Source organism: Magallana gigas, chromosome 8 (genome assembly GCF_963853765.1).
Source record: "Magallana gigas chromosome 8, xbMagGiga1.1, whole genome shotgun sequence".
Classification (NCBI taxonomy): domain Eukaryota; kingdom Metazoa; phylum Mollusca; class Bivalvia; order Ostreida; family Ostreidae; genus Magallana; species Magallana gigas.
The window spans coordinates 20,663,248-20,778,935 of NC_088860.1; the positions used below are offsets into that span (position 1 = coordinate 20,663,248).

Below are 115,688 nucleotides of genomic sequence, written 5' to 3' on the forward strand. Positions count from 1 at the left end.
TGTTTACCGGATTGATAAGTATTTTGTCCGTTTGCTGACGTCACCCCAAACAATTAGATTCAGATCAAAGTTTTTTTATGGGGGGCAAAGATAAAATTTCTGCACCATTAACGACAAAATAATCCCATTTTATCCAGGTGACCTTCTGAGCAATTCGAATTTTTTAAAAAAAGAAATCACCAAAGGACTCTAAAAAATGATCTGATTAACTGATATGAGAGCTAGTTGTAAAGATCTAAGGTATAATTAGATTCTCACAATCTAAGAGAAACACCATCTAGATCTGAGGGATGGTATCTGTAATTAAAAGGAGACATAAAACATGTCAAAATATCTTCTTTGTTTATTTAAAAAAAAGCCGATGCTCTCTTAATTGTCTTTATATATTGTCTAGCGTTTCTCAATTAGAATAGTCTAAAGGATAAGCATTCTAAATTCCACTGGTATTTAGTTTCAGGTTCGAGTGTACTTGTAAGACAATAAAAATGCAGCTTTTTGAATAGTTGTTTTTACATAACAGTTGAAAACTTTTAATGCTGATGCAAATTTACAAAAGTTTCCGACAATTTAAAAAAAAGGTGAAAACTGCTTGATTTTTTTTGTGGGCTGAAATTTTTGCTAAAATTGTGATATTTTTTAATATTCCCAAAGGGAGTGGAGTGGGCTGAGAACCTATGGCTAGCTAGGATGAAAAAAATTCTACCCAATATATTCTAAATTTAAAAATTATTTATATACCCATAAACTGAAAAAAAAAAACCCGCAATATTAATGTACAATATTTTTTGATAGGGAAACGCAATAAATTGCACCTCCAGAAAAAAACCCAGCATGGTGAGCAATTATATTTATGGATGTTCTCCTTTACCTCTTCAAAAGTAACTATTTATAAATGCCTAAACATCATCACATAAGGCATGAATTTACATTCAACACATTTAACATTCAAAGTTTCTCTACATGAAGATAATTTTTTCAAATATGTTGGTATCCAACAGAAAAATGAGTATTTTGCATTGTTAGAGTTTCATAAACCCAAACAGTGGCTAGCAACAATAACTCATGCACGTTCTTTTTATTAAACCTCTATTTTTTTTAAATCTAGTTATTTATGGGGGGGGGGGGTTAATAATGTTTGTATTCCTGTCATAGAATGTTTTGCTGAGCGCGTGCAAGAGTTCATATAGTCATATAGTCTCACGGAAAGGGAGTTAAGCCAATCTGCCGCCATTCGAAAATACACGAACATCAGTTACCGATACTTATTTTTTGAATATAGTCATTTTGCTAAATGTACATATATGCCATGCCTTGTATTCATTGGTATTCATAAAATGGCCAAAAAAAAACAAACAAACAAACAAAAACAAACATCTACTGTCCTTTATTCAGAAAATGGTAAATATACATCTACTGTCCTATATAATAGCAATGGGTTTTTTTCAAGCTTGATCTATTGGAATTCGAGCTTTATTTGATTGTCGCAGCATTATATGTAAAACTTAGATTATGGTCCTAATTATCTTTGAAGGGCCTGTCATCTAATTTACAAATGCAGGATAATCTTAAGACTCTCATTCTATATTCTCTGTCGAGCTGTAGGGGAACCACAAGGTGAGGCCTGGAATAGGGAACTTATTTTTAGAATTCCATCTTGTGATTCGAGGTCATTACAGTAATTCTGTAAAAATTATTAGGCAACCGAACAGAACAAAACTGGGATAGGTAAGGGACCAAGCAAAGTTCAATCCTTTCAAAGGAATGTAGGATTTATGATGGCGAACCAAGTTGTAAAATAAATCTACAATAGAAAGTTTAATAAATGTAGTTATACTCTGTCCCAAGATATTTTGGATTCACGTTTGGCTTAATTGTTTGATATTTATAAATACCTCAGGATCCAAACGATGTTCATTCAAAAGTATGAAAAATTTCCAAGATTTCTCAGTCAAAACGCCCCTGTTAGCTTATCAGGTTTCAATACAATGCTAAAAAATGTGATGTCTACGGAGATTTTGCATTGCAGCAAGCCCGGATGATAACGTTGAAATATTGCGCGATGTATTCCGAGTGTATTCCGAATGGAGAAAATATGTAAACATTCCCCATTATAAATCTCCGTAAGAAATCTGTTTTCGTTCCTGTGAATTTTTCCGAGTGAAAGATGATAATGTGTCAATGAAATTATCTTGGAAAATATCCCTTTCAACTATTTCAATTGCACTTCTTTCACATTGAAGTGTATTTTTATTAAAAATCGTCCAAACGTGAATCCAAAATATCTTGGGACAGAGTTTTTATACATGAACATATGTTTGATACATGTACATGTATCACTGAAAATTACTTCAGAATTGAATGATTAAAAACAAAAGTTCTGATTTTCTCATAATATATACGCAAAAAGAAAAACTTGCGACTTGTTAGCATTTCACTGTTTGTGCACACATTACGCTTTGCATCACCATGATCACTTTATTAACAGGTCAGTGTGATAGCTAGATGACGCAACCTCTAAATATGGAATGGTTATTGACTAAAAAATACCATGACGTCACAATAACATTGTCTCTTTGTTATGACGTCACAATAATCAGATTGCAAATTCCCTGCTACAGTGGAAGCAGTCAAAATCATTTCGGAATTTAATCGCAGGCTAAACGCATATTTTCTGTGTGAATATATGTGTTTACCAGGAGAGGATTTCTAAATTTTTCTTTAGAGATTTATATTCTAGATCAGAATATAACTGAATTCACTTTCTGTTGAAGAACTTTATCAATATCTGTGTATTGTCCATCGTCAGCGCATCTACAAGAACCTCCGTTTTTCTTTGATAATTTTTAAGTATTTTAGTAAAGATAATTTGTTATTTTATCGCGTTTTAATATATTTTTGTTATAATTTTTAAGTATTCTTAATAAGGATAATTTGATATTGTATCGCGTTTTGATTGTAAATATTCATTAAGTCATGTCGCTTGAGGATATATCCACGTTATATGCCGAGGATTTAGCTGTTTCAGCAGAGGAAGAAGATGCCCGTCATCCGGACAAAATCTTGGAACATTCAGAAGAAAATTGTAAATTTACTGCAGAGATTCGAGTCTTCTCGCAATTAATGGCCCAGATGGTGCGGAAAATGGATGAACAGCGGGATGGAGTCTATGGACAAACCGTCTTGTTGCTAAAGCTACAGACTGACAAAATGGCGGTTGATCTACGAGATCTTCGCAACATTGTCGCTGAAACTAGAGAAAAATACAGTACTCAGATCACAGAGCTTGTACAAGTTGTTAAGGAATTAAAAGAGGAGATTTCTGCACGAACAAACGATTCCCATACAGAGCTTGTACAAGTTGTAAAGGAGTTAAAAGAGGAGATTTCTGCACGAACAAACGATTCCCATACAGAGCTTGTACAAGTTGTAAAGGAGTTAAAAGAGGAGATGGCAGCTCTAAGAAATTTTGCACGTCAAAATGATTCCCCTACAGAGCTTGTAGAAGTTGTAAAGGAGTTAAAAGAGGAGATGTCAGCGCTGAGAACTTTTGCACGTCAAAATGATTCCCAGGATTTTTATCAACAAATGCTTGGAGCAGGTAGGCCTTAATTTTCCCCTGAAATAAACTTCAAAGAAATTGAGGGAATGAGGCAGGTAAAACACTTAAAGGATAGGATCTATAAGATTCTGAAAATTATACATAAAAATACCATATCATATCCAATATTTCTTTCAGAAATTGTTTTCATACGGTATATATATTTTACAAAACTGAATTTTAACCAATATTTAACATTTGATATATAGTGTACATATAGCTAACCGAAATCTTCAAATAGTGTCATTTTCAGAACTTCATTTCTTCTATTTTATATAGTAGGCCTGTGCTCTATTTTTTTCATAATTTAATTAGGATCTAATGGAAAACGAGCAAATTTCAATCAACAAAATCTTGGCGTAATGGCCCTTTAAAAAGAATCATTTTGTATCAAAAGGATGTCCGTTAACTCGTTGCCAAAAACCCATAAAGCATTTGATTGTTATTTATATTTGAACACATATTCAAATTTAATAGTGCAAGTGCAAAGTGACAAATTACCATGTAGTTTTCCAGATGATGTTAAACTTGTTAATAAATGATACACAAATTGCGCAAAGTAAAAATACATTTCATATGTACATATGTACCCCCCCCCCCCAGTAAAAAGCTTCTGGCAGTGGCAAGGTAGGTAGTGAATTTCACAATTTAACATCATGACATAACGAACAAAATAACATTAACATTGCATGACTTACATGTATCTCCCACGACTGTGACAGTATACCCATAAAAAGGTATGTATGGTCAAGAATAAATTGTATTAAGACTACATGTAGTAAGAATAATAGTTTTAAAAGACTTGAATAACCATATATAAAATGTTAAGGTAGATTTGACTGGTGATGTGTTGACCATGCATCCAGTCTCCCTAGCAACGAAAATGACATCGTCTTATTTGAATTGAATTAAATTTACTACTATTAAAACTATACTATACTTTTCTTAAATGTGGATTTAGTATAACGCAATCTAAACGTCTTTAATTTAGGTTTTTTTTAAATGTTCAATAAATCGGGGTATCCTTCTTTGAAAAAAAAATACAATTAAAATGCATGGTTTCCATAGATGAGATATGGTTGGATCTAGGAAGTATTTTTAACCAAAAAAAGTAATAACTTTCAATCATCAACTTATTTTTGTTTTGGGGAAATACAAGTGACATATTATATCTGTATTTAATGAGATTTTAACCTGAAAATATTCAAAATATAACATTGAAAAAATTCATTCTTTTTTATTGCAGGCACAAGGCATCCGCCATCCGAAGACAGTGATTATAATGAAAGTATAATTAACGTCACTTCCCTATATCCAGGGTCAGAAGAAGTTGTCAAACTGACAAATTTCCTGGAGGAAATGAAAAGTCAACAAGACAGTGAAGTTAGCAAAGGTGATAATGCCAAAGAACCGACATGATTAGTATCGATTACACTGCACGATTAAATAGCAGTAGTACATATAAGTGCGTCTTAATTACTGTTGGTTACTTATTTTACGCTGTACTTAATTCTGCGATTCAACCGTTTTTTTCTATCAAATCGCGAGAACGTAAAATCGTGAATACCTAATTTTTATCATTGTTTCATGAACTACATATGTCCGAAAAATAAAAGCGAGATTTTTAAAAAATCGAGTAATGTGCTTCTCGCGATTTTACGCGGATATTATCAATATCAGTTTAATTAGAAATCTAGAGTGGTGACTATATTTTGCTTATATATACATATACATTTCCCAGTGTCTTTGCCTGTGAGAACATTACGTATCTATTTTGTACTGTATAACCCATAACTTCAAATGACGCCAAATTGAAGTGCCAGCGGGGTTTGCTTACTTATATTTGGATATTTAATCGTACGATGGTTTAAAATAATATAAATGTAAGTAATAAGGAACCGTTCTTTGAATATTATGAGGTGATAAGTTCGGTCGGGGCGTGACCAAATCCAATAAGGCCCGAAGGGCTTTACGATAGATTTGATAAAAAAAAAAGCCTGAAGGGCTTTATGATAGATTTGATCACGCCCCGACCGAAATTATCACCTCATAATCCTCAAAGAATGATTCCTTATTCCTTATTTCTGTGATTAATTTTACATGTAATTTGACTATTTTACGTGGCATGATTTCTGCTTCAAACTAATCATAATTATAGTGATAATAAATATTTCTTAAACTAAACGAAATAAAAAAGTTATAATTACTTATTTAGATAAAACAAACAAGTAATAAATAAATATTTGTATATTATTTTCTTTTAAAATTTGAAATAAAAAAATAACTTAAATTATTTTCGTATTATAGGTACAGGTACAGAGCAACTGCCGACCGATTCAAGTGAGGAGGAAGCTCTAGCCAAGAATGAAGATGGTTCTGGTGTTATTATTAACAACACCAGGGAAGACAATGTTAAAATGATTAATCCTATTCCAGAAACTGTCTCAGACTCCAAATTTGCAAATTTTCAAGAGGAAATGCAAGGCGAACTAGACAATGGGATATCTAACAAAGGTAACAATTTTACCAACATTTCGGCAAATTTTTATTTTAAAGAAACGGAAAATATATATATCTTTATAGCCGTCTCAAAAGAGACGATCCTACTTAGTTTCCTCAAGAACAAAAAGCAATGTCACCATGATACACAGAATAATGGTCAGACTGAAATAATAATAATCATTGATCATATTATTGATGAAAACTTATGAACTTTAATGATTACTTATTATTATTTGAGATACACAACGAAAATAATATTTTTATTGCAGAAATAAAGCTACTGCTGGCCAATGAAAGTGTAGAAGACTCTCCAGCTATGGAAAATACGAAGTCTGTGGTTACTAATAACACGGAAGGCAGTGTTGAATTAAGGACTCTTAATCCAGAAACTGTAGGAGGCGAAATGCAGGGCGAATTAGACAATGGAATGGTCCCAAAAGGTAATGGTTTTACCAAACCTCGACAGGATTTTGTTTCAAAAAAGAGAAGATACCTATATAACCGTATAAGAAAGGAAACGGTCCTATTTGTTCTACCAAGATAAATTTTATAATGTAGTGTACGTAGTGAAGTGCCCATGGTACGCAATATACAAAAAAGTGCTGAACTGGACATAATTGTGATATTGATAGCAAATAATTAGTCATGGTTAGTTGTCTAGATAAAACAAATAAGTTATTGGTATATGCTTTGGATTCCAATTTGTTTCAAAATTTCAATCTAACAATTATTTTATAAAAAAAAAATTAAATATATCATTGCAGTCGCAGAATCAACGGTTCCAATGAAGGAGAGTGTAGAAGATGCTACTGCTAAGGGAGACGGGAGTTCTGTAATTCTTAATAAGAATACCGAGGAAGGTAATGATAATGATATTTCCTTTTGTCCAGAGACAGAGGTTGATGTGAAACTGGCAAATAAGCGAATTTAATGATAAAAGGGTAGAAAAAAGGTAAAATTACACCGAAACATCAACAAATTTTCACCTAACGTATACGTATACCTGTTACTAAAAGGAAGACGGGTACACTTTTGTAAATCCCACTGAAAACAAATAATGACTTTGATACGCAATGAATTTGTTGTACTTGAATCTTTGATACATACATTAATAACAAAAAAGAAAATGACAAATGGTTACATTCAATAATTAATAAGCAAAGTTTAATAGAGATTTTATTACCATAAATACCAAAGTATCTCGCATAAATGCTTTCAAAAATTGTGTTATATCATTGAAGTCACGGAACAAAAGCCAACCAAGAAAAATGATGAAAATGTAGAAGACAATGATCAAGATGATTCTATTGCTGTTACAAAGATTGCCGAAGAAGACACTGTTGAAAATAGCTCAGTGTGTTTGCAGATGGAATATGATTCCACATCGGCGAGTTCTCAACAGAAAATGCAAAGCAAACTGGATGACAGCAAAGTTAACAAAGGTAACACTCATACTAGATACCGAATTGTCTTGATTTTGCTTTAATTCAAACATATTTGTCCTATTATTATTTTGACACATTTCAAAAAGATTCGTTATTTTGGGGTATTATAATTTCATTTAAGGAATAAACAGCACGTCGAAAAGTTCAATGGGATATAAACTTGGTTGGTCACGTGATCAAATCATGTGAAGGCCGAAGGGCTGCTCAGTAGATTTGATCACGTACCAACCAAGTTCACATCTCGGTGAACTTTTTAACATTGATGTTTTATTTTACTTATATTTACGTTTTAAACCGTTCAGATTCATTAAGATAACCGTGTTTTCAATGTTTACTATAATGCAACAGTCAAGCGGCAAGCGTGTGCGATTATCATGATGACGTCATCAAAAATTTTACACAGAATTCAACGGTTGCAGCATTCTATAGGTTCATATAAGGAAACATATTTGCAAATGTAAATATTAAAAATTTAAATGTTTTTGGGACATAACTGACTTGAAAAAGTTTCACTAGTAATAGTTATTATTTTGATAATTAGGAATTAATTCTAATCTTACTGGTTCAAACATGCAAGGAATAATAAAAAAAAACCCACATCATTTTATGACATTATTAGCGAGTCATTTTTAAAATAAGCGAAAAGGAATACTTTATTGCAGTCACAGAACAATTAACAACCAATGAAAGAAAAGATAACGCTTCAGCTATGGAAGTTAGAGATTCTGTTCTTCTTAATGAAAGCATCAAGGAAGATAATGACAAAAATATCTCTCTCTATCCAGAGTCAGAAGATGATAACAAATTAGCAAATTCAGATGAGGATATTCAAAGCAAACCGGCCAGCAAAGGTAATACCAAATTTTGACTAAATTTCACTTTAAACCTAAGATATTACATACCCGTCTAAAAAAGAGAGACGGGTATTTCTCAAAGCCCAATAAAAAATAGTTTTGACCCAGATTCGCACAGTATTTGCTGACTTAAAGTTAGTAAAATAAATGTATTGATGACAAAAAGATTAGTAATTATCGTTTTTGAGACTAAATACAGTAAAGTTCGATACAGTATAATTATCTAAGATATCATAGAATCGTTTTTCTATCACTTGGTGTTTCACTGTAATTACAGGACAGCTGCCAACCAAGGAAAAAGATGATGTAAAAGAGAGAAATCAAGAGGATTCTATTGCTATTACAAAGATTGTCAAAAAAGACACTTTTGAAAATAGCTCAGAGAGTTTGAAAACAGAAGATGATGCCCAATCAGTGATTTCTCACCAGAAAATTCAAAAGAAATTCGATGGCGGTAAAGGTAACAAAGGTAGCACCTATACCAAATATCGAAATGTCTTTAGTTTGCTTTAATCAAAAATATATTTGTTATAATAATATAGTAATATATTTTCATTTAAAAAATAAACGGCACGTTGAAAAGTTCATTGGGATATAAACTTGGTTGGTCACGTGATTAAATTCTGTGACGCCCGAAGGGCTTATCAGTAGATTTGATCACTTACCAATTCAACCAAGTTCATATCTCGGTGAACTTTTTAACATTGATATTTATTTTATTTGAACATAATGCGACTTGAAAATGTTTCACAAGTAATTGTTTTTTTTATACTAAGGAATACTAGTTTTACTAGTTGAAACATACACGGAATTATTATAATTAAAAACATTATTTTATGACATAATTATCCCCAAAAAGTCATCGCTTAGCAAACAAGGAATACTTTATTGCAGTCACAGAACAGTTAGCAATCAATGAAAGAAAAGATGACGCTCCAGCTATGGAAGATAGAGCTTCTACTCTTCTTAATGAGGGTATCAAGGAAGATGGTGACAAAAATATATCTCTCTATCCAGAGTCAGAGGATGATAACAAATTAGCAAATTCAGATGAGGAAATTCAAAGCAAACCGGCCAGCAAAGGCAATACCAAATTTCGACTAAATTTCTTTTTTTAGACGGGTATGTAGATATCTTAGGTTTAAATTTAAACCTAAGATATCTACATACCCGTCTAAAAAAAAGAGACGAGTAATTTCTCAAAGCCCAATGAAAAACAAGTTAACACCCAGATTCGCACAATGTTTGCTGACTTAAAATGAGTAAAATACATGTATTGATGACAATAAGATTAGTAATAATCGTTTTTATAAAACTAATACTGTCAAGTTCGATACAGTGTAATTATCTTAGAAATCAAAGGATCGTTTTTCTATCACTTGGTGTTTCACCGTAATTACAGGACAGCTGCTAACCAAGGAAAAGGATGATGTAGAAAACAGAAATCAAGAGGGTTCTGTTGCTGTTACAAAGATTGCCAAAGAAGACACTTTTGGAAATAGCCCAGAGAGTTTGAAAACAGAAGATGATGCCCAGTCAGTGATTTCTCAACCGGAAATTCAAAAGAAAGTTGATGGAGGTAAAGGTAACAAAGGTAGCACCTATACCAAATATCGAAATGTCATGATTTTGCTTTAATCTGCTAAAATATATTTGTTTTTATATTAATACATTTTTTAAGAATGGTTATTTTGGGGTCTTTTCATTTAAGAAATAAACAACACGTTCAAAAGATAACTTGGATAAAAACTTGGTTGGTCATGTGATCAAATCCTGTGAAGCTTTAAGGGTTTTAATAACATTATTTTATGACATGACGAAAAGGAATACTCTATTGCAGTAACAGAACAATTAGCAACCGATGAAAGAAAAGATACTGCTTCAGCTATGGGAGTTAGAGATTTTGTTGTTCATAAACTTGCCAGTGAAGGTAATACCAAACTTCGACAAAATTTCACTTTACACCTAATATAACTATATACAATGATGGGTTTTTCTCCAAGTCCAATCAAAAACAAGTTATGACTCTGATTCGCTCTATTTCTGTTGACTTGAAATAAGTATAATCCATGTATTGGTGACAAAGAGATTAGTAATGATCATGTTTTAAACTTAATACAGTTAAATTAGATACGCGCACAATATAATTAACTTAGATATCAAAGAATTTTTTAATCACTTGATGTTTCACTGTAATCACAGAACAACTGCAAATCAAGAAAAATGTGGGAGTCGCCCCAAAAAAGCCTGAGAAAGAGTCCGTTTCTATAACCAACAATACTGGTAAAGGCACCGTTGACAATAGCTCATCGCAGCGTTTAGAGAAAGTAGAAGAAGCCAGATCGGTGAACTCTCAGCAGGAAATGCAAAGGAAACTGGATGGTACATGTAGTTTACAATAGTGATGCTGATACCAAATATAGACAGTGTTTCTTTAAACCAAACGTATACACTATATCTGAATGCGTCTCAAAAAGATATGTTTTTGTATATTACTTTAAAGCGATTAATGGTAATGGAAGGCCTTATACTTGCATAAGTATGGACATGATTACAATTTTGATAACAAAATTGCTTGCTAAAGAAATTCAAGTCATAAATAAATAGAATATTCATATTGTTTTTTTAAATTCCAAAAAACATGAAAATGTTCACTAAAAACCGAATTCTTTATTACAGTCATAGAACAACTACCAACCAATAAAAGTGTAGAGTACGTCCAAGCAAAGGATGAAGATGATTCTGTTGCTATTACCAACAGCACCAAAGAAGACAATGCTAAAAGCAGCTCAATACGTTTAAAGACAAAAGGGGATAGCAAATTGGCGCAACAGAAAATGCAAAACGAAATAGAAAGTGGAGGCACCAGTAAAGGTATTGATGATACACCCCCTTCCCCCCAAAAAATTACAATATTAAACCTTTAATTTCCTGAGCATAAGCCATCTTTTCACTATTTTAAAAAGTTTCAAAAAGTGGTTTTAATTTTGGATATTTTTTAAACTAGTATATGTGAACGAATTGGATTTACACTTTATTTTCTAATTTCAAAATAAGCAGCCTTTTTAAACGATTATTGTGCCTTTGAAATAACATCAACGTATGCTGACACATGGAAAAAAAAGGCAAATGCGCTGTTTTCTTATGTATATGCCATATTAAGGTAAGGTGTGTGGCTTTGTGAGGATGAGACTGTCATTGTTATATATTTAACACAAGATACCCATTATTTCAGATATGACGTCAAGATTTATATATGTAACAATTGTCTTCATTTTGAGGGGTTTTGCAGTTTAACAAAAAATGAACAGGGTACAAGTATTTTATCAACTTCCACAAAAATAGCTTTTTAAAATTACTAGTTTATTCATATGATTCCTTGATTCGTGAAATCTTTGATTGTGGAAAGGTTTTAGAATTTAATGAGAGTTGTTCAAGATGTTGACTTTTGTGTTTTAGAGATTAAGTGAAACGAATCATGAGATATATGACGAAATAATTTTTGGACATTTCGGTATAAATCATCCTTAAAATGCCCCCCCCCCCCACACACACACACACATATATATATATATATATATATATATATATATATATATATATATATATATATATGAATGATATTTTGACAATTTTTTTTCCATGTATACATATTGAATGGAAATAGGCTGAATGCATACCTTATTTCATTCTTCTCCCTAAAGTGTGTACATCTTCATCAATTTGGCAGTTTGAAACGACAATCTTTTGGTTGTTAATCACAGGTCGAGGAAAATCATTTATAATTCAGAAAATGAATAGTTTAATTAACACAAAATTTTTATGGTACTTGTGCTTTATTGTTTACTTTTCTCTTACATTTTCACTTAAAAATACATGTATATGGTGACCATTATATACGGCATAATAGCTTGGAAATGATTGATATAAATAAAAATATTACAATAGTAATCGTCATTTTAAACAAATAATAGCAGCAGGGATGTTCTTGTATACTATAATATTCTTTCCAAAATGTATTACCTGAGACTATTTTAATAAAATAAACAAAAAAAAATCTCAAATCTTTTTGTAGCGGAAAGAAAACAACTACCACCTACTGAAAGTGTAAAAGACGTTCCAGCTGCTAAGGGTGATGGATGTTCTGTTGTTAACAAAGACGACACCGAGGATGATAATTTGAAGTTTGCCTATCTGTATCAAGAGACAGAAGAGGCTGCCAAGTTGGAAAAATTGCAACAGAAAATGCAAAGCAAAGAAGATGGTAAATATTATGATTATACGGACATAAACGGATATCATGAGGCATCTATACCATATCTGTAATGGTGTCATAAAAATTGGCGCTCTTTTATATAATTAAACTACAAACAAGCCAATGTATGCAATTACTTTTAAAATGTCGGATCATGTCTATAAAACCAACGTAATATGTAAAAGCATGTAAAAAGAGGCAAATGCTAGTATGGTTAATCGCTATGTATACGTTATTGCAGGTACAAAACAACTGACAGGCGAGGGATATGTAAAAGATGCCCTAGCGTTGGAAGATGACATCGGGAATTACGATGTTAAAAAAAGTGTATCACACCTAAAGGCAGAAGATGTTAATTTCAAATTGGCAATTCACCAAGAAAAATTGCAAAGGGAAGTAGACGAAGAAGTCAAAATCCAACAAGGTTACACATTTAAGCAAACAGATATTCAAGAAAATCAACAAAGAGTTACTGAAAGCAGCAATCCAGTTAGTTGTTCTTTGGATTTAGTTGAAAATGAAGGATGTATTGAAAGTATGCAGCATGATACTAAATATACCAACGGATTACTGAAACAAATAGAACAGGAACGAACTAACAAAGAACCACAGGCTAATGTAAATGATGAACTGAAAGGTTTAGAGGAACATCTTACAATAGTTTCGCAAAAGAAAATTACAACCGCTAAGTTTCAAGAGAAGTCAAACGATATCAAAGAACAAGCAAAACAATACAGCACAGTTGGTGTTAATACAAAAGATTACATGATCAAATCTTCAGACGAGGAAAATATTCAAATAAAGAATGCAAATGAAACATGCCTTTTTGAAGAAAAATATCAAGAGAAATTCCAGGCTTACCATGTACCTGACGTTGATGCGAATATTTATGTATCAACAGATAACATCTTACCAGAAAAATCAGATGAAAGCAGTATGGAATATAAACCTCATGACGTAGAAGTTGGCTCTGTGAAGAATGACAACCAGCAGTCAAATACTGTGAAAGCATACAAAGACAAATATGAATTGGAGCACAACATTTCAAAAGTGAAACAAGATAGATCCCTTGGACTCTCAAAAATACCTCGTCCATTGAATAGTGAGTACCAAACTATGCTTGTATCAAATTTACCAAAAAACAACCAAGATTCCCACTTCTTAGTTGTAAATGGTAAATCAAGATTACCCAAAACGAAAGATCTCCATATTATTGATGATGATATAAACCAAACGAAAATGTCTCAAGAAAACAGAAAATACACAGTTGAAAGAAGAGTAGGAGACAATGGTGTAGCACAACAACACTGTGTGAAATACAGACCAAGAACTGTTCCAGGGGATATAAACAAAAAATATCAACAGGACAAATTTACAGAATGTGAGGATTTCCTTGAGAATATGATGGATACATCGCTAAGTGATATTGGCACACGAAAGTATGTGCAGGAGACAGTCAGATCAGGCATTTCGAATGATCGTAAAGCAAGAACTCCAAACAGTCCAGAAAAAGGATATCGCTATAACGATGTACAACAGAATTCATCACGAATCATTCGTTCGTATTTGTCGCCGTCCAAAAATGTAAGACGGAACAAAGTGATTGACCATGTACCAGAAGATCAGCTTTCACAAACTCAAAAATATTCCGAAAAAGTGGATGACAAAACGATATTGAATGGAGGCAAATCCAAACATTTTCGATCCAAAATACCGCAGTATCAAGGAATCAAATACAAAGGCACCTCTTCAAGTGATGAGGATATTAACCCTAAGAACAACAAGGATGTTTATGCTAGGTCCACCAGAAACAAAGGAACTCCTCCAAATCGGCAAGATTATAGAAGAGCAGATGGCCAAACCAACCAAATTAACATGGAGGATATTACTAATTTGAAGTCTGAAATTGATATGACAAGTTCTGCCGAATCTGTACATGCTGACTTAAAAACTAATACTACTATGGTAACAAGAGCAAACTATAGAAAACGTGAAAAATTGTCTGGCAGCTGTATTGGTAACCGTTTGCAGCCTTGCAAAGATCAAAATCATCAAATTCTTACGACCAAAAAGGAACACTTTTTTCAGTGTACGTCCAAGCAGGTATGGAATAAAAACATTGGTAAATTAAAGGATCAAAAAAGTGGGTTTTATAATAAAATTGAGAAGGGTCCTTTAGTGAACATAAGAGATCATGATGAAAGATTTCCAAAACATTACAATGAAATTGGATTTGACACAAACGATATAAATTTGGAAAGTGACTCTCAATATGAAATGTTCGAACATTCTAATCAGCAAAGGAAGAGAAGAGATATAAATACTACGGATGCTGTAGTTCCGCAGGCAGAGGACTTTGATGTTCTCCAGCGACCAAACTATTACAGCTCAGGGGAAGGTATGATAGGAAACCCTATCGCTAGTTCAACTCCTATAATCCTGAGACCTGTGTTGGAACCTGTGGCGACATCAACTCCTAAAGACAGAGAGAGACTTCCAGATGACAACTCAAACCAAGGCAAGTTAGATATTACATTGTATATAGTTTTTATTTTAAACATTTTATTAAACTTTTATTTTTGGGCCTAAAACTAATGTTATTAGAATGATAAAATTATGATTTTTCCTATGTATTCTTTTAAAGTGTTTGCAGAAGTTCTAATTACTCATTGTGCCTTTGAACATAAATATTTGCTGTGAAATTTTAAATTATATGGGTATTATTTGAAAACACACTAATTAGATTTGACTTGCGAATTTTTTTTTAATATCTCTTTGATAAAGAGAAATTGATATGAACATGCATTGTCATTCTATATCACCGAACAAAATATTTTTAATGTCATATTTTACAGTTGTCCCTTCACGGAGCTATATTTATGACAAAGTAATGAAAAGTGACACGGGCATTGATTTTGATTTGAAATTGAAATGTGCTGAAATATTCTTGGGCAAAACAGTCATCGGGGAAATCGCATTTCAGCTGAATAGAAGAATGATTAAGATAGTCTTTCAACAGAACACGACTAAATTCATGAAGGACTTACAGAGGGATCGAGATTATTGGCATGCTGTTCAAGGTATACACTATCTCATAATGAAGGAAACTTTAAAAGCTGATGGTACACAAGATGTCATTAGTGAATTAATTTATTCCGATCGCTTTGAAAACTTGGTAAAGCGTCTGGAAAAGCACGGCTATAACCAGAAGATTCATGAGGAGTTTGTTTATAAAATGGTTGAGAAATATGGAACAATAAATTGCAAACTATCAAGGAGACAGGTCAAGGAGTACGGGTTGGAAAATCAAGATGTGTTGGAGGCATTGCTCTATAAAACCGCTGCAAATGGGGCAGAGCTGCACAATACAATGATGTTACTCAATTGTCTGCGCACGGTGGTAAATTGGGACGGTGGTCATTTGTTTATATTATAGTAACTCTATAATTAGTAATATTAACGTTGCTTTCTTTATAAAAAGTTATAATTATTATATCTGATATTACAATGGATATGCGTTTGAAAAGTATAATTTGATATATCAAATGTGATATTAATTTGTTTGTATGTATAATTTGGAGTACATGTATATTTTTGTTCTCTTTTAATTTTGAAAACAGAGTTTAAATGAGGAATACATAATATGTATTATTTTATTTTGATATTCAATATATTTGATACTAGGATTTGATATTCAATATTATTTGACTGTATTCAAAATTTTATATTACATTGTATTTAGAAGATAATTGTTATTCGATTAATATACAAAGATTTTAAATGTAAATCTGTAATAAACAAATAATTATTTGATATAACTGTGTTGTTGTTGTCCTAGAGTATTACTCATTAACAACATTTTTCTTATCTATGTACATGTATATCCTTGTTCGACGCCTTCATAATATATGAAGATAACAATTTAAATGTACGCGTAAGAAGCAAAGAAAATAAGCAGAATGTGACCAGTCGCTGACGTTAAAAAGACAGAATCTTTTTGTACTATCTCCCTTTTTGCAACAATATTGTTATGTAAAATCATTGATGTACATTTGTTTCTGATCATAAAAATGCCAGATGAATTTTGGTCCGTCATCCTGTCTGTTCGTCTGTAAACTTTTCACATGTTTGACTTCGTCTCAAGAACTACTCGGCCAAATTTAACCAAACTTAGCAGGAAGCATCCTTTGATGAAGAGCTTTCATTGTTGTTAAAATGTACTGTCACGCCTTTGTTCACGGGTGGATCATTAAAATTAATTGAACATTTAACAGTATTATATTAAAAAAAAATACAACCTTCCTTTCCAAAACCATTTTGCCCAGCTGAACCTTGTGTGAACTCATCCCAAGGCGGTAAATAATCAATAATTAGAAAAAGTCTTTTTGGGAGTTGATTTAATCAACTCTCCTATGCAGTTACCTGGCAAACCGAAACTGAAACAGTGTTTGGACCTAAGCACAAATCATCACCGCTGACAAGAGTTAGTTCTTGAAAATAATCGATAAATTCGATGTAATGTACGCTGAAGCATTTTCTAAAGGAAACTTATTTATAAATACCTAAGAAATAGTCGGATTTTAAATAGTACGAACAATTTAGAAGTTTTATGCAGTCGTATGTATTCCTACGCCAGAGTTCATTATAGTCTCGTTCAACCATCGGCTGTCTCCGTACATCTCCGACAAGCAGAGAGTCAGTCTATATTTATAGGTCGCATCATCAAGCTATCGCGTGACCTGGTATCTCTTACTTGTCGGAGATTAACGGAGACAGCCGAGCATCTGGTTAAACGAGACTTGAGTTCATTATTGGTTGGATCCATACACTTTTTGAAATATTTCGAATGCCGATACATAGAAATATAAATATCACACAACATGATTCATTTGAGGTTTTCGCGAAATTCTTGTCGGAAAGGGCCGAGAATCCATATTAATTCAAATAGAGATTATAAACTACTTGCCAAGCTAAATAACATATCGTTGATTTTAAGATAAATAATAATCCGATTGTGTGCATTAATCGTTGTTTCTTCTAAAAGGAGGATTTTAACAATTGGCATTTTTAAAAACTATTTATGAGATTAAAATTATGAATATTTTCATGTTCAGGTTTTAAGCCATAGTTTTTTTTTAAATATACAGTATTGCAACCAAAAGTTTTAGATGTTCTTCCTTTTTTTTGTAATTAATTTAAGATATATATTACCACCCTGTCAGACCCAGTCTTCATTGTTGGAAAAAACAAGGTTTAGGATGGAATACTGTAGTATACAGCATTAAAAGTGTAAATAAACAATGATATTTTCATGATTATACATGTTTATGAAAAACCTGTTTATTGATGCTCGGTATAAGGGAAATCAAATTAATTTGGGATTTAGAAGTAAAATGGTAATAAATGGTAATAACATCATGCTGAAATTGCACGGTGATAACATTTGTCCTGGTTGAAGAGCTCAATTTAATGCAAACTGTCCTTGGAAAGCGATACAAATGAAATACTTTTAGCAACATGTACATTTACATGAATGCAAGACACCAGGAAGTTAAAAAATCTATGGCTTCTTAAAGCACCAAGAACTGTGCGATCTCCTAACAATACTAATTTAAAAAAGGAGGAAGAAATCAAAATTATGGATGTCTGTTTATTTTGTCTAACTGTTAAACTATTTAATTCTCTTCAATAGTTGACTTTATCTGTATGTTAACTAGAAAAACATGATCCTTTTAGATGATGGAGGAATTTGTAATACTATTGATTATAGATTCTAGTCAAGGTCAATTCTACATGCATTGGTTTAAACAGCAACATATATTAATATATCAAAGAATTTATTAACAAATAAAGATACATGTATATACCTAGTAGGAAAATATTACATCGCTTAGAAAGAGTCATTATCCCGGCTTCAATATATCTTAATTACTCACTCAGATGTGGTTAAGTGTTATAAATAATTCATTTTTACATAACATTTGACATTTTCAACACCACTAAAGTTTCACAGTTCAATCCTCTAAATTAAATTTTTGCTTGATGTTTTTTTTTCTTTTTTTTTAATTGATTTATCTCGGAAATAATATTTACTTACATGTACATAAAAATAAAATCCCATGCGAAAAGTAAATTAATGTGAAGTAGTTTCTTTTAAACTTTCTTAATGTTGAAGAGAGACGACCTTTAACAACCAAAATAGTTGTATGTTTGCATAAGACCATAAAAATATCAAACCCCCCAAATCCTGTTAATCAATGCTGCGTCATGATGACAAACTTCCACCCAGGTCCTTATATCCCTCCCCTTTTCACGTTTTTATCATTAATATAACACTCGAGTTTCCTTTTAAACGAAAACGCATGTACCGCGTCAGGTGTTTTAAAAGTGATCATGCATGTGTCGAATTTATCATCAGGCCTGATTTACGTGAAGAATGGTTCTGCCGATATGATACATACACATGGAAAGACATGCATTTCTTTGACTGTCTTAATACATGTGGTTGCATGACATGAAACAATATCTTCTTTCCTTAAATAAACTTTGTATAAAATAATGTCTAGTTAATGATTACCAGTTTCGTGCAAATTTCAAAACCTTAATGAAAAGCCCATCACCCTAATTTTGATGGCAGTCGGAATTTGAACATGATCACACTTTTTTTAAAAGGTTCAGCAAACATTTTGAAATACCAAAGTCATAATTGACAACTATCATTTTCTTTCCAAGAAAAAAAATTGACTAACCACAGGTGTCATGAGATATAAGTCTATCTTTTTATCACTGCTTTTTGTGATCTTTGATTTTTATGGTTATAGCTAGTCATAAACGTATGCATACATTAACCACAATTTAAGATAGCAATCATAAAAATAAATTTTAGCATTTAAGATGGTTTAAAATATGATAATTACGAACATTTTGTAAACTGGAACTGAAACTTTGATCAATTGCAGCACACTTATCATTGGCAGTTTTAATAGGGCGTAATGATATATAAAGAGAAACTGTCAGTGAACATTTTTTTAAAAATAGATATTGCTTATTTAATTGTTCGTGGAAAAGGCTTGCAAACAAAGTTAATATTTTAGATATCCTTTTTACCTTTAAGTTATTTTGCTCTAAATATATATTAGCTGAATGACCTACTTTACTTCAACCTACTTATGACTACGATTTCCTTAGACTTGTTTCCAGTCGAGAGAGAATTCTTGATTTTTCTAATCATTTTCCTAAAAAGAAATTCTGTCTTGATTGAATAGAAGTGGCATTAATGAACAAAAGAAAGCAAGTCCACCGTGCATGCAGATATACGCGTTCATAATACATACACATTAGCTTGAGGGTTAACTATCGAAAGGAACTCGAAAGGAACATATGAAACTACGTGTAAAAACATTGTCAAAATGGTCATGATAGCTGAATTTACATTCATTAATCTATATTTACATCCACCGAGTATGATTCCATATGTTTCTTGCGGAAATTTATTGTAATTCATAGCTCTGTAGAAACTGACAGGACTGAAATCTACACATCCTGTTTACCAATTGGTCGAAACCTTAATCGACCTAAGAAAAGCCACGGACAGCAAGAAACAATCATGATGATGTCAGACTAAAATGTCAATATAAGTCGATTTCGCCGTTTTCTTTCCTCTAAAGTTCTGATTTGCATTAATAATAATTTAGATAATTTTACTTACTTTTTACGACCAAGTTTTTAATTTGTTAAAAGAAAGATGTAAATAAAAACAATAAAATGCTTTCTTTGATGATCTTTGCACGTTCTGAAGATAGCGATCATTGCAGAAAAAATTACAGTAATGTTATCAAATCAATGTCAAATATCAAATTTCTAAGCCATCCCAATAATCATTTAAGTCGTTCTAAAGAGTAATCTATAACGAAAAATTCCTTAATGTTTACATGAAATGACGTGAAATAGAAACGAGAAATAATATTTCTCCTGAATATGAAAAAATCTAATATACTGTCCTTCCCGATATGCTTTATTTTATCACATAGAATATACTTGTAAATTTTGACAGTGGATTTGATAGGTTCAAGGCGGTCTGACAGATGGTTCTTGTTTACAATCATCATCATAGTACTCGTCGGTTTAAGTTCAGAAGTGCGCATTATCTCAGAGCCATTTTTATTTTCCACTCCAATAATATTGTGAGCTAGTAGACCTATAAAGAAAATGTTTTTTATTTCTTAGAAAAACTATTAATATAGTACAGTAAGAGGTAAATAACAAAGACAAGGTTAAGATTTCTATTTTTTTTTATTATTTTGGCCTTATATTTCTCCTTTTTTTCCAGTCGATTCCTTAACTAAATAACAACGCAGAATAGAATTGCTAACAAAAAAAAGAAAAGTTTACGTACCCTTATATAAAATGTTAGTCTTGCCTTATAAATTAGAAGATAACTTCGAAGTACCGTTGGAAAACAACTTTATTATTTGTACATGTACAAGGTTACAAACACAAAGATAGTCAAATATCATTACACATATAAATCTGTATACAGAAAATTCTTTCAGGAAAATTTGTGGTGACACACGGTAGAGCTACTACAATGAATATAATCCCGCAAAATAAACATGACAAAGATCAAACGGTAAACTGCACCCCGTTGCAACCTATCAACATTTGAAGTTACAATATGATAAAATTGATAAAAAAATTCGTCTTTCCCAATATGCCTGATTTTATCAAATAAGAAGTGTCATATATAAACTTTGATTTTAATAACGAATCTAAATTTTGGTATAGGACAAATTGATGTTAAATTTAATTTTTTTTTTCAAAAAGATCGGAAATTTCTTTCCCATGATAAAAAGCAATAACTCGTACACTCATTGTAAATTCAGAAGTGCGCATGATCTTAAAGTCATTTTCAATGCTCACTCAGTTGTGAGCTCATAAACCGGTAAACAAGATTTTTTTCCTAGAAATACTCTAATTTAGTAAATATAACACAGTAAGAGGTAAATAACAAAGACAAGGTTAGGATTTTGAATTTTTAAAAAAATATAATTGACCTTTCATTTCTACTCTATTTTAGTCGATTTCTAAGCTAAATAACATAGAAAAAAATTGCTAGCAGGAGTGTCGAATAAAAAATGAAAAGCCAATTTCCATGCACCCGAATATGAATTGCTTATTATTGTCGTAAAAGTTAACTTCAAAAATCTCGTGGGGTAACAACTTTAGACAAAAACAAAAACGTTGTGTTCGTACATGGTGACAATCACGCAAGTTGGTCAGAATATCTGAACATTTTTCTTCTTCTTTTTTTTTTTCAAATGAAGTGTACAGGCAATCAATATATCGATATAGATGCTTCTTATCAATAGTATTACAATTTCCAATTACAAGGAACTACTGTAAATTCCTTATTTTATGCGAGTACTTAATTCCGTAATTCTGCTGTTTTGGATCAAATTGCGAGAATATTAAATCGCATGCACCAATTTTTTGTTATGATTTTAAATAGTTCAGAATCTGTCTGGAAAATAAAAGCGAGATTTTAAAATCCGCGAGGCTTGTTTCTCGCGATTTTACGCTAATATTAATTCTTCGCGTCAAATAAGGAATCTACATCATTCTGAATTCATAATCTTTCTTCACAATCCACATGTATACATACATGTATGCTGTATACATATGATTTTTCTTCGTATGGAAAAATAATCAAAACTTTTCGATATTGGTTTTCAATAATAGACGTAAATAATATATCTCTCCACATTCCAGCTTTATTGTATTTTATTCATGTTTGACAAAAAAAGTTGTCAAAAAAAAAATCCTTTTTAAAAATGGCATTTAGAACAAACATAGAATATCATAAAGGTGATATTCGAAACAACAATAAGATCATTTGCGTCAAAAAGATAAATTGTACATACATGTAAAAAAAAGAAATATTCTTATGAACATATTATAAAAAACAAAACATTCTACAAATGTATATGTATACAGGTATATAGACTGAGTATATATCTTAATTGGTGAGAGTATAATAGAGCGGATCTAACATATGCAGTGCGACGGGGTACACCTGTCTGCAAGACACTGCTGGATGCACCAATCTAACATTCCTGCAGTATTCTTGTATGCTTCAGTCACTTCGATGTCTTGGCATGTCTTTGATGACTGAGTTGTGGGCGACGACGATGACGACGACGATGATGATGGTGATGGCGTTGATGATGGTGGCGATGGTGTCGATGTCAGAATTGACATCAAGGTTGTAGATTGCTGTGTTGGTGCAATGATTTCCTCACAGTCACAGTAAAAGGATAAACACACGTTTTTCGAACAGGCGAAGGTGCAGATTTCGTTAAATTCTTCAGTATCATCCATGAAAGAGTTTGGATAGCATTCTCCATAAGAAACTGGTTTTTGAGTGGTTGATGCTGAACTAGTTGTAGGTCTAGGGGTGCTAGTAGTTGAAATTGGTTTAGGTGTAGTTGAAATTGGTTTAGTTGTAGTTGAAATCGGTTTAGACGTCGTTGAACTTGGTTGAGCTGTCGTAGCTGGTTTCATCGTTGTTGAGACTGGACTCGAAGTTGACGATGTCATGTTGCTTGATGGTGTCAGTGTTGTTGGCTTTGGTGTCACTGTACCCCCGTTTACATATTGATAGTGATCAAAGTTTTGGCAGCTGTCCAGAACGGAAACATCCGCGCATCCATAGAACTGTTCCTGCTCACCGTAACCAAGGCCGCACAAATCATTTTCGCATCCCCAGGAATTACCTGTTGTTAAAAATAAATATTGATGCAGGTAAAAATAAAAAATATTTACTTTGTCATGGCAGCTAGGTATTTTTGAACAAATGTTACCGATATATGTCACGTACATTTTCATTATAAGTTAAACTTTTGACATTGGAAATGCATTCGGAGAAATTTCAGGTGTTTGATTTCTATTGCATGTTTTCTGTTCTTTTTTTCTATTCACTTTTCCCTTCTTTTGGAAACCACAAAGTTGTAACTGATACTTTTCCAATCGTGGGAAGAAATATACTTTTATTTTCATTCTGTACACGAAACGTAATAGATACTCAAGATTATTATGGATATTTGAAACATGTACAAAGGTTGCATGAGATGCATGTTTTCAGTCACGGTTACCTGTGCATAATTAACAATGATTGGAATTATATTTTCTTTTACCTGTGTTATATTTCCACTGAAGAACGCATTGAGAACACTGCACGTTTTCTGGTAATTGCAACTGAACTGTATACTCTCCTAACTCTGGACCGATATAGTATCGGCTTCCTTCGCCATCAGACAAACTTAGGACGTGTTCGTCTAGGCATTCCTGTGTGACCGGCGTGAAAGGATTGTTATGTTCGCACAGCCGGAACTCAAAGTAGCCCAGATGATTGGCAGTTATCTGAACTTTAACCTCAATGACGGAGGCAGTTTTCTCGAAGCATTTCGAGATTATTCCACTGGAATAAACTCCACCGCCTTCATTCTCTCGTGGCTGTGGAGCGTCATAGGGGTCGCCACACACTCCACATTTTCCTCCGTTTGTTTGATATTGATGCTATACAAGACAGAAGGGGGAATTATCAACAAAGATCAAATAAACGAGATTGAGAAAAAAATATTATGAAAATTAGAGAGTGCTAAATTGCTAGGGTTCTGTCACATCAAATACACTCGACAAATGTCTGTACACATTGCACAAAGGGCAAAAATAATTTGAACATTTTTCCTACAAAGTTAGTCAAAGCAATTTTACTACTCGTTAAATACGTATACACTTGGTATACTATAGAACAGAAAGCGGGCATTTTTTGTTACATGATTATACGAATCCTTACGTAAGATTACTAGCTTCTAATAGCTCTGTCTGAACTAGATGCGCGTTTTTGTCACTTGAAATTTGTTACATGTTAACTGATATTTTTGCCCTGACAATTACGTTTTTTTTTTAGTCTGGATTTAAACCCAAAGTCTTAAAACTATGCATGCACGCGCTTTCATTTTAAAATTTTCGTAGCATTTGATTTTCAAAATACAAAACTTCCCGGTCTAGGTCGCTGATCACTTCAATTATAAGACGTTTGTTCACTGTATACAGAGACCTGGTTCAACAGTTGGTTCAATAACCTGTCTGTCTTTGCATTTAATATCAGAGGGACAAAATCTTTTTACAAACATCAGTGTATTAGTTTTGGCAATTTTTCATCACGGCCATCGATGTGCCAAAAGAATTGTTTTAAAAGGCTGTGTTACATAAGAAAGCTGGTAGTAGAAATGCTTTACAAGCAATATTCTTCGAGTCTTATTTTTTTTTAAATTTAATTTTTGCTGTTTAATGTAAATAAAGTGAATCTAATGTAATTATGCTTTTGCATGTAACTGTATGATTTTGATTTTTGTTTTGAGAACATTTATCCACTGTTTCGAACAATTCGTGACGTATCTCAATTTTTAGGAATTGTTCGAAAAGACAACAAAGTATAGGTATGTAAATTTTATAAAATAATTCCCCACTTTACACACATTTATAAACAAAATTTAAAAAAGCCATATATGTATTACGTAGTACAATTCTTATCTTTTGGTCAGTTTCATATTTCTTACCTGTTTGCCCCCACAGAACATTTGCATATGGTTGTAGTTTTGTGGTGTGTCCCAGCCTAGGGCCCACATTGACCCCCGGGCAGGTGGGTCCTCAAGGTATCCATGGGGTTCCACCAGCGTAAGAGTGGCAAAAATCGTCAGAAAAATAAATAGATTCGCCATGATTATAGCGAGTCAGACCAGGGTATAGGTCGATGCGGATGTAAAAATAGTGTGTGCAGTATGTATAACGTCTCGAGTTTAAATACCCGAATTCATGGTGTATCAGTTCTCTTTCTTGAGTATATTTTTACAGGCATTAAGGGTAATTCAATGAGTATGACTGGGCTATGACGTTCTTCCTCATTTACTCCGCCCTCCTCACGTCAGATTTGCATGTTATCATTCTCACCCCGAAGTCCCTGGTCCCACGGTTTAAAAAAAAAAGACGGATGACGTTAGTTTTTGTAATGTAGTAAATCTTGGCTTTGTCTGCCTGTTCTTTGGGATCTATGTTTCAGTGGGTATGATACATCCGTTATTGATTTATTACTTAATCAAAGCATCGACACGTACAAGTGTGTACTGCATGGGCTATTTTTATTTATTTTTTTCAGTTCGAAAGGATAGGCCGGGTACATTTTATGAATGTGTACATGTAGAATGGTGATGTGACTAACTAATGGATTATCTCTTTAATCTTTAAATAAACATAAAGCAAATTTGGGTAAATATTTGTAGAATACCTTTGGGAGACAAAGGAAGTGAACTAGTCACTATGTCAGTTTCTTTATGGATAATACAGAAAAAAAATACATGTACATGTTGTACGTGGAACCCCTCCCCCTTCCTGCTAACATTTTTTTTTTACAGATTGTCATTCTTATTTATGGTTTTTTTCCGTTGGGGTCGGGGGAGGGGGTGGTGGTACATGCATATATCAAATTACTGTGAAATTTCCCCTACAGTCATTTCATACATATTTTATAACTGTTAACATCAGTTAGAATGTAAAAAAAAAGGTACTTGATATTTAGTTCGTTTTTCTTATTTCAAGTTTAACAATCAATGAACTGAAGCTCTAGATACCTTGCCATCATATAGGTTTTTTCTAAGCAACTGCGTGTGATTACAATGTCTTCTTCTGAGATTTCCATCAATTTGATGTATGCATGTACATGCATTCGCTGCGCTACTTTGACGCCTTGACTGTACCATATTCGTATTTCAATTCGAACACAAGTGAAATTGATCAAAACTTAGTCACTGTAAATAGCAAAATGAGCGTATTTAATTTTGATATCTTCATTATTAATTGTAAGTCTACGGACACTTATTAGATAGATGCTCAATTTTTTTATTCTCCAAGTTTATGCCTGCGCCGGGTACCCCGACCACCAATTTGTTTATCTACCATCGTAAACAAAATATAATAAAAATTCTCGTAAAGATTTATTACACTCATGAAAATAATTATCAACCAAAAAGCAAGGTAAACATGATAATTTATATGCATAAAAATATATATATATCTATAGTGTTGACTATGAATAACACCATGAATTATCATGTTCGTGATCAGACATTTAAGAAATAATAATCATTCATGACCCCCCCCCCCCCCCCCCGTTTTGGTATCAGGAGAAAACGTACCTAGGAGAAAACGTACCCAATTTTTAGGGTACGTATTCTCAAAAAGAAAACGTACCCAGGTACGTTTCCTCTTGGAGAAAACGTACCCTAAGAAAATCATCATCTTCGCTAGCAAAGGGTTTTTGGTCCACTTCGCTCCCCAAAGTAGACCGAAAACCCTTCGCTAGCGAAGATGGAAAATCATAAACATAATGTGAGATAGTTTTAAATACTTTTTTACAGCATAAATACAGAGGAATATATGAATTTTATAGATAAATAAATTTAAGCAATTTTTTTATTTGATTCAGTTGAAAATTTAGGATTTGGAAATATAAACTAGTTTTAAAATTTGAATATCATTTATTAATGCATTTTTTGATGCATAAATATAGAGGAATACAAATGTATATGAATTTTATAGATTTATACATTTAATTATAGTAACTTTTTAAACGAGTGGGTTAAATACTGGTACCAAAAAATGCACTATCAACTTCTTGAGACATACTCATCATTAAAATCTTAATATTGTAATCAAAACTATTTTTTTTTTCACAATTTCATTTATGAGGGATTAATAACCGACTAATTAAACTGCTCGGGCGATATTCAGGAGATCTTTGTGCATGTGTTTATAACACAAATATTGTCAAAATAACTATGTATTTAAAAAAGCAACAACTGACTCAAATGCTTATTGTATTCTCTTGCATCTTAGAATATTTATTAAATATAATTATGATTTTCCTAGGGTACGTTTTCGAGAAAACGTACCCTATGAATTGGGTACGTTTTCTCCTGGGTACGTTTTCTCTTGGGTACGTTTTCCCCAACATTCTTTTTTTTTTTAAACATAGATCTGAAGAATTGCGATTCAAGAATAGTTCATGGGACGAGTTACTATCTCCCTGACTCCCGGAAGTAAACCTGTAGTTCATTCATTCATCATTGCCGGGATGGACGATGCCGATTGTGCAAGCGCTCATATTTGCTGAATCTAAAGGATATGTTTAAATGAAATTTCATGAATTAAAACCATGGACGAAACATTGAGACATCACAAACCAAACCCAATCTTGACAGCTAATCCCTTGTCAAAATTGCTTTTTTGGTAAGTTTTCATAGAGTTATGCAATTATGTAGTGAAATTGGGTTGTACATTGTATGTTTCCCTCAATACCGTTTTATGCCTGACCTCTTGCCATGTTCTACCCCTTTACTGAACATGTTACGTGGCGTCCATTACTATTGTATTATACGAGTCCAACCCCAGAGTTTTATCCTTAATTGTTGTCTTTTGTGCTGATACTGATGTGGACTCATGCCGGCGCATGCACTTCGCTGTCGATAAGGATGCCAGCCATAACTATTATGTATCATATATGAATACTGTGTCTACCCTCTGTCTACTGATTGGACTTAAGTCATAATTTGTAATAGAATATACACGGGCTTCTAACATGGCAGTAGTTTTTTTAAATGATGTGATATTTATTTATATTAATATTTAATAATTGCCATAATTAATTCAGTTGAGCATGAAAATAAATGCATGTTAAGTTGAGACAGGGTAAGAAAAATAAACACACCAAAACAATTAAAAAGAACGTATATATACATCAATATAGATAAAAAGCAATAGTATATTTTTATTTTTTGTGATTTTATTCTGTAACCCAACTTAAAAACAATTAATGATAATCCATAGTTCTTCTCTTTATATGGATAAATAGAAATAAGAATTAATTACATCTCTGAGGATCAGACCCCTTTGATCATCACTTATTTTCCAAATGTTGTTCAGTAACATGTAACTTGTTTTATTGAGGTTCATATGAAAATACCAAATATTGATTTTTAATCTTATCTTTTTTTTTTTACAACCCATCTGACATGTTTAGTAACATGTAACTTGTTTTATTGAGGTTCATATGAAAATACCAAATATTGATTTTTAATCTTATCTTTTTTTTTTTACAACCCATCTGACATGTTTGAGAAATATCGTATTTCAAGAAGTTATGATTATAGATATTCCAATGCATGAGGGTTAATGAGCTCAACCATGCTGTAGTAATGTATATATTCAATTATGTTGACTTTTACACAGAAATATTCTTTTATTATAAAAGAGTTTTAATTAAAATAAAATTAAAATTAAATTACAATTATATATATATAATCTACTGTACAATTATATGACAGTAGATCAGGTAATCTGTCAGTCTGGATACAATCAACAATCATAGAATTCTTCAGGATAAAATTTTACAAAGAAATTTGAAAAAAAATTCAAGAACATCATCATGCAAATTTGATGTTTTTTAATATATATATATATATATATATATATATATATATATATATATATATATATATATATATATATATATATATATATATATATATGATATCCAAATATTATGTACATGTATAATTGTCCTTATTTAAACAATTTGAGTAAAATGACAAAAATCACTGTTTTTGACTTGAACATGTTGGAGTTGGGAAATTTATAAGGTTTGTGTTATATATTTGAAAGCAAACATTGAATAAAGTTGAGATTCACATTAGTACATGAACACATCGCTGCTAACATGTACATGAATTACTGTAATCATATTATATTTGGCGTGTACGATATTTGGCGGAAATTAGTTTTTGAACAAGTTGGCGTGGATTTGAATAAGCATATTCCTGAATGTGACTATTCTTATACATATATGCATGTCATTTAGCAATGTACTTGAATTTGCGGAAGCCATATTCCACCAAAAGCGCTAAATAGAATACACAGCCAAATGTAGTACGTTTACAGTAAACATGTCAGATATTGTTAGATAAAATTCAAGACTCAAAAATTTATGTTGTTAATTAAATGTAGTCAAATGAAAACACGTTTGTGATAAGGTCTCAAGAGGTTGTCAAATTTAGTGAAATTAAGTCTTCATCCATTAAATAATTTTTCTGTTCACAGCTAATAATTCTGTAAAATTAACATGTAGTATGGCAAGATATTTACAAATATGTTTACGTAGTAGACTACGCTGGCATTTGAATTCCATGCAATCGAAGCTATTAATGGCTTATCTATAATGTCAAAATAATAATATTTTGAATAGGTCTGTTTACATATACAGACATAGCAATGAGATTTTCAATATGATTGTGGTATGCAGATACAAACCTGGCTATGATATACACGTATCATGTCAGAGTTGTTTTTGTAAATATAACAAGAAACAATGCTGGATTTTCGAACTGGAGTACATGTATATATTCACAATTTTATTTGATAATGCATAAACCAAGAGTAGATATAATATATTGCAACAGTTTAGCTGAAGTTAGTAATGTGTTACACTTGCATTATATATTCAATGCCAACTAAAGGTCTAGCCCAATTTCCAATCTGTAAATGATAAACACTCTTCAATATCATGATCCCAGTTCTGACCTACTTTTATAAACCTTTACCTTGTATTTATAATGAGTAGTATCTATTATCTAAATGTGGATAGTGAAAGATTCAGATTTTTACTATTCAATTAGTTATATGTTTGACATTTATAGATCAATTTTTATCATGAGTAGTGTATGATATCATATGGCTTCGTTATTTTGTATTTGGTAGGATTGCTTATAAGTAACGTAATTGTTTTCATCAACGTGATATTGCCAACAATTCCAAAAATTTCTATCTTGAAATCTACCTTTCAAACCTCCTACATGGGTTAATAGTTGTTTGTTTTCATTTTTATAAGAAAGGAATATTGTGTTCTCAAATGTCAGTTGCTCACACAGCTTTAGATGTTGAACATGTCAGAATTCAGTGATCCGTAACAGTGAGCAGCCATTGCACTTATAAATGTCATTGTCAGTGCAGTGTCAGTGCAGACACCCTTTTGTTTTGACACTTACCCGCACCTACAGGTGGTTGAATTTGACTCTCAGGTGTGTGGGTGTAAAGCTTCGTGAGTCTCGAGGGAAGGGATTTCAAGGGAAGGTTCCAAAACTTGTACATGAATGCTAATTATTGTGCACTTGCATGAGGACTGTAAGTGCATGAATCTTACATAATAAATAGTTTAATCCTGCATGAATACAGAATAAATTGATATATTACTTATAAAGTCATGGAAAGTATGAAGATCAAAATCTTTGATTTTGCTCTTATTTTCACTACATGACTTTATTTATGTTGAAATTCATTGCAACAATGACAGCATGCTGATGTTTTATGTTTTGGGATCATTTAAAGTAGGATTATGTAATCATTCAGACAAGATAATAAAGAAATGTGAACAAAATATAGGTGAGGCATTACCTATATTCACATGACCTTTTTCCTTTTAAATTCTAAATTTCAGTCAGAGGACCCAACCGATATACTACTGAGTTGATTAACTACTTTTAAAACCCTTCATGAATATATATATACGGGATAGATATATACCCTGTGTGTATCATGAATACTAACTGGTTTGTCTCTGCATTGTCTTTGGAAATCAAATAAAGAGGAGAGACCCTTACCCTGCTCATGGCAACTACTGAAGGACAGTCAATTTAAGATTAAGAAAACAAGTATCTGAAGTATGGAAATATTGAAGGAATGAATTCAATATTAATAGGGATTGTGCCATTATATGTACATGTATTATCATTGGCTGGTTTGGCTTTGATTAGACTGACGGTCACTGACCCTGCATGTACACACATGCATGTAGTAATGTACATACACATTACTATAATGATATGTATTTTGATTGACATTAAAGATTAAATAAGATCCTTTCCATTTCCTTGACTTATGAAGCTTATCTTATCCTTATATGTATTGACTTGTTTGTTAGTACAATAAGTTTGAGTTGAAAATCTTTATCCTTTACCCTATATTAACTAACTGTATTTTTTTCTGTTAAGAGAAATGGTCATGCATCTACTTATCTTCTTAACCCCTCATACTGTATATGGTTTTAATTATTCATCTGTCACAGCATTTTCACCTTTAATATTTATGTAAGTACACATCTGTCATTTTTTGCACTTTGAAAAGTTTCCAACAGCAAGGGATGTTGAATGCCCTATGATTTTCAATTAGAGAGGGGGTTCAAGATATTAAGGGTGTGAAATATTTTAAGCCCCCCACCCCACCCCCAATGATAATCAACCTTTGCTGATAAAGAGATGATTTGATAAGTTGCTTTTTATTGTATGTACATTCATAGTATTACATGTAGAAATGTTTGTTACTATAGATTCCTTAATTTTATAATATTCACATAAAATTGCAAGAAGCACCCCTGCCATATTTTAAGGTTAATGTTGTAAAGTATTATACAATTATTTAATGCTTGAGCAGTCAATAGACCAGACATTAAATAATTGTTTTATTACCTAATTCCTTTTTTTAGTTATAGTTTGCAGGATTTACAATTTGTGTATTACAGATGGTTTTCTTGCCATTATGCAATATACTAAGACCTTTTTTTTCATCTTTTACCTGCGCTAAATGTGTTGCATGCATTGAAACATCTCCACTTAATATTACTTTACACATAGGATTATAAATAGTCATTTACCTGATATAAGGCTTTAAAACTATTGATTATTTGATACTCAATATTGATAAAATAATATCAAATAAAAATAATAAAAATATTGGAATCACAAAATTAAGCATTAAATAATAAATACAAGTGTATTTGAAAACAGTGAATTGGAGTTAGTATAACGTTGTCTATCACTGTAGGTGGATGAACCCCATCTTCAGCACTGGCTACAAGAGGAAGTTGGAGGTAGAGGACATGTTCAATGTCACCAATGAGGACGCATCAGAGGACCTCGGAAATAGACTAGAGAGGTAAAGATTGGAATTCAAATCTTAAAACAAAGATTTCAACACCCAAAATAAATTCTTGTGTGATTTTGAAAATTAAAATTGATATATTTTTTTTTCCACTGAAGTGTGTGTGTATGTGTGTGTGTTTATCCCAGCCGAAGCCTTGATCTGAAATTGGAAAGATATCAAACAGTTTCAATAATTTTTGAGAGCCCTAAATTTTGTGAATTTTGTAAAACACAGGCACATGTAAAACATATTCGATGGTATGTAAATTAGTGGACAATGATATATATGGCTCGATCTACGTTTCTTGCATAAATAAAAATTTTGTTTTTTGCATCTGCTCAACAATGAAATCCACAAAAATTGGTGCTGAACAAATCTATACTACTATATTAAAATAATAGACTCGAATTTTTGGTCTTTAATACCGTGAAATCGGAAGAATACTGTCTTTTGTTTTATATATTATAAACATAATTGATACTTGGAAATTACCAATTTGTTTTTATTTTATCTCAGTGACGCTTCGCTAATTAATAATCAACGAAAATTCCTTAAAAAATCACGGAAATCACCTGAATTTTTTGGATTTTACAATCTTGCGCTTGCGCAATACATTCACGCTAACGGGATCTTTAGTTTAAGTTTCCACAATATCACATCTCCATGAATAAACTCAGAAATGATAATACAGATACGTGTAAATTTTCATTGGACTTTTGCTATATATTCTGTTCATATATATTAATGATTTCTCATGAGAGAAAGTATAAAATAACAAATATACTTTTCAACTAAGCTCTTACTTTTGTCTTCATGATGACAAAAAAATATTTGATTACATGCAAAAAAGTTACATTATATTCGTTAGGAGAGTGAAGAAAGAATATGTTTTATCATAAAATGAATAATGTCCTACGGACCCAGTTTTACAAAGAAAATACGTGTACGTTGGTGAAAGTTGTTAAATTCTTCCATTCTATGGATTATCATTTTTAGTTGAAAGGTATTTGCAGTCTCAAAAAGGTTTGTTGTGATGAATTTGACTGTTATTTTCAATGCAACTTCATTAACTTTCTCCAAAATCGTTCCGGAGCAATTCTTCAATTTTCTGCTACATTACGGGTATAAGGGAGGCATTCTAACTGTGGTGAGGGCCTTTCCCGAGACAAAGATTATTCAAACTAAGGAAAGTGTAGTGAAATTAATAGCATTATTGTAGGCTTATAGCTTTGTTATGTAAATTTCAATAATAAGGTGTGTCAATGTACCTATTTCGTAAATGTCCGATATGCAATGTCAACCCGTGCACGCACGGGTCAAAGTCTAGTATTTATAAAGGAAACAAGTCTCGGTTCCATAAAAAATGTTGCAATTCTTTATATATTCCAAATTTGATCAGAGTCTTGTCTGCAAGAATATGTTATTTAAAAATAATAGCAATATGAACAGCAGTTACTGGCATGGTCATTGGTTTCTACCAATGCATTAAGGTTATTCTTAGGGGACAGTATATAGTTGAACAAATGCAGCTACGATACTCAATTTTATTTCAATGAAGAGAATGGAATAAAGAAGCAGAAAAGAAGAAACCCCAGAACAAATCACCAAGCTTATTCAGATGTATAGTCCGGATGTTTGGAGTCCAGTATGCCTTATTAGGAATCATTGTGTTCATAGAGGTATGAACAAGTTCATACTGTAAACCAACTTTTATTTGAGATGACTTTAAATTATTCTAATGATTCACCTAATATAAACTAGTTCATAACAACCAGTTTTCACAATCAAGTCTCATCTATGCCTGTGTTGTTCTTGCACTCATGTAGCAAAATCTGGTTTGTGGCATTTTAAGAGATATATAAGTTGACGAGCTCTTGCAAACCTAGAGAATATTTCGTGCACGTGAAAAAAGTTGGTTTATAGTACATGTACCGGTACTTAATACATGTATATACATTTGCATCAATTCTAATACATCAGTACATCACTCTAAATTTTGAGCTTTGTTTGCACACAAAAGAAATAAAAACTTTGTTTATTACTCTTATTACATATATATAGAAGGTCATGATCAAAATATGTTTTAATAAGTATATCAATATTTTTGTATATACCCGGTACTTGTAGAAATACATTATAAATAGATTAGAAAAAATCTATATACAGTGTCTAGTTAACGAAATGTTTGCCGTATTCTTTATTTCATTTCTTTTTTTACAGGAAGTTACAAAGGTTGTGCAGCCCCTGTTGCTGGGAAAGTTGATTCGATACTTCACCTCAGAACCAAGCATATCAGAAACGGAGGCTTACCTGTATGCTATGGGGATGAGTCTGTCAGTCATCATTCTGGCCATTTTCCACCATCCCTACTTTTTCACCGTCCAGCGAATCGGAATGCAGATCCGTGTGGCATGTTGCTCGCTCCTGTATCGAAAGGTATTTATGTTTTTCCGCACATTGATTACAGGTTTTTTTAAGGGGTGATGTAGGTAGCAAATCTAAAACGATATCACCAGCTGTGAAAGGGTCATAGATGTTTATTATATATTAAATTGCAAATTTTTATTCTTTATATTGATTATTTCTATGAGCAGAGTGGGTAAGCAACTCTAAAACGGATATGGCAATATTTTAAAAAGTTTATGTTTGCAATTTTTTTTACATCTCCAGGCTTTACGGTTAAGCAACAAAGCCCTGGGACAGACGACTACAGGACAGATTGTGAACCTTATGTCTAATGATGTCAACAGATTTGACACGGTAATATCAAAGTGCTCAAACGTTTTCATATCGTGGCAGATTCATCATTGAAACTTTTCATATAAAGTAAATCAAGATGATTAATCCTTTACTGAATGGCTAGAAAAAGTTGGAAAATTACATGTACAGTACTAGTATTTGATTAATATGTTTTGCAATTGATTGATGTAGAATAATTTATCTCCTATTTTAACTCCATGCTATTTTTTGTTTGTGTACAATTAAGGCTGTGATGTTCATCCACTACATATGGATAGGACCTACCCAGGCCATCTTTGTTTTGGTTATACTGTGGATGGAGCTGGGTCCCTCCGCCCTGGCCGGCTTCGGTGTTCTACTCTGTCTGGTTCCTGTGCAAAGCCTGATGGGAAAACTGTTTGCCAAGCTCAGGTGAACAAAACCACCCCCACCCCCGACCACTAACTCTCTCCAATAAATAAAATCTAATGTTGCATGGAAAACATATTAGACAAAATTTAAGCCAGAAGCCCTATAGGATTGTTGGACATAAGAGGGTTACATAAATGTAGTTTTAGATGGAGTTTATACCAATTTAATTGATAATGAATAATTTTTGTATATAGTGAGTTAGTTAAAGTTATATTAGTTAAACATGCACTTTTGCCTTCCAAAAATTATAAACAAATCATGCATATCAATCAAAATGTTTATAGTTATTACACTCTGTTTGAACTGATTACCCTTTTTGTTCTTGTAATTCTAGTCTAAACATGAGAAAATGCATTTTTTTAAAGTAAAAACTGGGCTAAATTAGGTTAACATTACACTGACATGTGTATGCAATTCAAACTTTAACAAGAAGCTAAAAGAGCAGCAATTCTCGACATTTTTTAACAGAAACAAGACTGCGATCCACACAGATGAGAGGGTAAAGGTCATGAATGAGATCATTTCAGGAATGAGGGTGATCAAGATGTATTGCTGGGAAAAACCATTCGGAGAACTAGTCGCCAAAATTAGGAAGTACGTACATGTAATTATATATTATACACATGCTGTAACTGATTTTATTTTATATCTCTGTTCTTGCACCTTGTTAACCATTTTATTTTATTTTTTAAAATCTTTGAAGATTAATTTAACACACAAGGTTTTTTTTAAGGTATTGATTAAATACTTAATTCCTCTGTTTATTTTGAGATAGGCTCACTGTATACTGTTATAGTACATGTTTGTGCTACGGTATGACTCAAAAGAAATATTATCCAAATCTTTTAAATGCAACATACAAACTGCCTCCAACAAAATATCTTGAAGGTTCATATTACTTATGTATGTTCATAATGTACTTCTCAAATCATTACTATATGAACTAAGTATTCATATATTATGCAGAGCTTTTGTGATATACATATCTAAGAATAAACAACAGTGATTTGCTTGCTGCAAGCTTAAAATCTTTGTACATATAAGCCTTTATAAACAGCTAATTGGATACTTGATTAACATATAATACAGTATGTAGTTACGTGTATAGAAGTCTCCTAGCTTGGATCCAATCCCCTCTTTGCTCCCTAGCTTTCATATTATGAATACATTACAATATATTACTTTGGAATCCTCCACAGGTTTTAATTCCCCCCAAAAATATAAAACTTTTTAGATTATTGTGTGTACCGTATTAGTGTATGATCCACAAAATTACATGCCCTCAAATCAGTAAAAAAATGCCATTCACAAAATAAGCCCTCACATAATCGCAATAGGAGGGCAAAACTACAATAATTTATTCATTCTAGGATATAAACTTTGATGTAACATTGTGATTTAATATGTACCATAACCCAACTATAAGTTAATAATTGATACACCTTGTATAAAGCGTGATGAACTATAATTGTTAATATTACAAAGGTGACTTATAGGCCCAATGGGCCGGGTGCCCAATATTCATGTACAAGTAGTTGTTATAAAATTTGTATCATACGGTACAATTGTACATAATATGCACATGTCACTATAATAAATAATTTACTTACCGGTACTTACACATATTTAAGTGATTTTGACATTAAATTGTTCCAACTGTTCACTTGAATGATTTTTTTCCCAATTTTATTATTCTCCTGGCATATACATGTACATATACATTATATGCATAAAAACCACAGTAAACTTTAGGTTTTGTTTTTCATTAGATTAAATTGGTCGTGCATTTACTGATCCATTGATTAAAATGGCTGACCACTTTTATTGCCCCATAGTGAAATGTCAGTGAAACGTTAATGGGTACATAGCACATCTAGTGTTTGCAAAGCCATCATCTAATTATTGAGTGTCTGGTACATATGAAGGAAACATAAGGCGACATGAATGAAAGAAAGCCACATATCAAAATCAAATATTATACTTTGACCCAACCATGGATGTGATTTCTCAGCGAATCCCTGATTTCAGCAGATTTGTAAATCAAAGTGTTCACTTAGAGATCAATTTGCAGACCCACGATTGAGTGATATTTCCTCATTTTATCTTCTTCAGCTGCCATTCATATCCCTGAATCCAACATAAGAGTTGTTTCTTTATTTTGACTTAAACTGCGCCCGTGAAAAATAGAAAGCCATAAACTGAAAGACATTTTTCTTTATTTATTCAATATAATAACATGAAACATCTGTTATTTCTATATAACCGAACTTGCACGAAATCTTGTATAAAAGAAAGCCACATACTCAAAGCAATGCATATCATTTTATACAATAACTCCTCAGTTATTTCTATATTACCCCCTAAACTTGCACTGAATCTTTCAATCTTAAATTTTTTTGGCTCTGGAATTAAGACCAAATTTTCTCTGCTTCTTTGTCTTCCAGGAGTGAGTCTGGGCGAATAAGAATGAGCAATTACATACGAGCCCTAATCCTGGGGCCCTTCTTGGTCTCCACAAAGTTTGTTATATTCCTGACCTTTGTTGTCTTTGTATACACGGGAGGGACCTTGACAGCCGAGAAGGTTTTCGTGACCATCTCGCTTTACCAGGCCGTGCGCTTGTCAACTACCCTATTTATTCCGTTTGCCATCCAATTTATCTCTGAGACCAGGGTTACCATTAAAAGACTAGAGGTTAGTTCATGCACATTTGATTGTAGGATGTCCCAGATAAGGGACACACCTCTTTACTTAAGACTCTCAGTCAGTATAAATTCTTTTTCTAATGTCCTCTTTATAATATACAATGGGTTTAATTTCATGGCTATCAAAAAAATCTGGTTGTTGTGTAAATGGTAAATTAAATGACCAACCTCAGATCAATGAAGTGTCAATCAAGTGAAATTTCAATTGATGTTTGTCAATAAAGTGAAAAGTCAGTCCAGTGAAGGCCCTGAATATCTCATACCTTTTTGACTAATGGTTCCTGGCTAAATTGACCGAACATTGATCAGGCCTATAAAAAAAAATTGTGTGTTTAGGGTAACACTGTTGAAAAAAGTAGGTTAGGTAGGTAGGGATTTTTTTTAAATTTTATCATATTTTTTTCTTCATGATTCCTAAGAATGTTTGTTTGTGTCATATTTAAAAACAGATTTTTTAATAGAAATAATATAAAATTCACAATCGGATAAAAACAGACATCTAAAAATGGTAGGATCGGGGCATTTTTTAGGTTAGGTTGGATTACCCTAAACACACAACTTTTTTTTTTAAGGCCTCACTGTAAATACAGTAAAGCATGCTTATAGAAATGTGCTGGGTACAGTTAAGCTTTGTTTTAAGTGAAATTCGTCAAGCTTACAACATGTAATAAAGTCAGAGGGAATGAAATCACTTCGCTGTAAATGTCAATTCATTATAAGTGTGTTCGCTATAACCGTGTTTTACTGTACTCCCATATTAATCTACTCTTGGTGTAATTCTTCATTGAACTTTTGTAAGTGTTTTTTTTTTTTGCCTTAGGCTAATGATATTAAGAAAACTTCCATAATGATATCGACAATTTAAATTTTGATTTGCCCTTTATAATTGATTTTGCAGAGAGAAATAGAAAATCTATGTTTTATTTGTGAATGAATAACAATCAATATATTTCATCAACCCATTTGTTTATTTTGCTGTATTGTTAATTGGCCCACAGGATTGGAGTTATCATTGCCATATGCAACCCTTGGGGTCCTCAGAACAAAATTATCAGATAACTTTGGAAATGAATTGGGTTTGAAGTATTGCTATACAGAAGAGGCATGCCAAATTTGATGATATAAAGTACTTTAATAATCAATGGTTCTTGAGAGAGAATGAGAGAGAGAGAGATATGAGAGATATTTACAGAAGTCTCTGCAAATAATGTCAAGTTATGAACACAGTTGATAATGGTTATTCTATTTAAAGCAGATGCTTCCTGGCTGTTTTGTGTTTAGAATGTTGAGTATTAAATCTTTCTATCTATCCCTGGTCTGTGTGCATCTATAGGATTTAACTCAAAACTGCATGTGCATGGAATGAATCTGTTAGATATTTTTGGTTCTAGTATTTCCTTAATCTAAAAAAAAACTTGCTGTGGCCGAAAAAATATTTCTTCAGCGTGGTATTGTTTTTAATTTTATTTACATGAACCTGTTTGTTTTTTTTCCATATTTATTTCTTGCATGCTACAAGCCACATCTACATGTGAATGGTGTGGTATACAAACTTCTGCCAGTAGCCCATATTATAAAAAAAAAATTTCCAGTATTATGACCACTTGACTATCATTCAGTCCATAATTGAATCTTTAAGCATGATGAAATATTCAGAACTTGCATGGGAAATTTTTGATTCCTCTTGAAATATGAATTTTATGACAACAACGTCAGTATATGTCTAGATTTGAAAACAATAGTGCATATTATAGATATTTAGCATATCTTTTTCTTATTAAAAATACCGTACATTTAGTAACATCAGTACTTTGTATTTTATCCCCATCCCAGTACCACCCCCCCCCCCCCCCCCCCTTGTACATGTACCTCCACAGGAACTATCGCTTTGGCCCTTAATATATCAGAATTATATTAATTACAGTGTATAATCCCTTCAGTAATTCAAAGGTCTCTATATGGAGTCATGTATCACTGTTTTATTGGTCTCAGGTGTTTTTTTCATTTGCTGTAACATTATACACAGTTTAGTAATTTAAAATGTCAGATGATTGAATTTCGGGTGCAGTGGTAAGCAGGACTATTTGCTAGTTGCTGCCCAGATTTCATGAAACCCTCTGTGTTCAAACTGAACAAAAACTACATAACATACTTGAAACCCACCCACTTCTTTATATCACCCATATATTTCAGAATTTCCTCCAAATTTTATAATCAGGTTTAATTAGCATGCAAAGAATAGATTATTATCAGCTAGGTTCCAATATCACTACTTTTTTTCAGAAGGGAGTCAGTGATAGCTAAATTTGTATGATGATGTTTTAAAAATGCTATGTTTTACATTGATATTTGGGGTAAAACATATAAGTTTAAGTTTTAAATTCAAGGAATCATAGATATCTCTCTTACTTTAATCTCCTAGCTCATATTTGATCAAATCAGATATCGTTGTCTATTTAATAAAGAAATCATTTAAATTTCTACCTATGATATAATACTATTAATACTACATGTATATAACAGAATTTGATAGTTTACCCTTTATAAACCACAAAGCAGTTTTGAAAAAGTGTAAACTGCTCCAACTTATGTTATACTCGTCTGAAATAAGTAGAAAATAATTTATTTCAAATAATTGAAATTTCTATAACTTGAAAAAATATATGTTCCATTATTTAACAAAATGACATTAGTTGAACAGTCATAAATATTGCACATATGCGTCGATTGTGATGTAGGCAATTTATGTTATACGATATAATATATTTGTTTAGTCAATCAAATGAGGCATTACAAGCAGAATTAAACTATATAAGATTTGAAGGATTCTTATAAATTGAGCAACTCTTAGAAAATGACTCCTTAGGTAGGCACTGAAACATTTCTATTCTTCAAAGTATTTTTTTTCAAAGCTTTTCTCTTTTCAAAAAAATTACCTCAGACCATTACAAATTATTTTGGGAGAATTAGTCGCTATGAACCAGTTCATCTCAAGTATATCGTGAAATAAAGTCATCCCAAATGCTGCAAATATAAGTTGGTTTACAGTAAAAAAGGCCAGCTAAAGATAATTGCAGATCTTCTTTTCTGTAGTAAAATAAGCTAAGCTAGGAATGGATTTGGATGCTTTTTATGTGAAACTTGAGTAAACAAGTTAAGACATGTGCACTGCTCGGATGACTCTGTGCCTTCATGTTGCTGGTTTGTAGGTGTGAACTGAGGTATGTTCAGGCATCAAAGTTCATCTCGGGAGTTCAGGCCTCAGTTTGGACAGTGGGTCCTCGTCTCATTTACTTGGCTGTGGTTGTTCCTCCAGCACTCTTGGGAGTCGTTATCCGCCCAGAACGACTTTACGTCTGTCTTGCTCTGTTGTTTAACTTGACACATTCGTTTCTTGGCTGTTTCTTTCTCGCCATCTCGAGAGCTAGTGAGTCTATGATCTCGTTGAGGAGAATAAAGGTAAGAGTCGGCTGCTTTGAATTAAAAGTGGTTCAGATTATTGATGGTTAAATGTCATGAAGAAATTTTGATGATTTTTTTTCCTTCAAAAGATCTTAGTTTTGAACAAGATGTTAGAGGAACTATTGAATGATAATTGCATTTTATAGAGTTAAGCTGGTTTTTAAAGCGAAAATGTATCCTTTATCTTGTCTCAATCTTTAGAATAAAAATTTGTTACTGGTCCTACTGTTGGATGAAATGAGTTGAATTATGTAGTAAAAATATTGTGGATGTAAAGCTAGTCGTTCAGCTAGCTGTTGATCCATAAACTCAATTTATATTCATTTTTATTGCCCACTTTGTAGCAATTTGTTCTCGTATAATTCAAAATAATAACGATTCCTGTTTTTGTTTTCATTCCATATCTGCATGCAATGTTTAAAAATTTGTTGTATGTTTGATATAGCATGCCATGCAGTACTTTCAATACTTTGATTAATTGCTGGAGTGCTTAAGAAAAATTAGGAAATGGATGAGTTGTATAACGTTTAAGTTTATAGCCTGAAAATTGTAAAACAAATTATATCAAAGGGACGCAGTAAAAGAATTTACTTCACCGTTTATTTTAGGTTGATCTGAGGTTGTGTCATAATTTAAAAGCTTGCTTGAGCTATCGGCTCAAATGAGCTTTTCTAATGACTCATTGTACAAAGAGATCTGTCAGTAAAGTTTCACATTTTTAACTCCCCCTGAACAATCAGATTAATTTCAGCCACCTTTGCACAATAAAAAATTCTTGCTGTATAATGTTGTATTTTTTTTTTATTACTGTTAAAGTTGTTATTTACGTGTAGGGAAAATTTATAGAGTAAGCTTAAAACTGCATAAAATACCATCATGTGTATGGTTTAGTAAAAGTTTAGTCTGGTAAATCATGCATTAGCATATTTAATACCCATGGAATTGTTTGACTATAGAAGACGCATATTTAACTACCAGACTGAGTGTAAATACTGTGGAATCATTTAAGTTCACTGGGGGGGGGGCAATTTTTGTGGTTTTGGGGGTTTTTGCTTATTTGTGAGGATGTCATTTCGTTGATGTGTCGATTTTCAGTTTTGGTAAGATAACTAACTCTTTCAAAATTTGTTTCATCGAGGATGTAAATTTCTTGGGGGAGGGCTACCCATGAATACCACAAAAATTGAGCCACCACGAATCCTAATGAATCTACAGTTACCTTGTTTCACGGTATTGCTTAAAAATCTCCAACTGTATCATAGAATTTCCTTATGCTGGAGGAACTGGACCAAGGATCTATAGAGGATGCATCAGGGTTACGTCCCAAGCTACAAAACTGTTTCATAGAAGTAGACCACCTCTCCGCCAAGTGGGACGCAGTAAGTGGATAATCATTTGATGGTAGTCTCAGACCCTTTATTATTGAAAAAAATATTTATCAAAAATAAAAAAGATATTGATATTAAAGTGAATAATTTTTTCACAACTTTATTATTATCAGTTACTTCCCCATAGTGATTTGGCAGGGAAAAAAAATATTTTTAGAAACTACATACCATTACCTATCAAATGAGTATATAGAATACATGTACATGTATATACATGTACCTTACAAGGCATCATTTTTTGGTCAATTGTACATCTGATACCTTAAAGTTTATAAAATTTGTCGATCTCTCACTAATATTATAGAGAGCATTGTTACATTAAGACTTGTCAAACCTAGTCTAGCAATTAAGTCTTATGTGTAGTTGAGGACTAGCATTGAATCAACTCTTTATTATCATATTTTTGCCTGGCTGAGGGAAATTTAAAAGTATTATGATTGTTGACAATTGATTAGTTGTTAATCTTTTAGGAATCGGAACAGCCAACTCTGAGTGATATATCTGTGAGTGTGAAACCAGGGAAACTATTAGCAGTTATTGGACCTGTTGGAGCAGGAAAAGTATGCCTAAAAAATTTATTCAGAAAACAAAGAGTAAATTTCTCTCTTTTATAAATTGTATAATTGGACCTCAATCCATGTCTAAATTTTTCATTTCCATGCAAATTATGATACACTTAATAAAATATTTATATTTGTAATTGCATATACTCATGAAGATCAAGCTGATAAGGATATTTTTTTAAAATTTCTTCAGTCTTCCTTGCTGATGAGTATTCTGCATGAGTTACCACAGACGGAAGGTAGTGTGAAAGTGCGAGGAAAGATCTCATACACTTCCCAGCAGCCCTGGGTGTTTTCTGCCAGCCTCCGACAAAATATTGTTTTCGGAAACAAGTTTGATAATGCTCATTACAGCAAGATCATTAAGGCTTGTGCATTAGACAAGGTATATCATCATATACTGGTATTGTACATGTATATTAAATCAGAAAAGCATTCCTCGATATACTTTATGGAAAATATTTAAGTAAGAAATGGAACTTTGATGCTACATATCAAAGAAATAAGTCAGAATAGCTTTTTTTACTCCTATATACAAAAGAACATGAATTTTGGTACATGTATTTCATATTACAGCTTCAGTTTGCATGAGCTTATATATGGCTCTTCAAATTTTTGATGCTCTGATGGCTTTTTATTCCTTTTACATTTTCATTTTGGAGAATGCTGTTTTTGTCCTTTAAAGCATTTTGAAAACATTAATCTTCGTATTTATACAACAATTTCTGTTTGAAGCTTATTATACTGTGGAATCATTAGAATTCATGGTGGCTCAATTTTTGTGGTACATGTATTGGTGGGTAGCCCTCACTTACGATTGTACATCCTCAACAAAAACTAATTTTAAGAAGATTCAGTTTTCATACTGAAACTGAAAACCCTTGCATCCACAAAATTACATACCCACAAAGAAGCTATAAACCTCAAATCCACAAAAATTGGCTCCCACGAAATTAAATGATTCCACAGTATTTAGCATTCTGTTTGCCCTTCGCTGATTTCACATACATGTTGGTCATTATCCAATACCCATTTCAATTTCACAGTAATTCATGTATTCCTGTCAATTTCAAGATTGAAATTGTATGTAAGTACCGTCACCTATATACCTAAAGGTATTTCATTATATACCTTTACAATACCTTGTATTCCATCTTTGCACAGTACAAAGCAAATGTTTTTACGGTACCTTTATGTCTTTTGGGCATCGTACATTTCCATTACTTTTCTCCGCCTCTATTTGTATCACTGATACCGCCATTTGTACATGTACATTTTCCCCATAAATATTCCCTCAAATATTTTGTTTATATCAAATACAAAGTAATTTATATCAATAGATATTTACACAAGTTATTTTTTCCTCATAATTACTAATTTGTAATATCTTTTTAAATAATCTATGTAATCTAGAATTTTCATGAAATACCACTGAATTTTATTTTCTCATAAAAAACTGCCTATCAGAGCAAATGTTGTACCTACATTATAGTATATATGTAGTACAATATAGATGTAAGAATTGTAAATCTTCACACCTGAAGCTTACATATAAAGTAAATCCACTAGGTCAAAGGTTGTGGCACTTAGTTATTACAGTTGAACTTTGATATCTCGAATACAATGGATATGTAGAAGTGATTTGTATTGTCCCAACCACTTATTTTTTTAATGATTTTACCCTCGATATCATGAAGTTTTTAAACAGTCCCACCTAGTTCGAGATAACAAAGTTTGACTATATGTAAATTATTAACTTTTTTGAACAACTGCTTTACCATTTCCATTAACTCCATAAAAAAAATTGGTTGTAATGTTTTAATTCTGCTTGCAGCTGGAAATGATAAAGTGATTTGTATTGCACGAAAGAAAAATCTTCCAAGCAGGCCTTCAATTTTTCTTTTTTCTTCTTTACCTTTGCCAAGTAATGACTCAGTTCTTGTGTGTTTATGTATTACCTACATGTATAACAAAGGGAAAAAAATGTTCTGTATTTAGGACATTGAAGTGATGCCGAATGGAGACAGCACTATGATAGGAGACAGAGGGGTCAGCCTGAGTGGAGGTCAAAGGGCAAGGGTCAGTCTAGCCCGGGCCCTGTACATGGAGGCTGATGTTTATCTGTTGGATGATCCACTCAGTGCAGTCGATGCCGTAGTCAGCAGGCACCTGTTTCAAAAGTAAGGATCTTTGGAGAAAAGGAAATTATGAATTGTCAACTGTTTCTGATATAAATTCCCCCTAATAACAGAGTTTGTGGGTACATTAAGGTCATCATAACCATCTTCAGTTCTTTGCATTAAATTTTTATGTTTTGTGAAAATTAGGAACAAAAGTTGCTCATGATCAAGTGATGGACTTGACATGACATTGACAGATGTCATGGTTATATCATCATAATCATCAATGTGATCTTTGTTCTCAAATAGCTTGGGAAATAGTTATTCTTCAACAGCTCTAGTTAAAGCAATAATATTGCCTGTGTGACTGTAATAGAATATGTTATGGAAATGCTTTCAATAAAACAGCTAGATTTTATCATTGTGATGTTTATATTGTAAATAAAGTTGAAGTAAAGAAAGTTGAATTTCATTAACTGAATGTGACTGTATATTATTTTACAGGGTTATTAAAGGCATACTGAAAAACAAGCCTGTCATTCTGGTAACACATCAGCTCCACTTTCTGAAAGAGGCAGATGAAATTATCATTTTGAAAGAGGTAATGTATAGTTATTTACAGTCTGAAAAATAGCTAATGTTTAGTGATTTGCCCAACACTACTATCAGACTGGCAAGTAAGATAAGTTACATGTAAAGGGGTTGAAATCATTTTATGTTCTGGTTGGGAAAGAGTTTGAAAAAAGTTGATGAAAAAGATTTGTTGCATTCTTTATTGAGGAATGAGATTGATATTAGATTCATAAACTGACATGTATTTGAGGAAAGGACACAATTAATGAATAAATAGACAGTGCATATAGTTAATGTTTTTAGCAAATAATTGTGTTAATTCAAAAGTATATATACATGTAATTAAAAATTAATTCAAATCATTAAGTTTCATGTCTTGCACAAAAACAAGATGGATTAAAATTAAATTACCTGTATATAAATGTGTCTGCACAGGGAAAGTGTCTGGGTAAAGGAACCTTTGATGAGATGTCAACCTCAGGAATTGACTTTTCCTCCTTACTGCAAACCAATGAAGAAGAAGAAGAGAAAAAAAACCCTCCTGCTGTAGTGTACGAGAGAGCAACCAGTGTGGAGCATGCACACTCCAGTCTACAGAACATCGGGTCCACTTTCTCCCTAACCTCAATAGGCACAGAATTTGAGGTAAGATCTGAAAGTTCTATTTTCAGTGAATCTAGTTTTGGTGAACAATACAGTAATCTTTCTTTGAATCTCTTCATGATTGTTTCTTTGAACAAAAAAATATCTGGGTTTACCGGTATTAGTGTACCATATATTTGTTTACAAATTTGATGCTGTATCATTCTATGAAATTAGAAATTCATTGCATGAAGGCTTTTAAGATCAATTGTGTTACTGTAAATTCCTAATTAAACGCGAGGAATTAATATCCGCGTAAAATCGTGAGAAGCATCCTTCGCTGATTTTAAAATCTCGCCATTATTTTCTGTGAGTTTAAAACTATAAAAAATAAGGAAAAAAGTTCAACGTTCGCGATTTTATGTTCTCGTTATTTTATACAAACCAGCGGGATCGCGGAATTAAGTACTCGCGTAATATAAGGAATTTACAGTATACATATGTATTACTTTTAGTGTGGTTTCTTTTTTTGTAGCCTCAGTTGTTATTTTCATTAATGTTCTTTCCTCCCATAGCCTGACCCTGTGAAGCTACCAGAAGAGGAAGAAAGGAAGGATGGACAAGTGGGATTGTGGGTATACTTCAAGTACTTCCAGGCGGGATCTGGTCCCATCAAGTTTCCTGTACTGTTTCTCCTTAACGTGATTGCCCAGGCTGCTTACATTATCAGTGATTGGTGGCTAGCAAGATGGTAAAGATTTGATTTATTGCAAATCTTTTTTTTTCTTTGAAAGCTAAATTTTCATTTAACTCTTGATTTTATAACATGTTGCAAATTTAGAAATATGTAAACTTTTTAATATGTGTAATTAATTTTCTAGTCTTTTTAAAAGATTGTTATAGTACATTATAATATCAAATAAATTTTTGCATGTTTTAGTTTTAACATTATTGAAAAGATCACAAAAAATCTTGAAGAGATAAAAGATAGTTCATTATATGAATCATGAAATATATATATATATAATTGAATGTATATTATTCATCATGGTATAAAAATAAGCAGTGTTTTCAATTTTCAGCTTGTCCTGATGTAATTTCTTGAAATAAAACTTTATTGATGTTTTATTTAAGTTCACCATGATTTCCTGAAAACTTTACCATGTTATCTTGATTAATTATACAGGGCCAATAATGAGGAAAGAAGAGGAGATATGATTGATCAAGATGCTCTCCTTAGATCTCAAGGAATGAACAATACAAACATCACTATTCCTGACAGCCAGACAGACTTCAATGTGTACGTCTTTTCAGGGATCATTGCATCTGTGTTCATCTTTGGCCTTCTCAGAGCCTTGATGTATTTCAAGGTGGCAGTTGATGCAGCCAAACATTTACACAACAAGATGTTTAGGAGGCTTCTCCGAGTCCCGATCAGATTCTTTGACATTAATCCAGTTGGTAAGACTTCAACTTAGGTTTCCATCCAGCTTAGTTTTAATATAGACATTCTTCACTCCCCAACCCTCATTCTCTCCCTTCCTCCCTCCCTCTTTCTCTTTCCTTTTTTTCTCTCTCTCCTCTTTTTCTCTCTTCTCTTCTCTCTCTCTCTTTCTCTCTCTCTCTCTCATTCATCATCATCATCATCATCTCTTAAAGGGACTTGGACACGATTTGAGATCAAATCAAAAATTTTATTTTTATTTTTTATGTATAAAATGGTTTACTGGTGCATTTTAAATGATTGACCAAAATATTGAATGTTAAAGTCAAGTTACGAGCGAGATACAGAGGTAAGAATTGGTTGTTATGTAAACAAAGCTTGAGTCTTATAGTTGTTTACAAAAAATGTAATGTAGAGAAATACTGTTATTAAAAAAAAGAAAGATACATTTGATTGAAACTTACACCAATACAACACATATGTAAAAATGACAATATTCGAGCTTTGTTTACAAAACAAAGAATTATGAACTCTGTAACTTGCTTATAACTTGATATTTTACTTTCAAATTTTGACATAGCATTATAAACTTCTATATATATATCAGTATAAGCATTGAAAATGGAAAAATAAAATTTGAAAATTTAAAGTCAAATCATGTCCAAGTCCCTTTAAAAAGTTACAAGTCTAAATTGATGATGTATTATTTACATAATTCTTGATTGTGTATTGATATTTTCAGGAAGAGTATTAAACCGCTTTTCCAAAGACACAGGACACATGGATGATAACCTGCCAATCACATTCTTTGATTACATACAGGTAGGACCTCATGCATTGGTAGTAATTTATGCTCTTAAGGTAGCAGCTTACTGGTACATGTAATTACTCAAATATATACCAGGATTCAAAATTCAGTGTCAAATAAAAATCAATTTATCATAGCAAATGTTATTCTGTAAAAAGATTTGTGTTGATGTTCATTAAGAAATAAAGATAAATTAAAAATCAGAAGCAATTATGATACTGATACATTTGCTTTCAGTACTCTCATGACTTTGATTTTGTTGTAGTGTGTTCTGACAATTCTCGGCATCGTCATTGTGGTGGTAGTCATCATTCCGTATGTTTTTGTTTTATTGATTCCAATTCTGATCTTGCTGTACATCACTCGAAGATATCACATCATTACCTCCAGACATATCAAGAGACTGGAGGGAACCAGTAAGTCATGCTAGAGAGTGTGTCTTTTTATAGAGTTCTAGATGTAATGATCCAGTTCTGTGTGTAATGAAGGGACAGTAATAATCAAAGAAGAGAGGGCATATTGCTTCTTATTGGTATTTGATTTTGGGTACAATCGAGCAACTTTTGACAGAGTTTTGCCCCTTGGAATTCCAAAAATTCTTATTTGCAATTTCTGTTCATTTTCTTCACAAAGATCTTCAAGGTAGGGGGGCATAAGTGTTTATCAGACAACTCTTGTTTCCCTTACTTTCACTCTTACATCCAGAAGTCCTGTACTTTCATCAATGATATTTTTTCCCTATATTTAGCCAGAAGTCCTGTGTTTTCCCACCTAAGTGCCTCTCTCCAAGGTCTGCACACAATCCGAGCGCTGCGTGTCCAAGAGAAGTTCTGTGAGGAGTTTGACAACCACCAGAACCTCCACACCGAGTCCTGGTTCCTCTTCTTGTCCTCCAGTCGCTGGCTGGCTGTCCGGCTCGACTGGATGTGTGCCATTTTTATCACCGTCGTGTCTTTTGCCTGTGTCTTTCTTGCCAAAGGTTTGTTTAGAACTTGGAGCTATCCATGATTTGACTGTTCGGTACTTGTTCACAGGTACATAACTTCAAATGAATAATGAGATAAAAATGTGCATGTTGATGGTATTTCATAGTATATATATATACATGTAAATGTCCCCAAAAGGCTTTTAACTTAAATTTTCCATTTTGATTTAGATGATTTTCTTAATGTTGTTCATTATCAGTTCTATCATTTGTATATTCTGTTTTATCATCTCTATTATATTCAATATTTTGCTATGATTATTGATTAATAATGTCTGTTGCTTAAATTTTGAATGTTGTTGTACCGTTTTGCTCATTCTTATATGACGTCGGATGCTTTGTGATTGTAGACCTGAATGCGGGACTGGTGGGTCTGTTGATGACCTATGCCATTATGCTGATGGGGCTGTTCCAGTGGGGGGTCAGGCAGAGTGCAGAGGTCGAAAGTCAGGTCAGAAATCTAGTCAATGATTGGCTTACAGATATATAGACTTTTAACTGAGTCAGATACAGGTGTGGAATGGCTTTTTATACAAGACATGCTTAATCAGAAGACATGAATATTTTTATGATGATATTCATCAGACATGCTCTACATTTTTAAGCTGATGATATATCTACTTAAGTTCATTGAAACATCATAATAAAGTTAACTGTAATAATTCTAATAAATTCCTTAATAATATAAAACATAGATATTTTTAAAGTATAAAACTATAAAATTAATATGAGAATAATTAGTAGGATCTTTGCTGACCAAGGGCTTACAATCTGTTCCTCTCCTGATCTATTGTGACCTCTTGGCTAGCGAAGATGAATTTAATACTGTAAACCAACTTTTATTTGCATTCAAAAAAATATTCGTTAGATTAGCAAGAGCCTTGTGAACATACATGTAAGTCATCGTAAATAAAAGTTGGTTTGCAGTCATCATGAATAAAAGTTAGTCTAAAGTCGTTTTGAATAAAGGTTGGTCTACAGTTAGTACAGACTGTATTTGGTTTACAACTGTAAACACTATAGGTATTCAGACAATGAAGTGATGTATACCAACACTTGAATCTATTTTATTTTCTTCTCTATATATACATGTAGATGATTTCTGTGGAGAGAGTCTTGGAGTACTCTAAACTGGACACGGAGGAGAACCTGGAGTCGGACACACCCCCACCACCCTCTTGGCCGCAGAACGGGAAAATTGTGGCCAAGAACGCCCGCCTCAGATATGGACCTAACTTACCGTGGGTGTTCCATGGATTGAACTTTGTCATCAATGGCAGAGAAAAGGTTAGATATTGCTCCACCTTAAACTATATGTCATTAATATTTGATAATAAAAAATTTTTGGAGACAAAAAAAAAGGGGGGAAAAAATTTGAAGAGGGCAATATTGCAGCTAGTGCTATAAAAATGAAGGTCCTGTTGCACAGATGTTCCTACAACAATAATGCTTAAGGATAATATACTAATATGTCAAAACTATGATACAAAAAGAATAGCTATTGATTCAGATAGTCTGAGTATTTCCAATGAAAATTTCTTTCATAAACCTGTATCTATATGTAACTGATACCAGTAATGCAAATTTTATTCTGTTGTCTACATGATACAATAAAGAATAGTAAATAAAGATTAGAAACTCTTGCATTGAGGCTAGGGGGGATGTGTGCTCTTTATTCACTGAAATGTTGTAGGTTGGACTGGTGGGACGTACAGGGGCTGGCAAAAGCTCCCTGATCAGCTTGATGTTTAGAATGGCTGAAATTGACGGCTCCATAATAATAGACGATGTGGATACACAGAAAATTGGCCTCCATGAACTGAGGAACAAGATCTCCATTATACCACAGGTATATAAAACTGACACAGGGGCCATGAATTTCACAATTTTGGTACAGGTAGAGGGCCTCATGGACATCATAATCATGCATTAAGTTTTTAACAAATATATGTATATGGGAGTAGAGAAGAAGATTTTCTAAGATTTAATACATATTGTTAGTAAATTCTGAAGCAACCTTTGAAAGTAACTTGGTGGGTTTTTAATATTTTCAGAGTTATAGCCAAAAAGTAAAAGATTATAATATTTTTTGAAATTATGTATTCTGTGCATAATGTTTGTGATAGCATGTATGATATGATTTATATATTATATATTGAAATTTTTTCGGAAATCTTGTCAAATTGCATCAACAAAGATTTGAATATGACACAAGTTGGTAGAAAAATCATTTATGACTTATATTAATCAGGAATCTGCATTCTGCAATCTTTTTACATTTTAAAATATTTTATCAATAACTGAAAACAAATTCTGATTATATTTTGTTGTTTTTTCTTTCAACCATAGGACCCCGTTTTATTTACTGGTCCCCTGCGTAAAAATTTGGATCCTTTTGGAGAATCTTCCGATGAACAGCTGTGGAAAGCCCTAGAAGAGGTACATGATAATGATTTTATAGATCTCTATTACTCCTGTATCTTTCCTTAAAACTGTTACATATACAATATCTTTTTGATACCAGGTTCAGTTGAAGTCTGCTGTGGATGATCTTCCTGGGCAGCTGGACTCTGAAGTGTCCGAGGGTGGATCCAACTTCAGCGTGGGTCAGCGTCAACTGATCTGTCTGGCAAGAGCCATTCTTAGACAAAATCACATACTGATGATCGATGAAGCAACAGCTAATGTCGATCCAAGGTATGGGATTTTTGGTCATATACAATATACCTTACATCTGGTATTTTTTGCGATGATCTAATTTTTGCTTTTTTCCACAATCTCTTATATATCGCAAAATATTGAATGCACAGAAATTATATCCTGTATTATTTTTGATAAGAAACTTTTTAATTTACTGAAAATGACTGATGCAAATTCAAAAATTGCTTCACATTTTTGCAAATTCTGTGACCCGCAAAAAGCATCGGACATACAGTTGTTTGGTCGATATTTTGCCTTCCCTGGCAAGTACTACTGTAAGAGTTTAATTGAATGTTTAAGTTTAGTTTATGAATGATAAAATATCCATGAAGCAAACAGATTAATGTATACTACTGTGTTTTTGTATTCTTTCAGGACTGACAGTCTTATCCAGAAGACTATTCGTGAAAAGTTCAAACAGTGTACAGTCTTAACTATTGCACATCGTTTGAACACCATCATGGACTCTGATAAAGTCATGGTAGGTAGAAGGACATTCTTCATTATTTATCAACACTGAGTAAACAATGCATTTTTTGCAAGAACATTAATGGTGACAAAGAAACATGTTGTTGGATTTATTGTTGATTCCGTGTTTTTGTTTTTAGGTTCTGAATGAAGGAAATGTGGTGGAATTTAACCACCCGCATGTTCTGCTACAAGACACAGAGGGATATTTCTACAAGATGGTGCAACAAACTGGTAAAGGAGAGTCCCAGAAACTCCTCGACATCGCAAAGTCCACCTACAGCAATATTCCGCCAGAAAATCGCCCTGCTCTCTTTACAGAGAGTGAAAGTGTCACAGCAGACGACATCTACTTGTCCCAGGGTGACAATGGTGTGAACTCTGATAGGGCTAATCATGTGATAAAGAATCAAGATGGAGGTGTCTCTTTACCTAATGGGGTTGTGAATGATGATAATGATGATGATGATGAAAACATTGATGAAACAGAGACAAGTTCTCTCCTGACTTCCAATAATCGTCAAGAACCCGATAATGTCGCTAGTCTTTCTCTTTCTCCTGACAAAGATTCCATGCCCCTAGTCAAAAAGGAGGACCTGCCCATTGAATCCTCAAGCCCTATCCACCATGAGAAGGATTCTACGCCTGGAGCACCAAATGAAGATTCCAATGAGACCTCCGAGACAACGGAACTTTTGATTTCTGAAGATGATAGGGATTAAAGCATTATTGGTTGAATTGAGAGAGTTTTTTGCGTAGTACAGAAAAATGTTTCGTAATGGTACACAAAATCAGAGGCAGGTTCCCTAGAAGTGCTTTAACATTTATTAGATAGAACATTTACGTTTTACATTTAGATACCAAAGAAAAGGTGTTTTTATGTTGATGTATCTTTGTATAGTTACAAGAATCAAAGTACATGTAATGTTTGCATATTGTAAACTTTAATGTAAGAAATGTGCATACAGATTTTTAGTTGTACAGTAGTTTTAAAAAAGGGGAATGCCTTAAGAATGTTTATTTTCTGGTTGTTTTCTTTTTGTTTTGCTCTGACACAAAAATGTTCATAGTATTACTTACATGTATTTATATACAGTCATTATATGTAACCGGTACACTTCTTTATAATCAATAGAAATTGAAAGATTTTTTATTTTGATAATGTTTCATTCAGTACTTAATTGGTAAATTAAAGTATACAAAATAACTAATTTCAAACAAAAGCTGATCAGAATTCTAAATTGTTACTTGTACCGCTCTCTGGACTCAATCTCTGCTTTTGAATTCATGACTTTTTTTACCTCCCACTTTTGAATCGCCAGTAGCTATCATTTATGCTGTACATGTATTTAAAAGCTAAGGACCATCCTGGTTGATCTATTTAAACCATACACATGACGAATTAATTTTGTGGATTTTTTGATCCGGTATTAGCAGCCTACTTTATAGACATCCTTATTTTACCGACATTTTCCATCCTTTTGCCTACCCGGTAAAATGTATGTTTTGAATACTCATACACATGTGGAGCATGTGTGTAGTTTAAATTTACTTCAATACCCGGTATATGATTGACAAGTGTGTTATGCTAATCATTGGAGAAGGGGATGCCTGAATATACTTGTATTCCCCCATAAGCTGTACCTTTCCATATGTATTATATATGAACTTAAAATATTTACATGTAAACAATTCTACTTATCATGATAGAATTTACTTAAGAAGGGTATACACCAACATATGTACACAATATATTGTTATGAAGCATTATTGACAAAAATATACTAGTATATAAGCCTGTAGGCACCTTTCGTTTTCTATATCTTTTCGTTTTGGATGATAAAAATCTTCTAAGAATTCTGAAGAGATATGAATCTCCTCTCATATCCCCCACCCCCCACTAATGTCAGCCAATTCCATGAACATCTTATCTGTGAAGAAACATTATTTACATGCAAATTATTGTTGTTGATTCATTCAGTATCATTCTGGATTTTTCTTCTTACTGTATCCCAATCAAGCAAAACAGCTAGAAAATTATTAAACACAGATTATCTGAAAATGTTGCTTTGGAATACTGTTAATTGACACAATTACAATGGAAGACTAGATTTCTATATTGTCTGTTATTTTTGTTATGGTGTATGGCCAGTGAAATGAAGATTTTTGTATCATGTTGAAACATATCTCTGTCTGTGGTTTGGATTTACTGATAATTATATGTCTTTTATATCGAGAAGCTGGTTGAAAAAAAATATATAGAAAACAAATAAATATTTTAACTTTACCCGATTGTTCACTTTTTAAGCGCTAAGCGCATGCGCTAGCACTTATTAGGGATGCACCAAATCTCATGATCTTTTTATAAGCGCCACCTAGTGATCATGCTGAGCGACGCTCGAATTCTAAAAATAGCAAGATTATGATATCCTTAAGTTTCTATCAAGATCCCAGGTTTTGCAAAAGAACGTCGAGTTGTGGGTTTACTTAATCGAGATCCGAACAAATGGCAAACTTTTACAATATCAGTGAAGTCTAGGGTGCATTGGCGATTACACATGCCACGCGACATTCCATGCTGCTATTATTAGATGCATGTTGGGTGACCGCTGTGCGATGTAAACAAAGGATGGCCAGTGGTGCGGATCTCGGAGTGTCAAAGCATGAGATATTCCCTTGTCTTGTTGCTATTCCAAAAGTTACATAGAAAAAAATTTAAGACCCTCAAAGGACGACAAATTCAGGCACGTAGCATCAGGGGGGGCCAGGGGGGGCCTGGCCCCCCCACTTTTTCTCGCAGCAAGAATTTTTTTAAAATTTACATATAAAAAATGGAGTTGGCCCCCCCACTTTTTTGGGAGTATGTAAAAAATTGATATGAAAATAAGGAAATGAGGAGTGAAATTGAAGTTATATAGTTCGCCAGCCCCCCCCCCCCCCCCGGATTAGGATTTTGAAGATTTTGGGAAACTTATTACTTTCCTTTCCTTTTTTTTTTTTTTTTTTTTTGCTTGTCAAGATTTTTTGGATGAGTCTGGCCCCCCCACTTTCAAAAACGATGCTACGTGCCTGAAATTTATCAACGTGATATTTTTAAAAACATTTGTTGTGTAACTTTGATCTTTTGATTCATGTCGTGATTTTTTCGTGCAATTTGTCGATTTTAAATTCAATGACAATTAGTCATATTTTACGATCTCAACTGGTGAAAAGGTACGGTTAGTCTTGTTTTCATTCACTGAGCAAGTGTATTCAAAACTTGTCGTACACTGTATATATCAACAAGGTTAGCATTTAAAAAAGGAAATAAAGTCAGCCAGCGGAATATTAATTTTAGATCAAAATTGAATATACAACCTATAAAAATACAAGATATATAACGACCAGAACAATAATATTCTGCAGTTGTACATTGAGTTTGTACGCTTTACTTTTATAACTGTAGGGTAGAAGACAGGCGTGCAGCGGTACAATGTATGACTTCACACCTACTTTAGTTATTTATAATTATATAGACTTTTAAAATTGCAAAGATCGCTCTCTGAATTTTACACCACATATCCTCTCAAATTCGAGAAATTTATGTATGCAGACTCCGGAACCTAGGGACAGTCAGTTTCATAACTTCGAATTTCTTAAACAAGGACTGTCTAATTCATTCCCAGAATTCCAATGTACAAAAGCGCAATCGAATTTTCATCCCAACTTAGTTGTAAGTGGGCTGACTAATCAGTTGATATACATTACAAACTCCTCTCTTCAAATTGATTGAAATGGTATGGTCAGGATCTCATACATATGATGCATTTTCATGAAACTGTTTTTTCTTTTACTTTCTGTATAGTTATGATTTTAAAATATTAACAATGGTTTGAAAAAAGTAGCATTGAGGCTGGCTTAGCGCTTTTCAGTACTTTGAGTACTTTGATTAATTTACTTGACACCTGATATGCAGGCTTTAAGCACGATAAATGCTCAGACCATTTGTAGCTAGACTTTAATTTTGTGGTGCAGTTGCAACTTCTTGGGCCTTTCCAACAAGCGGATTTTTTTTTGTCAGAAAGTCCGGAGAAGTTGTGATTGGTTGTGGGGATGACAAGTGTGTTACAAGTTTGTAAGGTTTCAATCTCATAGAGCTACGAAGCTTCATCCATAACCAATTACAGAACGTATTCATCAATTAAAGAAGATGGGATTTTTAATTTGCTCACCGGAAAGGTCAATGCTCTTATGTCACATGACACGATAACATCCTGGCATTTCTCGTAAAAAGCACAAGACAAGTTCGTATGAATGCGGTGCAGACCTAACAAATATATCAAATTACGGTAACTTTTCCTGAAACATTACGAACACTGCAGAAGCCACCTTGTGGTCACGAATATACATGTATGTGTTCAATCTCCAGACGGTTGATTTTTCCGCGAATTATTTTTTAACATAACGCTAGTTCAAAGTCCGATAAGCGCACTCCGTATGCAAATTGACTGAAGAAATTGAAATATTTACATACAAAATATATGTATGATATACTAGTATGCACAGGCTAGGGACTTTTTTTTTTAGAAAAATTGCTATGATACTATAAACTAAATAAACAAAGTCGTGAATATGGAGTCGATGTTTGGTATCTCTGCCCAAACTCCCTCCCCTTTATTTCGCATGGAGGTTGCAAGCCAAGGTTCGACAAGTTGGCGATCTCAGTGTAAGCATCGAAGGTCAAACCAAACTGAAAGCTTTAGTGCAGTAAGGTTCAAAATTGATTAAATAGATTTACTTTTCACTATGATTGTTATCAAAAGTTTTTCTTGATCATTCCCAAATGAGATTGATATTCTTTGAAAAATGTGTTTGTGTCTAGTGGTATTTTGCAATTAAGGTGTTTGTTAGCGATGTTAAAAGACTTGAAAGTGTTTGGCAAAAACAAAATGCAATAAGGGATATGTCTTGTAACTAAACAGCGTGTGAAAATTCCGCGATCAGCTTTAGATATCGGATTACACTGTCCGCTTCGCCGCTATTCGTTTTTGGTAAAAACATTGGAGAAAAAGACAGAACCTCTTAGATGTTTTAATAGCGTTATTTCGCAGGAACAGTTCGGGATTATCAATTCAGTCGCCATTAACGGAAGATATTGAACAGTTTTTCACTTATCAACCCTTTACTTACGCTTACTACTCATTCCTTTTACTCATCTCTGAAGGAATTAATATACGAAGTGCTACATGCAGATCTTGATATATGTTTACAATGGACACCAGGGGTCGAGTTACACTCGTTTTTCTCTGCAGTTTTGGAATAGGAGCATTTGGTAAAATCCATTTATGCAAAATTCTTTAATTTTTCTTTTGCATATTAAAATTGAAATTAACAGGAATTAAACCGTGTATTTTTATCGACACAGAAATCGGGTATAGCTAAAAGAAAAGTCTAATAAACAATTTAAGTTTTCTTTGATTTGTGCTCTATTTAACGACTGCTGGACTTTGTGACACGATTTTAGGTCAAAATTTTACTATTTTCTAATTTTTATGAATAAAATGGCTATTTGCGCATTTTAAATGATTCGGTCCAGCATTTGAATGTTAAAAGTCAAGCTACAAGAGATACAATAGTAAATATTCATTGTTCGAGTCATATTTGTTTACAAATAATGTAAAGTATGGAATTATCATTTCTTTGTAAAAATGACTCGTGGCAACAAGGTAAGCTATTCCAACTTTTTTAAGGTAAATAATATTACCAACAGACGTAAGCAACGTTTGATAAAAACTTAAGCAATGCCGCAAATATGTAAACTATAACACACAGCTTGAGCTTTGTTTACAAAACAAAGAATTTCAAATTCTGTATCTTGCTTATAACTCAATCAATGTTTGACTTTCAAATTTGTACAAAACATTGAAAATTCCCATGTTCACAATTCTAAACATCAAAATTGGAAAAATAAAATTCTAAATTTTGAGCTCAAATAGTGTCTCTAAAAACATATTAAGTCCCTTTAAAGCATAAATACTTTGATATGTAGCTATAATTCAATGTCAAATTAAATCAAAATTTACATGTACAAGTTCAGTAAATTTTAATATAAGAGCTATCATAAATATCAAATATTGAATTATAGTTATATTATCAATATATTATATTAAATATTTTGAATAAAACGACTGTTTTTAAATTTTTTTTAATTGCATTATCTATCCATGAATTTTGTTTTTAAAATTCTTATACATATAACGACGATACGAACCGAAAACCGGACTCTGGCCAGCGTTGTAATGAACTGAGTTACTCTATTTAATAAATCATCAATGAGAAAGATTAAACATGTTAAAACTTCGACGTAGGCCTTAAACTCATTTTCATTATTTATTTACATCAAAAATACGTCACATTATCAATAAACCCCACGAGTAAATGATGAAAACATGTCCCAAAAATTTACACTTTTAAAAGATGTTGCTCTCTTTGAAGGTTCCATGAATGTCGCTTTCTCTGGGAATCACGCGCCACTGGACGGGAATCTCACGACTTGTAACAACAGCACAACGAATATAATGGCGTACACCTACATGTACAAACTGACTCTGGGAGCCAAATACGTCATCTCAAGAATCAACATAGACTACAGACACGGACGTCAGTATACGTATCATCTTTGATGAGGGTCATTTTGGTTATATTCAAATTGCCATTTTAGGTTTTCTGTTGTGTTAATGCCAGAGAGAGAGAGAGAGAGAGAGAGAGAGAGAGAGAGAGAGAGAGAGAGAGAGAGAGAGAGAGAGAGAGAGAGAGAGAGAGAGAGATGCCAGCAATGAGTTGAAATCCAGAATTATATCTTGTTCTGACGTGCATCTGTTTTTAAAAAGTTAATTATTTTACTGAATATCAAAACATATAAACTTCGAAGTTTTTGAAATGTTGAACCCATTTAGATACATGTATTATACGAAGGTATTTTTTAAACTTTTAATTTAAATTTTGTATTCTCATTGAGCATCCAATTTGATATCTGTGTTGAAGTTGGTGAAACCTTTTTGAAATCAAATGCCTGATTCCGTTGGCATTTTGATGACAATGCAAAGATATTGTTTCGTCAACTTTAAAATCTACCTTGATTTTTTTATAATTATTAATTATATGGTTTGTTAAGCTATAAACTATTACATACATGTAGTAACGAAAAAATCCAAATATTTTAGCTTTTATAGTTAACTATTTTCCCGTATATTTATTTTGAGCTCTTCTTCCAAAGAAAACCAATATAGTCCAAATATGGCAACGACCATCCATCCCCCTTAAAGGCCCCGTTTGGTGCTCGGATTGTTCAATTCTCTACATTCCCAAAAAAGAAGATGGTTGGATTAAAAAAAATTAAATTGTTGTTTCAGGGACCGACGAACTTTCCGGATTCTCGCTTTTCTTGGGACTGAATTGTAGCGACCTCTCTTTCGTTTATCAGCATTCAGGCCCAGCTATTTTAAGCACCCGAGTCTCGCTCACGTTCGAAGCTAATGCTCCAAAAGTAGCAAGCTGTATCGGATACTTTAACAACAGGACCCTCAACAGCGTACCATCCGGATACAGTCCTCACGCCAAAGTGGATATCTGCAATTTGGAGGTTCTGGGTGAAGCATGAATTTCATGAACTAGAATCATAAGAGGATCAGTAAATCATATGTTGTGTTGAGACCAATTTAAAAACCAAATGGCGTTTTTTTTTGTTTAAATTTCATTGATTAACCGCACCTACCGAAGAATTTCAGCCCACTTGCGTCATTTAAGTTTTAATATAATTGGTTATCATAATAAATAACAGATATGTTTCACAAGTAAAAATCAATAACCATCATTTTAAAATTGTCACTGAAAAATAAAACTGTCCGCCAAAGACAAAATAGAAGATTGTTTATTTTGTCACACACGTTTGTTATACCGGTATTGTTTTTTTTTATCAAATCCTTTTTTCACTAACGTGGAAGAAAGTTATGATTATTTACTGATAGTATTTGTTCATAGGTTGTCGTCAAGGGTTTTACGGCCGTGGTTGTTCTTATCGTTGTCCGTCAGTTTGTGAAGACATGTGTAACCCTGACAACGGAAAATGCTTGGATGACGTCAGCGTCATGGATCGTAAGTGTTTGAAACTAATATCTAATCTCTGATGCTGAAATTGCACAATGCTATTTACATTTCCTTTAAGGGTGCTGGTATAATCATCTGAAAACAAGTGAGAATCTTTCAATTTGTTATGAAAACCACGCAGGTCTGATCGGTGTTCAATGTCCGACGCGAAGATCCCATTCCAAACCACAGAGTCTCCAAAAATGGAACTCTGTGTCTTACCTATACTCTGTCCCGAGTTTTTGCTTCCACCACTTTTTGATTGATATTTCGATGATAATAAATACCTTTGGGCTCAAACTACGTTCATCCACTAATATGAAAAATGTCCAGATTATCTCTTTTGAAACGCCCCCTCTAACGCTTAAAAAGTGTTCGGGGATTTTGTATTGCATCAGCCATTAATTAGTCCGGATGATAACGTTGAAAAATTCCGCGAGGTGTCCCGAGTACTTCCGATTGGGGAAAAAATGTAAACATTTCTCATTAGAAATCTCCGTAAGATATTTGTTTTCCTTCCTGTAAACTTTTATGGATGAAACGGGATAACTTATCAATGAAGATATCTTGGATATTTTCCATTTCATCGATTTCAACTGTACTTCTTTTACAGGTATGTGTATTTTTATTAAAAATCATCTAAATGTGACGGAAGCAATAACTCGGGACAGACTTTAGAATGGTTTTTAGTCGTGTTAATGTATGTGTGGACTTTGTTTTTATTTCACAGAGGAGTATATCGAAGTTCTCTGTCCAAACCCTGGTTATCTACAACAATCGATTAGTGTTATATGTGTGGAAGAAACTCCGTCCACGCCGGTGATTAGTGCCACCCACTACAGCAGTAGCAACACCACCGCGGTCTGTCCACCGCGACTTTTTCCTATCACTTCACCGTGTCTTGGCTCCTTCAGCGACGTCAACTTCTGTGAAAACAGTACAGTAGCTGACATATGTACCATCGATAGCGAGGACATTCTGAACAAAAGCGTGGTGTCCTGCCCTGGTTCAGAAGTCGCACTCAAACTTCATTATCGCTGTAAAAGTAGGTACATTTATTGTCAGTTATTGTTTCGTAAGATTTTTTCTTACAAGAAAATGGTTCACTGAGTTGAGAAGAGAGAGAGGAGAGAGAGAGAGAGAGAGAGAGAGAGAGAGAGAGAGAGAGAGAGAGAGAGAGAGAGAGAGAGAGAGAGAGAGTTTCTACTGGCAACTATAATTATAAGGCAATACCTCAATCATACTGATCCTAATAAGGAAATTTAAAACGGCTGATAAATATGAGGTTTAAACGTTATACAATACATGTACACCGTTTTTTAAATTTACTTAACTTTAACATATGTTATGGTAGATATTTTTCTAATATAATGATTAACAGAAGTATGCCCTATCACAACCATCGAAAAAACAGTTCCTTTTGCCATACTGCTCGAAGCCAACCAATCCGGTGCGCTCGTTCTCCACTACCAGTGTAACCCGGGCTATTTTTCTTCGATTCTTGACGTGTATTGTGACAGTGAAACTCTAGTCTGGCTCGGTCCGTTTCCAAAATGTGAGAGTAAGGACGTTTTTTTTAAATTGATAGATTTCATCTGACAATATTTTGTTCTTGCTTTTCTTTTTGCTCTATATTGCAAATGCATAGAGTTCACATTTTTGGATAAATATTGAAATATATAAAATAATTGTAGTTTATAGTTCTAGACAAATAACCAGAAAAATTTTGTCATTGATGATAATTTTAACAGTCGCTAAGATGACTTTTATGCACACATCAAATGGGAAGTTACGTGTCTGTAATGTACTCAGGTGTTACTGTCAAGACTCAGGGACCTCTTGTATTTTCAAACAAATGTAATGGGAAGAACCATCATTAGCTCACCGAGACGAAGTCAAGGAGAGCTTATGCTATACCCTCGGCGTCGGCGTCGGCGGTGGCGTCGGCGTCGGCGTCCGGACCTGGTTAAAGTTTTTGTTGCAGGTCCTGTATCTAAGCTATTACTTGTCCTGTCTTCACCAAACTTGCATGGATGATGCATCTGGACCTACTTATGGACTTGAAAGACTTGGATGCTGAATCTGGGTCCTAAATTTCAGATGCTGGAGGAGGTTAAGGTTTTTGGACCAGGTTAAAGTTTTTGTTGCAGGTGCCCTTTGATAGCAATATCTTAGTTACTGCTGGTCCGTACTTCACCAAACTTGCATGGATGGTGTGTCTTATGATACTGATGCACCAGACAGGTTTGAGTGCTGAATCTGAGCTATAGGTTTCGGATGCTGGAGGAGGTTAAGGTTTTTGGAGCAGGTTAAAGTTTTTGTTGCAGGTGCCCATTGATAGCAATATCTAAATTACTACTGGTCCTAACTTCACCAAACTTGTATGGATGATGCGTCTTATGATACTGATGCACCTGACAAGCTTGAATGCTGAATATGAGCAATAGGTTTCGGATGCTGGAAGAGGTTAAGGTTTTTGGAGCAGGTTAAAGTTTTTGTTGCGGGTGCCCTTTGATAGCAATATCTAAGTTACTACTGGTCCTAACTTCACTAAACTTGTATGGATGATGCGTCTTATGATACTGATGCACCTGACAAGCTTGAATGCTGAATATGAGCAACAGGTTTCGGATGCTGGAAGAGGTTAAGGTTTTTAGAGCTGGTTAAAGTTTTTGTTGCCGGTGCCCTCTGATATTATATCTTAGTTACTACTGGTCCTAACTTCACCAAACTTGTATGGATGGTGTCTTATGATACTGATGCACCTGATAAGCTTGAATGCTGAATCTGAGCAATAGGATTCGGATGCTGGAGGAGGTTAAGGTTTTAAGAGCTGGTTAAATAAAGTTTTTGAAACAGGTGCCCTCTGATGATGATATCTTAGTTATTACTTGTCCTTACTTCACCAGACTTCCATGGATGGTGTGTCTTATGATACTGATGCACCTGACAGGCTTGAATGCTGAGTGTGAGCCATAGGTTTCGGATGGTGGATAAAGTTAAGTTTTTTGGAACAGGTCACATGTTTAATAGATGATAGTATACTATTTCAAACTTGCATAGTTGATTTAACTGTAATATGAATGAATCGCAGAGGTAGCTTCAGATGCCAATGCACCTGATGGGCTTGAATGCTGAATCTGAGTCATAGGTTTCGGATGCTGGATGAGGTTTAGTTTTTTGGAACAGGTCACATGTTTTATAGATGAAAGCTTGCATAGTTGATTTAACTTTATTATAAATTAAACGCAGAGGTTGCTTCAGATGCAGAGCCTGATCTCCATTATCAAGGATGCTAAAGAAATCTCCTACCTCACTCAAACCAGATCGATAGATAGATGTGTTTGTTGATAAATGATATAACATGATTCCTATGATATAGTATTGTATGATATGAAACAATATTGTTTGATATGATACAATATGATATCATATGTTATATTATAAAAAGTTATACGACACGATATGATATTGTATCAATTTTTTGATATTTTATGATATGATATTGTATCATGATATTGTTATGTAAAGTATTGTATATTATGATACAATATTGTATAATATTATATTGTATTTTTAATTTATTATTTTATCAAATGATACAATTACATAAGATATTGCAAAATATTTTATTGTATCCTATGATACAATATTGTATATTCTATAATATTGTATCATACAGTATTTATAATATGATATTGGTTTTAGTAATAAAGAATTATATCACATGAAATTGTATTATATGATATTGTAATATTATATTATATTGTATCATACGATATTGTATAATATGATATTGGTTTATATGATATATTATCATATCACATGAAATTGTATTATATGATATTGTAATATATATTTTTGTGTCATATGATACAATATGTTTCATATAATAATGTATTTTATAATATTTTACTTTATCACATAATATTGTATTATTTGATAAGATACAATGTTGGAATCAAATTATATTGTATTATATGATATAATATCATATAATGTATCAAATATGTTTCGGTGTCATTCAATACAATATCATACTATATTATACAATATAATATCATGTTTTAATGTTATGATGTATTATGTAATATGATATTGTAATATAATACTATATTGTATTATATGTTATGATATTGTATTATGTGATCAAATACAATAAGGTATAACACAATACATTGTCATATCATACGTTACAATATCATATCTCATTATTGTTTATTATGGTATTTTATTGTATTATATGATATATATTATATATATGACATGATGCAATATTTAATTTTATATCATTGAATTGATAAACATATGAACATATGATTATCATAAAAAAAATTATCAGATGATATACAATATTTTGTCAAAACAGAATCCATGAATAACCAAGATCATAAAGTATGATTTTCATATAAAATGATAAAGGTGGTCTTATGAAGGTGATGTCTCATAAGGGTGATGCTCCGTCTCGGTGAGCTTAGTAATCTATGATTACCTATGTTTTTTCTTAAAGGAAGCTGCGCATTGACTGACATTGACAAGGACGTGAGTAACGCTGAGTGGTGGAGCAATGATACACACCTAGTATACACCTGTCATGCGGGGTACTCCGTGCAAGGCGGGAACTTATTGCGCAACTGTACACCAAACGGAGAGTGGAGCGGCCAACCGCCAAGCTGTACAGGTAGTTTTAACACCCCTGCGAATGTTATTGTCATTTAAATTTTAGACCACGTGGTTTTATTTGACCCTTTCAGTTTCGCAGTAAAAATCGTGCCTCGTGTTTATAGTCTATTTTAGAGAATCTAGGTACTTGTATTCGAATGTAAATTCTAGAGGTTTATTGATTTTAGACCTTATTTTTATTAATTGGTGGATAAAATGTGTTCTAGAAATAAATGTGACAATACAAGAAATAGTATTTTTTCTGCTGTTGCGACAATTATCATGCGTAGTAGAGATCCTCCCTAAGAATTAATTTTCGATCCGCTCCTGACCTAGTAATAACATCAATAATGAAACAGACTGTACTATTTTATGCAGAATGTTCATTGAAAATGGCACGATACACTAAGTTTTTATCCAAAACATTCACCCATTATTTTTTTTAAAAACATGGTATTTCACACAACAAGCATCAAACATGGCTATGATTTTATTAAGCAACCCAATGTTTATATTATCAACCACTCTACACGTGGTTGTACACGAACGATAACTCTGTTCTGAATATCATCGTTTAATTAAAAAACTGCTAGATAGTGAAATAAGACATACATCTTAAAATATGTTGATGTTTTAACATAAATCAAAGTAGAATATGATATGAAAATCAACCAGTACTTACGTATTTTGAGAATATTATCCGAACATTTATACTCCCGCTCGAAATTTCACAGGAACTGGACAAATCTCGGTGAAGTCTCGCGAACTTTCATTCGAGCACCTTTGGATTTATTACATACTTAGCAACGATAAAGAAAACATTCCGAACACATTCGCAGGGGTGTTTAAGTCATCAATTTAAAATAGCCTGAAGATTTTTCAATACCAATGAGTTGTATGGGTTTTTTCATATCATATGAAAAATATGGATATACGAGTATATTGGACCTTATTGAATATGGTTTAAATAGTTAAATAGTATTTCAGTATATTCAGAGTGATAAAAAAAATTGCCATCGTTATCAAAATATCGTGTAAAGTACTTTTTTTTCCCTGAAAATAAAATATTGTGTATTCATGTAGAGATCACGTGTCAATGTCTTTGCGACATACCGTCGGTCGATCCGTCCACACTGAATGGTTCAGCGGCCCTAATCCAGAAGATTGAGGAGATTAAGTCCACGCTGACTGTGGATCGCCGGACCACCTCCAAGTTCAACCGGAGCAGGGAGAGCGCCCCGGACCCACGCCTGTCCGCCCGGGGGATCGGGTTTGGGGTGGGGGTCACTATTTTGACCATTATTGTCTGTTTGATTTGCATACCAGATATTCCAAAGTTAGTTCAGGATATCAGGTTTGGGTGTTCATGATGCACTAGTAAAGTTGAATTAGCAAGAGATGAACTTCTTGAACGAAAAGTCATCATCCATGCATTACGATATATATATATATATATATATATATATATATATATATATATATATATATATATATATATATATATATATATATATATATAATTTAGAAGGATCAGTATTGTTGAATAATTATTGTTTGAGATGTATGGTTTTTTTGTTGACTCGTACATATGTATTTTTATTTAAACAAAACCATCGTGTATTTCAGGTATTTTTAATAACAAAAAAATCATTATTAGATTATTCAAAATGTCAGCGAACTTGATGATAAATTCTTATTGAAGTAATAGAGACCACCGTTTTGAACAATACAATCAATATTTGCGTAGCCTAATTGCTTTTGCCTTCAAATTAATAAAGACTGCATGATTGCAAACAAAAACACCCCTCTAAACCCCCCCCCCCAAAAAAAAAAAAAAAACCCATCCCCCCCAAAAAAAAACGTGGCCAAGTTGACTGTATTAAAAAGTTTAGAAAATACGGTATAATAACTTAGTATAAAATTGAATAGAAATATTCAGTGCTCATTGATTTTAAGTATTGTCCCGATCATCTTTTATTCATATTGCATGTACATGTAGTTATTACTAACATTAGGGAATATTATGATTACATTTGATTGACGCTCATATCAATAACATTGGTCAATCAGACATTATAAAACAAAGATTATTTCAAATTACATATTCGATGTACATAAAATTATAACATTTTGTAATAAAATGAATCATAGAAAACACAGAAATCGTAACTTTGATGTCTCTGCACCTATACTGAATACCCACAGTCGAGTTTACAAGTATCAAGTAAAATCATTTTAAAATTTACAATAAGATTTATAAAACGTATTTACATGTTATGTTGATTGTATATGTACAGAAATGAAATTTTTCTTCTATCATAATTGTGTGTCATTATCATTATATGGATTTTCCACGTTATTGTTTTTGCTCTCGTTGAGTAAAATATCTTCGTTTGAGTTAAAAGCACACTTTATGTCCTCCAAATTGCTCGTTCCAGTGTTCTGCTTGCTCTGCTCAGAACTATCACGCGTCAAACGATGTCCGCATCGATCACAGAATGTATTTCCCGCCACATAGGTCGAATTATTGCAGTCACTCTCGTGTTCCTTTATATAATTATGTTTTTGTCTTTTCTTTTTCTTTCTCCTTGCGAAGTGTTGGCAATGTAGATGGAGCGTCCCTATGTCCAATAAGACAACCCCTCCGACCATTGACACGATTATCACAACAGCTACGACGCCGACGCTCGTGGCCGAGGGACGCGTGTCGATGACGCTTTGTTTTGACGCAAGGCGTTTCTTTTCGCGGATCTTTGTTCCCAATTCCACCAGTTCTCGCTGAATGACTTCGAACGTTGTTTCAGTGGTTGTTTGCGATTGTGTACTAGGGTCTGTTAGTTCTTCTAAGACGCATCCAAGGAATAAAAAATAAACATATCATTTAATTTGTACCCCAATGGCTGTTTATTTACCTGCATGTTTAATAATTGAGATTACTATGAAATACATAATTTGGTGCCTGTCATTTATCAAATTCTCAATATTAACCTTTATATACACCTTTAATTTTTTGCTGACAAATCAATTGATTAATGGGACATTAAATAAATTTTAACTTTTTCACTTGTAATTTCAGGAAATTAGAATACGCGTACAATCATATCATACCTGTTGTCACTATTGTTGTTGGTAGTGCTTTCGTTGTTGTTGACAGAAGGAAGTCATCAATACCTTTCAAAATTTGCAAAATATAACATGAACTAAACTGATAATTTATTTGATAAAACATTAAACTCAAAAAAATTATGAAATGTGTTTTCACAGTATTTACCAAAATAGCATTTTCTGTGATAATAATCCCAGCCTCTTACGTCTTGTAGAAAATATTGACTTTCCGTCCACCTATTGACGTCACTGATTTGACAAACCTGATTTTCTGCATTATATTCAAATGAGCGACACGTGACTTGAGTTGACGAATTGCAAACGTGGTAACATTCTGAAAGGGTGGTGTTAGCCAAAACGAGTTTGTTATGAGATACAATCACCGATGCAACTTCCTTCTGGTATCTGCAAATATCTGGGAGTGAAAAGAGAATGGTGTTATAAAAAAGGACCTAAAAGATACCTATTTTGATTAGAATCACAAAAAACTTGTATAACGTCATTGGAATTTACCTTCTCTAAACTGACAGATAAAAGGCTTAGCTTCGTAGCAGAATCCTTCATACCACCAGTAGGGAGATTTCAAAGCTACCGACGCACATTTATGTGATGTGTCATATTCTTTTGGTTCATATTTCCAATGGCTTACATTGGGTTGATCTCCATTTATCCAACTCCAATCCTTATTCTCTTCCCGCGAAAGTCCAATCCACAAAGTCTCTAAACTATAGATATCCATTCATTTGCTTTACTACATCATGAAAAGATTTCAAATTCGATTGTAAAAATATGAAATACATGTACATGTATGTACATTATACATGTATATTCATTTGGCTTGATGAGCAACATACTTGTCGGATGACGTAAGGTTTGCCTCTGGAATAATGGATTTGTCGTTCAAAACAATCAGACTTCCTCCTTTTGATTGACAAAACTCTTTGGCTCTTGGCCATGACAATAGATTGTCGTACTTCAAGATTCTCAGTGGTTGTGGTGCCTCTGACTTTACTGGATCAAATAAATCGACATACTTGTTATGCTTTGAAATTTGAGAACATGAAAGATCATTAATATTTGATTGATTGACAATATCAGGAACAAGTCTCTACTTTCGGACTTTCTTAGAAGTACCTTTGCTTTTTGTGGTATTGGTTTCAATAGAAACAGGTGACGTCATTGATGACGTAATAGGTCGGGAAGGTGTAGTCGTTGTGTACTCTTGCTGAAGCAAAGCTGAAATTAAAATAGTTTTTTTTGCAGATATATAGAATATCATAAACATTTATTTTACACAAAAATAATATAAATACCTGAAATACCTTAAATATCATTATTGGATTTCCTTTTGGAATATTATATATATTATTATAGTATTTGTAAACCATGACAATAGTATGGTAGTGCTATATACGTTTCGTTCAAATAGAAAGATGTTATATTAACAACTGGGTTATTTAAACGTTCAGAGAGAAAAATATAGTATTTGTGGTAACAGACAGACCCTATTATAATCCTGCATACATGTAATTACATGAGATCAAGTCTTACCAGTAACGCAGGATTTATGGTAGTAATCCCAACTTGGGACGTTGAAGGCGAACTGGTTAGTTTCCCGCCACCTGTTGGTGTCTGACAGCTGACAGTACTGACTGCCAGGGTTATACTCGAAGCTACGACACGTGATCTCGGTGACAGTCTCGCACAGGTCGTGACAGCGTTGCCACATGATCGCGGTTATCGTGAGAACGTCGTTACTTTGGATCATGTTTTGTTCGTATATCCTATACCGACACTGTCCTGCAAATAAGAAGATTATTTTAGAAGAAACGAAATAAGAAGAATAACATTGTAATTTTCATCATTAGAACGAAGTTACGTATGCAGAAGCAAGTATTAAAATAAATCTATTATTTAATGAGCATTCATTTATTACTGCGCATGCTTTACACTTACATCTGGTCGTGATGTTTTAATAAATTATTCCCTATACATTTTCGTTTGATGACGGATGCCAAAGGAAGAAACGATAATCAACTGAGGAATGAATGTTTCACTTAAGGCTTATAATAACAAGAGTATGACCACCGTGTTATGATGAGCTGAGCATTCTCCATTTTACCCAATTATCATAAGTTAATATCATTCAACAAAGGTCGGAAAAGCAATTTTATGACTGCCACTCACGATTTATTTCTAAGCCGTCTTTGTGATATATTTTTAATGTCACTTGATTCACTAATGTGACATATTTTCTATCTTTGGTTGTCATTTTTCGCTGTATACAGTGAAGTATCCGCGCCTGTTTTATTTTCACCCCTTTCGCCCTTGTTACCAGCGTGCGATTTAAGACTGGTCGAATCCCAATGCCTAAAATGATCTCTCTTTAAACACAACTGTGTCTGGGCGAATTCAAGACGGGGCAAATTACTCGGGGCAAACATAAGTCTGTATACTATATTATATCGTTACGGTATCGCGTCTAAAGCAATAAGATTCTTTTATTAACTTTCGTCATATATGGATGTCCTATAATAGTAGTAGATTTCCTCTGTATTGGAGATTACAGGTTTGGTTCTTCTTTCAATTAGTTTAAATGGATATACATCCTATCATATTAGATAGAAGAATAAAATCAAAGTACTGAAGTACTGACGGGAGTTGATTTTATCGATTATCATTTATTTTAAAATCAATTTATCTTGCATGGCAATTAGTTTCTAGTTTTTATTTGAATTACGCACTTTTCTATAATATGAATCTTTATACTTTTCCGACGAGAATATCGAGAAACCCCATATGAATCATGTTGTGCAATATTTAAAGATAGATTTCAACTACTAATATGTATTAGTTATCGAAACAATTCTTAAAATTGTATGTATCCAAGCACTGTTGATATCGAACTCCAGTCTCGTTTAACTAGACGCTCGGCTGTCTCCGTTAATATCCGACAAGCAATAGAGCCCCCTCTCTGCTTGTCGCAGATTTACGGAGACAGCCGAGAGTCTGATTGAACGAGACTATAACTCTGGCGTATGAATACATGAGACTACAGAAATATCTAAACTGTTCGTATAAAATTTTACTATTTTTAAAGTGTTTATAGATAAGTTTCCTTGAAAAACAATGCTTCAGCATACATTACATCGAATTTTTTTCTATTATTTTCAAGAACTTAGTCTTGTCAGCGGTGATGATTTGTGCTTAGGTCCAAACACTATTTCACTTTCGGTTTGCCAGAGTAACTGCATAGGAGAGTTGATTAAAATCAACTTCCAATCAAAGTACTGAAAGTACTGATAGGCGGAAGCATGATTGCAAGTTGTCAATGTCAGAGTGTTATTATAACTATTTTCTTTTTAAGAATTAGTTTGATATATATATAACATAAAACACTATACTAATATGTCAATTAAGGTATATACATGTAGTAAATGTGGAAATACTCTGTTGATCATGCCTTAAATAAAGAAATAATGAAAAGAGCAATTTAAACATCAAAACATTTTTTTTGTGAAGTACATTCGTATAACAGTTGATACTTATATGCAAGCTGAAATTACAGGAAAACATTTTCATTTATTATGCCGATTTATTAAAAATGTTCATTTTGACATCAAAATGATGAAAGAATATTATAGTATTAGAATTTAGTAAACTTTTTATTCTTTACATTAATGTTTCACAAAAATGCAGAAGTTACATTTATACATCACTTGATTACAATATTTTACAGAATCAAGTAGTATGTGTGTCACTTTGCTTACCTGAGAAGCAATAGCCATTGAGAAATCAGCTTCATAGAATAATACACAAAATATATGGACAATGTGTTGTAAAAAAGGTATTCAATAAAGAGATTTTGATGTTTTCTTAATAGATTCTCAAGTTTAACAGTAACAGGATGATTTCAAAGTCATTTTATGTGTGGAGAATTGAAGACCTCTAATTGATCCTCAGATTGCAGTTCATATATTTTGTTGACAAATGTTTAAAACTTAGAAAGAATGTATTTACTTACTGTACTGTATACCAAACATATTTTACAAAGATCAAACATATATGCAAATGTTGAGAATTACAATACAATGTAAAAGCCCAGTAATTTATGGATAACTATATATTGATAGTCAATAATGTACAAATTATGTGTCCTTTACAATTGCTCCATGTTGTACTGTCAAATCACAGGTGTCTAGTATTGAAGACATTTGAACTTTTAACATTTAAGTTTTTATTTTAATACTAATGGAATCTTCAAGAGAACTTCCACCATTACAGAACATAGACTTTCAAAGAATCCCTTTATAGCTGCATGCCGTAATGGTGTTTTTGGAAAGCTTGTAATCCTGGAGTGTGCCATTTGTGGTAACAACAATTTCAATTCACTAGTGTTGTCTTGCATCCATTATACCAATGACAACTGTCTTTTTCAGCAGGATATTCTAAAATGTGTTGATGAAAAATGAATAATGGATATGTTATCAAACAATATTTCATTACAATATACTTGACCTCCAATATAGAAAACATGGATTTTAAAAAAAATTAATCTATAAAATATTTTGAATTTAAATTATTTATTTTCATAAGTATACATGTATTATGCAAATAAAGGATGAAATATATAAGAAGATCACACGATATGAATTATCAATAATTGTAAGGTTATTTTGGTATATAACATACAAGTAATGGAAAATATAGTGAATGAACTGTAAATGAAAGTTTAATTTTTTTCTCCAAAATTCTTCAGTTTTTAAATGCATTTAGTACAAGAATATTTACTATATTATTAGAGATATGACAACAAGATATCTGTGAGTCAATGCTCACTAGTGATACCCCTGCTCTGATGTGTATACAAAAAAGCATAGTTAACATTACATGTAATTGGAAGTTGACATCAAATATTTTGAAAAATCAATCATATCGAATGGCATGCCTTAACAAAGAGTGAGTTTAAATTTCAAGCATCTGCGATTGTTGCTGAGATAATGTTGACAAAATTTGTGTTATAGACAAACAGACACACAAGGGTAAAACAATATACCCCCTCTCCTTCCGAGCATGGGCATAATTAGTTCATACTAATTTAAAAAAAAATGTATTTACTAACCTTGAAAATGGCGTTAAGGCCATTAAGATGAGGATTCTAGCATATTTCAGATGCCCTGCTTCCATTTAGAAGTTGCAAATGTACAATGTTTGTCCCTTTTTAAAAGTGCTGAACTGGGAAGCCAACACCACATTTTTATAGCATCCGTCTTTTTCTTTGTTTTGCTTGAATTTAGCTGTGCACCCAAATTTAGCAACTCTCCCCTTCACCAGAGATGAAGAATGATGTTGGGATATCATTGTCTCCTCTTGTCAGTTAATGTTAATCAGTTTCTTGACATTCATCTGAAAGAACATATACATACTAAGTATGAAACAAATAGATATATGTAAGGTTATTATCTATAATCATTGTCAGGTATATAATTGAGTCTTTTTGGAATTGCAATTAATCATGAACATGGTAGATCAAAGATATACTGGTATATAGTCCAAGTTCTCATGAATTGAAAATTTAAACTATCATATAAATAATGATGTAGAGAAATTTCCATCGGAAATTTTAGTCACTTTCATTATAGAGTAATGATAACGTAATTCTGAGATACAAGTAAATACAATAGGTAAAAGGATAAATCATATTATACTCTGTCCCGAGTTTTTGCTTCCACCACTTTTTGCTTGATATTTCAATAATAGTAAATACCTTTGTGCTCAAACTACGTTCATCCACTAATATAAAAAATGTCCAGATTATCTGTTTTGAAACGCCCCCCTCTACCGTCTCAGGTTTCAATACACATCCCGAAATTGAAAGTCTACGGAGATTTTGCATTGCAACAGTCATTAATAAGCCCGGATGATAACGTTAAAAAATTGCGCGATGTATTCCGAGTGTATTCCGAATAGAGAGAAGATGTAAATATTCCCCATTATAAATCTCTGTGAGGAATCTGTTTTCGTTTTCCTGTGAATTTTTCTGAGTGGAAAGAGATAATTGTTCAATGAAGATATCTTGGATATATTCCCTTTTAACGATTTCAACTGTATTTCTTTCACAGGTATGTGTAATTTTATTAAAAATCATCAAAAAGCGATGGAAGCAATAACTTGTGACAGACTATAATTTTTTTTAAATGTTCAATTAAATATAGAAGTCTCTTTGCAATAGCCTATCTGGAATATTTATTATACCAACCAATGAATTGTATCTTGTATAATACTTAAAAGCTATATTTGAGATATTTTTAGAGAAAATTAATTTGCAATATTCATGAGTCATTTTTAAACCAAGCTGATTATTGTAATTTTTTGTGAGCAAAATGAATGAACCCTATATCATACAGTGCAGTTCGTTACATATTATAAAATCACCATATGAACATATAGATCTGCATAGATGTCACAAAATATTAAAGGTTTAAAAAAGGAAATGTTATCTTCTTTTATATGCGATTCCATTGTGCTAAACTTTAATCTTTAAAGATATCCTGTAGGCCTCGCTTTGTACAGTATTCATAACAAAAGACCGACATTTTAGAATAATCGATGAATGCCTAACACAAACAATATAAATTCTTTCATAAAATTTATGTACTTATCTGAGATTTCTGATTCTAACCCCCGCTTGTATATTAATTGTGACATGTCTCCTCCGCACGTCACAATATACAAGCGGGGATTAGAGTCATAGGAATTTCGGATTAAGAATGTACCAGCTCCTCGATCAAGATAATTGTAACATGAAAATCTAAAATGATGAGGCAAACGTTTATACAATGAGAAATAACAGATTAATAACCTAACTTACCTTACGTATGTCGAAGATGGACAGTCACCAGTTTTTCTCAACGTGGATTTGTTGACAAAAATTTTACACTGCATAACGTTATGCAGTATTGTCTGAGATTACTACGCGAAACGTTGGTATGTTTACAAATAATTTATAGGCATTGTATCATTAATATTCTAATAATCTTTTTTAAATAGATTTAAACACACCCTTGTTTATTTAAAGATTTAAAGCATTTATTACCCGTTTCCCTATGTTCCTTCTGTACTCATAAACACGCATTAATTTTTCAAATTGAACTATTTTTTCCCTCGGAATTTCATCTACAGGCATCAGACTCCGTGCTTATCCTTTGTTTATGTCGCATACCATCGCAAGAGTTATCGTTCGTTCCTGTACTATCAAAAACATAAATCTACCACTTGCTATCTTTGCTATAGGCATTTTCAATGGATAATTAAAAACGATGAAGTAAAAATTTACAGACAAGCTACAGTTCTATTATCAAAAACGATGTTTAAACGGGGGTCGAACAGTGTGTGGGGGGGGGGGGTTGTGTTGTAGAGTTGTGTGCCCTTAGTTTATATAACATCCGATAGTTTACCATGAAAAAGGGCAGGAATTTGACCTATGACGTAGAAGGTCATGAAAGCAATTGCAATAGGCGCTTCCGCCTAAAAAGGAATGGAACACTTTTCACAGATAGTCATTTTAGCCATGAAGCAGCATTTGAGGGGCAATTTCTGACGTGTATTTTTTTTTACCTTTTGATTAACGTCTTTTCGAGATCGAGGTCGATCGTACCATACACAATAAGACCAATCAAATTCTGCCAGGGGATCATGATAAGATCAATTAAAGACTGTCAAAAGATTCCCTTGCGTCAGTGATATATGGACCAGTGTGACGTAATACGATGTTTATGATGCTTTACCAATTGTCAAATTCTGACAGAAGTTAATCAGATACAGCCATGATTAAAAGGTGTGCTGAAAGATAGACATCATTAACCGTGTTTATAAAGTTTCAAAAGAAGAAGAGTCCCTTTGACATAGGTGACATAGAAATCAATTAACGTATAACCAAGGTGCACTGATAATATGAAATATCAGTAAAAATATCTTTGATAGACCTGTTATTAAGGGCAAGCGTTCAATTTTTAACTCTTTGAACTATTTTGGATGAACTGTTATCACTGTGTCTAGATTTAGATTTTTTTTTGCTTGGAATCAAGTGTTAAACATTCAGTATCAAACAACTGTCTCATCACTGTTCTCGGGTACCACTTGTCTTTACTTTCTACAAACTTGTCATAATAATGTTACGATTTACTTTTAGACTACCTCAAAACCACTGTTCTTTTACATATGTTATTGTAACCAAATACCACAAAATGTTGGTTATTTTATTATTGTCAATATCACCTTTTTGTGTTTCCACTTCAATCTTATTAAAAGATGTTCAACAGGAACTTGTCAAACTTGTTGATATGAAGATTAGTACGATGAAAGCAAAGACAGGCAATAAAGAACCAACTATAGATGAAAGCATATGCTAGACTTCCATGGACAGCCATAATCGCCTCCCATTAAAGCGGCGACGTTTGAAAATAATAGATTGGAAGACATGAAAATTAATATTAGTTTTTTTTAGTGTTTTTTTCCACCGTATTTACTGGGGTTTATTTCCATGAAATCTTAACCACACTAAAAATAATATTACGCATCGAATAAATTAAAATATAGTCTATTAATTGTTTGCCTAAACAGAAAGGGTTGAAAAATTAGAGCCACGGCGGAGTTATTTATCAGGCACGTAGCATCATTTTTCAAAGTAAAGGGGCCTGAAAAATTGGTGCATAAGTGAAGGGGTCAACCCCACCCCCACCTACTCCTCAATTGCTTCGTTGCTCTTAGTCGACAAAGTTGAACTATATATTAAAAATGATTACCTTTCTGATACTGACACATAAAAGGTAGCGCTTGTTGGCATGGAAACAAAGACATCGTTCTATTGGAATTGAGAGTTATGGTACTACAGTAATTCCAAGGTTGACCATTCGGATTTGTATCTTTTATGTTATTCCAGACCGTGATATTTCTGCAATTAAGAAAAATATGATAAACTTTTTTTCATGTATTGGTTAGTTGATTCTTTTTTTAATTAAAAAAAAAATGGGCAAAATTTGTATTTGAAAAATAAAACACCAAATAATATCCTTAATACAAAGTCAGTAAGTAAAGTAACTTAATCTAGTTGCGAAACTTTTCTTCGACAAATTGATATACATATGTATATTTTTTTTTAATGCGGAAAGACCCTTCTATAGCTGTTAAACAGCGTCTCATAAATGTTATGCACTGCTATTATATAATCAAACAGGGTCAATAAACGAACGCAGCAAAGATATGAATAACAGGAAACGTTATAAAAAGGGTTCTTTATAAATCCGATACTTTAAATGAAAGAAAATGTTCCAAAAAGTGTATTATTGTATTCAAAAAGTCCTAAACGTTCACCTTGGGGAACAATTTGGAAAATCTTGGATTAACAAAAGTGCAAACATCTCAGAGTTTTGCTGCGAGCACTGGAATTACATAATACTTAGAAATGCGCAACATGAGTAATAAACTCATGGCTTTGTGTGTTTTTGTGTATTAACCAAAGTAAACGACTTCGTTTGTTTTAATAACAGTCCCAGATAATAGTCCCATTATAAACAATGTTCAAATCAAAGCAAGGTTTTGCAGTCCGTAAACTTGCGTTTGCGTTTTTTTTTCTTTAAAAATTCAAACCAGAAATCATTCGCAGGAAAACGATTTACAGAGTAAACAAAATGTTGTATAAAAAGTTCTGTAAATGCTCACTTTAATTCAATTCACCATAAGATTACTTTCTAAATATTCTTTATCCTCGGATTATGCGAACTACATTTGCAAGTTTGCAAGTAAAATTTTGAGAAAGACTGGATAGAAGTATTCCAACCTATTTCGATTTCAAGATCTTTATGATTCCATATTTCATTAATAAGAAAGTTCTTTCCAAAATTTTGCATTTGCTGCAAGACACTACATTAAACAAAGGACGATCAATACCAATTATTGTAAATACAGCGGGTTTGGTTCATAACAAAATGGATGCCCTCACTTTATCGCCGGAAGTTCTTCCAAAATGTCCATAACAGTCGATACATCCGGAAACCGGGCCAGCATTCCATCTGTCTGTGCGCATGTCTGACTTGCATCATTCCAGTTTCGTCTTTCGCTGTAGTACACATAGGTCAAGGGAGTGAATTCCGTTTGACATGTAACTGAACACAAAACCGTATTTTATTATCGTATATCGTTTTCTCCGGCTAAATGTACCCGAATTTAATTTCATTGTAGTAACAGGTTAAAGAATATAAATTGATATAATGAGTATCGTATGCAGTTAAAAAATGAATCCAAGTGGAATTTTGTATTACGCTTTGCACTGCATTGATATTATCATCAATAAACTTCAAGTGCATTTCTGCCTTGAATAGGTATCATGGTTGAATATTATAGTTTGAATAATAACTATTTTTTTTAACTATTGAATGTTGCTTTATCTGCTAATTTTTTACTTGATAACAGTAACTTTTCATACTGAAACATACTCACTCAAAACAAGGGCAGAGGACAAACAAGTCAACAGCAGCATCATTTCTACGATAAAAGAATATTTAGGTTATCATCCAAATGTTATATTATTTTGATACAATGCTAGTAGTATCTTCAGGCAGTATAAAAACAGTTTTTAGACTCCAGCTGTTACATAGCTATGCTTGAACATATTTTATTAGTTTATTTGTGTGAGCTGTGCAGAGTCCGTTGTCAGTAAATATACATGTACTAGCAGATCAATTTTGGGTATAAAGATGAAAATAATGAGATAGATTTTGCAAGTGATGCCCTGATTCTCAAAAGCCATCATATAATTGATAGCACTGGAGGAGTAATTTTGAAGTTTTAGTTTCTATTCAGTTGTTTTATCCTTAGTTTTTTTTTATCGTATATTCATCAACACATTATTTATTTATCTTTCAGATTTATTCATTTATTTATTAGCTACTATTTCTATTTTATTTATTCACTAACTGTATTTCTAAATTACATTTCTCCTTACCAAATGCATGTACATATGTATCTGCTGATATTTTCCCTGTCCTCAAATCTACTAACATGTCAGAAGGTTATTTACATTGAATAGCCAAAAGTTGTTTCCAATTTTTACACTATTATCCAGAAAAACAAATGTTTCCTTTGTAACTGATCTTTTGTTATCCTATTATCACCCCCCCCCCCTCCAACGCTTTCCCCCTTTTCAGGGCTTTTCAGTCGCTTAAATTCAACATAGTTTGTACCAGATCCGTATATTATATGTTTAATTAGTTCTGTGGCCTTATTTTTGAAGTGAATGGTAAATTTGTTCATTTTAAAATGTATCGATTTATTTGGATTATTTGATAGTTTTAGGTCACAACATTTACAGTCCAATTATTTTGCTTGGTTAAGCAATTACATTTCACCGTCAAAACAGCAGGTGAAAAACGGACCAATTCGACGGAATCCAAAAATATATCAACGATTATTGTAAATGAAACGATAAACTACTGGTTTGCACTGTACATGCAGTGTCACAGATGTATGTTTTCAGATTTGTCTCCAATTCAAGTTCTAATTTAAAATGTTTTAGTGATTTTGGCAATACGTGTATAATTTAATTTTAATTACATGTACCTGCACAATATACATGTACCGTCAACTTTTGTTTTGTTTTGTTTCTTTGATTTGCACCTGTAGCATCGTGATGCTGTCATCCATTGTTAAATTGTCTTAGAGACTGAAAGTCAAGTGGGAAGTGTCAAAATTTTTTTGTGAAGCAAATCTAATTGTTTAGACGTAAGTGTATTCTAATAACAATTCACGAAGTTGGAAGCATATTCTGTGATTCGCCCACAAATGACATAAAATTTAAATTTTGTACCTAAGGATAAGCAAAAAAGGAAATTGTCTTTTCAATATTCAAGATTACACGGACCCAAGGGAACCACCGACACATTTTTTTAGCATAGAGATTATTTTTTCTATAATTTGTAAAAGTGCGAGAGTGTGTAGCAAATTTTTCAAAAGGAATGTCAATTGATTTTTTGTACGTAGAAAGAAAAAATAAGAGGAAAATAGCTAGCCCTACTTTTAATAATATATTATGGACGTCTTTTTGAATGTTAAAATTAAAAATAACAATATTAAAAGTTTATTTGTTAGGCAATAAATAGAAAAGTACTCCAGCGAAAAAAAAGTCTTAATCATAATTTAAAAATAAACACTTTTCATTTCATCTACAACGTACGTACATGAAGCGTTTTAAAGCTCAATAGTCGCTCTGCATTATTTGTTCTGGAAGTTGAACATTCGTTCCAAAATTACTTGGAAAATGTTTTTATTTTTAGATCAACCCTACAATTATCAATTTTATCCACATATCGTAAAATATCAATAGAAATAATGATAGATAGCGCTTCTGACACAGGCTAAAAACTCTGGTTAATATGTAAATGATATCTCCCTTACTGAGTTTAATATCACTCGCAACAGGAAAGCGTTGAAGGGTTTTTCTTCACCCTCGGCCAGTTCTGTTTCCTGCAACGTAAGTAAATATGGGACTATTACATCAAACGTGTTATTAGTTAGACCAGAAATCGTATCTTTTTGTTTAATACAGAAGATACAAATATACATTTTCTTTTGTACTCAGCCTGCGGTAGACATGAATTTTTTTTAAATGACGTAAATTGCCCATACATTAATTTTAGAGCGTTGCTTGTATTGAATTTTTCAAGATGCATTTAGTACTTTAAAAATGTTTTACTGCTTCTGGCTGCTAATCGGTATTCAGCTACAGAAGTTTGCATGAAAGAACACCGTTTCTTTGAATCTGAACAGTTAGTTTCTCAGATCTGAATTTTCAAAAGTACAATCAAACATTTTTGGTGAACAATTTGTTATAATACCAGTCAATAAACTTAGCCACGAAAAAAATACGCACTTCTCCTTTGAAATACAATCAATGCAGATCTTATTTGCTTAATCTTCAATTTATTATATTTTGCTATGAAGGACACGGAATATAAATTTTAGACATTAATGAATGATAATATCATAATTGCTTGCAATTTATTCCTGTACGTACATATTCATATACATCTGTATATATACAAACATTTACGAGCAATAAATACGTTTTCATATGCCACACATGCATATTCATGTGCATGGATGACATTAAATACTGTAGTTACATATATATACAATTAATGTCAATATTGTTTACAGTCGCAAATTACATTCTGTAATGATAACTTGTGGACATGATTCCAGCTCTTATACTTCCGAAGAATTAAGTGAAAAAAAAGACCGTTATGTATTTTTATCAACATGGTGATTTTAAAGTAAAACAGTACATAAAGATCTTAAAAACTCTTTAGCTACTGTTTACATAACATGAAGTAATTTAACGACATTGAAATTAACCTACAAAGATTCTAACGACAAATGTACTCACCTTCTCTGACCAAGCATGCAGAAGTAAGTGAGGAAACCTCCACTGCTTGTTATTACCTGCCGTGTATTGATCCGCACCGGCGAGCGCAAAATCACTTCGCTCATAGTCCTATTGACAACTTAATCTTCCGCGTCCCGCCGGAATCTTTGATCTTCTGATAACTCTAGTAGGATTAATTAATCAACAGCAATTTAAAATTAATCATCTCTGAAAAGAGTTGATAAAAGATATTAAGAAGATAAATCTATTTTTATTTTTTTTGGTTCTTTATCTTGAATGTTAAGTTTTCCGTGACCGAGAGTTATACAATTTTTTGTTTGATTTAGGGTGAAATTTCTTATGTTCAGCGTTAAAACAAATTGTGGTGTGCTGTTGCTATTGTGGTGGTAATGATAATTTTAGCATTATAAAGATTTATAACATAGTATCTGTGCAAGCTCCTCGAATTTCAATTAATAAATATTTTCAAAATCGATTAATTAATCTTCGCTAATTATATAGTTTCCTAATTACGCAGACAGGATCTATCAATTACCATTTTCGTAATAATCATATTAGAACTGTATCTTTTCTCTACAATTTGATGTAAATAAATGGGGAAAGGGGGTAATATTAAAGTGTATGGAATTTTTTTTTTTTAAATCTGTTTCCCTTGTATTAAATTGATGTTTGTATGTAACTATGTAAGTTTTTATGGAACTATTTACATGTATTTTTATTCTTTATAATGCTGTATTGTGTCGATATTTTCAATGAAGGTGGATTCAAATACATTTTCCTTTTTTTTTTGGACATATATACTGTATTGTGTCGATTTTTTCGTGTGAGGGTGGATGTAACGATGTTCTTTTTATTGAGAGGGTAAGGGGGGGGGGGGGTAGGGATAACGCTCTGTTTGATCTGTTCAGAGTTTTTTTTTGGTTGGGGGAGGGGGTTGGTGTTTTATTGTCGTCGTTGTTTTGTTCTCGTCGCTGCTGCTAGTGTCAATGATATACGAGGAGAGCATTTAATTGGTGTCACTATTAAGTACATACATGTACATGTAAATACCTGAGTAATAGATACTTTAAAACACAGAAGAAATCTAATGTCTATTTAAATGTACTGTAAGGAATGTTTTGAGCAGTTTATGTAAAGCTTTTCATATTTACCAAATTGAGAGAAATAGAAATTAATGTCTGTGAAAAATAGGGCATAAATGATTCAAATGCCAACTAATTGCCAATTTTCCATCAGTGTGGTTGTAATCAGCATTGCCTAATGCTTCTATTTTCCCCGCATCTAAACATAGTTGATATGGTCAGAATGACAGGTATAATGAAATTTAATACTTATAATTGATGCAGTGCATTAAAGGGTTGTTTTCGTTAATTCAGCATTACAGCGTTGCCTTCATTGATAAATGGACGCGTCGGGTCGCCCGGGGTCTTCAGACATTGGTGACATAGAAAACTGTTTGGCGGTCTTTTCTGTCTGGCAAAGCAGATTCATTTTAGGTTAAATGCGTCCACGGGACAAACAGAACAAAAACATTTTCCGGACAGGTCGTATGTCGTGCCAGACCACATCTAATCGGCCCTTATTTATTTCGATCATCGTGTTTTTGCTTAAAGATAGATACGGGTAAGTGTCGGCCAGAGAGTAATCATTATGCTGAAATATGACATATATAGGTCATTCTTTAGCAAAACAATAAATTTTAGTCCAAGTATTTATATATAAAAGTATACGTAAACGGAGAAAAAGAGAAAACAAGAAACAAAGGTTGGAATACCTTGTTAAAAAATTTGATTAAAAAAAAACTCTCTGTCATGTTGGACAAAACACCCACCTCAGGTCAAAAACTTTATGACTTAATTATGATCTAAATGGTTAGAAGGATATGAGGGTAGATTTTTTTTATAGCTTAATTATCGTATCTAGTATATTAGTTTGATAATAGTAAAAAATGGTATAATAAGATTTTAATAGGCCTACGGTATATTTTGTTTCACCAATATCAAGTTTTTATCACTCTTTTGATATTGTGAATACATATGAGTAGAAAATCAAAAGCAAATCACAGAGGAAAATAAGGAGGCAGGGTGGTCAACTAATTAATCCCCAGATCCTAAATAAACATTGACACATAATATTTTCTGTCATAAACTACCATTTAGAAAGAAAAAAAAAATCCAAATAATTTATCTTTAATATTTGATCATTTTCCTATATCTTTATACAGTGTTCTTCTTCATAAGAAGGTAAATATAGCCTAAAAATGGCCACCACTCCTTCTTAAGCTTATCGATTTCTGTGTAATTCATTACGATACTGGCCATTCTCTTTACTCTGTTTGTACAAACATATCATAGTTTGATCTTTCTTTGATTACAATTAGTATATATGTACTGTAGTATCTTTATTATCATTTGTTTGATTTCCCTTTCTATCAATTCTATTTTCATTATTAGTAAAAATAAAAAATCATTTGATTTATGTAAATATGTTAGATTTTTGCAGTCGCTAATGTTATATTGTCATGCAAAAACATGTACTATACCGTTGATTTATTATGCTTTACGCACAAAAGCTGCATTTTCAGTGAATTTTTTACAGAGATTTTACTTGCCCATGGGTGCAAAGTGAACAATAAATCATAAAATGCACTTTTATTGACATATTCAAGAAGAAAATATCAAATTGAGTCTTCTTGTAGCTTGAATCGTCCTTTATAATGTCACTATTCTAGTTTGAAATTGAAGGAATTTGAATTTGCTTGTAACTGTTTTTTGATAGTCATTCTGTGTTGTTTAAGTAAAATAAAAATTACATACATATATTTATTTCATTGGTCAATCATCAATCCTTACCAGTGAAAAAAATGTTTTGCACGTAGACTTATAGATTGCTTTTTTTTCATTTATAAAGACAATGAACTTATAGGCCTATTTACAGCCATTGTAAAATATAATGAAATCTTACACATGTAGAACAAAAAGGGTGTTAGAAAATTGGCATTCCAATTCCATGAGGGGAAATATATTTTTATCCTCGTTTTTCATGGTATTGCTGATTACAATTTATCCAGAGAGTCCAATTTCTTTTTTTTCACGTTATAGAATTTACCAAGTGTGAAATAAAAAGGCAATAATGTTCAATTAATATTATCAACGGATGAGTGTTTCAGAATTAACTTTCATTATTTGTCTGTTCTCGATACAGATATTCTTCGTCCAAGTCTGATTGTTTCTCTTGTCCTCGAAAAGCTCTAACATTATGGAGCGCATTTCATCTTGTCTGGAAAGCTTATTCGTCAGAAGAACTACAATTCTTTGTCTAATTTTCTACACAAACACACTGGATAATATTTTACTTACATCAGTTGGTAAGTCAAGTGCAATACTATCTTTTTTGAACATATATAACTTACCTTATGTATTTCTTGTTGTTTTTTTTTTATTGTTTAACTGTGATGAAGTAAACTTCTGTATACAAGGTTATTTTCGCCTCGTGTTATTTTCGTCCTCCTTGATAAGCAGACGGTTTCGCCCCTTCTTGAACTCGCATAGACATAGTTGTGAGTAAAGAGAGATACGTTAAGACATTAGAATACGCCCAGTTTAAAATTCGCCCATTGACAACGAGGACGAAAGGAGCGAAAATAAAACGGGGGCAAATATTTCCTTGTATACAGTACTTCACGTCATATGTCATTTTATCATTATATTAATTTGTTAGGATTATCTATGAATTTTAAGTCAGTTTAACATACAGTCATATGATCACAATTTTTCATTTCATAGTTCCAATCATTCCCGAGGTGTTAATGGAACTCGACAGAATTGACGACCCGGACAAAAACGGAAACGAGAGCATTAGGCCTAATTTAGCGATCACGGACAAAAATATATCAGATTCTCTCAGTTTCACCAAACAGTTGCTGCAGGAATCGTACAAAGCCCTGGACGAGAACAGTCAGGTCGGATTGCTTCTTTCCTCCAAAGCATTAGTACAAATCCTGGCAAATCCCTGTGTAGGATGTCTTTCTGAAAGGTATCGCTGTAGGAAAGGTGATTGTATAATGATATATTGTGTTAAACTTGACGTCTTAGTTTACAGTTGCCATAAGGAGCAATGCGTAATGAATGATTAACAGGTAAAAACGAAGTTAACCCTTGTCACAAATTATATAGCAAAATTAATAGATATGATAAAATTACAAAAACATTACGTTTATGTTGTCTTGCATGTATCTTTTAACGTGTATTGAATTGATATGATATTATAATATATTTACAGCTTTTTATGTATGCTTACAATGCATTAACATAACACTCGTTTCGTATTTATAGATTCATCAACGCATTGCAATTATATTTTAAGAACACCTTATATTTATGAACTTGGCTCCCTAGTACCGTTTGATAAAGTATATGACGTGTATTCCGGTTTAAAGGTGAATGATATTTTTTTATATTTAAAAAGGTCTGTTTTTGTTATCTAGATATGGATACCATATTTTGCTTACTGTGGGAACAGTCTTACTCCTGATATCTTCTCTCGGTGAGTCTACTTACTTATCAACCATGTTTAACAGCTATTTAATATCAAATGAACTTAAAATTTAAAGCAAACGAACGAAAGCTTCAACATAGAATTTCGAAAGACTTTTAATGATATAACAGTTTTGCCTCTTGCTATTACTAGTCTACGCATGCGCAGGAAGCTTTGTGTCTTTCCTGGCAGGACGATTGGTTCACGGTATCGCGTCAGCCTTTACCTCTATAGCTGCTTTGAGTATCCTGGCTGAACTCTACTCGAGTGACCTTGAAAGGAGCAAGGTTATGGGTGTGGCAATGGGAGGGGTTGCATTTGGAGTTGTAGGTAAACTGTTCATTAATATATTCCGAAAACATGAATTATCATGCTAGGCATGCACAACTCGACATTTCATTAAAAATCATCGACAATCAAAATTGCGTTACAACATTCTGTGCACATTGTGTATTCCAAGAATAAATGGCTTATCTGTTGAATTCTAGTATGTAGAACAAAATTTCTCTTTATATTTGATTTAAGCATCTGACGTTGTTTTATTTTGTAGTTGGCTACCCTTTTGGGGGATTTTTGTACGACTACTGTGGCCAATCGTCTCCTTTCCTCATTTTGTCCCTTTTCGTCATTATTGACATCGGTATGGATTTGTTCTTCATATGAAATTGGAAACTAGTTCAAAGTATTCAATGGATTGCCTCTTTTCAATGCTTTACCTGTATAACGTCTCTTAAAATAGTTTTTCAGGGTTGCATTATCTGCAGATCACGTGCGATAACGGTAAGCAGTCGTCTGCTGTAATATAAAATCATTTTTAAAAATCACTTGTCATTTTACAGAGATAACGTAATATCAAAATATTCTAAAAAAAAATTTCGCACCCTAGATTCCTGGCAAATACTTGCAATCTTCCATCTTGACACTTCTGAAAGATCCCTTTATCCTGATCACGGCGGGTAGGTCAACCTCAAACCCTCCATCACGTGTAATTAGCCACCAAAGACAGCCAAGCAAAAGTTTTATATCTTGATCATGAACTACGGAACTTCCATTTCTATTAGAGTAATTGATTCGGTTCTGCGGGGTATCTGTTTTATATTTTCATCGATATCTGAGCGATTAAACGACTTTGATGTCATTATCTTTTGAACAGGAATAATCATGTTTACAACCATGGCGATGTCGACCTTGGAGCCGACGATACCAATCTGGATCATCGATACCATGAAAGCACCAAAATGGCAACTAGGTACCCTGAATGATCTACAAATATTATGAAATACGTGTAGCTCTAACTTTTTTGCGCCTGTTGCTATGAGATTAATTAATTAAGCTGTGTCGATCATTCTGAATGAATGTGTAATTGACACCCTGAAAGTTTACTTGGAGCAGTTACTATTTTGCAAAAAAGCGCACAAGTTTGTTAGAGGGATATGACCAAAAAAGCATATTTTCTTCAGTTTGTCAAACATAATGAGAACAACGAATTGCACGACAACTAATATTGACCGAATGTTAGAAATATCAACTAAGATACAAGTACCTACTGTCCGAATTAATAGCAGGACTAAAAGCAAACTTGGACATGGAAAGAGAAATTCACAATGTAATGATAATTGTCAAAGAACGTATCGAAAATCAATAAGACATACAATTTCTCATTATGTGAAAATGCAGTAAAATTTGTTTGATTGTTTCGCTTTGTCAACCCTCAGCGATAAATCCTAAATTACGTCTATCCAACAAGACATGGTCCGTAAATAAACACATTTGACATTTATTATGAGTATGTTTTATATATTTAACGATAATTTTTTTTTCACATTTGTTTGAGTTTAGATATACATTAATTTATAAATAGACATGGATCATAATTCATATCTTTACACATTTATGCATTTTATATAAACAACGTAATTATATTAAGATGAGCTAACTTACTTAGAATATAACCTATTTCTTCAATGGCTGATCCAAACTTCTACACTAATAATTTTTTGTTTTTTTTATTTCTGTGTTTTAACTTTAGTTTGTTTCTGAAAGCTGTACAAGCCGATATAATTAAATTCTTTTATATCGTATAAAGAATGTTGCCAACGTCATAGTAAGACTAACGTCAAAAACGTATCAATACGCCTGACGTTACGTTTGAATTTTGTACAATATTACGTCATTTTAAAGGTGAAATGACCGTTTTTATCTACAATGAAGTGTAAAAAAAATTAAATTATAAGCAATGAATTCAATATTTATTAGTTTTATACGATATAAAATGGTTTGAAATAGTTTACGCTTTTTTATAAACCGCTTCGCGGTTTATAAAGCGTAAACTACCCCAAACCATTTTTAAATTATATCGTATAAAACAAATAAATATTGAATTCATTCTTTAAATAAAAGGCATAACTGTGAACATAAAAGATTTAAACGGTTAAGAACACTACTTATTGATATATTTAACGTCTGCTGATGGTATGACAAAAGTTGCATACATGTAATATGTTCTAAAAATGGTTCTCCTTTTACTTTCGTTTACAGGTTTAGTGTTCCTGCCAGACAGCATTGGTTACTTCATAGGAACCAATTTCTTCGGAGCGGTGGCCAAACAAATAGGAAGGTGATTCAGAATTAGAATTGAGCAACTGAAATACTATCTAATGTCAAAATTAAAATCAAGGGAACGTTATAATTATGAATGTATACAATCATCCTGAATATATATTAGAAGAAATTAATAAGGTGACGATTGTTAACTATCATATTCAAACACAATAAGTACACTTTACATGCATCTCCCTAGAGAAAAATTCACTTGTTTTATGTTAAATTACTGTATTGATTTCATTCCACATAATATACATTTGTAAACTCACCAAACTCTTACTTGTAGGTAGATACGTGTACTATAGAAAGGCACAACCACTCAGCACATTTAGATACTCGTAAAGAAGCTTTAAATTACCATTGAAATATTTCATGTCATTTCAGAAAATGTTATTTTTACACTCAGATTGGGTATTTAAATTATAAGTTTTAACTGTTAGTCCTCGGTATTCTATTATTCCAGATGGATATGCTCTTTATCCTGTATGCTGCTACTGGGATTTTGTCTGATTTGTGTAAGTTAACCTTTTATGAAGAAAAGTACAAGGGTTTTTAAGTGTAGTATATACAAAATATACATATCGGCTTCCGTTACTTACGGGTATCCGTTAATAGAAGTCCCACCAGTTTAATTAATATCAAAGTGTTTCATGAATCTACATTTTACATTGTACATTACATTGTTATGTAATATTCAGTATTATATGTGTAACTCCTACAGTGATATCTTAATCAATACTCAATCTAAGAATGCATATTTTCTAAATCATATCAAACAGAAAACCGATTAGTTTGTGTTTTTCTTAATTCAGATACCATTTTCAACATCAGTGACCCAGCTAATGCTTCCACACTTTGGAATTGGACTTGGATTAGGTAAGGAGAGAGAGAGAGAGAGAGAGAGAGAGAGAGAGAGAGAGAGAGAGAGAGAGAGTGAGAGAGAGAGAGAGAGAGAGAGAGAGAGAGAGATATTTTATTGAGGTTCTATGCATTCTCAATCCCTCCATATTAGGGTAATAAAACCACAATCCAACGAATAACATTTTTAAAGTATGACCTTTTTGATTTCTCCTTTAATTTGTGAGGATTACAATTTCAATGGAAAATTTAATACAGCATAAATACACTGTGATAGAATTTTGCAATGAAGTACAAATGTAGGATTTGTGATGTATTGAGAAATTGTTTTCATCGTGGCGTTATATTGAATTTCCACTAAATCCAGTTTTAATGGCTATGACTTGTAGAATTGAAACTGCGGTAATGCATTCAACTTCCATACTTTCCATCAATTTCAGGTATAGTAGATGCGGCTTTGATGCCTCTGCTAGCTTTATTGGTGGATACACGGCAAATGGCTTCCTATGGAACAGTCTACGCTGTCGCTCAGTTGTCGGTCTGCCTTGCATATGGATTAGGTTGCCCTTTTTTCCAGAAAAGTTCATTTTTTACTCCTCTTCATAGTTGCTTGACGTTTTAAAATATTCCTTTCAATTATAAGATTATCGCATGTACTGTTATTTTTTTTGAATGTCAGGCGCCTATAACTATCTCAAAATTATCATGAATTACAGTAACTGTTTAAACTGTGCAAAAAATTGGTTTTGATTTCCTCCCTTTTTGTTATTAAAGGGCCGCTCCTTGGTGGACAAGTCGTAAAAAGGTTTGGATTTCCAAGGTGATTATATATATATATACATGCTAAACTTTTCAGTTTTACAATATCACATCAATTCTATGGTGTTAGGATCCCGATGATATACATGTATATATAAGAGAAGGTAGCATATCTTTCGAAACTACAGTTTCAGTACTTTATAAAATAAAAGTGTAGTCATGTTAGTGTTAGTAATTTCATACAATACATGTATGCATTTGATATTTAAATTTATTTATTTTTTCACCAACCCTTTCTTCAACAGTTCTTTATTGCACTTCGTAAACCTCTGCACCTAAATATCTATAGATGTTAGAATCGATTTTAAATTTTGTTTTCAGCCTAATGTGGTCACTTGGTGGACTATTAATTCTAACAAGTCCGTGTGCCATTGTTCTACGCTCTGTCAAAACCAAAGAGGAATGTATGGTAAGCATAATGAACAAGGATGTCAAGGGTTGTCCAAAATTCAGATACTTTTCACCATTTATGACATTTAAAATGACTACATGTAATAGTTATATATATAAAAGTATTTCAAAACGGTTCTGTAATCAAGTGTTAGACATCGGTTGTTTTCAAGACCGTTGCGTCCAAGAAGCCTAGCTTTGTTAAACGAAACGCTTGTTTGGCCGATAAATTGATTTAAAGTTGGAAGCATGCCTTGAAAGACATCTTACGTCGTTTGTTAATTTTTAAGCGGAAATAAGCATGTTGAAATTACAATCAGACAAAGGAGGAAAATATCGCCAAGTAATTAAAATACTACATTTAGTGCGCAGTGGTAGCTGCGTTAACTATCTTGAATATTAATCTTGGCACTTTAAATTGAGACTTTGATTTTTCTACAAAAGCTTCAAGGCTAGAGTATCGTTCAAGATCGTCATAACTAGGTAGGGTACTTATGGCCGCTCCGATTTTGATCATAAACGATGTCGTGCGTTGTTCCACGAAAGAAAAAATCTGCAAAAATATGATACGCGGATCTAAGGGGATGAATCGTTTAAATTTCACATGATTTTTTTAAAAATCATACCAAAAATAGGTTTCAGACTCCCTCCACCCGGCAAACAAAATTATACTTTGAAATCCCCCACGGAAAAAAAAATCTGGATCCGCACTTGAATTTATAACGTCAAATAGTTTGAATGTTACATGCAAGAAATTAAAATCAGTAAAATAATATTTAAAAAAAATTTTAATTGTACCCCAATTTTTTTTGGTGAATAATGGATAAAAATAGGATATTCATGAATTATTTGTATCTGCTTTAACAGTCATTGATACTGGATTCAGAGGACGAGGCGCTGGTAAAGGAAGACACACCACAATACAACAGGCTCTATACGGACGACTAATGGCGGGAAATTCAAATCATTTTCCATATACTTATTCAAATTATGTAAATGATAAGCACATATGTCAAAGTCTATTTCTCAAGGCTGTATGAAATTTAAAAAAAAAAAATAAAAAGTGATTTGGTTCTTTTCAAAGATTTTCCAAAAATGTGTACTGTTTCATAAACACTTGGAAGCATATTTTAACTACCCTTATTAGTTTTTAAGAAAATAAAGCCATATTAATTTGATTTCTGATATTCTTTAATATTAGTTATTTTTCACTCAAATGTTTTTTTTTGTAATTTACACTTTCATGTACCTGTGGACGTATCAATTTTTTTTGTTAAATCAGAAAGGGTCTTTATTTAATTAATTATTTATTTATTTATACATCATACTTTTGAGTGAAAATATTTATCCTACCTTAGTAGAAAGATGGCAACCAAACAATGATTCCCTTAAAAGCACACCTCCAATTTTTTTTTTTGGGGGGGGGGGGGGGGGAGGGGGTTGGGGGCACGAAGAACAGAACTTTGTGTATGCTTACCTTCACCGTTTGATCTGGTAATCAATTATGGTCATTCAATCAGTGCATAGAACTCTTAAATATATACTTATATGTCTATCAAACTGATTACAAAATATTTGTTGTGCAAACTATGACAGACCGACTGACACTTGCAAATGTAGACAGAATTTTAATAAAATAACAATTGCATATTTTATAATATATTACAATTAGCAACAAAACCTTTCTTTTCTTTAATATCTGAAATAACAAAATCAAAAAATAAAATTTTTAATAACATAAAAGCAAGATACAACATTATTATAAAAAAAGAGACGCTTTCATTTAAAACAAAAATATGACGGGAGAGAAAAATTCAAAACAAAAAATCGCAGAAAAAATCAATGTCATTATAATCTTGATTGAATGTGAAATATACATGATTTTGAAAAGTTTAAAAATAATGCCCATGGAACACATTGCTTACAGAAATAATAACAACATACTTAATTATTTATGTTCCTACCATTAACATATACGGTTACTGTAAACCAACTTTTATTCGCGCGTGCGAGAGATTTTCGCGAAGTTCGCGAGAGCTTCATTGTCGCGAATATTTCTCCCCAATGACTAATATTCGCAATACAGTTGTAATAAAAAAAAATAAGTGTGGATAATACTTTGTCGCAAAAATAAGTTACGCCACGAACCAGTTTAATTTAGGTGTAGCGCGAAATAAAGTCATCGCGAATAATAGTTGGTTTACAGTACATTAAAATAGCAAAATCCATATCAATTTCACAAGTTCTTTTTCTGGTCACCTTTTGAGTTGAATATATTGTATTGCCAATGGCCATTAAAACTTTTTACATCTTTGAAATCACTCGTTTTGCTCTATATTTTAATTTCCTATTCTTCACATCAGGAGATTTACTCTTACCTTGAAATTGAAATCAACGATGTAAAAATGAATATTATAGTACATATACATCCAAATTGATTCGATGGTGGGACACACACAGACACACATAAAACGAACAAAATTATTCAAAGAGAAATCTACGCGTTGCATAATGAAGAAATATATACATACAATTTTACGTCCTAGACAATCAGTTCGATGCAAGTGAAGCAAATAAATAAGGCACATTTGTGACTAATGGATGGCAGTGACAAAAATATTAAAGATTTAATATCTGACAATGTGTGCAACAAACCAGACTTATATATATTTAGGAATGTATGTTTTTAAAAATGTCCATGCTCTGAAATATATAATTATTAACTTGAAACATATTATACTGTGATTTTAAACATATCCTGAAATGTAATATATTGTTATTTTAAAAATGTTTCATTATATTATTATTTTTCATATTTGAATTCATGTCCTGAAAAAGTTTGTTGAAAAAAAAAAGATGTCTTCAGAATCCTGCGTCTTTAAGATTGTGTTCACGGATTGTGTTGGAAGATTTTTTTTTAAAAAATTACTGGTACTCATGTTTTGCTGAGCTCGTATTCTAAAAGTGTTATCGTGTAAATAAACAGTTTTTAATCAATTCATTTTTTAAAAATACTGATCACTAGCACTGAAATAGATTTGCACAATTTTAAACATTTATATATTTAAAAAAGTAGTTTAATTTTAAAAAGTAATATTATATTATTGATATATGTGAAAAGCACACTGTCGGACAGATATCACTAAATTTCGATATCGACCTTCACAGGCGTTTTCTCTGAAACAGTTTTTCGTAGAATATGACAAACAAGCATGCTCATTGGCCCAAAACAAATCGTATCCTGTACCCAGAATTCCATGCTTTAATTTTAACATTTTCAAGCAACGTAATTTCCGGAAAAGGTCCCTAATACCCAGTGTTCCCTACTCCTGCCACCAAGCTCTTCCGGCGTGACCACTGACCCGATAAACTTCGGCTCCTCTTCTTTTGTTTGGGGTCAGGCATGAAGGGGACATATTTCCATCCATGCCACTGTTTGATTTTGTTTGGCAGAGGTATTTCATATATCTCTTTTCCTTCTTCGTAATTCTGCGCCATTGTTTTGCTCGCTTCCTCTTCGTCGTTAGATTGCCAGGCAGCGATACCTCTCTCCTCCAAAGTACCTGTCAAAAATAGGACTTTTTAGATGCTGAATTCATTATTGAACCTCATATCTCGGAATTTCTCAGTCAATATAACTCTTCAGGTCGTGCGTGTATTAAAAAAATAGTTATTGTGATTTTAAATAAAAACATTCTCAAGATTTATCAAAGAAGAAATGAATCACATATAAATCAGTATTATACTTATACCACCCCATCTACCTTTATTCTGTTATATTAATTTGGAATACATATATTTACCTGGGACTGTGTTGTCAAGGAGACACGATAAAACGCCACACACAAAATTTGGATTTCCGAGAAGACCCTTCAGACTAAAGTTCAAGTCCGCGTAACCTTGAAAGATTAAATAGATTTTTACAGTCACATAAAAAAGACCGTGAAGGATCAGTTTGGTGTAATTATATAGATTACTCGAACAGCTTAGATTTTGACCCGATGACCGAATGACCAACGACCAAAAAAAAGACAGACCTACGTCGTAAACTACTCCAAGTCCATGGTCTTGATAAAATGGCTTTATATTTGACAGATCACAGACTTGTTCAAAAATTTATACATTGTAGATATGCCGTTTTAATAGATAGGCTGTGACACTCTTAAAGTTAAAAACAAATCTCAAGTTATATTCTGTCAAATATCACACTAGTGTTATGAGTAGAGGGCAAATTTGAACCATACCTGTATCAATGTCACTGCCAAACTTCTTGATATATTCCGGAATAATGAGACCAATCATGATGGATGTCCCGATGATGGCAAGGTTCCGGGTGGAGGTCAAGGACACTGGCCTGAGATTGGAGAGCGTGACCCCTATGAACATCCCCATCATGGTGATCAGTGAACCTCCCAGGACGGGGTTGGGAATGGAGATGAAGACCGCGGAGAGTTTACCGAAGACACCGAGGACCAGGTACAATACACCGCAACCCACGAACACACTGGTACTGGCAACCTGAAGAGATTAAGTATAGACGTAGACGTGAAAAGAGAAAAAATTAAAAGAACTGAAAAAGAAATAAATTTATTAATGTTGTTGTAATTTGACTGTGACAAGTCCTTTTTAGGAAAGCTATGATCACTGTTTTTGATTATTTTATACATTATCCGTAAAAATAAAATGGATGTTTCCAGCTTGTTATAAATCCTGATAGTGTAACGTGCATTGTGTGTTAAGACCAAAGCCGAAAACTCTACTAAACAACTGTTCTTTTCCACTCATTAGGGTGAAGGCACTGACACACTTTAGAAAGAAAAACCTATTGCACACACTATTATCTTATCTGATTTAGTCGACTTTTCATCTTTTTTAGTTCAGGTCTGAAAACCAGGCACTTTTTTTCAACCTGGCGGGGTTTTACGGATGATGAACAAGATTTTATGGATGTGTCGTGCGATAAATATGCCGCTAATACAAAAAAAGAGGTCCATAGGCCACATATTTCACCTGTCAGGAACAACAGTTCCTTGAAACATTCTATTTAGTAGCATAATTATGCTATTTCTATTTTAAACTTCGAGCCCCTTCTGGGGCCCCAGTATTGTTCCCTGGTTTTTGGTTGGCCATAACAATTTAGAATCTACACTATTTTAGGATGCTTGCTTAGTAATCTCACAAACTGTAGCTTTGTAGTTCTCGAAAAGAAAATTCTTTAACATTTTAATAATATATATTTCTATGTTTAGTTTGAACTAGGGAAGTCGACGAGTACTCGAGTATTTGGCTATCGCTCGGTCACACCGATCATCGACTAAAATTTTCTTAGTCAATTACTTGTAATAAAGTGAATAGAATTCAAAAATATTAATTATTTTTCCTTAACGCGGCAATTGTTCTACGAATGTTGATAACAAGTTTTTTTCTTTTCTCGGCATGTTTGATCCATAAGGTACGCTCTTTTCCATCGATGTCCCTTTAGTATTTTAATTCGAAGCGGCTAATAATAAATCTCTTTTGATTTACTTACACCGACATGTATCATTACTTGAGAACAATTTTTGTTTCTTCTAAATCATTTTTTGGATTTAATGTTTGTATAATCAAAACTTTAAAAATATCAATAATTATCTTAAGGCGTTTGTTTTTATAATCATTAAACTTTGATTGTTGATTAGGCAAGGACAATGACTTAGTACCGTGGAACAGGTCACATTTGATTTGCCTAATATGATACGGAGCTCAATTATATGTAAGAGTCACGAGAAAAAATGAAAAGCCAGACCATTTTCTGACGGATATTTACATACTTTCCAATTCATTTTATCCCTAGTTTGAATCCCTCTTGGGGCCCCAAGTATAAGTCCGGTGTTCATGCCTTTATTGAATTCATTTTTTAAGGATGCTTGCATAGTAATCTCACAAATTGAAGCATTGTAGTTCTTGAGAAGATTTTTAAAACATTTTTTTTTCTATATATGTTAAACTTTGAACCCTACCTCAGGTCCCAATTTTTCACTATATTAACAAGCTTTTGTGTAAATATTGGCATTTCTGGTGCAGTGGTTTTTTATAAGAAAATTTTAAAACATTTTCCCTTCGTATTTCTATGTTAAACTTTGAACCCCGCCTGGGACCCCAGTTTTGGTCCAAGGGTCATGATTTTTACAATTTAGAATCTTCACTATATACATGTAACCAAAGTTTTGTGTAAATATTGGCATTTCTGGTGCAGTAGTTCTTGAGAAGAAGATTTTTAAAGACACGCATCCTATACTCACTGTTTCGCAATTTTATTTGACAATTTAAAATTCCTTTCCCATAAGGATGCTTTGTACCAAGTTTGGTTAAATTTGGCCCAATGGTTTTAGAGAAGAAGTAAAAAATTGTGAAAAGTTTACAGACAGACGGACGTACAACAGATGATCAGAAAAGGTCACTTGAACCTTCGGTTCAGGTGAGCTAAAAACTTAACATTAAGGATCAAGAAATAGACTTAAATTCTATTAATTTTAGCCTTTTATTTAAAGAGCTGTGTAACAATACCCTTAGTTGCTTCTGTTCCATGTGAAAATAAAGATAGCCTAGCCTAAATTAAAGGCTTTAGCTATCTTATTCCCTTTTCTGCCCCACTTTATTATGATCATTAAGATTTATTCCAAAGATGGGTATAATACACGTAATACAAGCTTTAGGTGATTAGTTGAGAACCATACCCTGGTCACCCCGATAGCCCCGATGTTGCCTCCATATGTCGTCGTGGCTTGGCTTGCCCCTATAGCACCTGATATTATGGTGCCTATACCTTCTACCATTATTCCTCTATTAACTGCATGCTGTGGAGGGGGAGGCACGCGGCTCATACTTGCGCATGCGTAGTAATCACCGATGGAATCCAGAATCGATAGAAACGTGGCAATTAGAAAACCAAGAAAAACTGGTGTTGAAAAGCTTACAGCACCATGCATACCTAAAAAGTAATAAAAGTATTGCATTTCTGTACAATCGTTGCATGTCTATACAATTATTGCAAATACCGGTAAATGTATCTCCAACATTATTCAACTACCATTTTTGGGGGGTAATATTCATCACAAAATCAAAAGGTAAAAAGGGAAAAAATACAATAAGACCAAAAGCTATAAATATACATGAGTTCTACAGGTATGGCTGTAATATACATCCACCTGGGTAAGGAAAGATAAACCAGTCTGCCGCGTCTATTCCACTGAGTCGAGAGTCGGACCGGGCTTTGTATCCTTTGTCTAACTTATCATCCGTAAATCCACCGGCCGCTGTTATTATCCAACTCACTATCCAGCCTACGATCATGGATATAAGAATCTATGGATATAAGGATACATCCAGTTTTAGGATACACCACATGTAAAACTTTGAAGTATTTGTCATTTGGGAAATGAAGATACTGTCACATATAGTGCACTAATATTATAAAGGCAAAATATTCACTCCAGCGACAGCCACATTTTATGGCATCAGGCTAGAATTTTTTTTAAATATTGAAATGGTATTGTATATAGGGAAATATTCGCCCCGTTTTATTTTCGCCTATTTCGTCCTCGTTTTATCGGTTGAATTTAAGACTGGACGAATTCCAATATCTCATATTATCTTTCTTTAAACACAACTGTGGCTGGGCGAAATTAAGACGGGGCGAAACTGTTAGCAAGTGTAGAAGGGCGAAAATTACACGGGGCGAAAATAACTCTGTATACAGTAGCTGATCTGCAATGTAATGAAAAGAAACTTACAGCAAACACCTGGTGGATAGGGTACTTGATGATTCTGCAGCCTCCTTTTGGAGACCACACCGGAATTAGCATATTGTACTTGGCTAGGTAGAACGCCAGGATAAATCCAGTGGCACTTACGCTGAAGCAAACAACGTCAGGTATATTATCATGCAAATACTAACTCTCGTGGTTTGTTCCAAAACTCAGAAACAACGATTCCGCTTAAATTGAAATTGGCTTATAACCATATTTCGTTTTATCACATTAAGGCAAAGAAAACAGTCTAAAATGTCAGATAGTGTCAAACATGATTTGATGACAAAAAAAAAGCAAAATAAAAAAAAATGTTTGCCGCTATGTCCGATTTCTAACATACACGATCAAGATAAAGAAAATGCATATGTATATCTGATTCAATTTTCCTTCATTTAAGAAATTTAAAACTTTCGCTCTTTGTAATAACCTTAATACCTACAGAAAGGTGATCCCCCAATTGGGTACACAGAAATCCAATATAGGGTCCACCACGTATATCCCGAGCAGGAGAATGGTCGGCACTATTGTGACGGGGCCAATGAAGCGCAGCAGAAACCCTATCAGTCCCGTGCCCCCGATCAGGGCGTGGATGACCCCCACTAAGATCAAACAACCCTGCAACTGGACAACACAACAACATAGCTCTAACACTAGAACCATTTTAACAAGAGCTTGGACTTTGGGTAGTTGAGTCAAACGGCAATGTGACGTAGACCTGTCTATTTCATTGTAGGCCACTTAGCCATGGCTCTTTGAAATCAACAGGGTTTGCCTGGCTTTTGATGACTACGCAATCGGTGTATATTTCGCTTTCATTTTAACTTGTTTTGAAGCAAGAATTGAATCGTTACATCCTACTGAAAGTCCAAGTACTTGTTAAAATGGATCTATAATTTACCAATGATAATGGAACATAATCCGTCAGCAATTTATCATTTTTTTATGTTTGATAATTTAAATTATTTTTAATTATCTGTATATTGATTTGGTCAAAATTAGACGTAAAGTGAATAAATTTCTTAATATGTTTTATATGTTTGTAGGTTTCGATGGATTGCGGTTTATACGAAATTTTCATGCAGAACTATTTCTTTAATTATATTATTAGACAAAAAAACCCTTTAATTGGTTAAACTGATTGGTATCACAATTACAGGTCAAGAAAATGCAATGTACTTACTTCCTGCATATTATTCAAAATGAGGTTTCGCATTTCTAATTCCTCATTAAAGCTTGTCAAAACTGATGCATTTGTAGAATTTACCGCTGGAAAAAAAATTGTGTGAAGCATTTATTAATAATGAAACTAATATTCATTTGGATAAATCTTATATGAAAACTTTATTTTCGATAGCTATTTTTTTTTCAGTGTAAGAAAATATTATTATGTATAATGGTGTATGAGCCTTAAGCGTATACTATAACATACGTTCTTCAAATAACTTGCGTTCAGTAAGGTTAAGAGAAAAGTGTTTGAATTGTTTATATATTAATAACTATAATTGTACTCCTGCATAATAATCAATGATCAGAGAAACACGGAAAAAATGAAAATTAATAAATTTCATTCATAATCATGTACATGTACTTAATAAAACACCCACACATCATTCGTTATCATATACTTAAAAAACCCCACTCATTTCCACTGAAATGAATTATAATCATTTCAAGTAATCGTACACAAATTAAATAATCATTAATTAAGTTTAACTCAGTCAAATTCAACGAAGCTGTAATTTTTGTGACATTTTTCAAATTCAGTAGCTATGTGTATAGTATTACGTACTTTCGTCTTTGGTCCGAGTATTGAAACGTTTACCTTCACCGATTTTATAGACCACCGTACCATGCGTAAGTGACTTAGCATTTATAATTACCTGTACATGTACAGTGTATAATTACCTGTGTCCTGTAACGAAGGTCGGATTTTGCATTTATTGGGGTCGACCTCCAGTAGTGTTAGTAACGGGATGATGTATCCACCGTATGCTCCTTGGAAAAGAGGTAACCTGATAAAATATACAAATCAAGAATGTGTCATTATCTTTTTTTTTCGCGAGGTGCACAGGGGGAAGGAATGGGTGAGTTGGTGGTCATATTTGTTGGGGGAAATAATGGTGGTTTGGGGCCTTTATCAAGCATTTCTTTCGGGGGGGGGGGGGGGTATATTCTGTCTATATATAGGGAAGGATGAGTGTGTCGGGGACATATTTGTTGCGGTAAGAATGTTCCGGTTGGAGTTAATAAGTGCTGAATATATAAATATTATATGACGCGATTTTTGACATAAAATATTATAAGTAAGAACGCGTAGGCTTCACTAACAACTTTAAAATTGCATCCCTTGTCTGTGGGTTGGAGGGCATCAATAGGTTTTTAAGTGTTGAATAGATATTGGACGCGATTATTGAAATAGATACCCTTGCCTGTGAGTTAAAGTGCATTAGTAGATCCATTTTGGGAGGCTGCTTAATTGTCTTGATAAAATAGGACACCCTGTTGGATCATTCTACAGATGGTCTATATACAAAACCGGGTAAATGAATCTTAAAAGGGTCCCAATGGAAAGGGGATGGGGGTTTAAATGGAGTTGATATAAAGGAGACATACCGTAACGTTGTTGGGAGCAATCACGACCACAGCGAGGAAAGCGTACTTACCTGACGCCAACGACGTTCATAAGAATTGTACAGATTCCGTTGGAGAAGAGGGCGGAGCTAAGCATGTAGGCCACGAATTCTTCATCCTCCCCAGCACAGATCACCTTGGAGGCTATCAGAGTAATGGCTAGAGTACCCGAAATGGACATCAGCATTTGCTGTAAATTGAACAAATACGACAATAAAATATGTATAATGTGTGTCTTTGAAATCTGCTTTATAATCGATAGCACAAATCTTCACAAATCTATCCTATCCAGTACCAGGGGCGAGGGGATATCAATAGATCGTCCACCGGCCAAAGCTCCACTCAGTAAACCTTTCTTTTATACTTTATAAGACGAGACAGATTATGGTACATGTACCAATAAAAAAAACTCCGAAAAAAGCGTTATCGGACATGGCTGAGGATCCCAGCACGTTAAAAACCAGTTTGGCATTTTTTACGCCCGATACTCACTTGAAAAAAATGTTTTTCCTATACATTGACACATTGTATGCAAATGCAAGCAAACTTAATAGTCTTAAGGAAATGTAAAATCATTGCAGTTCAAGGACAGTAAAATTATTTCATGACGTTTAAAATGACAAATCCCCAAAAAATAATACAATGTTTTTTATGCAAGTTACATGTATTTTAGGGGCATGGTCACGATTCTGTTAAAATTCTATTTTTATTATTTGCAGTGCTTTAGAAATGTATTCTTATGATCAAATAAAATTTGAGAGTCAGTCAAAGAGTTATAAGCAAGATGCAGGGCTCACAATTCTTTGCCATGTAAACAAGGCTTGTGCCCTATTATTGTTTACATAGGTTTAATATACCAGTAAAAAAAAAATTTTCAAGCTGACTTGTCTTTGTATTCATTTTAAGCATAGATGTACAGTTTCTTACATTAAACATATTTATTTTAGGTCTAAAACTGAAATTTTTATTTCGACATTCAAAATGTAAACAAAAGCTATGTTTACAAAGCAAAGAATTGTAAGCTCTGTAACTCGCTTATAACACAACGATTGACACTCAGATTTTGATTACCTATTAAATATGCCTTTCTAAAGCATCGTAAACATTAAAATTGGAAAAAAAAAAGTTGACCAAAATCGTGATCTAAAACATTGTAAGGGACCAATTTTTAAACTAATCTCGAATATTTCAGGTGTTTATAAACTGCCGTGCATCAATTTTGGTTGTTCTTTTTTTTTTTACTTTTTAGCAATAACACATAATTAATGCAAATCACCCAAGCAGAAAATGCATTTAGGTACGAAAAAATCTAAGAAAAAACTAACTTGGTTTATGAAGTCGTAAACAAAAACATTTGCTGCCTTTTCCAATCAAGGATGTCCAATTAAGGCATTTCATTTTTTAAATTTTTATAGCTTCTTGGAAAAGTGACTGCGTGCATTGAGAGACATCAAATGTATTTATTCAAATAAAATATATAACTTAGGTTATTTTGGTATTGCGATTCCTTGAAATCTATCACTTTTCTTGTTCATTTTGAACACGTTTTATGAAAAGCATAAATTGTAAATATTGTCAATCTTTTATTTCTATAGATACCTTTCTCCGCATCACTTGAGGAATCAAAAGATGTTTTATTGTCGAGAACTCTCTACCTGTATCGCATTTGCTAAGAGGTCGGTCAAAAAGTGAATACAAAATTGGCTCTGGGTTTTCGATGATGACGATATGATGTTCCCGTTCGTATTAAAGATGCTGTATAATTAGAGCCCTTTGGTATTAAAACAAAAAATATCGCGTCAAGCGTTATATACGTAAAAACTTTATTAACATTAATTATTTTTCTTATTTAAAGGTAGCATGGACTAGCTTGTAACTGTTGTTCTAAATAATTTATTTAAACCATGCAGCTAGGTTTTTTTCCTTCTATTCCATGTCATGATTATTAATTTGTTCTGACCTGTTGTAATAAATTGATCCAGTTTTTTTTTAAGAACAACGATGGGCCGGTCGCAGCATTTACGTATTAATCATCAATTCTCTGTAAAAAGCACAATTTCATATATGTGTCATGTCATTCAAGGTCAGAGATTTTTAACATTAATATATTAAAGTGAAATGAAGTGCATGGCGGCGATCTTAGTTGTTTGCTAAGGTTATGAGATGTCATAGAAAGTTTTTTTAACAGCGGTTTTCGATTGAATATAGCATTCGTTTTTCAAGATATGGAATAAATTATGTGTGTAAACATTTGTTGGTAAAAATCAATGCATAAAAATATTACCATGGCGACCGCTAAATATTTAATAAAAGTTTAAATTGAAATATCTTGGTTCCAGGTGGATATTTTATGTCATTGTTGATAGCGTTTAATGATGTTTGATATTCTGTAAGTTGAGATATTATTACGCAACATGAAAATGCTATTGAGCACTTCCAAAAAAATACGTGTCCAAAACAAACCAAATCAGAATTTAAATCCTTAATTCAAAACTCAACAGCAACGGCCAAATTTTTGTTATAATTAGAAATCAGTTTTTGAATAATATTGCATAAATTTAGGTTACATGCTTGCTCCCTCTAACAAATATTTTGAAAATAAAATGTTACATAACTAAGTTAGATTCTTGTAAAAGTCCTCTCAGAGGACTGTAAAAAAAAACGAGAGTGTCATTGCATTTACAAAATGATAAATTAAATCTGAAATAGCTCAAAATTCTACGAGTGTTCTTTGATCGTCCTGAATGAATTTTTTGTCATATTTACTATATTAGCCACACTTAGGTATCATGGTAACGGATCAACAAAGAAACAATTCAAGAGTGCATTACTTTCTTTATTTATCAAGGTGCATTGTGCAATGAAATGTACAGATAGTTTATACCGAAGACTATAGCTACATGTACATATATATGCTTAGCCAGCGAAGAGTTGTACAGTATTTACCGAGAATTGATGCTAAATATTATAAATTGTATCTGAATTTGATATGCTTAAAACCTATAGTTATCGCAGTTTTGTACAGTATGTATATCTGGTATATTTTAAGTCTTCTAGCACTTATCATCATTTGGCTACTGCCCAAAACAACACTTGATATTCTTGATGGATTGCAAGAATGTCTCATACATGTGTATTTTTTTTTAATTGTTAACATTTACAGTTGTAAAAATCATTTAAAGGCTACAAATGTCATGTCGTTTAGCCTCATTTTTTTCAAGTCAAGGGTTTCTGATCCGCTCCGCTCTACAAACCCTTGACCGAAAAGACAATACATATATGCGATTTAACGAATACGCCATCTATTGAGTGTACTCATTTTGGAACTTTTGTGACCTCTTGTTCTGACCAATCAGCGAATGCATTATAAACAGAAACAATATAGCAACATGGCTGCTCCCATGACAAAATCGTATTTGTAGAGAAGATCGACTCACCCGGACTAAAAACCGATAGCAGTAAGTCAAATACTTACTAGTCCGTCTCAAAATTATTTGACAACAGTTCAACATTAATCAATACACAATAAATTATTAACATCATTATTGAAACAACGTTTCTTATTGGATCATGCAAACTTGTATGAGACCAACCAGCGGGCGAGGTTCCTTACCCAGTCAAACTCTGCTTATTAGGTCAAGGGTTTATGTTAGAGCGGAGCGGATCAGAAACCTTTGACTTGGGAAGATGATTTAGCCTGTGTTAGCTACAATGTCATGGTCGTAACAAAAAATGCGTCAGCACGCGGAAATCTGACATGGCAATTTAATGTCATTTTTTGTACATGTACATCATCGTTAAAAATTAGATTTTACGAAATGAAATTGGAATGAGCCTAGTATCTGTGGCTTGTCTGTGTAGTTTAAAATTTAAAATTCGTGGAATCTACCGAGTTGGCTCCATCTAAACCCGGTATGTACAGTACATTTCTGTCGAGACGAACGAGTCAGTTTGAAACCGTTTAGAGAATTTAGAATATTCACGAAGCAAAACGTTCATCCAAGTAATTAAAACGTTGTCTATAAAAAAAATTTAGAATTTAAGACTGGTTAAAAAAATATGCCACGATCAGCAATTAAGAGCACTTTAAGATTTGTGTTTACTATTTGATCATCATAGCATCGTCAAAATCAATTTGAACTGCAATCGTTTACGTTTACCGTGTAAAGTGCCGAGGAACAATTCATCCAATTCCACGAATAATAGGTGTTTAGTTTGTCGTTTAGATGGAGTGTGATAGATTGTCGTAAAATTAATACATTCAGTCCTCATAAACATACATGTACATGTATATCCCTTCACCTTTTTAGATTTTTTTTTAACGAAGAACATTTTTGGCAAGATTTATAACTACATTGCCTTAAGTTTGTTAAATGTGAAATTGTCATACCTGAAGCGAAAAGAACAGAAGTAGATGAAATGGTGGAGTTTCGCTTGTTTTATAGAGCAGACGATCGGGGTTGTCTTCCGATATATCCAAGGTGACGTCATTTCCAGTACCGCCATTTTCTGCTTCTTCCTTGTAGGACACCTTGCGTTCTCTGTGATTGTTCTGAAGAGAGTCATAAAATCAATAATTATTTATCTTGAAATAAAACTATTTTTTACGTTTTTACATTGTGTTGATACACAGTGACGTCGGAAGCAAATTGAAATGTGTGTGTGTGTGTGTGGGGGGGGGGGGGGGGGGGCTAGACTTTTCAGAAGCCTTCACAAGCAAAAACAAAAGGGGGTATGGTCATGGTTATATCTAACTTTGTCCCCCAAAAAGTGGGTAAGCCCCTTCCCCTTTTTCCCCACGTTCCGACGCCTTTGACGTATGGCGTTTTTTAAAACCTATTTTGACTCGTATTTTATAGTATCGTATACAGTCATGTGTTTTATACACAAATCATTACCACCGCCAATCAGTTAATGGCTGACCTTCACTCAATCACTCATCTGTCATCTTAACAAGACAGGTTATAGTCGAATAAAGCAGTTAGCCTTGGACAAAAACATAGAACAAATCCTCATTTTCCCATACATATGTGTACATCCATATGCATTCCACTTACAACATTCCGCGTCAACCATGAAATTGGCAGAATTCACTGGACGTGTCAAACGTGGACCAGGCACAATGGGAGAAATCGTGAAGGAATGGGTATCATAATAAATGGAGGTATTATTATATGATCATGTTTCAGCAGAAAGGTAAAAGTCATTAACGACAAAATAGACCTAATTTTCACAGGGGGGGGGGGGGGATCCCTATTTATTTATAATACTACTTGGGAGACATTCTCGATGTACATAATATTGGGCTAGGTATCATAATACAATGCATAGAAGCGCGACAAAAATTATCAAGATGCATCAAAACTGCCAACAATAAAATCAAAATGAAAACTGTTCATTCATTTTTCTACAAATTCGATTAAAGAACCATTTTAATTCTTTTACATAACTGCACACTTGGACGTGTCAATTTTATTCATTTTTCTTCATCAAGATCGGGTGTCTATGTGCATTTCATTAATATAATAACAACAACAACAACAATCTGCAGCCTGTATTGTAATTGCGCGTTAATGTTCCTTTGCTTTTAAGCTGTCTGTTTGTAGCTTCTTTTAAAAAACATGTTATTTTCAGAATATTTAAAAAATATTTCCGCTCAACTGCGTACATGGCTGCAGAATCTTACCGCAAAACTTTTGATTTACAAGATTTTATCACCATATTTTTATTGAAAACAAACTTTTTTGCTTGAAATGCACTGATTTCATATGCAATCATTTACATTCAAATCTTGATATGGGATAGGATGCAAAAATCACTTCATGACGTATCCTAGTCGGAAACTAGTACATGTTCGAGGGTGCGGATATTTTTGAGACATTTACTCTTACTCCCTTGGGAAAAAAGATAAATCAATGAAATTTCACCAGAAAGTAAACAAGGATATCTTTTGTTAACGTAAAATTTTTTAAGTTAATGACATCCTGGTAAGCTAACAAACTTGCCTACATCTAATGACCCAGAGCAACCACAAACTCACAGCAACGTCATTTTAACGTTAGTCCATGGTCCTATGTTAATTATAAACACCTTACAAACGAACATAAACATGAACTATTCTTCATGTTTAATCTTTTTTTTTAATTTTATAATGGCAACAGTTACATATTCTTCCCATTCTTGATTTTTTCTCGAGTTTAATCAATTTATTTCTTCCCAAAAGTCAACTTAACGTGAAACTTCTCTTACATTCTTTCTTTATATATCTTAGAATTGTTAAAATCAGTTTATGTGTAAAAAGTACTTGATATCTAGTCCCATTTTTTAAATTCTAGTTGATTAATCAGTAAATAAACCCTATTTTGAACCTTTTCCATGATATAGACGTTTTTATTGGCCAAAAGAGCTCTTCTGCCGAGATTAACACCAATTTTATGTATATTCGCTGCACCGCTATGACGTCAAAATTCAACATCTACATTCTACATATTTTTTGCATGTAAAGTGTGTGGAAAGCTACTGCAATTATGATGTTGTTACACACACAGGGTACTGAATGGTTAAAATGACGAGATTTATTATGACGTCACAAACGTTGAACGTTGCAAAATGCAACGGCACAAGCGAAAATCAAAGTTCACGTTTGTGGCTGTTACAGCGACTCTTCCATTTATATGAGCTTACATGTACTTTTAGGATAAAATACGATAAATAAGCTATAAATCACATTTGCAGACAAGAAGTTTAAATAAATGTAAATGTAAGTATAAGCATTAAATCATTATTTTTTGGAAGATATAGTCTCATTACTGCAGTGGTGTGTGCATACAAATTTTCAAAACGCGCGTTATTCAATTTGTACGCACACACCGCTGCAGCTATGAGACTATATATTTTAAATAATAATGATTCAATGCTTAAATTAACCGTTTCAGGTCAGATTTCAATTGCTTTGTAAATATATTTGTTCTTGTATTTCAGCTCGAACACTAGTTATTTTGTAGTATTACTTTGCCCAATTATTCGTTTAGATTTCTTCAATGCTTTATAATTAAAATTCGTCACTTAGAAAGAGAAATATTTGTGATGTCCCAATAGTTTCCGAACAACCCTCGTACATATAATGTCATCAACAAAAACATCACGCGCGTACGCCACCGTTACCTATAGAAGTGAGATTAGACCAAGTACCTTTTTCTCATCCTCGCTATCTATATGAAATCCTGGGTTCGTCACACCATTACCGTTTTCACGAATCTCGATATTTTCCGACATTCTTGAATCAACACCAGCCATACAGCCAGTCTTTCACTCTTAAATGTTTACAATGTGACAATCAGAGATCTCTTTCGTCACACACCACTTGTCACACTTTCCCATCGACTACACGTGTAGAAGCCGGTGGGCCCCTTTGTCAGGCCCCGTCGTCATTTCTGAGATCTAATATACCCCCTACTGTATTATGTTAACTGGACAATTGGATACAATAGACCCTATCCACAAAACCTCAACGACTTTCTCTATGCTATATTTCGCATATTGAATGATAGTCTTTTAATTAATTTATGCGAGTGTGATTTGTTTGTGGTAAATCTTCTGAAAGTTTAACTTGTTGTGACCCACATGCATACGACCTTTTTTGTTCGTTTTTCAGTATTCAGCTAAATGCAAGAAAGAGAGATGGGTTGTTAATGTTTAACTATCAGATGTCAAATCAAAAAACTTCTTCCTCTTGTGAACACTTCTAAATAATACATCTGCCCCCGAGATACACTTAATGGTACATTCGACGTTTAGAAACTGTTAACAGCGGCAGCTATTTATTTATTTTGTAGTTGACCGGAAAAAAGTCGTCTAAGTAGCGGGCATTGTACGAGTTATTAACGTACAGTGTACATCGGTATGTGGAGAGGTATTTTTATACATGTACAGCCATATTTGAATGTCAAGAGGGTTTGATGGTTGTTGCAATTTTAATGCTACATTTTCCTCCTCCTTTTGACAAAGAGCTGTGTATAAAGGATACAGAACAACTTTAAAATTTTAAAGCATAAATATGTGGATATTTTCTTTACTAAAAAATAATACATGGCTCAAACTAATATTATATATAAACGCAAAAAGGGGCATGGTCACGATTTTGGTCAAATTCAATTTTACTTTATTATTATTATTTACAATGCTACAGGAATGTATTTCTGATGATCAAGTGGAATTTGACGGTCAGTCGAGGAGATATGAGCAAGATAATGTACAAGGCTAACAACTCTTTGTCATGTTAACTAGGCTTGTTCCCCATTTTGTTTACATAGATTCAATTTACCAGTAAAAAAATCTTTTAAGCTGAATTGTCCATCTTCTTATTCATTTTAAGCAAAAATAAACAGTTTCTAACGTTTAACACATTCATTTTAGGTCTAAAAATGGAATTTTCCCTTCAACGTTCAAAATGTGAATAAAAGCCTTGTTTACATAGCAAAGAACTGTAAACTCTGTTTATTTAAAACTCAACAAATGATACTCAAAATTTGGTTGCCTATTAAAAATGCCCTACTGAAGCATTGTAAACAGTAAACTCGGAAAAGTACTCTATGACCAAAATCGTGACCATGCCCCTAGCCTTTAAGCCAGATCTGATGATGAACTAGTTGACCATCCATTCTTAAACATATATTACACTTTACTCGGGAATCTTAAAGGGTCATGGTCACGATTTTGGTCAACACTAATTTTTCCGATTTAAATTTTTACCATGCTTCAGTAAGGCATTCTTAATAGGCAACCGAAATTTGAGTGCTATTCGTTGAGTTATTAGCATGTTACAAAGCTTGAAATTCTTTGCTATGTAAACAGAGCGTTTGTTTACATTTTGAATTTTGAAGTGAAAATTCTAATTCTAAACCTAAAATAAATGTGTTAAACAGAAGGTACTGTTTATTTATGCTTAAAATGAATAAAAAGATGGAAAAATCAGGTTGAAAAAGATTTTTTACTGGTATATTGAACCAATGTAAACAAAAACAGGGCACGAGCCTTGTTTACATGACAAAGAATTGTGAGCCCTGTATCTTGCTTATAACTCTTTGACTGACTTTCAAATTTCATTTTATCATTAGAAATGCATTTCTAAAGCATTGTAGATAATAAAAATAGAATTTGACCAAAATCGTGACCAAGACCCTTTAAAGGTGTGTACATATATTTCAATCTTAAATTTTTTTTCTATCGAATCATGTGCAGAGTTGTTAGCTTCTTCCTCTTTTTATACCAATGACAATGCTTAGAAGTACGATTAATAATGACTATAATATATCATTTATAATGAATGAGGAATTTCAATGATTTTACATATACATCTATATTACATTGTAAATGTCGTTATGACAAAAAGAAAAACTACTCAAAAGTTAATACTTCGGCCAGCACTAACAACATTAGAGATAACTTCCTTGTTGTGTTTTGTTCTCTGATTTTCTTTTTATTGTTCTTACATAAATGGGCCGAATAAGGTCAAGGTCATCAGCTGTAGACAAGTCCTAACAAGAGAGAGATAATGTATGGAACGCCATAGCTGCCTTATGTGGCTATTTCATGTGAAGATGGTGCTTTATTATATTATGCTGTGGTTATTTCATGTGAAGATGGTGCTTTATTTTATGAAGATGGTGGTTTTTTTATGTGAAAATGGTGCTTTATTATATGTACATGGTGCTTTTTATGTGAAGATGGTGCTTTATTATATGTAGATGGTGCTTTTTTATATGAAGATGATGCTTTATTATATGAAGAAGGTGCTTTTTTATGTAAAGATGATGCTTTATTATATGAAGGTGGTGGTTTATTATATGAAGATGGTGCTTTATTATACGAAGATGGTGCTTTTTTATGTGATGGTGCTTGTTTATGTGATCTAACAAAATTAAGAGCGGGTCAAAGATCTGATTTTAATCCGATTGCTAGGACATTCACGCCTCATCGAATAACCTGCTCTTCGCTTAAACACAAGTAATTCAAAATTTACAACATGACATAATTAATAATTTCAATTTTCTGCCCTTTAAAGTTCAGGATAACGTTACTAGGCTTTAATTCTTGTAATGTTCTGAATCCGTCATTATATAGTTATCACTTAATAGATGTAAGTTCGGTTTTCTCGTTAGCTTATATACTAATTGTGCTAGAAAAATGAGAAACTAGCAATGGTGCATCAAATGGATTTTGATTGCATGAATGTTTTGTTAACCTTCAAAATTTTGAGATAAAAAAGGGTAAACTCAGTATTAAAAAAATAAGAAGTTCCGAGTGACCACCTTCACATTAAAAGGCACCATCACATAAAAAAGCACCATCTTCATATAATTAAGAATCATCTTCAGATAAAAAAGCACCATCTTCATATACATGTAATAAAGCACCATCTTCACATGAAATAGCCACATAAGGCAGCAATGGCGCTTCATAATAATGCATACAAATTAGGGGAATAAGGTTTAACGTTATTCATCCACAAAATATGCTGAGTGGTTTTCGTCCAATTTGCACCGACATAGTAGAACACTGACACCTGATGTTAAAATGTTTTACTCATATTAAGAAAAAAGATACCACCTTCCTTTAGATCTATAAATTATAAATTAGGTAGAGGGTATATATTTTTTTATTATGAGAACAATTTTGCAGTTAGGTTTATTTCGAAAAATTCACTTCAGTAGAAAAGAATTAAAACAACATGCTTAGAAAAGATAAAATATGGCACATAAACACGATTTTTAGGATGATTCTTTGCAGATTTTATTTTGTATTAGCAAATCCTGTTTGGTTCAGACATACATAATGTCCGTTGATCAAAAAATTGAATATACATGTTTTAATGGCAAAAAGGATTTCTTGGCAACTTTAAATGTACATCCGATCCGTACCATTATCATCTTTTCCTAAAAGAAATCTATCAAGTTTTTTCATCTTTTAGTAGGTGACAACGGAATTCCGTGGTTCCGTACAGATTGACAAGAGACTTTTAGTAAAAGAACTCTGTATCTTTATATAGGCCTTATGCGAAGAGCAATCCTTGATAAAGCGCTGTTAGAAAAAGAATCCGTGACGGTTTGAAAACAACTGTTCGAAGAAGACAACGCTCTGCAAGCCGCAATTTATGGACGAACCCGATTTAAAAATATTAATTCAATATGTGCTCTTATATAGAACAATGAAATGATTAAAAAATTATATCATTCATAAATAAATTTCTCTATAATACGGAATACAAACAGTACCGCAACCCATGGTACATAGGAAAACTTGATAGGCTTACGTGCTAATATGTACAACATTTAACGGTTTTATAGAGTACATGATTGAAGTGAAATGCAACTAAAATCCTAAAAAATGTAAAAATAGTTTGATAAGTTGAATGATAAGATATATAACCCTCCCGTTGTTAGCATCTTGACATTCCACTTTTATTATTCTACCCGTACAATGTAGTCGGGATTGTCTTCCTCCATTTTGACCTTCGGATTCAGCAACGTAAAATTCCTAAGAAAGGTGATGCAGAAAATAGTTTTTTAAACTGAATATAAAACATTTATTAATAAACTAATATCGTATTTATATACATCTGTACCATATCGTTTACAAAATTATGGAGATTTAGCGTTGGCATTTTTGCTTCAAGCGGATACTTAAATAACATTTATTATGTTATTTATGTCTCTGCTTCAAACACATTGTACATTTGTAAATAAACCCCTATTTTGGGAAATATTTGTACACATTGTACATTTCATTCATTTATCAGACGATTGGAATCCTGGAGGCTATATGGGGCATTGACCGGATATAGCATTGGTTTAACGGGTTACCTTTATTCAGACAAATTGAGGGTGGTTGCAGGATACAAAAATGGTGTCCTTTCTTTTCTTTTTTTTGGGGGGGGGGGGGGTGCAGGAGACACAACATGAACTATGTATTTGTTTATTTGCTCACCTGAGCTAAAGGCTCAAATGATCTTCTGATCATAAGTCTTTTGACATTGTTGTTCTTGTTGTGTTGTTGTCATATAAACTCTTCACATTTCATCTTCTCCAGAACCACTGGGCCTATTTCAACCATACTTGGTACACGGTACAATGCGTCACGTGTGATGTCACAATTAGAAACATGGCATGGAATTGAAAAAGTATGAGTAAGACTAAGCTGAATGTACCGTTATATCATTTACTTATCAGGAATATCGAAAATGGAAATATTATTGTGTCTTTTAAGGTTCAAGTTTGTTCAAATTATGGTCCCCGGGGGTAGGGTGGGGCCACAATAGGGGGATTAAGTTTTACGTAGGAATATATTGAGAAAATCTTTAAAAATCTTCTTCTCAAAAACTATTAGGCCGGAAAAGGTCAAATAAAACTGGAAGCATCCTCAGATAGTGTAGATTCAAGTTTGTTCAAATCATAGTCCTTGGGGGTATGGCGGGGCCACAATGGGGGAATGGATTTTTACTTAAGGAATGAATTCAATATTTATTTGTTGTATACGATATTAAATGTTTTGGAGCAGTTTACGCTTTATAAACCCCGAAGCGGTTTATAAAAAAAGCGTAAACTATTTCAAACCATTTTATATCGTATAAAACTAAAATGTTGAATTCATTGCTTATAATTTAATTTGTTTCTTCATTGTAGATAAAAACGGTCATTTAACCTTTAAAATTACGTAAAATTATAAAGAATTCAAAGGTAACGTCAGGCGTATTGATACGTTTTTGACGTTAGTCTTACTATGACGTAGGCAACATTCTTTATATGATATAAAATAATTTTTTAGCCAATCAGAAAGCGCGTTACAACCAGAATTAAATTATACAGGAATATAAAGAGAAAATCTTTAAAAATCTTCTTCTCAAAAACTGTCAGTCCAGGAAAGCCCAAATTTGAGTGGAAGCATCCTCAGATAGTGTAGATTCAAATTTCTTCAAATCATGGTCCCCGGGAGTAGGGTGGGGCAAAAATAGGAGGATCAAGTTTTACATAGGAATAATATTAG

The 115,688-nt window shown here is 32.9% G+C and overlaps 8 protein-coding genes and 1 long non-coding RNA gene across 13 annotated transcripts; 5 read left to right on the forward strand and 4 right to left on the reverse strand.

Annotated features, from left to right (window-relative positions):
* Window positions 1-2,593: 2,593 nt before the first annotated feature.
* LOC105326096 (enolase-phosphatase E1) lies at window positions 2,594-12,725 on the forward strand. The gene is made up of 14 exons (XM_066069052.1): window positions 2,594-3,598; window positions 4,845-4,991; window positions 5,906-6,112; window positions 6,370-6,540; window positions 6,865-6,960; window positions 7,342-7,542; window positions 8,208-8,396; window positions 8,677-8,868; window positions 9,294-9,482; window positions 9,802-9,978; window positions 10,240-10,329; window positions 10,602-10,781; window positions 11,079-11,273; window positions 12,475-12,725. Exons 1-14 carry the CDS (start codon window positions 2,974-2,976, stop codon window positions 12,723-12,725), a joined length of 2,910 nt encoding a protein of 969 aa, XP_065925124.1. The 5' UTR covers window positions 2,594-2,973.
* A 175-nt stretch (window positions 12,726-12,900) lies between these two features.
* On the forward strand, window positions 12,901-16,378 carry LOC136270614 (uncharacterized). The gene is made up of 2 exons (XM_066068847.1): window positions 12,901-15,172; window positions 15,510-16,378. The coding sequence occupies exons 1-2, from the start codon at window positions 13,192-13,194 to the stop codon at window positions 16,088-16,090; spliced, it is 2,562 nt and encodes an 853-aa protein (XP_065924919.1). The 5' UTR covers window positions 12,901-13,191; the 3' UTR covers window positions 16,091-16,378.
* A 6,236-nt stretch (window positions 16,379-22,614) lies between these two features.
* On the reverse strand, window positions 22,615-25,517 carry LOC105326078 (uncharacterized). The gene is made up of 3 exons (XM_011425922.4): window positions 25,275-25,517; window positions 23,847-24,228; window positions 22,615-23,426 (listed from the first exon to the last, which is right to left on the reverse strand). Exons 1-3 carry the CDS (start codon window positions 25,434-25,436, stop codon window positions 22,699-22,701), a joined length of 1,272 nt encoding a protein of 423 aa, XP_011424224.3. The 5' UTR covers window positions 25,437-25,517; the 3' UTR covers window positions 22,615-22,698.
* Window positions 25,518-27,788: 2,271 nt separating this feature from the next.
* On the forward strand, window positions 27,789-55,953 carry LOC105326077 (ATP-binding cassette sub-family C member 4). Of its 2 annotated transcripts, none has more exons than XM_034472449.2 (26): window positions 27,789-27,999; window positions 32,641-32,751; window positions 34,298-34,418; window positions 34,960-35,175; window positions 35,410-35,499; window positions 35,726-35,889; window positions 36,358-36,483; window positions 41,804-42,053; window positions 43,319-43,435; window positions 43,915-44,004; window positions 44,201-44,392; window positions 46,006-46,187; window positions 46,632-46,728; window positions 47,136-47,345; window positions 47,858-48,033; window positions 48,469-48,743; window positions 49,469-49,548; window positions 49,800-49,950; window positions 50,283-50,513; window positions 50,870-50,970; window positions 51,615-51,806; window positions 52,213-52,368; window positions 52,869-52,958; window positions 53,044-53,216; window positions 53,595-53,700; window positions 53,828-55,953. In XM_034472449.2, exons 1-26 carry the CDS (start codon window positions 27,926-27,928, stop codon window positions 54,407-54,409), a joined length of 4,353 nt encoding a protein of 1,450 aa, XP_034328340.2. In that variant the 5' UTR covers window positions 27,789-27,925; the 3' UTR covers window positions 54,410-55,953. The 2 variants fall into 2 exon arrangements, with proteins under 2 accessions (XP_034328340.2, XP_065924396.1); XM_066068324.1 differs by lacking the exon at window positions 41,804-42,053 and adding an exon at window positions 38,334-38,583 and having other exon boundaries at window positions 27,790-27,999; window positions 53,828-55,952.
* A 2,911-nt stretch (window positions 55,954-58,864) lies between these two features.
* On the forward strand, window positions 58,865-67,905 carry LOC117689920 (uncharacterized). The gene is made up of 8 exons (XM_066069242.1): window positions 58,865-58,998; window positions 60,162-60,326; window positions 61,079-61,315; window positions 61,707-61,820; window positions 62,542-62,856; window positions 63,193-63,372; window positions 66,322-66,492; window positions 67,557-67,905. Exons 1-8 carry the CDS (start codon window positions 58,929-58,931, stop codon window positions 67,841-67,843), a joined length of 1,539 nt encoding a protein of 512 aa, XP_065925314.1. The 5' UTR covers window positions 58,865-58,928; the 3' UTR covers window positions 67,844-67,905.
* A 686-nt stretch (window positions 67,906-68,591) lies between these two features.
* Window positions 68,592-83,068, reverse strand: LOC105326076 (uncharacterized). Of its 4 annotated transcripts, none has more exons than XM_020066255.3 (12): window positions 83,020-83,068; window positions 82,029-82,097; window positions 80,076-80,120; window positions 79,579-79,741; window positions 78,383-78,531; window positions 71,130-71,378; window positions 70,713-70,814; window positions 70,433-70,589; window positions 70,092-70,303; window positions 69,745-69,993; window positions 69,582-69,644; window positions 68,592-69,313 (listed from the first exon to the last, which is right to left on the reverse strand). In XM_020066255.3, exons 3-12 carry the CDS (start codon window positions 80,116-80,118, stop codon window positions 68,790-68,792), a joined length of 1,911 nt encoding a protein of 636 aa, XP_019921814.3. In that variant the 5' UTR covers window positions 80,119-80,120; window positions 82,029-82,097; window positions 83,020-83,068; the 3' UTR covers window positions 68,592-68,789. The 4 variants fall into 4 exon arrangements, with proteins under 4 accessions (XP_019921814.3, XP_011424220.3, XP_019921815.3 ...); XM_011425918.4 differs by having other exon boundaries at window positions 68,592-69,316; XM_020066256.3 differs by having other exon boundaries at window positions 69,182-69,316; window positions 69,842-69,993.
* LOC117681187 (uncharacterized) lies at window positions 73,572-76,938 on the reverse strand. The gene is made up of 3 exons (XR_010708758.1): window positions 76,450-76,938; window positions 74,701-74,984; window positions 73,572-74,026 (listed from the first exon to the last, which is right to left on the reverse strand). It is a non-coding gene; the product is annotated as an uncharacterized lncRNA (long non-coding RNA).
* Window positions 83,069-86,152: 3,084 nt separating the features above from the next.
* Window positions 86,153-93,428, forward strand: LOC105326094 (synaptic vesicular amine transporter). The gene is made up of 15 exons (XM_034472445.2): window positions 86,153-86,386; window positions 86,805-87,054; window positions 87,506-87,564; window positions 87,709-87,885; window positions 88,106-88,195; window positions 88,295-88,335; window positions 88,442-88,511; window positions 88,709-88,804; window positions 90,094-90,172; window positions 90,623-90,674; window positions 90,972-91,035; window positions 91,458-91,577; window positions 91,792-91,837; window positions 92,158-92,245; window positions 93,094-93,428. The coding sequence occupies exons 1-15, from the start codon at window positions 86,278-86,280 to the stop codon at window positions 93,172-93,174; spliced, it is 1,422 nt and encodes a 473-aa protein (XP_034328336.2). The 5' UTR covers window positions 86,153-86,277; the 3' UTR covers window positions 93,175-93,428.
* Window positions 93,429-94,605: 1,177 nt separating this feature from the next.
* Window positions 94,606-110,041, reverse strand: LOC105326074 (solute carrier family 23 member 1). The gene is made up of 12 exons (XM_034472442.2): window positions 109,839-110,041; window positions 107,038-107,199; window positions 102,680-102,837; window positions 101,922-102,028; window positions 101,197-101,282; window positions 100,456-100,637; window positions 99,999-100,119; window positions 99,414-99,570; window positions 98,943-99,196; window positions 96,471-96,744; window positions 96,030-96,125; window positions 94,606-95,789 (listed from the first exon to the last, which is right to left on the reverse strand). The coding sequence occupies exons 1-12, from the start codon at window positions 109,941-109,943 to the stop codon at window positions 95,533-95,535; spliced, it is 1,959 nt and encodes a 652-aa protein (XP_034328333.2). The 5' UTR covers window positions 109,944-110,041; the 3' UTR covers window positions 94,606-95,532.
* Between the last annotated feature and the right edge of the window lie 5,647 nt (window positions 110,042-115,688).

Excerpts from the sequence above, each read along its gene's own strand:
- LOC105326096 (XM_066069052.1), top strand. The coding sequence starts at position 2,974 with ATGTCGCTTGAGGATATATCCACGTTATATGCCGAGGATTTAGCTGTT. Across the intron at positions 8,397-8,676 it reads AAGCAAACCGGCCAGCAAAG|GACAGCTGCCAACCAAGGAA; the intron begins GTAATACCAAAT and ends CTGTAATTACAG. Across the intron at positions 9,979-10,239 it reads TCAAAAGAAAGTTGATGGAG|TAACAGAACAATTAGCAACC; the intron begins GTAAAGGTAACA and ends ACTCTATTGCAG.
- LOC136270614 (XM_066068847.1), top strand. The coding sequence starts at position 13,192 with ATGCAGCATGATACTAAATATACCAACGGATTACTGAAACAAATAGAA. Across the intron at positions 15,173-15,509 it reads AGATGACAACTCAAACCAAG|TTGTCCCTTCACGGAGCTAT; the intron begins GCAAGTTAGATA and ends CATATTTTACAG.
- LOC105326078 (XM_011425922.4), bottom strand. The coding sequence starts at position 25,436 with ATGGCGAATCTATTTATTTTTCTGACGATTTTTGCCACTCTTACGCTG. Across the intron at positions 24,229-25,274 it reads TGTTCTGTGGGGGCAAACAG|CATCAATATCAAACAAACGG; the intron begins GTAAGAAATATG and ends TGTCTTGTATAG. Across the intron at positions 23,427-23,846 it reads TCAGTGGAAATATAACACAG|GTAATTCCTGGGGATGCGAA; the intron begins GTAAAAGAAAAT and ends TTTTAACAACAG.
- LOC105326077 (XM_034472449.2), top strand. The coding sequence starts at position 27,926 with ATGGACGAAACATTGAGACATCACAAACCAAACCCAATCTTGACAGCT. Across the intron at positions 34,419-34,959 it reads GAATCATTGTGTTCATAGAG|GAAGTTACAAAGGTTGTGCA; the intron begins GTATGAACAAGT and ends CTTTTTTTACAG. Across the intron at positions 52,959-53,043 it reads TGTGGAAAGCCCTAGAAGAG|GTTCAGTTGAAGTCTGCTGT; the intron begins GTACATGATAAT and ends TTTTGATACCAG.
- LOC117689920 (XM_066069242.1), top strand. The coding sequence starts at position 58,929 with ATGTTTACAATGGACACCAGGGGTCGAGTTACACTCGTTTTTCTCTGC. Across the intron at positions 58,999-60,161 it reads TTTTGGAATAGGAGCATTTG|GTTCCATGAATGTCGCTTTC; the intron begins GTAAAATCCATT and ends CTCTCTTTGAAG. Across the intron at positions 61,316-61,706 it reads CTGCAATTTGGAGGTTCTGG|GTTGTCGTCAAGGGTTTTAC; the intron begins GTGAAGCATGAA and ends ATTTGTTCATAG.
- LOC105326076 (XM_011425918.4), bottom strand. The coding sequence starts at position 80,118 with ATGATGCTGCTGTTGACTTGTTTGTCCTCTGCCCTTGTTTTGA. Across the intron at positions 78,532-79,578 it reads GAAGAACTTCCGGCGATAAA|AAATATCACGGTCTGGAATA; the intron begins GTGAGGGCATCC and ends TCTTAATTGCAG. Across the intron at positions 71,379-78,382 it reads TATGTGTCAGTATCAGAAAG|GACAGTGTCGGTATAGGATA; the intron begins GTAATCATTTTT and ends TCTTATTTGCAG.
- LOC105326094 (XM_034472445.2), top strand. The coding sequence starts at position 86,278 with ATGGAGCGCATTTCATCTTGTCTGGAAAGCTTATTCGTCAGAAGAACT. Across the intron at positions 87,565-87,708 it reads ACTCCTGATATCTTCTCTCG|TCTACGCATGCGCAGGAAGC; the intron begins GTGAGTCTACTT and ends TGCTATTACTAG. Across the intron at positions 88,805-90,093 it reads AGCACCAAAATGGCAACTAG|GTTTAGTGTTCCTGCCAGAC; the intron begins GTACCCTGAATG and ends TTTCGTTTACAG.
- LOC105326074 (XM_034472442.2), bottom strand. The coding sequence starts at position 109,943 with ATGGCTGGTGTTGATTCAAGAATGTCGGAAAATATCGAGATTCGTGAA. Across the intron at positions 107,200-109,838 it reads ATAGCGAGGATGAGAAAAAG|AACAATCACAGAGAACGCAA; the intron begins GTACTTGGTCTA and ends GACTCTCTTCAG. Across the intron at positions 102,838-107,037 it reads TTCTGTTCTTTTCGCTTCAG|CAAATGCTGATGTCCATTTC; the intron begins GTATGACAATTT and ends TTCAATTTACAG.